General features: G+C 38.6%; 4 protein-coding genes and 2 long non-coding RNA genes across 17 annotated transcripts in view; 3 read left to right on the top strand and 3 right to left on the bottom strand.

Annotated features, from left to right (window-relative positions):
- Positions 1-916, bottom strand: part of CEP85L (centrosomal protein 85 like) — a 129,915-nt gene extending 128,999 nt beyond the window's left edge. The window contains exon 1 of the mRNA XM_015858641.2: positions 837-916. Within this exon, the coding sequence (XP_015714127.1) occupies positions 837-849 (13 nt within the window). The 5' untranslated portion in view covers positions 850-916. The remainder of the gene's footprint in view (positions 1-836) is intronic.
- LOC116653118 overlaps positions 1-15,168 on the top strand; it is a 20,601-nt gene extending 5,433 nt beyond the window's left edge. Inside the window, exons 2-4 of one of the 2 annotated variants that reach the window (XR_004306488.1) lie at positions 8,938-9,039; positions 14,472-14,570; positions 14,744-15,168. This is a non-coding gene — a long non-coding RNA (uncharacterized LOC116653118). The remainder of the gene's footprint in view (positions 1-8,937; positions 9,040-14,471; positions 14,571-14,743) is intronic. The other variant, XR_004306487.1, reaches the window with a different exon arrangement.
- A 17,251-nt stretch (positions 15,169-32,419) lies between these two features.
- On the bottom strand, positions 32,420-75,523 carry MCM9 (minichromosome maintenance 9 homologous recombination repair factor). Of its 3 annotated transcripts, none has more exons than XM_015858684.1 (13): positions 75,428-75,523; positions 74,626-74,942; positions 70,774-71,090; positions 68,907-68,988; positions 67,837-68,037; positions 66,537-66,662; positions 63,191-63,310; positions 45,408-45,582; positions 43,325-43,527; positions 42,151-42,354; positions 40,691-40,773; positions 36,235-36,380; positions 32,420-34,640 (listed from the first exon to the last, which is right to left on the bottom strand). In XM_015858684.1, the coding sequence occupies exons 2-13, from the start codon at positions 74,933-74,935 to the stop codon at positions 33,116-33,118; spliced, it is 3,492 nt and encodes a 1,163-aa protein (XP_015714170.1). In that variant the 5' UTR covers positions 74,936-74,942; positions 75,428-75,523; the 3' UTR covers positions 32,420-33,115. The 3 variants fall into 3 exon arrangements, with proteins under 3 accessions (XP_015714170.1, XP_015714171.1, XP_015714169.1); XM_015858685.2 differs by lacking the exon at positions 75,428-75,523 and adding an exon at positions 75,103-75,192; XM_015858683.2 differs by lacking the exon at positions 75,428-75,523 and adding an exon at positions 75,033-75,174.
- On the top strand, positions 47,155-56,469 carry ASF1A (anti-silencing function 1A histone chaperone). Its single transcript, XM_015858696.2, has 4 exons — positions 47,155-47,649; positions 50,108-50,223; positions 54,284-54,460; positions 55,670-56,469. The coding sequence occupies exons 1-4, from the start codon at positions 47,541-47,543 to the stop codon at positions 55,880-55,882; spliced, it is 615 nt and encodes a 204-aa protein (XP_015714182.1). The 5' UTR covers positions 47,155-47,540; the 3' UTR covers positions 55,883-56,469.
- Positions 75,524-75,563: 40 nt separating the features above from the next.
- On the top strand, positions 75,564-78,248 carry LOC107311775. Its single transcript, XR_004306505.1, has 3 exons — positions 75,564-75,669; positions 76,245-76,390; positions 78,022-78,248. It is a non-coding gene; the product is annotated as an uncharacterized LOC107311775 (long non-coding RNA).
- Positions 78,249-78,433: 185 nt separating this feature from the next.
- Positions 78,434-137,642, bottom strand: FAM184A (family with sequence similarity 184 member A). 9 transcript variants are annotated; one of them, XM_015858686.2, is made up of 19 exons: positions 137,139-137,640; positions 119,903-120,757; positions 118,259-118,394; positions 116,539-116,720; positions 115,766-115,963; positions 113,857-113,979; positions 110,744-110,905; positions 108,148-108,269; positions 107,821-107,971; positions 99,086-99,127; positions 95,555-95,767; positions 94,549-94,702; positions 91,201-91,328; positions 89,718-89,902; positions 89,074-89,220; positions 86,613-86,730; positions 85,811-85,915; positions 81,787-81,986; positions 78,435-80,100 (listed from the first exon to the last, which is right to left on the bottom strand). In XM_015858686.2, exons 1-19 carry the CDS (start codon positions 137,301-137,303, stop codon positions 80,019-80,021), a joined length of 3,468 nt encoding a protein of 1,155 aa, XP_015714172.1. In that variant the 5' UTR covers positions 137,304-137,640; the 3' UTR covers positions 78,435-80,018. The 9 variants fall into 9 exon arrangements, with proteins under 9 accessions (XP_015714179.1, XP_015714174.1, XP_015714181.1 ...); XM_015858692.2 differs by lacking the exon at positions 81,787-81,986 and adding an exon at positions 81,689-81,743 and having other exon boundaries at positions 80,000-80,100; positions 137,139-137,642; XM_015858693.2 differs by lacking the exon at positions 81,787-81,986 and having other exon boundaries at positions 78,434-80,100; positions 137,139-137,642.
- Positions 137,643-144,179: the final 6,537 nt, after the last annotated feature.

The raw sequence follows: 144,179 nt of genomic DNA, 5'->3' as shown, positions 1-144,179 counted from the left end.
ACCAGCAAAACAACTGCCTAGCAACCCAGACTTTCCCATAACATTTCCTCACACACATTGTATGCCCAGAAAAAAGTACAGCACCTAGTATTCTCTTTGGATAATCCCCTTATTTGAGAGCTATATTTAGTTCTTTGTACTCATTTGAGCTCTAGCTAACAAGGCAATTGCTGTCGTGACAGAAACTGCAGGCAAAGTCAAACCAGTCCTATCTGTGCCGCAAGCTGTACACCCAGAGCAGGTTATCTGTGCATCAGACAGACAACAAGCTTGCTGCTTCCCTCCACCACGTTTCCCCTAACAAAGGCAGGAAGCCATGACTGCTAGCAAAAAATGTACAAATATCCTTTCTATTGAAAATTCTGTTCTGTGAACAGAGAGGGAGGTCTCCAGCTTGTGCTTCATAAGGCTGGGGAAGTCCACCTGAAGACATAAGCAGTTCAGTAATTATAAATACATGCTGGTTGGAACATGTGAAATACTTTTTTTTTTCTTTTTTCATTTACTGCCTTTAAGGAACACATGCAGTCATACAGTAGACTTACTAGTGGTTATATTTTCTTATGTGACATCTCAGCTGCAGCAGCATCTTGCAACTGAATATTCAAACTGCTTTCCTCACAGTTTCAGCACTTTATCCTTCTACAGCTGATCCTGAGCAACATACTGATAGGACTGCTGAAAACCCCAATCTGCCCATATCTTGCATGGATACACAAGTCTTCTCATCCCTCAAAAAGACATCACAGTCTGAGAAACACAGTAGATAAGCTGCAACTATCATAAATAAGACAGCACTCTTAACTATACATACAGAAATTAAGGCAGCAACTTACTTGCAGTCTTCATAACTTCCTCAGAAACACTCTTTTCAAATACGTTCAACAGGAAATTGTGGTAATTAGGGGTAAGCTGCGTGCCTGTAGCATAAACCACCAGCTGCAAAGTGCAAAGGCAGCCAGCACTGGATTGGTGAGCTACAAGCAACTGCCACCTCCCCTCTTTGCACTTTATGTGTATATCTTAAACAAATAGCATGTGGAGAGAAATTCTTTTAACAAAGATCTGTATGAAATATGTCTGTGGAAAAGCTTGATTACTCCTAATAGTAGCCCCATGTTTGGAACAGTAATACCTCTATGACGTGCTCTGAAACCTAAAAATGAAAAGCATCCTGAAGGTCTTATCATTTATTACTGATTTTATCAGGAGATGTATTTTATGTCTTTAATAAAGGCTGTACTGACCTTTTACAGCTTCTTGGTCATATAGTTATGAATGTGAACAAATCAGGAGAAGTGGGCTGAGGCAGAATTTGGCCAGCAGTTATTCAGGGCTATGATTCTACCACCTTCTTGCAACAGTTTCGTAGAATCATCAAGGTAGGACAAGACCTCTGAGATCATCTAGTCCAACAACTGCTTACCTACCAGCAATAGCTCCCCACAAAAACACGTCCCTAAGTACCACAGTTACTTTCCTTAAGCATCTTCAGTGATGGTGACTCCACCATCTTCCTGGGAAACCTTTTCCTCTCATCCTTCTGGGAAGAATTTTTTCCTAGTTTCTATCCTGAATCTCCCCTGGAACAACTTGAGGCCATTCCCTTTAGTCCTATCACTAGTTACATGGGAGAAGAGGCCAACCCCCACCTTGCCACAGCCTCCTTTCAGGTAGTTCTAGAAAGCGATAAGGTCTCCACTGAGTCTACTCCAGACTAAAATGTCCCAGTTCCCTCAGCTGTTCCCCACAGGATTTGTGCTTCAGACCCCTCACCAGCCTTGTTCCCCTTCTCAGGACATGCTCCAGGGCCCAGATGTCTTTTTCATAGTAAGGCTTGTCCTGTGCTTGTCCAAGCCATGGGCTGCCAGCTCCTCTGTGAGAATACTGTAGGAGACAGTGTCAAAGTAAGGAGACTGCTAGCTGAAACCATGCCAGCTTCCTTCAGCCTTTAAAACAGGATTGACAGTCTCTTTTTTGTTTCCAAATTAGCATCTAGCAGATGTAGAAGGCTGCCACTAATATCCAGCTCGCAGAAATATGCATCTAACACTGTGAACCCATGGAAAAGCTCTGATAACATCTGATACTGCAGGCAGTTTGGCATGTCTTTAATAATTGGATTGCCTCACCAAGATTTATACTTTCAAATCTGCATTTTTTGTCAGTCCATTAGCAATCCCATTGGGTAATTAGATAAGGTAGAGACCAGTGGCATTCATGAAAATGGATGAAATGCTGCTAACAAAGTCATAACTCTAAGACTAAATTCTGATTGTTGTGACACCTGAAGAATTTAGCAGAGATGGTGTGGCTTTAGAAGTCAGAAGAATTACAGAAAGGAGCAGTTGCACAGGATTGCTGAAGGGCAGACCTAGCCTAGAGAATCTGTGTTTCTGGGCATAAGTCAACAAACCTGCAGAATGCCCTCAGGATTACAGTCTCACTTTGCAGGGTGAGTGATTAAGGAAAAGTATTTGTCTGTAAACTGAGTCAGCTTCATGGCATAGACTCCAGGAGGTCTGGCTTATGCAGCTACATATCAGACTGAAAAATCACTAGGCATACACATGTAAAAGGAAACATCTGTTGTAGCAACTAAAGCAAGTCAGCATTGCTCTGTTACATAACACAAGTGAAAAGATGTAGAGGCTCTCTGAAGGAAAAGTTCACCTAGTTCAGTGAAACTGCATCTGGTTTCTGTGCATTTTTCTCCATTAAACATACCCAATCCTTCCTCACTGCATTTTCAGATCATTTAAGCAGCATGGAGTATCTGGAAAAACAAAATTTAAACCTCTTGCTTCCACCGAATGCACCTGCTATGCAGGATAGTTGCTATCGTTTAACTTTGGAACTTCTTGAGGTACCTGAGAAGGTAAATCATAGAATCATAGAACTGCTCAGGTTGGAAAAGACCTTAAAGATCATTGAGTCCAACCACAACCTAACCAAACTAACAACCCTCCACTAAATCATGTCCCTGAGCAGTGACATCTCCAGTCCCTACCATCCCTACTATCTATCCCTACTCCCTACTATCTTCTTATCAGCAGATACATGAGATTCAGACACTGTTTACTCAGGGGAGGGAAGAACAATCCTTGATAGTTGTGTGTGTGGATGCATGACTGAGATGAGGGGGCTATTAATGAAGAATGCAAAAATGGCATGACTGAAGTGAAAAGGCTGTCTCCTGACACACCAGTCTTATTGCAATTAATTTAGAGCAAAAGGTCTTTTTGCTGTTGAATTTCATCTCTATTTCCTCTTTGTGTTTCTCTTACTGCTTTAACCCTTTCACTACTTTCTTTTCATCCAGCTCTTCAATGCCTAGCTTTCCAAGTTACTCTTCTTGCCAGAAAGATTTCTAGCAAGTAATGATATAAAAGAAAACAAAATTAAAAGTATTTTTGTGTCATAATAGTTTCTCTTTCTCCCACCTTCTTCTCTTCAAAGCGAAATGTTTTATGTAACAATTTGGGAGCTTGGGAGCTCCAAAACTTCCACTTTCTCTATAATCACAGATATGAACTCTTTCCTGAACCTCTGCACCTGTGCCAATCCTTCCTCATGCACACTGTTGTACTTGTGTGATATGATAAGATCTCTAATTCTTAATAATCCACTTGTTGGTACAGTATACAAAAGGACCAAATTCAATTTTTATGTCCTTAAAAAGTATTCTGAACTCATGTTTTCCTATCAAAATGCTATTATTGTCAGATTCTGTGACAGAAGTGGCCAACACTGATGACCTTAAATACATACTAAATTTACTAAATTTTTTTGTTTGACTGAGAGCTACAAGTCATACATAAAGAAGTAGAAGCAGTTCACGGGAAGTGATACCAACATAGCTCTGGAAGTTCTACCAACTTTGGCCTAAGTATTACCTGACTCTTCACTTTCTCCTGCAGCATTTTACCCAGCATCCCAAGTGTCATTTTTCTACTAGAGGTACATGCCATAACTATGTTAAGTGCCCTGGAGTCTCCATTTATACTTAGGAAGCTCATATTGCTTAGGATTCACAAACTAGTTACTTTTTTAACCACATCTGATGGGATGAAGTTCTCTTGATTCCTTGAGTTGAAAATATTGCTCTTTGTTTTAAATATTTACACATTTGCTGAGTCTCTCCATAACTTTGAATTCAACTATGTTTAAGGACATCCATTTATTGCTAGGATACTTAATGTAAAGTATTCACAAGAGTGGAAAGAAAAACTGGAGACTTCTTTCCATTCCCCTAACTGCACAAGTTGTCTAGTCATTAAGTTACTATTCAGCCACATCTTTTTCTTATTGTTTTGTAAAGCTGTTCATTTTGAGTTAAAGAAGACTGAAATTGTCTCATCCTATAACATCCTACACCAAACTGAAGCATCTCTATGAAACACGAGTTCAAGAATTCACAAATGAAGGATGAACAAGTGTTTAAACTCTGTTTAACAGCAAAAGTACTTTAAGGATATGCGGAATCAAATTAATTGAATAATAAATGGACCTAATCTTGCCAATGAACTCAGCAAATATTTGCTTAAAACAAAATTCTCAGTGTGGATTAGCTTATCTGCGTATGAGGTAGCAACAGACTATATGCAAAACATGAATTCAAATCCTAAGAGAATTTATTTAGTGAAGACTTGGCACACAGAAACTCCCATTGGGTTGTGCAGAAGTACCGCATCGCTTTGTGAGTATGAATTTTAAATTAGATGCCCAAATCTTTGCTTTTTCTGATGCAACACTCCTGAAGCTTAAATGAAACTCTGAAGCATTTTTCCTTACTAAGAGATACATCTTCTCATGAGATTAATGGGATTTACCTACTGCCATTTTCTCTTGGAATCCAGGCAAATGTTCAGATAAACACTGGTGAGGAAGATTCCTGCTACCACTGATTGTATTTGGACAGTTTTATGCCATTGCCTGCCATAGCATGAATCCCTCCATTGCATTTATCCAACTACATTATCTTGGTGAGACACCTTCCTGTTCCCACTGAAACAAAGGTAATTGCAAATACAGCCATTTTCTATCTGCAACAAATGCAAACAGTTCTCAGAATGATCAGATCTGCTTCATTAGACCTGTAATTTAGATCTGTAATTTAGGTCTGAAAACGAAGGCTGTAGAAGTTCACTGGGCTGAGAGACAAATACTTGTGGGCTAAATAATTGCTGTCCACAATCATTTTTGACATTCACTGAATGGAAAAAAAAAAAGCCACAGAAATTCCTACTATAACTGTGGATCTCTAGAGCCGATAGTACTTTCTATAGAAGATAGATGCTTATGCAACATTATTTTATTGGTTAATGAGGAGCTGTTTTGGAATTCAGACCTTTTGTTATGCAGAGCTCTTCCTTCACATTAGCTATTCTCATTAAGGAGCAACAGTCCTGAGTAACATCTATTTTTAAAAACGGTTCTTCCTTTTTAGTTTGCTTCTTCAATTAAATCACATTGCTTTATAGTGTGGGAACAGACAAGGGGAATTTTAAAATGAAGCATAACATCAAACCCTCCTTTTTTAAAAAGGGAAGCATTTTCAATTCAAAGCTCCTCTTAAGGAAGAACCTGTGGGAAATATGTGAATCACTGAAATGTTTTGGGGTGCTTCTGCTCCACTCCTTGTAAAGGTTTGTTCCCAGCAGTATATTTGTTAGTTCTTTGCAAACTACACATCTGAAATCAATACTGGACTCTTCCTTTTCAAATTCCAAAATGGAGATTGATTTCAGCCAGTTGAAATACAATATCCAAACAATTCCTAATCAAGCCCTAAGAAAATTTATTATCACAGCCAGAAATAATCACTCATTACAGGAATTCCCACTGTGCATGTCAAAGAAAGGAATGAAATAAAGAATCTTCCTGCCACACTGGATTGATTCAGGGCATTGTTAAGGAAAGATCATAGGCTTAGATGAGTTTTAGAAATGTATCGATGCTGATATTGTACTGCAAAAAGTGTTTACAACATGAGCAAAATCAATTGCTTTTGATTGCTTTATTTACCTCAGCAAGAACATAAATCATGGAATCTCTGTCAGACTAATGTATTTCCAGCATTTTCAGCTGTGATCCCACATGGTTAAAATTACTCTAGGCACTCAAAGCAAGTACTTAACTGTGGACTACCTTTCTTTCATTTTACTTGGCCATCTCCATAACTGCTTATCTTGACCTTATGCAGCCTATGTACAAGTTCAAAAATCCATTTATTTCAAACTTGTCTAACTCTGAAAGTGAAGAGGAAGGGTTACACTTCTGTGGTTTGCTCTTCACAGATATTCTGTTCAGCTTATTGTTTTCACTGTCAATGTTCTTTTGGTTCTATTAATACCTTGAGGCCTGTAGAGGTGACGCTCTGTAGAGAAAGAGCTCTAGATCCTGCTGTACCTTATTCATGATGAAAAAATCCTGAACTTGACTCTATTTGCTTGCAATTTACAGAATCTGGTGCAAACTACAGCATTCCACAGGTTTCTTTTGAGAATAAATTCATTTGAAAGAGTTTTTCAGTTAGTTGTAGATAATCTGTAAAAACCTAGTTAAGATACAGGCACCAAGTTTAATCTTACAACTCTGGGAGGTCAACCTTGTTCTTCTTTTATGTAAACACAGTGTACCTGGTTCACTCGAAGGAACAAACTCTTTTGTAATGGGAGAAAAAAGGTAGAACTCAAATTTTAAAGTAATTATTCAAAGAAGAAACATGTTTTGAACAATATTCTTTTAATCATACAAGTGATCTTTAAAAAAGATGAGCTGAAAGACTTTTTAAATGGTATTGCACTGATTTAGTAAATATAACATCAGGCATTGACACCAAATCTGTTTCGTTATGCGTACATGTCCACTTTGGTTAATGACAAAATATAATCTGTAATAATATATAAAGATGCTGAAAGTCCTTCACAGGGCAGGACACCCCATGAGAATCTATTATCATATTTATACAAATAATTATTTCTGGGAAATGCAAAACGTAACATGTAATGTGAGTTAAATGTGAAAAGTTTAGCCTCTCATTAAATCAATCAAATCCTCAACCCACTTCTTTTGTCACAATTTAAATGAGTGAAGAGACATACCAAGAACATTTATAGGTGTAGGTAGTCTAAGCACCAAGGATTATTTCAAAATGAAGTTCATGCTTTTAAGTACAAGCATATTCTGTAGTTCAGATTGCATGACCTTTGTAGTAGCAGGGTTTGAGATACCAGTATCAGTCACTGATATTTCCCTTCAAGTAAATTCCAGTTGCAGGCCAAACCTTCTCCCACTGAAGTAACAAAGAGTTTTTACTTAGTGGGATAAGAAGTTACTTTTTCAAGAAAATAACTTCTACATTCGAAAACTGCTTATGCATGAAGAGTTCACTCTTGACCTTTAAAAGGATTTTCTTAGACAATGACTGTTCTCAGGGTACATGAATCATCCCCACATTCTCATTCTGACTTGTGACTTATTTGCCAGTTAACAGCATCAGATAAGATATTCTCACCTAAGCGATACAATTAAAAACTATTGTGATGTTTCTCTTTTTAACTTTTAATCCCAGCTTTTCAGTCACAATCTTTCAGTCACTGGTTCCTGAGCTTCTGCTTAGCATTGGAACAGGGTACGGTGTTTTGAGTACTAGCAAGTGATTGCACCATGTATTTAAAGCACATATCACTGGAATGTTGGCATTAACAGCCTGCCTCCCCCATCCTCTAACACTTAGTGATGGTAATTTGTGATTTTTAAAGGTACACTTCACATTTCAGATTCATTAACATACGCTTTCAATGTAATGAAAGTTATTCATCAGAATGACAAAAACGTTTATTAATAACCAACACAAAGTGACTGCATAAATTGCTATGCATATGCACGATCCTGCAATGACTAAAATGAAGCAATTAACTTAAAATGCAATCCTGCAGCAGGCTGAGGCACCTTCTCACTGCCAGCGCCTCAGTATACGGTATGCCAGTACTGCTCACTGCGTTACCTTTGCATAAATAAGAGTCTGACTTTTGAAATAATGATTTCCCTAGTATAAATATGAATGGATATAGAAACACCCATCCAGGACAACTCATTTTCGCCTGATGGTTGATGCTCCTAGGTGGAAGTTATTCATTAAGAAATATGGTGTTTTGACATCTACCAGCGTCTCCTATTAATAATACTTTGCCGTAGGGTCTTTATGCAACTGGTGTGAAAGGATTCAGGCTAGGGCTGCATAAATTACCCACTGTCTCAGAGCCAATGTGTATTGCTTTTATCATCTGTAGACCATTGATTAAGCGAATAAACAGAGAATTACAATAACTGACTGTTTAAGTTAAGATGTTATTCACAAGATTTTATTTATGGAGAATTCCCTGTGGGAAGTAAAATCAATTCCTAGGCAATGGGCCATGAAAAGAAAACAGAAAGTGCAGAATATGAAAACACTGAGAAACGTGTACGTGCAACAGCTAGACACCAAATATTCTGCAATTGGACAAAAGAAAGACAGGAAAATTAACTACTAAATAACTACTAAGTAAAATCAGGTGGGCACTTATTCTTCACTTCATATTGCTTCAAGTACAATTCACCCTAGCATTTCCAAACAGGCCAATTTCTGTACTACATATTAGGCTAATGAAGAATACAAAACCAAAATGCAAACTCCTAAAGAGATCCACCTTAGCTGACCCTTTTCACATTTGTCATTGGGGTTCACAACCAGAGAATAAAAAGCCCATCCCTATTAGCTCTAAAAGCATACTTACTGCTTAATGAATTGAAGGTGTTTGAAGGTGTAAAAATTTACTGGCAGTATAACAAGCAAAGCAATGGCATTTGGGAATTCTTGTTCTACACTGACAAAAATTTGGTGTGGAAAGATCTGTAAAACAACTTACCTGAGGTCATTCATCTTGGCAGTGATAAAAACAACAGTGACAGCAATCAAGTCTGACAGTCCTTTTCCTTGTCTGTTCCCTACAGAGCGTAAACAGAAGGACTTATTACCGAAGATATTCACAGGTACAGCCATTATTATTACTTCAGGAACTGATGAGTGAATGTTTACAAACTCCCCTTTAATGATCTCTTAATGTTACTCATTCCCTATTAAAATGTTGCAGAACAACTGGTAGCTTAAACTTTAAAGAACTGACAGAACTCAGAAATTACATATGTTATAATGTAGATATATTAATTATGTGATAGATACGTTGAGAAGTTTTAGTGTTTCCTAATAGTCTGAAAAAGTAAGATGCCATAACATACTGATACAACACTCAAAATGTATGAACATTGTTACAGAACCTGTCATCAGTTTAAAAATGTGCTAACTCTGTGCTATAGAAAATAGTTAAATCTGCATGACACAAAACAAAGCCAACAAACATCTCCAGAGACTGTGGTATCAGTTGCCCTGCTCTGCACTCGTGATGTGTCTGTGTATGTTCTACAGCATGGTAGGGCTCTGTAGCAAGTGCTTGCTATCCTGGGATTTCAGAGTAGGACACTGCTGCTCTCATTTACAGATGAGAAGCACGCTGACCCTGCTGCAATTAAAGGCAGATTGTAAGTCAGAATTTAGCTTCTGCAGTAAACTGGAGTTACATAGCAGAATGACTTAAGCACTACAAGCAGATGCCTGACTAAAATCAAATACGGCCTGAAGAGAAAAACAGAGAGGTAGAGAGAAAGGAAGGTGAATGAAGGAAGGAGGAATACACGCATCAACAGAAAACATCCAAAAGAGGAACCAGAAGCTAAATGCTCTGTGTAAAAAGCCCAAAATACCAATGCAGAGCTTGTGTGTCAGGGCCTGGCTGCCACCAAACCCACACATTAGGGGCCCACTACCCCACGGCAGAGCATGTGGCAGCAGCTGCTGTGCCGGACCCAGCAGAAGCTCTGACACTGCCTCATTTTTTACTGCAACTCAAGGGCTGCATTTCATTTCCACTTAAATACCGAACGAGGGATTTCACTGGAATTGTTACAACTAATTACAGGCATGAGGATAGCAGGATTTACTGTGAACAGCCTGGAAAGACCAAAACAACAGTTGTTTTGTTTCGTTTAAAAAGCTGTTAGTTTTTTCAGCTCCAAGGAAATTAAAGAGATGGCAAGAAATGAGATTGTACAGATTGCCCAAACTGGTGTTAATTACTTCTTAATCACTGAAAATTAAATTAGGCTTGAAATATACATTATTTATTTCCTGTCTGTTGTCCAAAAATGGTGTATATTGAATTATAATTACAAGAATATGCAATTACATCCTTATTAGAAGCTATAAGAAGGATATTCTGGCTGATGAACACAGAACTCAACAAATTTAGAGCACAATGTATTTAATTAAAACAGTAAAATAAAGAACGGCATAAAATATTCTTTCATCCTAACTTATTTTTCTTACAGCTTTTCATTTTTAAATACCCTGAGGGGCTGTTTAAATGTTTCCAATGTTGCAAGGATTTGTTTTCCTGCTATTTTACAATCTGAAGAACTTGTCCTTGGTCACGACCATCCGGAGTCATTCTTAGATCTCTTGGTACTGATGACTGGGGCCTAAGGAAGCTTCAGGTAGCACAAACTGTAGGTATTCTGTTCTGCTCCCTAGCACTTTGATGGTCGCAGATCTTTCAGGAATACAGGGATTCCTGGTATTTAGAAAATGGATCCCATTTTAATTAACAAAATAGCTTTCCTTTTAATAACATTACATTTATTGCATTTTGAGGGAGCTGAGCAGCAGCCTGGACCTGCTCTCACAGAAATCAATGTCAGTATTAATATTAGGTAGAACAAGAGGACAGCTCAGACCTAAATATCTCTTAAACCTTTTATTGCAGTAGAGTCCAAAGCTCAGAGCAAAGATCACGTTCAGAAGATTCAGTTTTCAGTGTGACAGGTTATTTCTCAGAGACTGCTTGCAAGGGCAGCACTCTCTGACACTGTTTTTCATCCAGGCTAAACAAGAAGTCAATCCAACCATGTTCCACAGTGCACAAACATGCCATACCACTTGCTTTTCTTGAAGTTCCCCTGTCATTTCACAACTTGACTTATGATAAAAGCATCAGTTGTCCTAAAGATTCAAACCTCAAAAGTTCAGGAAGAGATTTGGCTCAACTATGGATATTATACTAAAGTTTTATTCACAGTTCTAGGGCTGCACGAGGTGCTGGAATGAGTCTCATCTTTTGACTTGAGAGCTTGGCCTTCCTGCCAGTTCCTTTGCATTTTATTTTCAATAACACTGGTTTCTAGTTGAATAGAAATAGTTAGATCCATCTTGGATCAAAAATAGTGGATTTTCCCTTAAAAGCACTGAACTGACTGGCCAGTTACACCTCTTGGCAGGTTGGCTACCCAGGCAGATATCCTAAAGCTGCCCCAGAGCCCTTGAGAGATCATCCTGAGATGTGAGTGAGGGGGAAAGGAACACATGTGGGCAAATTCTGAAGGATGGGAAGAGCTAGGAGCAAGATGCGTGTTATTACAGGAGAAGATGGTTTCTTTGGCACTCTGCTTCCTCCTGAGAATTAGGCAGCCCCGGGCTACATGAAGGAAGAACAGCTATTAAGATAGGTAGAAGAGAGGCTGGCTGGAGGGCAGCACAGGCTCCTGTAACATGACTGACATGATGCTGTGAGCAGTGTTCAGAAAATAGGGATGAGATGTGATAAAGGACTCGGGAAAACCTGCAAGGACTCAAGCTAAGAGTCAACTGAAACACTGCTTGGGATTTCCTTTTTTCCTTAATAGCAATATTTCTTAACTATGCTGATACTTCCAGGGGTGCAAGCAACACCAATTACACCAATTAGAGGTTCACAGTAACGTTTTGGGTAGTACCAGAAAAAACTGACTGTGATGGAGTTGGGGGCATTTGTTACTTCCAATTTAATATATCCAGGTCAAACATCCTGCTGCTGAAAATATATAACAAAACCAAAGCACACATATAACATGCTTTCAGGAAGCAACCATTTGCATCAAGCTGCACAAAGAGTCAGAAGAAATGCTGTCTTCTCTGTCTCTCTCAAAAGCAATCTCCTTTGTGAATTAAACCAAATTGCTAACCTACAGACATAATAATAAAAATTTAGTTATACCCTCCCTTTCCCTTTCAGTCTGCACAACTGCCTTTGCCCTAAAATGAGGACTGATTTATACCTCAGCCTAAATTCTTCAGGAAAATTGCATTTAAAAAAGATCAGTCAGAGAACCTGAAAGCGGATTACCTTGGTGAGCCTTGCATCAGCTGACAGTCATTAAGAAGGGCGGTGCTGAAGACCCTGTTTCACACCTGAATCTCAGGTTGAAGCAACAATATATCATTACAGTTCTCCATAGCAAGTATCATTGTAGGAACTCCACACAGAAGCAGTCTCCAGAACGAGATGTTACCTTAGTGGTGGTCAGCCCTTAAATGGGATCTAGGAAAGGTTGAGTCAAGCTCCACCCCTTCCAGGAGCACAGCTGAATTACCTTCACCTGTGCTCCTGCAGCTGATCTGTCACTTGCCTCAGATGGTTAATCAGAGGTTCAGGCTGTGATTAACAGTTTCCCATACACTCATATAGTTAAATTCCTCTGCAATGAACTTGGACACCCACAGCTAGATCAGGCTGCTCAAAGCCACATCCAGTCTAGACTGAATGTCTACAGAGATGGGTCTTCTACCACCTCTCTGGGCAACCTGTTGCAGTCTAAATCTCCCCAATCTCCCCTCTTCTAGTTTGAAACCATTTCCCCTTGTCCTGTCCCAGAAGATCCTACTAAAGGGCCTGTCACCTTCTTTCCTACAGCCCAAAATCTAGGTGGATATTCTGCATACTTCTGTAGTGGTCCAGACAATATGTAAAAGAAGCGAAATTTCACATTGTTGATCACCTTTAAAGCTTGGGGGAAAAAAGCCTACAATAAACAGGATTTTGTGGAGTAGGTCTTGATCCACAATGGGAAAAAAATGTCCATCCTCCTCAGGACCACAAAATGCTGGCAGCATCATATATGAAGTACTAAAGCACTAAACTGACAAACTCTGCAATCGCTGCAAAGCCAAGAAGAGGTTGGGTGGAATGGTCTGGAATTAATGTCTTGGATTTCCACATATTTACTGGGCCAAAAATAGGAATTTAACAACTTGTCTAATGACTTTTAAGGTGCAAAGTCTTTCAAATGTCTCACGGAAAGGTACACATGAATTCTTGGTAAAGATGAATGGGTAACACTGGTATGAAAGGGATCTAATAATGGAATAAATCCAGCATTATGCCACATATGTAAGAAGTAATACTTTCCCACAAACAGACATTAACTAGGAAAGAAACATGGTTTGTTTTTTATTTTTTTTAAAGCCTCAAACTGTTGCCCTTGACCTTCACTGAAGATGAATAAAAGACAAGAGAAGAAACTTCAATTAAACAAATAGAAAAGTGATTTGCAGCCCATTTGCTGACAGCCACCTAACACTGTCTGGCAAACAGCTACCAGTCTGTGTAAGAAATCTGTTCAGCTAGGGAGCAAAGATGGCTACAGATGGAAGTGGTTGTGTGTGGGGAGCCCAGCCAGGGGGTGACAGAGTGGCTTCCTCAGGAGTTCCAAGATCTGAAAGAAAATGATGCGCCAAAATCTTATTTTCCATAAAAGCATGACAGGATTTTCAGCCATCTGCACCCCACTGTTCTCCTGAGAGACAGCAACCTTTAACATACCAGCTTTCACTAAAAGAGGAGTAATGGCTAATTTGATTTCTAAGCCATTAATACTATTCTTTTCACAGAGCTGACGGTAAGTGTGACCTGTTGTCTTTGCTTCCCCTGCTGCTCTGTATGTCTGTGGAAAACTGGAGCACAGAATTGGATGCTGCTGCTCACACTTCACTAAAATTATCTCCAAAAGGCTCTATGCATCCAGAACTAATAAGAAGAGAGATTTCTAAATCTCAGGCCAAATGCAGTCCTACAGGGATAGTGTTTATCCTATAGGATAGCAGGTAAATCCAGCACACGGTACTTTGGAAGGAGTCACACATATTTACACAGGAACTGAATTCGATGCACAGTTTAAAAGTTCTCTCATGAGAATTGTGTATTGAAATATACAGAAATCAAAAGTGGGGTTTTTTATTTTTTTTTTAATTTTCTTTTTCCTGTCTGGGGATGGGCAGATTTTTGCAAATAAGGCCATACAAATAGGCACTGTTGCTCACATAAAAAGGAGCAAGTAATGTCTACTCCATTGCAACTTTAAATCTTTAATGATTCAGCCATGTATTGGTAATTGTATTTCAGAATTTCATTTTTTTTTCTTTCATTCAGTCCAGTGGAACAGAGCAAGAAAAGTTACAATGAAAGCATCTCTGAGCCCAGGTTACTCAAGGGAAGGTCTGTAAGTAATCTGAACCCTCAACAATGACTTACTTTCTGCTCTTTCATGTTCTTCTCCAGCTCACCCGTCAAGGATAGATCAGAGTCAGCTATCATCCTAAACATATTTTTGAAGCACTGGAGAGGAAAAAGGATGTGATAACAATACAAGATCTACCGGTAAAGTGCAGGAAACTGAGTTCAGTGTTTTAATAATCCATATGTAATTATTAGAGAACTCCCTGATGGTTTTGCTGGAACAAGCATATTGCAACGAAACTTTCCAGCACTTGCATTGGATGTCTTAGAGTGTACAAACTTACATGTTCATTTTTTGTTTTTTTTTTTTCCAGATGACCTATCATTGCTAATATCTGCCCTATCTGAAAACCACTCTGTGTAGATAGCTACTGTACTGGCAGATAGAAAATCATGAACAAAAGAGGAAGAAAGAAGAAGGGAATCAAGCCACCAAAGGAACTAGATGTCAGTTATGCAAGTTAGTGCCATTCTTCAGGTCCATTACTGGGAGCTGTGGTGAAAGAACTGACTAATTACCTTGGAGCATAAATGAGCATGCATTTAAAATGTCCACAGTGTTGGCACTCTGTCTTTGCTGAGGTTTCCACTGTGGCTGTGCCTTGAGTTGTAACAGTTGACAGTAACCATGAGACAATATCAGAGGACAGGAGTATAGATTTTTCAAATAAGCCTCCAATAACAATTTGAGAAGTCATGAGGTTCAACAAAAACAAGGTCTTGCATTTGTGTTGTAGCAACCATCAGTACAAGCTGCAGCACAAAAGGTTAGAGCAGAGCCCTGCTGAAAAGGATGTGGGGGTACTGGTGGATGGGAAGCTGGACATGAGTCAGCAATGTGCCCTCACAGCCCAGAAAGCCAACTGTATCCTGGGCTGCACCAAAAGAAGCGTGGTCAGCAGATCAAGAGAGGTGATCCTGCCCCTCTGCTCTGTGCTGGTGAGGCTTCATCTGGAGCACTGAGTCCAGATGTGGAATCCTCAGTACAGGACAGAAACATGGACCAATTAGAGTGCATCCAAAGGAGGACCACAGAATACTTCTGGGCAACCTGTTCTAGTGCCATACTGTTCTCAATGTAAAAAATTTCTTATATCCAACTTAAATCTACCCTCCTTAAGTTTAAAACCATTTCATCTTGTGCTATCACAATGGACTATTAGTGTGTCCCCTTCTTTCTTGAAGCTCTCCTTTAGATACAGAAAGACCACTATCAGGTCACCCTATTTCCTTCTCTTTTCCAAGCTGAACAGACCCAGCTCACTCAGCCTGCCCTTGCGGGGGAGGTGTTCCATCCCTTGCATCATTTTTGTGGCTCTCTTCTGGACATGCTCCAACAGGTCCACATCTCTCCTGTTCTGAGGGCTCCACATCTGGAGTCCTCTGCTGTTTTACTCAGAACATATAAGTCCTGTTACCCTTTACAGAGGGTATCAGGAATCTGAGTAACACTAGACATCCTCATCAGCCAGCTTTGATGGCATAGCCCAGCATGTACACATTTAAACTTAGCTACATGCCCAGGGCATTCAGTTACTAATTGCTTCATGTGTTTGTCTCTTATGCCCACCAGCCTCAGCTATTTCCCCAGCTGAACAGTGCTAATGACTTTGAAAAGCAGTTTAAGTGGAAGATAAATTCCAATTAGTAGGTAAAAAAAACCCACAAAAACACAAAACCTTGATCTAAAATGTGGTAGGACATATCTTTTTAAAGTCTGAACTACTTATACAACTGACAGCTGTATCTGCTCAGTGTACAGGGAAGGTGCCTCCCTCACACAGCCAACACTCGCATTGCACGGCGTGTGGTGTTTACGGATGCCCTGAGTGATAATTATGAGGCCAGATGAGAAGCACTTTCTGAGAAGTTTGTGCAGGTCAGCAAGAGCATTAATTAAATCTGGTAGGAGGTTTCAGTAGTAGAAATTCCACTTGACAGGCACAAATCATTGCCACTTTCCCAGCAAACTGTTGAAACGTTCTGTGCCGCTACAGGTGGACCCCAAGTCATTTCACATGCTAAAAATTTTAGGATACAAACTTGGACTCTACATTCTTAAAAAAAAAAACAAAAGCCAGCCCATTCTCTACATTTTGGAGACTGAGAGAACTCATGGGCACAATTTCTTTATAAATCAGCTCTAGTTTAGCTTTTGTTTTTGGTCATTGTATTTTTCCGTCTTGTTTTTCTTATTCTGGCCACAGAATTGATTGTTGATCAGATTTAAACTACTGGCTCCCATTTTCTGGTTTAGAGTCATATTCCAACCAAAGACAGAAATTAGTGTTTAGGTCAGGGGAGGGTGAGGCATTCATAACATTTACAAAGAGAGGACCAAGAGGAATCAAGGGACACACCAAAAGTTCCACCTGTGCTAGATAGCAGTGTGCTGCACTGCAGGAGGTAACGCCACAAAGGACTCCTTGGAGGAAGCCTTCAGTTTACTGAAGAGGGGAAATTCACAGTGTATGAGCTGTTCCTCCTTCTTTTTTCTCCACTCAAATAAATGAGTTGCCAGGAATGCAGGAGCCGGGCAGTATCTGTACGAACAGTTCTGTAGCCCTGGCTCAAGGAATGAGCAGAAAAGTAACAGGAGCTCTAAAAAAAGCATATTCTTAGAAACCACGTCATCCGAACAGATGCAGTGCTGTTAAAGTTCACTGGATAAACTAGGTTTTATTTTCTACAGCATCTCTTTAAATACGGTAACAAGAAGTCAGCAGGTTCATGGGTACGTACCCACTGGAATGTTTTTCTGAGCATTAATAACCGCACAGCTCGAGGTTCCAGCTATGCAGGCCAAAATAAACATCAAACAGTTTTTTGTTTCAATCTCGCACAGAACCTCTGGGAATTACATTGAAACTTCCTGTTTTCCTTCCTATCTACCATGCTTTTCACAGCCTACAAATGCAAGCTGGAGGAAAGCTTTGAGGGAATTACAACTGGAAGGCGATCAAGAAACAAGCAATTTGAGAGTAATGCAAATGGCTTGAAAAACATGCCTGTGATATACATGTCTTGTGAAAAGGAAAGCATTCATCCCCGATCCCATTCTGAGGTGAGGTCCTCGTGCTGAACCTCAGCACAAAGCTGCGCTCCAGCAGATCCTGGATCTTCACAACCTCCTCCACCACTTTCTGGGGCTGTGTGCATGGACAGGAACAGAAATGTTGTCTCTGCTCAGGGATTTTAAATGGAGCTGGAAACAGACTCTCATTTTGCTGAAGAGCGGCACTCCTCCATGTACAAACACTTTGATTGGGCTTTAGCTGCTGCTAGTTTGCTTCCTCTTTGTCCCTGCATGTTCTCTGTTATTTTCTTCGCCCCCACATCAGCACAGGGGGAGAAGAGCCCCCCAGCACTGGGAATGCCTGTTAATGATTTTGTAAAGATTAGATTTCCACATAGTCAAATAACTATGATCGTGGGGGACAGAACCCTTGGTCCACTATTTCACAGCAATCCAGAGTTGATAATGGGGGACAGCAAAGTCCTGAATGACTTAATGTTTCTTGATGTACAAAGATCCAACCTGACTGCTCTTCAGAGGCTGCCGCTTTGCTGTGTGACAGGTCCCAATGTCTGCAAAGGACCTTAAATCCCACTGACAAGCTGCTGAATATTACCATTCAACCAGCATAAAAGTTGAAACACTCTTTGCTCTATTTCCTCATTAAACAGAAGGAAGCACATTTTTTTCACCAGCAGTTAATATGTATCTCATGCTCACAGGAAATTTAAGAGGGATTTGTTCTGAAAATAATAATTGCCATTTCTCCCTACAGTACACAAACCTCACGAGTATCTATAAATCTGCTCCACTTTTTTGGGCCCCAATTCAGCAGTAAACTAGGGCGCTCATTTACGACCCATTTTCTATTATTAGGAATAAACCATTTTTTTGCATTAGTAACAGATACCAGAGACCGATACTGCGATAACAGGAAAGACAACATATTGACATTCAGTGCAATAAAAACAGGTGCATAGCAAGCTTATTTTTTCCCCAGGTTCTGGGAAGCAGATGGTCATTATGCCATTATAAATAAATGCCAAAAAATGTTAGGTAGAGTTTTTTTCTACACATCGTGTTTTTTCATCCACGTCTCAAGGCTTCTTATAATCGCGAGAGCAATTATATATCCCGCATAAACTCCTAGTGCAAAGGATTTCTAAACAGCATTGATTCACAAGGCCACACTGAGCCTGTGTTAATAAACCCTTTCAAAACAGATTATTGTAGAAAACATGCCTGTGGTTTTGTAATGAATAGTTCCTAATCATTAATCCCTACCAACGCTATAAGTGCAGGGGGCTAGAAGTTCTGAATCCTACCCTCCCTTCCCCCCTCTAAATCATTCTCACATTACTCTGCTTGAGCAAATAAATGCAAAGCAGCAAAGTGCCATTTCACTTCCACTGCAGTCTGACTTTTCAGCAGAACATTGCCAGTTTGAGTCAGGCCCACGCCTCCAGAACAATGAGGTAAGCACCAAATGATGGCATTTAAGACTGAATAAACTGATGTGCTTGGCAGGCTGTCTAGTGCTAGACCTTCTCCACCCACCCACACATCATGACTGCACATGAGTGCAAGAAAATTAGAGCATCTCCTTTGAAATGTACATGCATCTCTCTCAAGGGCCCTCCCTGGATGATCTGCCAGCAAACGATGTGTTTCATGTGTTGCTGCTAGTGACAAGGGATCCCAGCTATTCAGACCTCACAGTGTTAGTCACTTTCACACCCCGTGCTCCTGTGGCCACCCCCAGCTTCTCATTTCACCAATTCCACATTACAGCTGTGCATCCTTCCCTCTTTCTATATCCACGTGTGGTCAAAGATGAATTAATGGGCAGGATTTCTTCTTCACACGTTGCCACATTTTCTCCTCCTGTTTTCTACCACTTTCCCTCAGCATCTACTGATTCTCTAATAGCCTTTGTTCAGCTTGGTGTTACCAAAACCTGGGCTGGATAGACTCGTCCTGATCATTTCATGTCTCTTCATTCTCCCCAAAGCCTGTCTACTCACAAGCAGTTAAAAGATGAAAAGAATGCAAGTGGAAATTATGGTCTTCGTTTTCAACAGTGTTTCCCAGTACTTCTGTTAATGGTTGTTCTTCTCTTTGATGCTCCATCTCCTGCTGGAAGCAGTGCTTTTGTGGGGCATCCAGTTGGCTGCTCTTCCCCAGGAAGCAGGGTGTGTGCCAAGGAGCACGGCTGGGCAAGGCTGAAAAGCTGTCTTAGACCTCTTTTCTCACTGTGGAGGTGTCCAACAAGGACCATGTGACAGGCGACCCTGAATGTATTGGCTCTGCAGGAGGTGGAGGCCAGAACAGAGCAGGAAAGCTTCTCTGCCAACAGAACCCCTTGGACATCTCTCACCCAGACAGTAAACCACCAGCCAACAGTACCTTGGAGACTTATGCCCTGCTAATGTATTTTTAAAACCAGCCGTCCTTTTCTCTTTTGAGATGATTTTCTTCACAGTAACACTGATATAGTAGTTTCTAAACCCTTTCCTATGGGCCCAGAAGGGGAAAAAAGATTGCTCACTAGCCTAGCTATGGTGTGACCAGAGATCTCAACAAGGAGATCTCAGTAGTAAGAACAAGGGAGACTGATGTGAGTGTGCTCATCTCTGAGGATACTCAGTTGGGAAAGACGGGTGAGTAGATAACAGTGTTGTATAAACTATTTAACAGATTACTCGATTGTTGGTAAAGCTGCAGCAATGAGGACAAACCAACCAAATTTGGACAGATCTTTCTGGAACAAAAGGTGGGTCTGCATTGTTGTCTGCAGACTTGCTCTTTCTGCCTGGAGAATATCTTTGCCAGCTTGACTGAATTAAAATACAGCACTACCAAAGAACTCAGAGTTCCAAGGAAGCTTATGTCCTTGGCAGAGATAGAGTTACTTTTCTTTGCAGAGGCTCATATGCTGCTGTGTTTTGGATTTGTGCTGCAAACAGTGGTGATAACACGCTGATGTTTTAGTTACTGCTGAGCAGTGCTTACACTATGCCAAGGACTGTTCAGTTTCTCATGCTGCCCTGCCAGTGAGGAGCTGGGGGTGCATGCACAAGGAGCTGGCAAGGGGCACAGCCAGGATGCTGCTTGTAATCAGGAGGACAAATGTCAGTGGCTTGTTGTGCTATAAGGCATAATGATTTGCACAAATGAAATTTAAAAACAACAACAACAAAAAAAGACCAAACAAAAAAATCCAACAAGCCCCAAACCAGAATTTTCAGCCTTCTGTGTTTCTCCATATCAGAAATAAATATATACAAGTAAGTCTCACTTTTCTCATTCCTCTGTTACTTCTGCTGACATACACATTGCAGACTGGATCCAACACGCTCATCAAATGTTAAGGGAGCTTCATTACAAAGAAAACGACCACAGAGTCCTATTGATGTGCACACTCTGGGAACCTCATCTATGAAGCTTTGAGCTTCTTTGACTTACTGCTTAAAACTAGAGAGAACAATAAATGGACAGTGACGTGTCAGATCACATTTATTCAGGATCAGCTTGGTTTTAAACCTATCTTTTTTAAAAACTTGTGTTAGAAAAAGCTGCACAATTCAATTAGGATCTTACCGTTCCAGTACTGATGCCACAGGCATAACCTGCATTCCCTCAGGAAGTACAACCACTCCTCCACTGAAAAACCTGCTGCACATCAGCACACTGGTTTGTGGGTTGCTGAAAGCTTTTAAATCCCACAAGTTAAAAGCAAAAGTGTATGTGTGGGGGAAAAAATAAAGAAATGTTACTCCCCCCAGATCATAAAAGACTCCAACTGAAGTATGCAGCATAATTCATCCCTCACCTCTGCATCCGCTCAGGCCGTACCCAGCCATCCCCTGCACCTGGCCTCCTCCTCTTCTTCTTCGTCATGTATCAGGTTTAACGCGGTCCTCACACCCCACATCCCTCTTCCTTCCTCCAGCTGACTGCCAGTTCTCCCCATACATCATCTGATTGCTCTGCAGGGATACAGCAGTCATCTTTGCGGGTAGGAGACACGGGGACGGCCATCTTATGGGTGCTGGCACAGCGTGGTGACCATCTTGTCTTATGGGAAATGGGCAAAGAGGACACTCTTCTGTCATCCTCACGGTTCAAAACACCCAGAGGACATCATCTATGGGGAAAGGATGCTTTTTTTTCTCTCACAGATCTCATGTTTGGAGGGCAAGCTCATTCAATATGGCTTGAATAAAGTATTTCAGAGTGTGCTGGAGAATAACAACACTGGTAAGTCGCACAGATACAAAACAAGAGAAAGCATCAGGTGTGATGATGAACAAGAGAAGAAAAATGCCCAATGCAGTGGACAAATTTACTTCCTTAACACTCATCTGTGACTGACACTACACTGTAGGTGGTAGAAACAGGAGAGAGGGATATGATTCAGAAAAGACAGTGCTTTAACAGAGCTTTAGTTCTCAAGGATATTACTCAGGATCCCAGAAATTAGAATTGCTGGAGAATACATAAAGGGGTCTCAAACTATGGTTTGAGAGTGTGAGGACTTCCAGAGTAATTGGATTGATCTCCCAGCTCTACTTGGCACCACTTCAGAAGGGGAGGAGCTGGGAGCTGAGCAGGTTGCAGGCTGATGGCATCAAATGGAAGTTTTGCTTTTCCACCCTTAGTGAGATGTCACAATAGTTTGTGACAGCACTTTAGCACATTTAAAACGCACAAATAAATATGATCCAGTTTAGTAATATTATTTTATTCAGTATGACAGTGTTTCAGCATTTTAATATTTGTATATAGTAAATTTCTCAAAAAAAAAAAAAAAAAAAAAAAAAGCCTAAAGCACTGTTTTTACAACTAAACTAGTGTCTGGCTTTTCAGATATCCAAAGTGCCCAGCCAACATCACTGAGTGCAAAGGATGCTCTTGGAAGCAGATCAAAAAGAGGAAAGGAAGAGAGGAGCAAAACAGATTGTGGAACCAGATTCTGATTTCTGATTATTTGAGCACAACAGAGTCACAACACACCCAGAAGCTGGTGACAGGAAGCTCTGAATGGCACAAAATAGCTCCCAGCTCTCTTCTGTCCGCAGAGCAACACGCACAAAGCAAGCAGCCGTAAGCAAGAAAACGTTTGCCACTTTCTTGTTTGCAAAATGAGCAGTGTTCTCTCCTACATCTGGGTTGGGAAAGAGTACATCGTGACATTAATTCTTTGGCAGAACAAGGAGTTGCATCAAGGGCAATGCCACACAGTGTTTCAGATGGGCCTCCATCCCACACACAACAGCAGCTGCTACAGGACTGTGCAGCTACTCCTCTGAAGCTTGCTCCCATTGCATCTCTTCATCCATTAAGCCAGAGAAAGACAAATAGCCCCCAGCTGACCAGAAATTTTAGTGGTGTGACATGACCAGAAGTTAAATGCTGTGTGTTTTCTGTCTTTATTATAAGAATGAGGGCAGCGAGCATGGTTTGTTACAGGTTCCTCAGGTTTTTGATCTTCAGGACATTTTGAACATGGAAAATGAGGCCAAAAGGGATAGATAGCATTTAGATAGATAGGTTTTGCTTTCTATATTTCCCTTGCTCAGTACCTCTGCCACTGGGCCTGTGAAAACTGCAATCTGCTTCTGTGCAGAGACAAAAGTTTAAGTGAACAAGAGACAGGCAAATATTTCAAATATTTCTTTCCAAGTTAGCTAAAATATAGCATACTGACCAGATGTTATTTATTTGCCTACATTTATTGACTAAATGCTGTATTAATTAATGGCATATAGAGGTTATCCTTTGTACTTCAAATCAGACAGTAGTATGAAGTAGAATGAAGTAGATGAAGTAGGATGTGGCCATTCCTTGATGGATCTGAGAAGTGAGGATAGAGCTGCTGGCAGAGAAAGGTGAGGGCTTAAGTCCAGTTCACAGTATTTGCCACTTATCTGCTGCATCTCAGATTGCCTTATTTGACCACGAGAATGCATATTGAATTAACATACGTATGCTTAGCATAAAGGAAATATCTTTGCTCATTTGCTGAGCAAAGATTGTTTTCAGCAATTCCTATGCTATGACTTTTTATAGCAAAGATGAATAGAAGCATTTACAATAAATGCTATGAAAAAATGCTATGCTATCTATCTGCTGCTTTAAAATGTAACTTGAAATTAATTTAAATATTATATAAAATTATATATACATATATAAAATTTTTAAATATATATATATATAAATTGTTCTAGAATGTGATGACAGACTTAAAAATACCTCCGCACATAGAAAAATTCTGCTATCATTTCAGTGTTGAGGATTATGAGACATGGAAGACAGGAATTCCTAACAGAAGGGAGTGAAAATCACCCAAGGGTTTATCTGTTCTCGACCAGCATTCTACCACAGATCAGCTATTTCTGAGCCGCGCAACGCGTCACTGCCACGAGCAAATGAGATTTTGGAGCTCCCTCTGCTGGACGCATTTTCTTTCCTTACCTCCATCTACCGAAGAAACTAAACCCACAATCTTCTCAGTAATGAAGCGCACGTTTCACATACTATAGCAAGAGATTATTAAGTATTTTTCCTCTTTCTCTTTCAAACAAGCAGGGCTGCCGCCCTTGGCTTCTCCGGTGTATCTGCTGTTCTGCTCATAGCACAGCATACTACTGTGACTGCCCAGCCAGGCGAGCAAGGAACATATTTGGCACAGCTTACTGGCAAGCCTTCATACACACGCCTTCTCTGAGATGTTTAAAAGAGATGTGTTCCAGATCCAGCATTCATAAGTTGCACGTAGACTCATTTATATACATATATTTGTAAGCATTCTATTAATTTATAATGGCTCTAAGCTCATAGTAGAAGAAGCAAAAAAGTGAAAGAGCATTCTTTGGCATGTGTGTGGGGGTGCTTTCATGCTTTCAGGAAGCTGAGCTGCTCCAGTGAAAAGAGCTCTATAAAAATAAGAGATTGAGGTGGTAAGGTCAGCACTGAAGGTGAAAAATGAGGAGGAATGGGGCCACTGAGGAGGAATAAGGGGCAGAAGAGAAAAGGATGTGAGACAGCCCAACATCACAGGCTGTGGAGAAGAAGGGCACCTCTGCAGGGACAAAGGATGAGTGAAACCACACAGCACCAGCCTACACAGAAAGGAGCATTAGAAGTCACCTTTTAAACAATTTTCTAGACAGGCAAAAGAGGCGTCTGATGCTTTTCAGCTTCTTGTTACTCTTCATCTTTCAGTCCCATAGGTGCAAGGTCTCTTTTTGTTAGGTTTAAACTCTTTGCTGAAAAATCTTAAGCTCCACATAATAAATCTTGGTCATTAAAATTATTCACTGCTGTCTTCTCAGTATTGCCCATATCAGCAGGGCTAACCCTATGCCAGCAGCAGCTGCAAATAAAAAGTGTAGCTTAAGTCAGTACAGTACTAAACAGACCACATTCCACTTTAATTATTACATTAGACTGTTGGATTTAGAATGTTATTTTAGTGACATCGGTTCTTTCAATATGAGATCATGTCTGATAAATTCATCTAACTTTATTTAGTTTACTCTGTTCTTTCAAAAAGAACAGTAATAGGGATGTAGCCTCCAGGACGGCTGTTAAGAAACTAGTATTTATTTCCTGGGTGCTGTTATTTGACAGAAGATAAACAGGATGGTAATATCAAATAGTGAGGTTAGGGGTCAGCATCCATCAATCCTAGGAATTCCATCCTCTCACTGTCTCTCCCTCTTTACATATAAAAGGCAAGTGAAATACACAAGTATTAAGTACAGCATGTTACAGAAGAGAGTGATCTGATAGGGAGAGAAGAACAGATAAAGTGGGTCAGAAGAGAGAAGAGTGCTCTTCCTTTTATTCAGTACCTATTCTCCCTGGAGTTCGATGGCTTACTGACCAAAAACCACTTCATGTCTTCAGGGTATTGTTTCCAGGCTGCTGAGGTGGTTTGTGGGTCTGTATTATCCTACTTTTAGCTTTCTATTATCCTGCTTTTGGGGTTTTTTTTCCTTCTATTTTTTTCTTTTTTAATAACATTGAGGGAAAAGGGAGATTCTTGATAGCTGCTTTCTCATCAGTACTGCCTCGTTATGGGAAGGATGCCTCATTGCCAGGTTCTACTGATGCTGTTAAGTGCAAATTCCTAATAGATAAATTGAGGCAAGTAGGGTTTGCACGTTCAGTGGTAGATGCTGTTGTTGCCATGTCTCAGAGGTACGTTCCTGTCAGCCATATTAGATAGAAACAATTACAGTTGATTTCCTTCTTATCACCAGATCCCTTTCTGCTTTGCAAACACCCAGAAGAAAGGAGTGCCTGCTTGGATAGCAGCTATTGACTATCAGAAATAAGCATTAAACAGAGGGAGTGTGACGGAGTGTTTGACAACAGTTCATTTAGGAAGCTGATGGTGGTTGTTGATATTTCAGCAGCTTCTGGTTGATTGCAAGTCTTGAGCAACTACACAGCCTGGAACATGTGTTGGAAGAACATAAAGCAGAGCTTACCTTGGGCAGCTTATTAACTTATGTAAAACAGGGACAGTCCTTGTCCTCTTCATTCTGACAGTATTTACTCTCACACTGGTGCTTTAAGAAACATACAGCTCCAAGAAGCTGTGAGCATATAGAGCAAAACATCTATTTTTACTCCAGCTGTATTTTTACATCAAGTCCCCGGTGTTTATTGTTTCAGGGTGTGTAAGCTACACAATGCCATCTAAAAATAAGCACGTGCGCTGTTTTTAATACTAGAAAATAAATTGACTCACTTCATGCAGGAAAAGCATATCGTTCTGCTCAGGCTTTAAAACTAAACTTAGCTGCTTTGAGGTACTTTTCCTTTCTAGTGCATTTATCACAACCTTATCTGTTCTCCTCAGACCTCTCCCCAAAACACCAGTTTTGTCACCAGAATGTTCTACAAACTGACGCAGCAGTGAAGGCACTTGTTCATATCCCAGGATGTTCATGAACCAATTAATGACAGTTTTATGAACAGAAAGGTTCCAACTGGAATCACTTTCATCTCAATGGGCTTACCACACTTCAGTCTTACCAGGTTGGGAAAGCATGACATGGTTGAGGGTCAAACTTCCATCTCCCAGAAGCAATAAATTGCAGGGTTGTGTGAGCGATTGTACAGGAGTAAGTTTGGGACAAATATCATTAACCAAGGTTTCTCTTCTTGAGGGAGTGCTTTAATCCCTATATTGCAAAAGGAGCATGTTGCTCTTCTTCTATCTTTGGGAAGAAAGATGAGCTTGTGCCCTGTACGCATAATGATAACCTAAAAGCCTACAATTCCCACTGTATCTAGGCTCTGGACCTGATATGCTCTGCAGCAAACCTGCTCTCCTGATCTCACAGATGAGTTCCTGCCAGAATCTTGCAGCGCTGCCTTCTGGGGTGGGCATCCAGATTCCTGCCATGGAAGTAAGCCCACGGCCTAATGAGAAGGGTAGTGCATGTAAAGGCCTAATCAGGACAAAGATGAAATACTCTGGGGCAAGCACTCAGGCCCAGGACCCAGGAAGTGCTACCACATCCCACAGCTCAGCAGGTACCTCACTCAGATCTGCAAATTTGTTCTGTGTGCTTTTCAAAACGTTCCTTCCCACACCTTCTTTTTGCTGGATGATTTATCCAGGCAGTCGCACCAAACCGCAGCCAGAGTAAGCGATCTCAGTGCTTGCAAAATACCCTTTTTGAAAGCTATCTCTGTCTGCAGCTTTGGCTTGGCCTTATAATTCAGATAATGCAATAATTACTGTAAGTCTGACTGCCACTTCATTTCCTGCACGTTTTTCACTATACTGGTTTTGATTAATTCAAAGCCCAATGTCTCTGCTCCTGCTCCATCCTAGAAAACAGACGCTCCAGTTCCAAAAACAGACAGCTAAATTTAGTAAACATTTAATGCTCCTCTCCTGCACAATTTAAGCTGACACACTGACCTGATTAGCATTTTGGCATCACAAACACTCAGCCTAGGGAGGGGGGTTGTTCTGTGGTAGTAATAGGAACCAGATATAGTTTTTGTCCTGTTTGCCTGCCTTAGTTAGCTCAGATACAACAGCCATAGTTTGGATGAAGAGGTAAAAAGGAATGTAGTAAGAGTCCTGCCATAACTTGGGAACCTTTGGGTTCACTGAGGAAATGTTTTTGCTTAATTTAAGGTTAACTGATACAAATGTAGCTTACTAGAAGAAAGAATAAATATTGTATTGGGATTCTTTTTTATAAGCAGCTCTACTGTGTTTACATGAAAGCCCCAAACTTTCTTGGTAAACTAAATAGGATGTTGTCTTTAAGTCTTTTAAAATTAGAGTCTGAGGAGAACAAAGCTGAGGAACTGTGGACAGTTCACCATAAAACAGGAGCAAAGAAATGCAAATGTGGCCACTTCTGGAAGCACGTTACCTTTGTCCTACATAAATGCATTTGATGCTGGGGAGTTGGCTCCCCATTCCCTCAGTTGCTCCTCATAACACTTATTTCTGAGTCCCTTTACCAGCTTCATTGCTTTTCTCTGCGCATACCTGAGCAACTCAATATCACCCCAGTAGTGAAGGGTTCCAAAGCCGAATACAGTAATCGAGGTGCAGTGATTCTTCTAATGTAGTAGTCACATTAGAAGTAATTCTAAAATTAATAGAGCATGTGTTGACACAAGCCAAGGCACCTTATTGAGATATCATGTGTCTTAGTTTGAAAAAGGCCATTTGATGTCACGTTTTGGCTCTTCATTGTCTCTTCTTTGTTAAGTGCAATGGATGTAGGCGATAAGGGTCACAGTGCAGATGTACAATGTAATATGAAAACCTTAGCATACTGTTTCCTAAGTAGATCTTACTATCATACCAGGATTAGTTCTTTGGTAACCAGTAGTATTGCAAAAACCTTTTATATTATATGATGAGCATGTGAGAAAATGACTTCTACACAAAGAAATGTGGCATCGTTTTGCTGTTGTGATTCCTGGGGCCAGGGGAGAGAAGCAGGGCAGGCGGCCATCGGTGTTCAGCGACCGAGTACCAAACTACAGCTGCCTCCCAAAGACACCGCGCTCCTCAAAGCTAAGAATTCAGACTTGTGAGCTCCCTCTGCTGGTTCTGCACCAACTTTCAGTCTAAAGTGCTTTCCCTGCTCCCCACCTGCTGATCTTCGATTAAACAATTATTTCCCGCGGTGTATTAAAAAGGAGAAATAGCAATGCACTGCTTATGAGAGCATCTAGCTGAGGTAGTTGATACTACACTGGGGGAAAAAAACTTGACATTCTCTTAAACAGAGGAGAAAAGGCTTCTGCTAAGTCTAGTTTACCGGACTCGCATAGTGCATGCAGAGGAATGCTCATCAGAAACACATCCCCTTATCGCCCCATGCTGCCACTGATCACTGATCTCCACTAATATCACTGCTCTAACATGTGCTGGTCTGCTGTGCCTGGTATAAACAAAATACACATAAAGAAGACACTGTGAAAACACTGTGCAAAGTAGCTCAAGCATGTAACACTAAGAAACTAGGAATAGGTCTTCATACATTCTGCATGTTATGTGGCCTAGAACTTCCCTCATTTTTATTTGAAGTATTTCCCTTCTATTTCCCTGTATGTAAATGGCATTACAGAAGAGAGTTTGCTGTCCTAAGCTGCAGTCAGGCTCAACACAGCACACCATGCAGGCAAATAGGATTTCAGGTGTGAAAGCTAAAATGCAACCAAACGAATGAGAGAGAACACAGTCACACATAGGAAATGGTGCATGTCCAAGGTATGTGTTTCATCTACAGAACCTTCAAAGAGAGATCATTCTCCCCTGCAAAAGTTTTCGGCTCCAACTGTTTTATAATTAATTTACAAATAGTTTTGGCTTTACGCTGCAAAACTTCATGTTGCTCTTCTGAATAGATTAGGGGCATCCCAAAATAGATGCTGGAACTTTTCTACCTCATTCCGTGTAGCTATTACACCTGTCTAAAGTTAAGCTGCAAAAAATCCAATCAACAATAACAGTGGAACAATCAGCCATAAAGTCAGAAATTGTAAACCAGACATCATACAACTTACTTTTTTCTCTTTAAAAGGTTAACTTGCCAAAGCTTAAGTGTGGTTTCTCCCACCCCTGGCTAAAAAAGTAAGACTAGATGCCTCTCAGCATTTCCTCTGGTGCAAAGCTCTTAAAGAACATTGTATTTACCTTCTAGCTTTTAGCCTTTTAGTTTCACATTTCTGAGTTGGCACCATTACCTGTAGGTATTGCTCAGAATGAAAACAGAGACTGCTTACATCACTACAGCACCTGGGATCTGAGATAGGACTGGCAACAGCACTGTACCACTGCGACCCACTGTGCAGAGGACTCACACGTATCTGTTCCGAGCAGTGCAATGCTGAGCCAGATCCACCAGCTCTGCTAAAGCACATCACCCAGTGCTTACACCAATGCATAAGTGCCTACTACCCTAATTATTCCCATCACTGAACACTCACCCCACTGAATTTTGGAGCTCTTAGTGGGGCCTGGCCCTCCTCACAGCTGAGGTGGATCTGTGCTCTGAAAGCGTCTCTTAAACTATCACTCTAGTGTATTGTATCTACTCTGAATAATTGCAGTTGTAAGTATACACACATTGACAGAAGAATCAAACCTGCTAGATATATTTTCACAGGTAAAGGTCAACGTTAGACCTTGGAACTGTTAACATTCTTCTGCCTAGCAGGAAGGAAAGCATCGATAAGCCAGGGAATATCAGATGTCAGAGGGAGATGACATAATTAGCATTCATTATTAATGAAACTATTGCCTCATTCGTGTGAAATACCGAGCACTTAATACCCTGTTTACCTCATCTTCCCATCAATGAATGCATTCCCTCTGTGATGTTAGATGTCTTCACTTGGGAGATCTGTTCAAGTCGAATCCATTAATTAGAACTTCCAGTTCTGCTTAGGCTGACTTTGCTCTGCCTTTGCCTTTAGTTCACTGTATAATTCTGGTGCACATCACACCACGATATGTAACACAGTAACTTACACATTTAATGTCAACCGTGACACTCAAATAGTCCTGAGATTAACACAAGCAACAAGCAAAGTCAGCCACACAGAGCATTCCTTTTTCTGCTTACTAGTTATTTGGAGCTAAAAGCAGCACATAAACAGGAATAAACCAGCTGACAGAACACGTTAGCAGAGCAGCTGATACCCATGGTACATACCACCCTTTTGTTTGTCTTCTGCCACATTTTGTTGTGTGTCATATCTAATATTTTCACGATGCTAGGAAGGAATTCAAGGCTGCTTTTAAAGATGTTTACATGGCAAGTGATTCCTATTACAGATTTATTTTTGGTGAGCTTAAGAACTGAGCACCAGCCCTAGACTTGCTTTAAGTAACAAGGGTAATGATTTCCATGGGAGTACCAAGGAGGACTACACTGGTGTTGCTGGACCAGGCAGTGACAGCAGTCCTGAGCTGCAGAAAAAGGCAGCAGTGAGGGCCTGGAAGGAAGGGGGTGAGATGAAAACTGGATTGAAAAACAGGTACTTTCTCTTGTACTGCCTTCACATAAACATCCATGGACTGCACTGTTTGCCTTAGGCAACGGTCCTCACATATCCCCAGCAAGAACGGAAGTGAACTAGTATTACCTTCTTGCTTTCTCTCCCTCTAGAATACAAGGTGCTTCGTTAGTAAGGAAGGTGGCTGTCTGCATTACAAAGCAACTCAGTTTTTCAAGAAATACAGCTTCCCTCATTCACTATGTAGTTATCCTGGCCCTCAGGTAGATTTTACAGTGCGACAAATTTGGTATTAGCAGGCTATAAAGATAGGAACCTTCTCAAGCACAATGTTAGCATAGAGAACATGAAGAAAAATCTAACCTTGACCGTAAGAGCAATTTTGTGCCATTCTGACTGTACTGATTTCAACAGGGATCTCTCATTTCCAGTGCATAGAAAGAAGAAAGTCAACCAGCCTCCCACAGAAGTATGCACGCAGTTCTTCGGCGCAACTCTTAACATAACTTTACGCATCAAATTATTCTAGATGAGAAAGGTGCCATTAACATTAACAGCATTAGAATGAGAATTCTGTTTTCTGATTCAAGATTCCTGATCCTGGATTCCTGATCAAGTTTCAGTGTAGACAAAGTGCAGAGCACCCACACCCTGTCTCTGTGGGTGGCTCTGTGCTCTGGGAGAGAGGTGGATAAAGTTCACTTCTTCTGGTTCCAGCAGAGCACTCCTATACAATCAGCACGGACAATAACGTCTCTGTCATTTTCTCAAACTCCTAGCAGTAAGTCACCCACTGTAATTACTGTTTTCATGATTTCACTGCATCACACAGAAATACTTGGGCTTATCACTCCCCCTCATTTCCTGACATTTTACACTATTTTAATTCACCTAGTTTCAAGAGAGCTACTGCTAATTTTAAACAAATCAAGAAAAATAAGGCCTTCTTTGTGCTAGCAAGCCTCTCAAAGGATTTACTGCGCCATAAGCAACCATTTCATTCTCTGTTTACCTTGTAGATAATAACAAGAATATTCTGTGGAGAATTCAGACACAGAAGAAACATACCTGACAAGTCACTGAAGGAAATTCAAGGCTCGCCTCTGTCTGTAAATATGTAATACACTAATAGATTAATTTCCCATCAGACAAATGAATGACATAGGATGCAGCACACCACAGAAGATAAACTGCATATCAGACGTAGTAAAACACTAATAATAATTCAAATAGTCAATTAAATGTTTTCTGAGGCACAATCAAGTTGTGCTAGGGTAACTATTCACCATGAAGTGAGGTTTGAAGCGTAGTTTAAATGCCAGGGCTTAACACCTGCATTGAAGTAACTCTGATTACTGAGGAGTTCCAGTTACCTGAAATTTGTTCTCTCTGCCATGAAGCGCCGTCCATTTATTACAGAATTGGGTTTTGATAAAATGACCCAGAATACAAATACAACTGAACCACAGTGTATTTAAAACTGAAATAAAATAATAATTAAAAAAATAAATCCAGAATCACAAATAAAACCCCTAGACACGTCTTCAACATCAGCAGTGTGATAAGGAGCACAGTAGCCAGACACGTAGCAAAGTTGTCATGATACTGATAATAAGGGAATATTCAGCGCAGCATGATGATAAATCACAATACAGCCAGCTATGCTGAAAACAAACATATATAGGGAAACAAAACATAATTTAGCATCATCATTTTTCCAAAGTAGCATAGTCACTCAAATGGACAATCTGTATCACACATAGTTCCAATTGGTTCATGAAAAAAAGGACAACGGTCAATTAAACCGGCTCTTCCGCTAATGTACTTTGGATATATGAAACACATGAGTCTTTGGGTTAAATCAGATCATTCAGAACAGTCAATCGACATTAGCATTCTTGGGAAGAGCTTAGAAAATGAAAATCCACATAAAGCCTGTAGTATACACAATCTTTGGCTGATGTGAAGTATACAGCCCTCAAAGCATGTTCATTGGTATCAACAGGCATCCAAGATGACTATTTTTAAATGCTTCAGTAATCTATGGATACTGCTGATACAATTAACAGAAGGATGTACATTCAGAACAGTTATGTGTTAAGTAATTTGGAGGATATACATGTTACAAACTTGGATTTTTCTCTACTTCTTAATCCCAGTCAAAATCTAATGCAGCATCATCCAGCTCTGCTATTGAGAAGAGAGATTTTCGGGTGACCACACTGTCTTTACTTGCATTTCCCAATGCAAAACTCTTCCTTTTGCTAGGATTGCTTACATGTACCTTCAGCAAAGGGCTGAGGCTTTCCTTGTTGTTAGTGTCCATCTTGATAGTTGGTGGAGCTTCTGATTTTGAGTCAGGACGTGACACAAAACTGAACCTGGAGAGGTTTTCTAATGTGCTGGAGCACACCCTCACTGTGCTGGGACCACCAAGCTTCTCCTCTTCCTCCCGTCTTTTGTCTGTAGGTGGATGTGACACAACATCAGGTATGACATCAGAACGTATCACTGCATTTCCCCCAGTCTCCTTCCCTAAGGCCTGACTCAGCTGCTCTTCATTCCCTTTATTACCAATGGGTTGCTTTTCCAAACTCTTTTTTCCTAAGTGAGTCAATGTCATTTTGTGTTTCTCAGGTGGGCAGCAATCTTTTTGCACCTGCTCTCTCTGCTTAACAGTATTTTCACATGGAAAAAGGGAGAATTCTGCATTTTTCTTCTCAGAAGAATGATCAAGTTTTGTCCTTGGTCTGAAAGAAAATTTAGCTAGTTTAGCTGCTGGAGGACTTTCACTGTCAGTAATTTCTGGCTCATGAGAACTTACTGCCTTTGCTTCATTCTCTGCTTGACCTTTACTTCGTTTTCTCATGGAAATTACTGAATGTTTTGCTGCAGATGTACTATTATTTTCATCTCCTACTACTGAGTCTGTATCACTTGAAAGATCCAGCAGGCCAGATACAGGCAATGCTGAGGGAAGGGCCTTTGCTTCAGAGTTCTGTGTACTTGTAAAGAATCCATGTGATTTCTGTGTGCGCAGCCTCCGCAGGCTTCTAGAGACCCGCTGTGTAATAACTGAATCCTGTACATTGGCACTTGTTGGTGCTGGGTCTTGAATATTTGCTTCTGAAGAAAAACATTTGTGTTCCTCAGTCCTCTTGCTGCTTATCTCCGAAGCTTTGTCTTGCTCCAAAGAAGCACAAAGAGTAACAGCTGTCAGTGACCCTTTAATTCCATTTTCCTTCCTTGGGATTGAAGAATTTCTTTCCTCTGAGCAGGAGGCCTTAGACGTGGTTCTTAAGGCCACATTATCTGGAGGTGTCTTGGGCAATGGAGATGTCTTCCAAAAAGTTTCTTCAGCATCAATGCTTCTGTCTCCAAGGCTGTCAAACCATCCCAGGCTGCTATCATCACCTCTTTTGTTAAGTTTAGTCAAGCGTTTTGTACCTACATTATTATCAGGTGTTGGTTTGCATAAGGTTTCTGGGTGTTTATCCCCTACAGAATTGCTTTTAGGCAAAGAAGGCTGTGGACAGGAGCTTATCTTTTGTTGATCTGCAGGTTCTGATTGAGACTTTTGCTTCGACTCAAATGTATTTTTATTCAAGCACTCTGTTGTAGTATGGAAAGTTGTCTCTTCAGGCTGTAACTGGCAAGAGTTTTCTTTTTGTAATCTGTAGAATGAAAAAAAAAAAAGAAGCAGTAATTAGCTATTTTTCAGGTTTTCCTCCTTTATTGTCCTAGTGATGGTTAGTATGTATGAATGGTGAAAAGCTACAAATAACGGTCAAGTATCCGAATAATTCAGTTTCATGTATAGCTTTCCAGAAGCTGGTGTTGCAGTCTGTGCTCATTTTGATCTCTCAGAACTTTCTGCATTAAGTGGCAGAATTTCTTCTATTACATGAGAGAAAACGCTATACTGACATATATTTTAAAAATCATTTAGAAATAATTCTTTCAATTATGTACTAATAGACCTATTTAGATATAACGCACTTAAAGATTTTGATGAAAAGTTCCAGAAATGACTGGATTGACCAAGATGTGCTGAGAGATATACGCTTATTTTGTCAAAATATGGTTTAGGGGAAATACATTGGACAGGTCGTCTAATACAGAATGGACTGTTTTAAAGAGGACAGTCATTTCTAATCTGCTTAAGAGGACGGAAGAAGAAATCATCTTAATTTGCAGTACAAGGGATTCAGAGATATGGAGAAAACCTTTATGAGTATTAGGATGAAGCAATAATGAAACAGACAATCCAAAAGCAATGGGAAATCTCCTTCGTTAGGGAGTCTAAAGATAACAGAAGTCCCTGCCAGAAAGGTCAACAGCAGACCCAATCCTACCTTGCTGTCTGTTCTTCCATCCCACAGTGTATTTCAATAATCCTTTATGAACACTTCCTTCTTAAAACAAGCTTTTTTTCTGCCTATTAGAGATACCCCATTTTTATCTCCTTTTATTGCCACTGTTCTTAAGATATCCTAACTAAAAATTACAAAACAAAGTCTGAAAAACATCTGAAGAAAAAAAATGTGTTTTCCCACCTGTTCTTACTCCCTTAGCTTTAATAATATCAATCATCTGTATTCCTTTAACAGCAAGAAAGTACAAGTTTCTTTAAAGCCTGATCTCATTTCAGGAAACAACTATTATTTTTCGTATTTATTTCCCACCAATCACAGTGTTCTCCTCTCAGTCCCAGTGAGTTAAAGGCTCTCTGCTAGTAACAGAAAATAGACTTTCCAGAGGTTACAGCAGTGAATTGAAAACTAGTGAAATAAAGGAAAATTTGCATGTAAAAATAGAACCCCCTCCCCCCCCAAAAAAGAACAGAACTTTGATTCAGAATTCTATTTTTCATTAAAATAATGACATGACTCATGAGCTCAACACAAAAGGCAAAAAAATTATAAAACAGACCTGCTGTTTTTCACCACGGAAGTAACAAAATGTTTTATAAAATCACAGAAACAGAATCTCGTACCCTAGGAAATTCAATTGGAATTTACCTGAGTGTAGAATTGAGGTATATGTTGGGAAGCAATTGAGATGATAAAATTATTGTTGCATTCCATAACCCAGAGAGAGAAATGATCTTGCAATGCTCTCAGAGTGCTACTTTAATACAATGCTTATTCATGTCCTCTAAAGAACAAGACCTTTCCCAAGGTCACACTCTATTTTTAGACTCTCCTTAGAAATTACTGTCAAACAATTATTTTACTCTGTCGAATTATTTTGTCACTCTGCAAATACCTGTCAAGTCGTTGTAGCTCCTTCTGCAGAAGACCTTGCAGCTCCAGTCGCTCCAATATGAGCTCACACTGCATTCGGTACTGCGCCATTGGATCTTCTGGGAATGAGGTGTGTAAGGCATTGATGGCCCCAAGAAGTGCACCTCCCTATAGCACAAGATTTTTAAAAGGTAAGTTACCCTTATTGTTTAATATCAGATTTAAGCAGAAGAGACCATTTAATACAAAATTCTCCCTCAGATATTTTAAAGCTTAACATGGCAAATATTTACTGAGCAACTCCAACAACACAAATAAACCTTTTAGGTCTGCTCACACAGGCTCACATTGAACAATTTTATGTTCAAGATTGCTATTTACTATTCCCGAGTGCTGATTTTATTTGCTTCATAGAAAAATAGCGTCCACCTAAGGCTTGAGAATATCATTACTAAAAACAGACATTAGTAATTAAAAGCAGGCTTCCAAATACCTTGTAAAAATTCTGATCTTGTGAGCAACATTCGTAATGGAAGATGTTCTGACTGCTAATTTTTTTCACTAACTTTTCCTATTTATTTAAATGGAAAGACATGGCTTGTTAATACGAGAGAAATTAAACTACAAAAATATTTTTGAATAGATGTAACTATTTAGGAGTAATTCCACACTTCTAATCTTGTGAGAAATGAAGTAGTTTTGATTTGGAACAGAGCATCTGCACAAAGTGACTTGTTCCACACAAAATAAGCTCTTCGGAGAAACAAAACAAAACCACAAAAAACTCAGATTAGCCAGAATTTACCATTCCTGCCTAATCTATAAAGCTCAATCCAACTGATCAACAATGTGCTTATCAAGCACCACAAAAGTAGCAGCAAAAGTGGGCAGTCTCTAAAAGCAGAAATTGCCACTCACAGCACCGCATGGCCCTCAAGTTTTCAATACAGTCAGCCTCTGGACATAGAGACTCTGAGTCTATAGGCTGCCCCTATTGAAAATGTGGTTCATGTGGTGCTGTTTGTAGCAATTTGTTTTTTCTTTTTTTTTCCATTTTGCAATTTTAAAAGTTCATTAAAAAAAAAAAAAAAACAAAAAAACTCACACCAAAGTAACAACACTCACGTGGCTAATTCAAGCCATACATTCAAACAATATTAAGCGATATTAAAACTAAGGCTGGCTGTGCAAACATTAATGCATCCCACTTCAGTTATTACTTGTTTTTTTCACAGATTGTACAGGTAGATGATAAATTTGTTCCACATAAAAGCAGTTGTGAAAAAGATTTCTGTACAACACTAATTTGTTTCATGAATCTATTTGATTGTGAGTTTTTGTTTTGTTTCAAGAGTTGGAAACTGTACAATAAGGCCGGAGCTGTAGAAAGGAAAGCTTCATCTGTTGGCTAGGACAGCTAAAAGCTACTGATGAAAATGAGACTTTATCTCTCTGCTAAGTTCCAGTTCTTATGAGTCTGAGTGAGACAACTACTCCTGTTCTGTAATCCGGAGCTGATGCCTGATCATGTAGATCCAGAAGGATCTTGCATACATCAACTCCGGATTACAGAACAGGAGTAGCAGCATCCTATCACTTTACAATGACTGCGTGAATATAAATTACTATTTCTGAAATACACTGGAAAAGTATTCCACAGAAAAGCACATGGAAAAAAAATAGAATTCTATTTGTAGAACAGCCTTTGAACAGTAAATGATAAAATTCTGAGCAAAATATTGACAAGGAGCAGTTGCTTTTTGCTTGAGTACTGTCAACCTGTGATATAAGAATCCAGCGGGGGAAAAAAAAGGAACATATGGTTATGTATTTCAAAGCATATGCCCAATAGGTACAACTACATTCTGCTCTCCCTGAGAAAAACAAAGGTGAACAGAGGATAAAACTAACAAACAAAAAAACAGCCTCAATGAACTGGGCTAGTGATGAAAATAGGTTACTACTCCTCCTCACCTTAGGTTGGATGTTAGTGGGAAGTTCTTTACTAGGAGAGTGGTTAGGCCCTGGAACAGGCTGCCCAGGGAGGTTGTGGATGCCCCGTCCTTGGAGGTGTTCAAGACCAGGTTGGACGGGGCCCTGGGCAACCTGATCTAGTAAATGTGTATGTTTGGTGGCCCTGCCAGGCAGGGGGGTTGGAACTACATGATCCTTGAGGTCCCTTCCAACCTGGGTCATTCTGTGATTCTCTGTGTGTGTGTGATTCTCACGCAGGCTCACATAAAATATCCAAATACTTCCCTGAGAACTGTGAACTTTGAGATTATACTGGTAAGAATACGTTGTTTTGTAGAAGTTGGAAAGACGATGCTTAAGATAAAATTTGCTGAACTAAAAGGTGGCAGCCAGTCCTTCAAGAATGACACAGGTGCTTCTTTATTTCCAACCTTATTCTACAATTAGGCCAGAAACATAGAATGCACCTACACATAAAAGCAATTTTATTTTCTAGATAAGGAACCGCTTTCTGAAAAGAAACCAATGCATGCTGCTTTTACTCAGATTTTAAGAAATCAAAGAAATTGCTTCCTACAAAAAGAATTTCAGGATTTATTTATAATTACCAAGTGGAAAGTAAAATTTGGCCTCAAATAGCAGATCTCAAGCTTGGCGATTCTTAGAAAAACAAACACATGTGCCTAATTCCTCCTAAAAATCAATGAATGGAGCAAAGATGATGAGCACACAAACTGCTCCCAGGTAGTCTTATACAGTCATAATTCAGGCAAATTTCTTGCTAGCACTGATTAGACATATGCTTGTTAGGCAAACTGCAGCCCCAAAGGACAAAGAAAGATGACAGAGTGACCCATAGTTAAAATAGTACCCTTTCTTTCCCACATTTATTAATGTTCATGACATACACATGACAATACACATTCATTAGTCTCCACTTTTTGATCAGTCATGAAAAACAAATGTGAATATTCCAGGTTTCTTGTATCTCAAAATCATATGGATGTGAAATCAGTGTCCCAGCAAATCCCAACATAAGTAAGTTTTAATTACAGTGAATGAACACTTACACGGTATCTTCTGCTCTTTCAATTGGATATAGCGTTACATATTATTTTGACTCAGAGGCAGTACTGTCATTGAAAAGCTGAGCTCTTCAAAAGAGTGCAAGATGAACTGCAGCAGACAGAGAAATAACCTTTTGCTACTCAGTAAGGTCAGACCTTGCAGTGCTTTTCAAAGACAAATTCCATGTGCAACAATGCACGGTAGATTATCTGTGGCACAAACTGCAATTAATCTCTCAAACTTCATTGAAAGAGAAAAGGAGATCACAAGTGCCTACCAGCTGTACGTGACTTTGTATGTCTGCCTGGATGCACTTTATTTCAAAAAAGGTCCACATCCACTTCTTCAAAAGTCTTTAACATATTTGAGCTAATGGATGCTATAGAAAATTGTTTTAATTTTGACCTGTTCATATCCATCTATATAGAAATATAGGATGCCGGGTTGTACAAGATTGGTGATCTGTGCAGTAGAGTATTATATCTCTGACAGAACCCAAACCAAATAATTCAGAAGTGCAAAACAACCCCATGCAAAAAATACAGGATAATCCACTTACGGTAACTTGTTTTTCTATTCCAAAGTGTTAAGCTTTATTTCTCTTTAAAATTTTCTATCTGAAGGAATACTATCTATTTTGAATATATTTTAGAAGTAAAAATATTTTCCAGATTTCAATTTAAAAAAGCTTCTAACAGATTCATATCTCTTTTCTGTGCTCCAAATCTGCCTCTTTTATTTACATTCAGTATCCCAATGGTGCTCCAGTAAATTCTAATGTAGCCTTCTGCATTCTTTCCGTGTGTGTTTTTACCTTTTCTTTTTTCTTGCTTAGAAATATTACACAAATCCACGTGATAACTAGAAAACTATTTTCAGTGTATGGCAGCCAACATACTGAACTTTTAAGGTTTCTCAGAGTAAAATTATTCTCCTAAAAGTACTGTGACTTTCAGTAAGATCAACAGCATGTTTTAAAATGCTCTAGTGGCAATGCAAGGTGTTGACCTTGGCAACTACTCAGAACTTCCTCAAAGTAATTGACTGGTTCTCTCATACCTAGCTTATAAGAGACAAGGTAATGACAGACAAGAAAAATTCATCAGATACTGCTAAAGATAGCTTTATAATATCTTCTGCCTCACAAGGTCTTTAAGAAGTAGATTATTATAGCATAACAAACTCCACTTAGACTGCAAAGTCTATTAAGAAATGCTATTCTTTTATGACCAGTCTAGAGTTTCCATTATAACCTGCCTTTAAGGTCTTTCATCATCAAGATGGACTAAAAATTAATTGTCAGTATCTCTTTTGATCTACTTTCCATGATAACACGAAATCTTCTCCAAAGAGATTAAAGGAGTTGGCATATATATATATACATGATAAATCCATTAATGTAGCATTAAAGAAATTATAATGTCTGCAAATCTTACCTGCATAGAAGATTCCATCACGGATACCACAGTTACAGCATCTTCCAAAGTCACAGTATCCCTAAACATCAAGCGGGCATGAGCTAGCAAAAATAAATGGGAACTGAAAGTGAGTGTGACTGAAAGTATGCTAACAGTCAAAAGCAATTTTTTTTTGCACTACAAGGGAGATTATATTTCTTCAAACTTCTTTACCTCTTCTAACACTTGTGCATGGATCAAACTTAAACATTAATATGGTCCTTTTGATTTTGGTGTCATTTCCAATAGAAATTAGAGGACTTAGTCTTACAAATAAAGAACGTAACGTGCTTCTGGATTACTGTGACAGGACAGTTTGAATAACAACGCTCAAAATGCTGTAGTTGACATAAAATGCTAGATACGGCAGCAATAGGTCAGAAAACATGTAATTTCTTCTATCTGTTCTAAAATATGCTTTTCTTTACAGAGCTTTATTTTTTCTTGCTTTCCTTTCATAAGACAGCAAAACAAAACTGATTTTTGCAAGCGGGTATAATGCAAATGCAATGATTTTCTACATGAAGCTATCCTAATTGGCTGTGGAAACATGGTTCTTATTCAGCAGGAGAAAGTTTAATTTATACCATCAGTATAACACTTTGAAAGAACAAAGCGCCACTAGACGTCCCAAATATGAGACACACAAGAATGGAAGAAACCTTAAACACATAAATAACGTGAATCTTAAAGGTTAAGGATTTATTTCAACTAAATAATTTCCCCTGAAAATGGAGACCAAAGTATAAATATCTGATGCAGAAAGTACTACACTCATATATATGCTCACTGGCATACAAAAGCATGACGGCCAGTTAGGATTCTTTGTACAAAAATACATCCTTTTAAATTCACCTTCAAAATACTCGATAGGACATTTTAGAAAATGAAACAGTGTTAAGATAGAGCTCTATGCTTCCTTTGGTTTTGTTCTTGTAAATGAAATATAACTTGAATTTACAGTTGGAAATGTTGTAGCCCCTACTGCAAAATACAGACTTGATTACTGATATTGAAGGAAACAAAAACATGTTGATGTTCTATTAATTTTAGGACAGTATCCGATACTTGACACCTTTCCACAAGCAACCCAGGACTCAAACTAAGTAAAATGAATCCTGAGATATGCTTTTCATGAAGACACGTACCTTTGGAGACTTTTCTCTCAAATATAATTTCTTCCAGTGGCTTTAGTTTTTATTATGGCTGTGAGAACGGTGAAATTAAAACTGATTTTGATCATCCCAATACAACACTTTTTCCTACACTCAAAATCTCCGACACCAGGTCTCTTTAGATTGTGAAGTAACACAAGGTTCATCTATCTGTATCTCTATAGAAAAGCTGCTACTCCGCTTGCTGGCTATAATTAAACTTCCAATCTATTCACTATATAAAGGTTAATTGGTAGCCTAAAAATAAAGTTGTCCCAGCCTTACCTTCTGCAAGGCGTATCAAACTCTCCAACAAGCGAATAGTTGTCCGGGCAGCATTCCTGCAGTCACTCTGACGCTGCATTTGATAATAACGTACAAGGATGAGGTTGCTCTCATCAGACAACTTTGGTTGTATCCTTTTTATAAGGCAGAAGTAGGTTTTCATCTTTTCCATGCTCCAGAGCTTTTCCGATTTGCTAGGGCAACCTGTGTAACAACTGCCTGGTCAGTAAATATACAATAGCCACGAAGTCCTTTTCTAAGAATTACTGTTAATTAGGTGGGTGAATATAAAAGATATCTTACTGTATCTCCAGGGCATACTGGAGTGCCTGCACATTAGTCCTCAAAGACTTTGTTACATTCCAGCATGGAATGTTACATACCACCCAGACCCTCCCCTAACACAATTCACAGCAAAACCTGCAGCAATTTCAGCAGAAGTGCTGTCATGCTCACTGCCCTCCAGATGGTCTGGTTGTTACTAAGCGCTACAGAACCGTGTAAAATGTAAAGTGCCATGTGACTGCTGTACTTCCTCTGGCTGTTTTACCTGCTTCACAGAAGCTAAAGACTACCCGCCATATTATGAACATTTTCTGCAGGGAGACATTTTGGGAGGGGAAGAAAACAAGAGAAACTAGCTGGAGAAGCTCCTCTAACTACCTCATCTCTAATGGGGATCATAGTCATCCTCCTAAAGCAGATGAAGAAAGAGCTGGTTAAAATCCAATCACACTGGTTTTCCTAATTCCACAGCACGCAGCTTTGGCACACTGTTTAAGCACTCCATGAGCCTTGTGGCACGCACAGCTCAGATTTGTTCAGTCTAAATTAAGTTTCCCATTTGTAGCATATAAAATGCTATCATGTAGAATCTGCACATCAAGAAATATAAAGGCCAAGATGGAAACCACCCACTCACTGAGCTGGGCTGATAGTCTGATTGCAGAGTAAAAGGTAACAGTACAGTGTTCACCTCTTACTAATTAGCGTTCTCTGTTTTATTCCACTAGGAATAAAACACCATCACAGGCAACTATCACAGCAAACATGTGAACATTGATTCATGAGAAAGGTTGAAAATAAAATATTGAAATGAAAGGTGGAGGAAGTAAAAATAATAATAATAATAACTAATAATTTAAAAAAATAATTTAAAAAAGATTGCTCTTACCTTTATTTTGCAAGATGAAAGATGAAATGATGCGGTCCCACTCCTCATTCTTTGAATCTAATAACACTAAGACCAGGTCAAATCTGCTCAGCAGGGGACTGCCAAGAGCTATGTTGACAGAGACAGACTCAGCAGGGTCATAATGGCCTTTGGGGTTTGTTGCTGCCAGTATGGTTGTCCTTGTATTAAGCTTACATACCAAGCTAGAGAGAGGTATGATGAACAGCTGAATTAAGCTGGGAAGGGTAAATGATTCCAAAGTGTTAACAACAATTACCATGTTTTTATGTTATAAAGAGCACAACTTACCCTCAAAGAGTGTTAAGAGATAAATAATATATATAATTATTGTATTAATGAATACTGCATACAAACCCTTTCTCAGTCAGAGAAGAGCAACCAAAGACTGTACTCAGCAAACCAAAAGTAACTAGGTGATATTCCCACAAGTCATCCTTATATACAGCTAGATCCTTAGCTGATTAAAGCTAACACAGCTTTTTAAAAATAGATGTTACTTTGTAGATTCCTACAGTATATATTTTTTTCACAATTAAAGGTAAATTTTGTCTAAATTCACATTTTAAGAAAGCAAAATAAAATGTAACATACATTTAACTCCTGTCTGCAATCACATTTTGGATATTAACCCAGTCAAACAGTGACGGCAGCCATATCAGCTGTATTTCCAGGGTAACTGAGATTTTTCCCTCTTAACAATACTATCCTAGTCTATGTTATTAAATGTGGGGCAACGTAACTGTTTCAGTTACGGCAGCCATTATTCTATATTTGATTAGTCACCAAGTTAGAATTTTAAAGGCAAAAGGTAAAGTTGTGGTTTGAGGTCTTCAAAACTCAAAGAACTGCAACAAGGAACCCGACTAAAATACATCACTATCATATCACGCAGAAATAGTTTCCAACTATCTGTCCCCATCTGCACTGCTGGCAAAAAGGCTCCCACTTTCCCAGATGAGAGGAACACAATCTATCTGTTTTCTGCCTAGTATTTTTGCAGGGGCTGCATCAGAATTGATTTGGGTGAAAAAGTATGAGTGAATGAATTGTTAAGAATGCATAAACTGAGCAAATTCATGCATACTTTCAATATACAGCACAGTATAACATAGTATATAACATAAGGAAAAGATGACACGTGAGGTGTCATACAGGCAACAGCAAATGTTCAGCAAAATCCCAAAAGAGAATGGAATTCAGCAGACAAGAGGGGAAGAGGAGGTGAGTTGTAAAGTGGAAAAAATGGCAAGAGCACAAGAGGCTGGAGAAGGATTCAGTGCAGACGCCCAGAAAAAGAAAAGATATGATCAACTAGAGGAGACAAGAAGATGTGATGGGAGCAAGAGCAGAGTGGATGGGAACAAGGATGGATATGGAAAGGATGGTGTCTTCTGAGTAGCAGAGACTTGAGTAATATCAGCCAGGGGATGATCTGGGCCGGGACACGAGCTGCTTATGGTTGAGTTAGCAGCAGCAGATTTGAGTAGATACTGTTTTAAAAAGAAAGTAAGGACATGAAAGTAAGTAGAAATTTATATTCATGCCTTGCACAACATACAAGCTGGAACAGCCTGGCAATCCAGTTTTACTAGATTTTGGAAAAATGAAGTTCTGCTTTCTGAGTTTTAATAGTAAATTAACGAGGTTCCTCATTTCACATACAATTACTATGACAGCTCCCACAAAATGACAAGAACAGTCTTTTTAGGTAAGAGTCCTCATCTAAGGGCAGTAGCCGAGTGAAAACCCAGAAGTTTGGAGCCCTGGGCAGCCTGGTCTAGTATTAGATATGGAGACTGGCAGCCCTGCCTATGGCAAGGACATTGAAGCTTGATGATCCTTGAGGTCCCTTCCAACCCAGGCCATTCTATGATACGATTCTATAAGTGAACAAGGTATGTCTATGAAACGTTGTTTCACCATGTTGACCAATACTGCTGAGAACAAAACTATGTAGTACAACAAAGAAAACAGCTGTAATGTATTAGCATGACACACGTCTCTTCAACTGGCAAGTATAAGAGAAACGATATTTTGTCACATACGTTAACATGCCACTCACCCTGCTTTTGCTACACTGATGGTTTGTTGCTCCATTGCTTCGTGGATACTGGTTCTGTCATGTTCTTTGATGCTATTGAACTCATCAATGCAACAGAGGCCTCCATCTGCAAGCACCAGTGCTCCAGCTTCCAAGTTCCACTCCCCAAAGTCCTTCACAGCAGTCACTGTCAAACCTAAAGGATCAATTATTGCAGTCAGTCTTTATTTCAGATTGTAGGAGCGCACTTGAGTGAAAGAATGGGACTTGGCATGCTGGCTTGTGCCACAGACAGAAGGAGAAACAGCAGGTTAACTCCACCACATACCTCTACCATGCATCTCATTTACACTTGCCGGTAGAAAATCCCACTAGCGTTACACAGGTTAGCCATGATCTGCAGAGCAGATTCTGCTAAGCATTCCAAATTTAGTAATTACTTATTAACAAGGGTGAGAAAATCAAATCTACTATATTAAAATGAAAACTGGTGTGACTACAAAGCCCACAAATGTATAGAATGGATGCATTCACCAACCACTAAAATAGACAAATATTGCAGAGCTGAAAAATAAAGCTTAGAAGAAAAAAAAATAATAATCCAAAATGAAATGAACCAAATAAGTTCCCAGCAGGCACTTGTGAATCTACATGTGATGCAACACTGGGAGCACGGAAGGTCAGAAATGTTTCTAAGCTGTGATAATGGCTGCTCACTATCAAGTATGTGCAGCTCTTTCCCATTTCCTCGTCCCTACTCCCCAGCCTTTTCTCTATCTTTAGCCCTTCTTTTTCACTCCAAAGCGCTCTGCTCAAAATATCCTGGTAGATGACAAGCTGCTGCCAGCCTGAAACCTCCTGGAATGTTACAACGAAACTTGCCCAAGGATCTTCCCATGGCACATCTCTGTGCAGATCAGTCAGAAATTATTGGCAATTTATGTTTCTTGATAGTAATAGTAGCTTGTTGTGAGGAGTCTCTTCTACTGTGCCCAATCTGGCCTTTCATCTGACACGAGGAATGCTAAAAATGTACACTGAGCAACAGATGAGGCAACTATCAGACACTTCTTTGTCAACACAGAAGCATAATCACCTTTCCAAACCTGGCAGTGGCTTGGAGGACGGCTAAGGGCCTCACTGTAGACATGGCAGCACTCTGCTGCTTGCCTGCATGGCTCAGGCAAGATGTCTGCTCCGTACCTTCCTGCCGCACATTAAGTGTTCCCCGCAGGCACGATTACTGCATGACCACGTATTTATTTCCTCCGGGAATCGCCTCTCACGCTGACGAGAAACACCTCACACCCCCAGCCCGGGGCACGGCTCTCCCCAGCCCAGCGGCGGGCGGTGACATGACATATCCCCGCTGCCATTCCCGCACACGGCAGCCTAAAATGGCCTCCTCCAAGGGCCGCTTGTGTTCGGGGCGTGCGGCGCTGCCGGAGGCTTCACTACAGCACAGCCACGGGTTGACAGCTTTCTGGAGGCCGCTCACACAGCGGACCAGGGCTCGGTCGGGCAGTCCCCAGTCAGCACGTAACACCTGACACCTCCGGGTTCGCGAAAAGAATTAAAAAGAATGAAAACACGCCTTCCTCGGGCACTAACAACCGGCAAAACCCACAGCACATGGCGGAAACCCACGCGCGAGCAGGGGCGCGGCCTACGGCTCCCGGGGCCGCCCCTCGGCTCCGCGCTCGGCCCCGCCCGCTCGGCCCGGCCCCTCCCCGCTCTGCGCGGCCGTTGGCCGGCGGCTGCCGGGCGGTTTGGCGGCGGTGTCGGGCGCCGGCCGGGCGGGGGCGCCGAGCGGCGCGGAGGGGCCGGGCGGGCGGCGGCGGTGCCTGTCTTGCCGCCGCTCGGCGGTCGGCTCGGCTCGGGGAGGAGGGCCCTAGCCCAGCGCGCGGCCAATCCGGACGGGCGCTGGCGGAGAGCAGGGCAGAATGGGCCGTAGTTGAGTGAAATAGGAAAGCTGCGAACAGAGTGGAGTGCTCCCGGTGTAAATAAAAGGGGGGAAGAAAAGTTTCCCCAAGTCGCGGCTCCGCAGCCTCGCTCCGACGGGGGGCAGGGGGCTTCGTGCGAGGCGGAGATCACCGCTCGGGACTTTGCCGTGCGGCGTTCACCCGCTCCTCCTATTGTGATTTTTTTCAAAATATGGCAAAGGTTCAGGTGAACAATGTAGTGGTGTTGGACAACCCTTCTCCTTTCTACAACCCTTTCCAGTTCGAAATCACATTTGAGTGCATAGAGGACCTGTCGGAAGGTGAGTACCGCTCTCCGGACGCGGGTTCGGCGGTGCCCGGGCTGTCGGATGCGGGGCCGGGCGGGCTCCCTTCGGGCCGGGCCTGCTCCCGCCGCCGCACGGTTCTCCTCCCCGCAGAGCCGTGCGGCCACGCGGGGGATGCGGAGCTACGGCGGGGCCGCCCGGCCCCGGCCCGGGCAGGGAAAGTTAGCGGCGGAGCCCTCGCTCCGGGGCCGCCGCTCCGCTTCGCTCCCCGCCGCGCCGTCGCCGAGGCCGCCTTCAAGTTGCGAGGAACTTGTTAGAGTGGTGGTAGCCATGTTGCCAGCTTTGTGTGTGCGTGGGGGGGCAGAGCGGGAGCGGGCGGGCGGGCAGGGCGCCGCGCGGCCCCGCGACGCGGGAGCGGAACTGTTGCGCGGCCGTAGCGCTGCCAACGGGAGGTACCCGCAGCGCGGGCAGCGTTTGGAGCGTGCGGTGCGGGGCCTCACGGTCCATTTTAATACTTAAAAGGAGGGAAGGAAAAAAAAAAAAAAAGAAAAGGAAAAAAACAGAGCTGGAGGCCGGGCGGACGAGCGGGCGGCTCTCGGTGGGCGCAGTGCTCGGAGCCCGGTGGGTGGCGGTCCGGAGGCGCGGAGCCGTGCCGGGAGGAGGGGGAGGCGGTAGCCACTATTTTTGGAAGTCACTCGAAAGTTACCGGCTGCCGCCGGGGGAGGCGGCTCGGCGCCGCCCTGCACGCCGCCCCGCGGGGACCCCGGGACGGGAGACGCGGCTGAGGGACCCTTCTCGGCCGGGCTCGAGTCCTCCCGTCCGCACGGCGGGCCGCGAGCAGCCCCCGGCCCGCTGTGGGCCGGCTCGCTCGGCACGATGTGTCCGTGCCGCCGGCAGGCCGCGCCGCGCCTCTCCGCGGGAGGCGCCCCGAGAGTCCGCGCGGGAACAACCGGGCGGGAGATTCGAACGCGGCGGCGCACGGCGAAGGAAGCGGCGGGATGAGCGGCACCGAGAGACAGGAAAAGGCCGCTCCGATGGAGCAGCCACAGGACAGGTGCCGCTATGGGGCACAGTGCCGCCTGCTCGCCGGGGAACCAGGGCAGACAGCGGGAGGCAGGGAAAGAAACTCGTGGCAGTAGAGAATGGGGACGTTTCTATTGCTGCTGTGGTTCAGTTTGCCTCCCTCAACACTCGGCGCGGGTTTCTGTCCCTGTGTGGCGGGTTGGCGGTGCTGTCAGGAACTTTGTCAAAGTCCTGTCTGCGTTTGAGGTTCCCCCCACGCCTCTGCCCCCTTCCTAAAACTGATCAGCGTCTCAGTTTGAGCAGCCCGCGCCATTAAGCTCCGTGCACATCCCGATGCTGATGGCTGCTCCTCCCTGACTCAGGCAGTCAGGGCTCACTCAGGACAGCAGCACCTGAATCCTCACACAGCAGTGCCTGCAGCAGCACAGGCACTAGGCATCACCTTGCCTTTCCTTTGGTTTGTGACCACTCCTAACTGTGTGTTTAACAGTGCGATTAATCTGGACAGTCAGGATGAGAACTGGAGGTGGCCCAGTTCAAAATTCTCAGTTCCCTTCCCCCATCTGACAAAGGTTAGGCTACAGGATATGTTTAGGGTAAGCATTGCTATCTTTCACGTTTAAAAATGAGGTTAAACAGCTTCTTGAAGAGAATGAATTGCTGTCATTTCCTTAGCGTTTGTGTGCTAATGTCTGCTCTGCTGTTTACAGCCAGTCCTGTGCACCACTGGTCTTAAAAGTAAATTAATTGAGTTCACTTCCCCCGTCTTTAAATTATTCCAAGTCATCATGTATCAGCAGTATCAGATCAACCTTTTAAAGGTATAAGTTATCTTCAAAGGCTTGTTTTTCAGTACCAAGTATTACTGCTTTAGAATGAGTTTGTTTTCCTGGAATAACTGCAAGTGATGGTATGATAACCTTAAGCGATCTAGCCTCTTATGTCCCCACTCCTTGAACACAGCAGATTACATAGGCTCCAACAGAAGGTCACCAGCTGACCCAATGAGTGCTTAGTACCCCAGCAGCCAACACCAGGTGCTTATGGGGTAAACAGAATCTCTGATGCAGAACCTGGCCCGTTGTGCCGTGCTGTATGAGGGGTTACGGTTTCATTAATGAGGAAAAAAATCAGTTGCAAGCCTAAATGCTGGAGACATTCCTACAGACTGAACAAATTCTCATTACAGCTCCCAGCAAGTAAATGGGCCCTACCTGCTGTAGGAGAATCGCAGCTTAACCAGTCTATGAAAATAGAGGGGCTTCTGCAGACTGGAGAAAGGTGGTGGGATGGCCTAGTTTATGAGGACTGGAGAAAGCATCAGCTTCCCTGATAAAGACAAGTTCCCTGATCCTTTATGCCAGTTGCCAAACTAGCAATTTTAAGCTAAGCAAAATCATAAACAGTCAAGAGCGGAAGACCCTTAACTATAATGATAAATAATGTTTGTTATCTAACTTTTGTTCTGCAGATTTGGAATGGAAGATAATTTATGTGGGTTCAGCTGAAAGTGAAGAGTATGACCAAGTGCTCGACTCTGTTTTAGTAGGACCTGTTCCTGCAGGCAGACACATGTTTGTATTTCAGGTAAGTGGGAATTAACTGTTTCTGAGAAAATAATTTTGATCACTGAAGATGACTACCACGCTAAGAAGCACCTGAAAATATTTGAGTCAGCTCTTTAGTTTTGATACACCTTTCTTTAAGGTTTATTTATTAGCTGATATTTTGCCCCTGATATTTCCATAGTAATATTTTCATTGGTAGTATTGATATAAGACACACTGGTAAAGGTGCAGTTCCTGTAGGTGATGATGATTTTATATAATAAAATAACACAATGCCTTGAGCTGCAAGGGATTTAAGCCTACTGTGTTTGAACCACCTGCTATGAGCAGGGCTGCCGCTCACTTGATCAGGGTGCCCAGGGATTTTGACTAGTCCAGTTTATAAATGTATTCTAGATTACTCATTAACTGGGAATGTCAGGCTTAACTGCATGGCAGTTGGTGGCAGTTTCAGACAATTAGGTGCATTAGGTTAAGATACGGTATCTCCAGGGGAAGACCAAAAAGTGCACAGTGAAACTCAGCCAGAACAGTTGAGTTGATTTGTCTGGCAGGGTAGATGATCAACCATGATGTCTGAACATGATGGCTGAGCGTGCAGGTTATGACACAAAATAGCAATTTGTAAAATAAGACAGAATTCCAGTGGTAGGTAGAGACTGTTTCCCAAACACTGAAACATGGGACGATCCTATAAAACAGTGCTGTTGAAGCAAGAAGTAACTAAGAGGAAATAATTGAGGGAAGGAAAAGAGAGGAAGCCCTAAGATGGTTTAATGTCTGGTTACATCAGTGGGAGGAGAAAAAACTGAAGCAAACTAGCCTGAACTTTTATGGATTATAGCATTATATCTGGAGATACCAGCTTAATTTCTGATTTAAATACTGCACTATTTTCAGTCAAGTTACAAGAAGTCATCACTGACAGCAATGGGGGAGGAGCAGGAGGTGGGTGCCTAAAATGTCATATCTTGGTTGCCATGTAGGAGGGCCTTGACAATTGAATTTATTGATCTTATAGTTCCTGTAGAATGAACTCCTTTCCATTTTAAATGGATATGAATGTTTATAAATGACACTGAAGCTAAACTAGGAGTGAGCATCTTGCTTACATTCGAATAGGTATGGTAAGAGACTGAGCTGATGTGTTATTATAAAGCATCCCTTTTATTTCTAATTGAATTACTGTCGGTCTGAGTACATCAGACTTCAAAACCACTGGATTTCAGGCGAGGGTAGGACTTGGCTAATGTTTATATAAGAGACTACCAAGAACCAAACCGCTGTAGTAGGCCTTTGCTGATGACTAACGCTACTTTATTCACCAAACTAATACTGCTTGGGAGATGGAGAGAACAGGGGAAGGGCAGAATGGGGCACAATGCAGAGCTGCAGGAAGCATCGAGTATAAACCAAAGAGGTGGCGCTTGTCAGGGATAACACAGGAAAAGACCTTTGCAGAAAGGCATAAAGTTTTCAGCTGGTAATATGCTGTAGAGTTTGCTAAATACAGAAATTGCTGAAATAGCAAATGAAATGAAGTGTCACACATGTAATACTGAGGGTGATAAAACTACCTTTGTGAAATAGGAGCTGTGTATCACGTCGGTACGTTAGTCTTACATGCAGAAAGATGGAGAACTGTTGTGCTTCTCAGACTTGGACAATCAACTTCTTAAAACATTTCAAAGGATTTCAGTGTTAAAGGCAAACTGCCTGGCCTGTTTAGATTGAAATATCAAGACAGAGGTAGTGAACCCCGATGCCTTCTCTCTATGCATTTAGGGATTTGCAGTAAATTCTTTTGGAGAATATAAATGATTTATAGTCTTATGGGGAGATAGCTGTACACTCATTTATCTACTCTCTGGTGATAGCTAAATGCATATCTGTCTTATGTGGGAAAACCAAGATAATTCAAGACAGCGTATGCATTGAGTGATGTCATAAAATCCTTAAATAATTATTAGCATGAGAATGGCACATAGACTGTGATTTTCTTATGTGGAAGTTATTTTTGCTACCTCTTTATCCCTACCACAACATGTGTTTGCAACCACTCCTGTATCCCTGTGTATGGTTGCCTGTTCCTTAGGGAACTGGGAGGATTTATATCCAATGCAGGGAGACAGACATTTGAGAAAAGCCAACAGGTGTATTTATATTTTTTAAATCATGTTCAATGTCATTGCCACTCAACAAAACAGTACTCAATAGCTAAGTAGGATTAGGACAGTATGTCTGCAGGCTCGCAGCTGTATCATAGTACATTATGGCACATGAAATGCCAGTGGGAGTCAGGAAGAGCTGAAATACCATGCTAGGTGAGAGTTGAGTTTTTCATAGGGAATTAAATGGAAGAGTGTACGTTTGCAGTGTATTATTCTGTAATTGCCCACTGTGGAATTTCAGGTAATCGCATGGCCCTGGGCACTGAGAAGGATGACTGAATGTAGTAAATTCATATATCGGCAGTTCTTGTGTTTTCTTGTAGCCTCTACACTTCTTTTCCTTGGCCATTCCCCTGGACAAACTATCAATTCATTTGGTCACTGCGTGCTCCCTGCAGTGCTGGAGGAGTCTACCCAATGCCCTAGCTGCATTTCACTCCCCTCTGTTGTGTTTATACCCAAGAGGTCCAGTTCATTTAATTTTTCTGTAAAGTGCCTGTAGCTTCTTATAAAAGTCAGGCTGGTTTGAAGGCTCAGAATTGAAGTAGCAAAGAGCAGAAGTCAATGATGCATGATTACTAGCTCCTGAATTTCACAGTATTAGAGCATATGAATACCAGAGAAAAACAGGGATAAGAGGGATAGCAAAAATTAATCCCATTCATCCTCTATCACAAGGCAGGATTCAATACACCTGAACTGTTATAACATAATTAGTACTAATTTATACTCAGAACAAAAGTGTTCATTATTAGCTTTGGACTTGTCATGCAAAATTGTAAACATGAATCTTTTTCATCTTTTTTTCTTAAATTGATGTTACTCTAAACTCTAGAGGTACCATATTTTTATCAACAAGTGTTTAGTTAGAAAGCATTTTAAGAGACCAAGGTAAGCTGTATTTTTATGAAGTAATCTTTATTGATTATTAATAATTACAGTACTATATTAAGTAAGAACGCTAAGGAAAATTGTGTTAGTTGCCACTGGTTAAAAATGTCTGATGTCCAGCAGTGGTCAGTGCCTTTAACTGTGTGCATTTTAAGAACTGCATTTTAAGGACACGGGGAAATGGTTTTAAGTTGAAAGAGGGAAGATTTAGGTTGGATGTTAGGGGGAAGTTCTTCACTAGGAGAGTGGTTAGGCCCTGGAACAGGCTGCCCAGGGAGGTTGTGGATGCCCCGTCCTTGGAGGTGTTCAAGACCAGGTTGGACAGGGCCCTGGGCAACCTGATCTAGTAAATGTGTATGTTTGGTGGCCCTGCCAGGCAGGGGGGTTGGAACTACATGATCCTTGAGGTCCCTTCCAACCCGGGTCATTCTGTGATTCTGTGAACTGTAAGCATGTGGAAGCAGGTGAGAGACGCTGTTTCTTCCTTTCCTAGATGTTTGTGACACAGTCCAGCCCTCACTGTAGCCTGTCCTGCTCTTGCTGAAATATAAACTACAATCTGTATTTTTAAGGGTTTAGTCATATTAAAAAAAACGCGTACAGATCAAGTCAACTTAAGAGGTACGGAAAGAAATACTTGTACTAAATTACTAAGGTGGGCTAGAGAATAATGGCACTGTAGAATTAGAGAGGTATTGGCACACTTGTTCAAACAACAGCTCAGCTTAATTATGTATTGAAAAGCAGTTTTGGATCAAAGCTGTCTAATCACCCTGGAGAAATGTCAGCACACAATATTACTCTGTTGTAAGTAATTCTGTCTCTAGAGGATACTGCCCTAAATTCAGGGTTGGTGTTTTTATAAAAGCAGGTCTGCTTTCTGGTTAACTTGGAAGAAACATTTAAATTTACACACAGTCTCTACTCGGGTGCTGGGATGTACTACTTGAGATTGCCCTGCTAGGTAGACGTATGATGTTGATTTTATTTTAATAAGTCTTTCTCTTTCACATCTAGGCTGATGCACCTAACCCAGGGCTTATTCCAGATGCAGATGCAGTAGGTGTAACAGTTGTGCTAATTACATGCACCTATCGAGGTCAAGAATTTATTAGAGTAGGCTACTACGTAAACAACGAATATACGGAAACAGAACTGAGGGAGAATCCACCAGTAAAACCAGACTTTTCTAAGGTAAGGCACGTTCAGTTCTAGTCTATCTATTGTATGCTTAGAAAATATTCCTAGGAAGTAAACTCCAAATATTCCATAAATTACATTGAATAACACAAAAAGACTGGGGGACAAAGTGGAAGTTCTGTGCAGTTGCCCTAAATTTGGTGAACATTTAGAAATCAGTAACAGTTTCTGCTAATTTGAAGCTTTGTTTGGATGTCAGTGTGAGCTTACACTGATGAAATGAAATAGACTGGTTCCCTCTACCTGAATCCCTGTTGACAAAGTGGCCCATTCTTCCAAAAAAAACCAGAAACATGTTTTTTAAGGGACAGGTAATTAGGATCTGAAATTGAAGTGTTAATTCAACACAGTCCCTACACAACTATTCTGATATTCTGTAAAGCAGAAACTGAAGAACAACTTCTCTATGAAAAGAGAGAAGATGGGTAACATGGTAAGAGCAGGCTGGATGACTATTCAATAAATGGACGACACAGAAAAGAAGTTAAAACATAAACTTTAAAAACAGTTACTTTCATGCTAAAAACTGAACCAGGAGTAGAATAAAAATGAGATGTGAAACAGAATTATCTGGAGGAGAAAAGCCAATTAAACATCAAAAACTTGTCAGACCAAGTCGTGTGGAACAGAGCAGCAGTTCTCCTGTGTGGACAAACACATGGGGTTCTGTGCTGTATCCTGGCTTGCTTTAGTGGAAGATCTTGTAGAACTGGGGCTTCCCATTTATGAAAGCTGATGTATACATGTTCATGTCCACAGTGGTCGTGATAAAAATATGGCTATTTCTCAAGTGTACATGAACTAGATATGTTATTCCACTCAGTTCTTCATATATGTTGTAATGACTAGTGCAGATATAATCCCCATAATCTGAAACAGATCTTAAAATGTAACTAAGCTTAAAGTCATATGTAAACTGGTTTTTAAAAGTTGCTAGTGGTTTTCTATGCTAAACTTTATTTTCAGGGATTGGATCAGAAGCCTTGAGTGTACTCTGAATTCACAGTTACTGTTAATTTTTGATCCTTAAACTTATCTGTTCCTTTTTTATTTATTGTATTGTTGAATTTGCAATTACACTAACAAATTATTTTGCACGTATATGGATATGGGAGTAAAGGGGGGAAAAAAAACCACAAATGCATGTGAGTTCTGATTGGAGACATAAACACTGTATAATCTGTTTCTTTTCTTCCCACCCAGCTTCAAAGGAATATTTTGGCATCTAATCCCAGAGTCACAAGATTTCACATTAACTGGGAGGACAACACTGAAAAACTGGAAGACGCAGAGAGCAGTAACCCAAATCTACAGTCACTGCTTTCGACAGATGCGTTACCTTCAGCATCAAAGGGATGGTCAACATCAGAAAATTCATTAAATGTTATGTTAGAATCTCATATGGACTGCATGTGACTAACCACCATCGTTTTGGTACTGTACATGTATTAAACTGTAAAAACAACCAGAACTATTTCCCTCAGTTTCCCTAAGTATATAGTTGACAAGCAATGTGAAGAACCTGTTTTAAAACATCCTGTAGAAAGTTTATAAAAAACAAAAAAAACCCTAAAAAACAGTATTTGATCAAATTGTGGAATATAAATACAACTATTTTTAAGTAATTGTTTTTTTTCTCTAACTTGTTACTCTGTTGGTTTAAATTGAACCTTATTAAAGTATGCATTTTCCTTCCCCCTTCCCCTTTACTTTGTAAGCACTGATGAAAGCAAAAAAACTGAAAGTTGAAATATTCAGGCAAAATGAAGCAATAATGCTGTGCTGTGTCCTCTCTGATAGCCAGATGCCAAATATAAAGTGCCCTTTAATTAAACACCTGAAGAGCAAAGCTGTTATTAGAGGAAGTGCTAAGACAAGTGTTTGCTGCTTTAAAAAAAACAAGACCCCAACAGTCCTCTTTCTGTGGAAGCACGGTATAATTTTAAGTGCAAGCTTCTTTTCGTTTCAAGGCACATAGTGGTTACTTAAAGCGTGCAATTTGAGATTTACCATCTGCTGTCTTCAATTTCTTTTTCTTAATCTCCTGCTGCTAGTTAAACAGTGGTTTGTTGAGGACAGTGCTTCGTATGGCTTTAGGAATCCATTTCATGAGAAAACTCTTTGGCAGCCACTGAATGGTATATGTAGGTGGTTGGAAGGATTCAAGCAATTGTTAGAAAACTTAAGTGTCAAAAAGAATAATATGAGCACCCCAAGAAATGGCTCTTCTGTGAGACTGTTACACACTGTTGCTGGTTCATACACTGATTTTTCAAGTATGCTGTGCTCTCGTGTTTTTAATTCGTAATAAGGAGTTTAGATGTTTTCTTTCAGTTTTTTGAACCATCTGGAATTTAAAATATTTCTGTGTTTTGTTACCCTTTAAGGCCACTGGTATAAATTAAGATTCAAACCCTTTTGTGGCAGGCACTACCTACTTGAGAATGCACTGCCTATCTCTAAGGTCTTGCAGTGAGACATTCCCTACCTGAGGCATCCTTGAAGATAAAAAAGAATAAGGCAGTGAATTGTAAAGACTTAAGACATTGTTATGACACTTAACAATTTAGTTATTCCTTCTAATCCTTGTCAGCCTTGTAGGTTTACTGTGACTATATATGCATTTAAATTGTAATCTGTCATGTCAGATTACAGAAGTATTGTTCTGCTGGTTACTAGTAACCACAAAGACTATGGACCCTTGTAGGTTCCAGGCCATTAAAACACATACATTTCATGATGACTTGGCAGAATAGCTCTGAATAAAAATAGAATGCTTTCTCTCCTTTTTCTGCATTCTCTAGCAGGAATGAAGATGTCCCAGTCAGTCAGTTAGCATTTCTGTCTTTTTCATATAATTAGTACAATTGCCTTTAAGATGTATATTTTCAAATTGCAAAGGAAAGACTTGGTGTGAATGTTACACATGCATGTTTCTTTCTTGCATTACAACTCAGCAGAGTATATGTGTGTACTGAGAGCTGTTAATATTTGGAACCCAAATTCTGATGCAGTACTGCAAAAGTCAATGTCTCAAATATAAACATTTAACATAAGTCATCTGCTGAAAAGCTGTTAGGCTAAACAATGTCTGACTTGAGCTAAAGCTATTGTAGTAGTATTTCAAACTACAAACTGGTTCCTGCTAGTGATAGAAAGTATGATCAGGTACAACCTATAACCAGGATCCATCCACCAGTAGCACAAAGGATTTTTAGAAGCATATACTACAGTGAGAGAAAGAAACAAACTGCTATTGCCATTGCAGAACAACTACAAAACATGGTGAGCAAAACTACATCAATCAGCCTGCAAGCCAGTTAGCTTATTTAGAGAAATGCAGAAAGTGAAGATGCACTGTTTAGAAACAAAAAGGGTCATCTGTACTTGTGAACTTGGGTGCAGATGGCATAATGCTGCAGCACAACATGGCAGCCCCTCAGTGATACAAACACTACATATAGCTGACCCATCAGGTGCAGAAAAAAGAACTGCCATGCTGTGTTTGGTGATAACTGTAGTAAAAATCACCATACCCACTCTGAGAGCATCTCACAGTCTTTGAGAGGAGTGGTCTTTCTATGCTTTCTAGTAGGTAGGAGGGCTCTCAGGTTTTCTTCAAGCCTGTCTAGATCTTAGCAGTCCATACAAACTGTTTTCTGTATTTGCCACGTTTCCTGGTAAAACCATATTCCAGAAATAAGGAATTTGAGTATTCCAGATGCTTTAGAATTAATGACCAGGTGACATCAAAGCACAAAATCAGTGGCATTAAAAGACAGAGTGAATATACCACACCTCTATAAAGGCTTGTCTCTGAACTTTTCAGGACAGCAGGACTGCTTAGCAAACATAGACAGGTAGCACTGACAGCAGAACACTACAATTTCAATGCTGAAGGCAAGTTCACTTACTTACCAACAAACTTCAATTTGCATAAACCATCAACATTCAAGGGAATGCTGCAGATTCTGTTGGCAGGAATAGTGATACATCTCACTGTACTTGTACCTCAGCTAGATAGATGTACTCAATTCCATTAGAAGATTGTCATAATATTCATCAGAGATTTTTCGTATACAAAGAAACAGATGGATCACACAAGGCCCTATTACTGAAGAAAGATGAGGTTGTTTTTCTGTCTAGCTTGAAAAACACACACCCACAAGCACTGTCCCTTAATCTTACAGTCACTGTGATTAATTCATGCATTATTCCAATCTGAATTACTAAGACATTCAGAGTTGGAAGGGGGCGAATTACTCTAGCTCCACCAGGGAGACTGGTGAAGTGTAACCTCCCTAATGGCTCTGCAAAACACCACTGAGGATACTACTCTTTCTTCCTATCTTCAGGGCTCAGAACATAGCTACAGTAACCACGGTCACTTAGTTTACAGCCTGCCTTGCAGTTTGTACTCCTGAAACAACTCAGACAAAGGTGACAATGTGACAATGTGACAATCCATTATTTTTCTTTGGAGGGCCTCAACTGCTGATTCTCTTGAAGTCAGCTGACTGAAGGCGAGCCCAGTTGCATATATATAAAGATTGCTCACTGCCATCCAAAATTGGTGGTAAGGAAGAAAAAAGAAAAAAAACTTTATGCATGCACACTCCACACTAATCCTCATTTATGAGAGACAGAAAAGAGCAGAGTAACTAAATATTGTGACTTCTTCTGCAGGAGACCTTTCACTTCCTTAATTACCCTGCTACTCACCTGCATCAAATGGTCTTCAAGACAGTGGCCTGAAAGTTTAGTGAGCCACATTCTTATGTTCTATTGAGAGCCGCAAAAGAAGTTTGGGCTGGAGATGGTGTGTTACATTTGTTGCTTGCCGGAGGGTTCTGCTCAGGGTCATCAGACAACTACCTATAATGGCAGACAGTGTATGGGGGACTGCTCATGCTAGGCCTTCTCATTTGTATTTATGGTCCCAGCTAAAGTTCTTCTTAAGAGCTGGATGGTAAGAGAGAGAATGGTTAGCATCTGAAGACCTTGTAGCAGGGAAAGGCTTACTACAAGAAGAACAATGGTTGTTTACCCTTGAGTTTGTTGCCTTCACTGAGGAGCTCTGAAGGAGCGAATAGTACCAAAATGCTGTTGGCATCTATATGGACAGTGATAGACTTTGCAAAATGTCAACAAAAGGCAGTACTCTGAGGTGGCCCTGTAGGGGCTGTAAGAAGAGAGGCCAGAAGGCTGTATTTTATAAAGCTCAGGAGGGCATGTTGTACAAAACTAAAGAGTAGGAGAAACAGCTGATAGTCTCCCACATTTTAGACAAGCTGTTCTGAACACAGTTCACAAAATTCTTGATGCAGTCCATCTGTGGACTGAACAACTCTCCAGAAATTTCAACAGCCGAGTATGCACCAGAAAATGTCAGCATGACTGTGGTCTGAATGCCCACGAGCTCCAGATCCACCAGCAGCAGGCATGCGTGGGCTGCAACCCCTATGGAGTCAAACACTCAAATGATTGCTGCAAATCTCGGGCTCCAGAGGAAAAGGAAATATTTTCCTACTAGTGATTATCTCATCCAAATACGCACAAGCAGAACTATAGCTATGAGAATTGAAAAACAATTAAACTCAGTAGTAAGGTGGAAACATAGAGACTTTGTTATCTTCAGTAAGTCTGGAAATGTATGTACCAATATTGATAAATTAAGGGCATGTGAACGACTACCTGTCACTCTCAAATGGGAAGCAGAAAGAATGAATCAGGCCTTCAGAAAATACTTACAGTCTGTAGACATAATGTGAGATAGGTGGTTCCCATCTTTTGCTTACAAATCAGAAAGTCCTCTACTCTCAAAGGAAATTTTTGCCACTGAGTTGCTGCATGTGGGTTGACCTTGTGGATGACAAATTTAATGGAAGAGATGACAAAGGAATAAAGCTTGGTTCCTCATAAAAGTCATAAGTTTGGAGATAATTATCAGCAGAAAACCTGTATCACATGTTAGCAAGAAAGGCAACCTAGTAAAACAAGTAAACTCAACATGCTATCTAGAGATCGAAAGTAAGGTTCTGTTTTTACCCACAAATAGAATGGATTACTTGTCCTTTGGAAAAGTTATTTGCAGCAAGCTGTCAACTTGAGCCTCTCCGTGAAGGAAGAAAGATGAAGATCTTCAATACTGGTTCAATTGAAAAAATGATAATAACAATAAAACAAAACAGCGTGTTAGCCTGGATCATGCTTTCTAAACCAGCAAAACACATCTTATGAAGCACAGATTTTGTTTAAAAGGCCTTGGGGGAAGCAGAAACCTGTTTGAAAGAGCAGGGGGCTTGACAGTAAATGAAGCTAAAGAGATGGAATGCTTTTTCAGCAATTCTGCAAAGTTAATTCTAGTTAGGTCTAGATAGGGCAACATGTTTGCAGCAGGCAGATGACACTACAGGACCTCAAAGAATCATAATGGATCTAAAATGAAATATTTCTTAAGGTAGAGCAGAAAACAAAAGGAGTTTTAGTCCAACAAGTGCATTAATTATATAGTATTACATCCAGGCACCAAGAAATGCTTGTATGGAAAAATGGAAAACTGATTCAACAGTCAGTTTTGGAAGAAAAATCCCAGTGTTCCCAAACAGTTACCAGATGGGCAGCAGATACAAGATATGTTAATGTAAAAGATCTTAGCAGAGTTTGGTGAGTTACTGGCAGATTGCTCTGAAAAAGGAACCCAAATATAAGACAACTTTTAGCTTATCCAGGGCTTTACCAATTTATGAATGTGTCTTTTGGCATACGCAGGCTGTAATCAGAGTCAGGATTTAAACTGCATTCCAGATTACTCCTACATAATGTAGGGAAATAGGAGGAAGTAGAACTTACAGATTAGTCTTTCTACTGTGGAGGAGAAAACATCCATTAGGAGTCTCCTCCAATGAGAAAGCAGAAATTGGTTATTTGGAGAGTGCAGTTATGACAAGAAATTTAACACAATCTTATAGTACTCAAAACTTGTCATTTGGTGCTTCTGCATGAACAGCAAGTTGACAAAAATCAACGTCAGGTACCCCTCCAAAAACACTAATTAATAAGACACTCCTTGAATAGGAGACCAAAGAAAATAATTCAAACTATACCCAAACTCTTAGGCCAGAAATTAAAGCTTTAGTCCAGCAGTTCAAATGATGAAAATGGTTTCTACAATTGAACTGTGGTTTGGGTTTCTGTTGAGGTACTCAAGTTTCACTCATGATAAGGGTTCTTAAGAATTTCAAGGCAGAAATCTGACACACCTGCAGTAAGATTTCAGGACAGTGAAGGAGATTGAGTGCTTTTTTAAAATATAAAGAAAAGTGAAATGCAGATGATCTAAAGATCTAGAACGATCCTTTTGTGAGACGGAACTATTTATCTTCACACATAATTACAGTTGATTCTATTGCATGTGTATCACTATAAGCTTGTAAAATACCATATTGGTTTTCAGGGAAGTGTCTTTGAACACAGCTGTCATAGCATAAACCAGACCACACAGAAAATGAAGATGAAGTGGGAAATGTGGTGCAGAAGGCAACAGCAACATTAGAAACCGAGAGCAGCTGATATGGGGAGATTATTCCCAATGAAAGAAGGCAAGATCACAATGAAATTCATGACAAAACTTTACTCTAGGTCAGTGCCAGTCCCTGGGCAAAATTTTAATAATCCAGCCTGTTCTTAGCTCTTAACCCAGAAGAAAATGTAGATATAGCATTATGCTGAGCCAAAATGTTCTCTCTAGTTTCTCTTCAAACATATTTGTCAATTTTTTGAGTGGAAAATCAGAGGCACGTGTATTTCAAACAAGAGTGTACATGCTCATTCCACTACCACTGAAATAGCTGTCCTAGCTCCAAAGCTACAGAAGACACAGCACACACATACTCATAGCTTCAGAACTGGCACAGATTTATTAGCTGGTTTTCCTATGTATAATAAATAATGCTGTTTCCAAACATAAAGTGAACAGTGGTATCTGAGAAACATTTAAGATACACACGCCAGCTGAAACCTTTTCGTTTTTGTCCTTAATTATTTCACAGCTGTGAATGTACTAGTAATATAGTCATTTGCAGAGGTGATCTGAGACAACATATTGTCCACTGAAGGGTCTGTAAAGATACCTAAGCATTCAGAGGCATCTAGGACGTATTTACAGGTTGTTGGAGGGTTCTTTTTAAAGAATTGACTGTGTTATTTTTTAAATAAACCTTGCTCTATGAAGGCATTTTTATGTATCAGAAATAGTTCCTCAGCTCAGGGGCATACTTCCAGAAAAGAAGCAGACATCAAACTAGCACCCAGCCAAAAATATATAGAACAAGAGAAGAACACGTATTCCCCTGAATATATATGTTCAGGGAAAACCACATGATCCTAGCACACCACACATTGTGAGCTCTGGAAAGATGTCACTTTTGTCATAGCTGGGAAGAACACTAAAACTATAGATCCACATCATCTTCTCCTAGCAAACCAGTGAGAGATACACCTGGATGGGGCTCATAAGGTTCCCTGTTAGAAACTCATCGTGCTGTTTCACTGATACAGAACAAACAGGACTGCCCTTCTGCAGAGACCTGGCATGCCTCCACAAGCAGTTTTTTGCTTAAACTGTACTCATACAACCTGAAATCCAGAGGTAAAAGGCCTCTTACATTATTTGCTTTGGAGTACATTACAAAGACTTCTACTTGCAACCGAAGAAGCACATACCTGCACTTGTAGAGCCAATTCCTGCAGTAAGCACAGACCGCGGTGTAATCTTTACTGCATACTTGAGAAACTGAGATTTCCCTGTTCCTGGGTCTCCAACTAACAAAAGATGTGATTCGCCTGGGAGGAAAATATTGACATAGAAGTAGGTAGTACATGTACAGAGAAAAATATATGCAAAATGAGTTAAATAATACTCCTAATTCTTCATCTTACGTTTAGCACTACATAAACATAACAACATGCAATTCTGTATAAGACTGCACTGTTTACAGAGTGAGATCAATATATCATTTAATAAAAGCATGCAATTGTACTGCTGTACCCAAACCAAATAGTTATAATGAATTATTTTAAAAATAACAGCAGGTATTTGACAAAACTTCTGTAATGCAAGTTCTTACATTTTAGAATGCTTTTTCCTTAGACTCAGATCACTTTTTAACATAAAACAAAAGAATACCAGGGCTTAGTTATGTTTTCACTATTCAGTTAGTTAAATTACTGCAAAATGATCAAATGAAATCATCAGGTTGTTTTTGTTACCTAATATTGTTATATCACCAACAGTTACGCAATTCAGTGATTCCAAAACAGTGTAATTAATTAAGTAAATTATTCGGATACTACAATCTCAGTAAAGTGATGTTGTCATCCACAAAACATTATTACAACTTCAGTTCAATTTTATTTCGTTGCTGGAGCACTAAGAAGATCCTGTATTTGTATACACACTCATATTACTTCAGAATTATTATGACCTACATAGAGTACGACCTGTGTACTGCCTGGCACATGGCATATCTGCCATCTAATAACAACAGAGGGAGAACCAGCAGGTGGACAACTTGCAGTAACAGACCTAAAAGAGAAGTGCTGACAATCACAGATGGAAAACTCTGACATTAGAAAGAAAAATGAATCCTTTAAATTTTCCTCTCAGTGTACTATAGTGATCCATATTAAGAAAATAATATTCCATCCTTTGAAGCCAAATATCACCGGGAATATTCTACTATTAATAATTTCAAAACATCACTTATATAATAAAAAGCGAAGTCAGTGTTTGAGCTAAAAAAATTGCCATTAATATTCCACCTAATGGAATCCTGAACATATGTTTTTACCTGATTTTATTTGGAAACAATTAAAATAAAAAGAGGAAGTTCAGTCATCCTTTTTATTTCCTGTTTCTGTAACGGCAACTAAGACATAGTTTTCCTGCCACACAATGGCTTCAAGCTCCTCCTGTCTGTTGCCCACACTGTGTACACCGACGTAGATGCACTTCAGCTGTGCCCCTTGCCTCACTTCTGATCTCATTATCATTTCCCTGAGCTCATCTCTAGCAGGCCTGGTTTTATTCTCTTCCCCATTCATATCTAGTTTAAAGCCCTCTCCACAAGCCCTGCCAGCTCCTGGACAAGCTCCATTTCTCCCTTTGAGAGAGGTGATACCCATCAGCAGACATCATGCCAGCTGCTGAGCAGACCACCCCATGATGAAGGAACCAAAATCCTTGTGTTTGCACCAGCCTCTGAACCATGTGTTTATAAGATGGGTTTTCCTGCTCTTCTGTGTCCTCCCCTGCTAATGAAGAAGAAGAGGAAAACTACCTGCATGCCTGCTCCATTAACTAAGTGCCCTAGTCCCTGAAGTCATTTTTGATAACTCTCAGGCTTCTGTTAGCAACCTCATCACTGCTAGCCTGAACTATTAATATAGCGTAATAATCAGAAAGGCAGATCAGACTGGGGAGTTTTCCAGAAATATTCCTGACCCTGGCCCCAGGGAGGCAGCACACTTCCCTCTGGGTAGGGTCAGGCTGACATATAGGGCCCTCCATTCCTCTCAGAAGATAGTTGCTAGCGGCAATCACCCTTCATTCCTTCCTGGTTGAGGCAGTCTTGACACATGAAGTCAACTGCTTCAAACTAGTCATCCTTGTAGATGGACCTCCCACTGCATCTTCACCCACCTCTCCCTCAGGTTTGAGGGCCTCAAGCCTATTATGTAAAGGCACCCGGGGAACTGAGGTAGGTTGGAATAGGGGTTGACTTCAGCAAAGCCTTTGACACTGTCTCCCACATTATCATCCTGAGGAAGCTGGCAGCCCATGGCTTAGACAGATACACTCTTTGCTGGGCAAAGAACTGGCTGGAGGGCTGAGCCCAGAGAGTGGCAATGAATCGAGTTAAATGCAGTTGGCAACCAGACACAAGTGCTGTTCCCCAAGGGTCAGAGCTGGAGCTTGTTCTCTTCAATATCTTTACTGATGACCCAGATAAGGACATTGAGTGCACCCTCAGTAAGCTTGCAAAGGACACCAAGATAGCAGGAAATGTGAATATGATAGCAGCAAGGTCCTACAGAGGGATCTGGACAGGCTAGATTGCTGGGCTGAGGCCAGTGGGATGAACTTCCAGAAGACCAAGTGGCAGGTCTCGCACTTCGACCACAACAACCCCAGGCAGCGATACAGATTTGGGACAGAGTGGCTGGAAGACTGTGTAGAGGAAATGGACTTGGGGGTATTGATTGATGCTCAGCTGAACATGAGCCAGCAGTGTGCCCAGGTGGCCAAATACGCCAATGGCATCCTGACTTTTAGCAGAAATAGAGTTGCTAGCAGGAGCAGGGAAGTAATTGTACCTGTGTACTCAGCACTGGTGAGGTCACACCTCAAGTAATGTGTCCAGTTTTAGGCTCCTCACTGCAAGAAAGACACTGAGTGTCTGGAGTGCATCCAGAGAAGGACAACTAAGCTGGCAAGGGGTCTGGAGCACAGGACTTAGGAGGAGTGGCTGAAGGAGCTGGGATTGTTCAGTCTGGAGAAGAGGAAGCTCAGGGGAGACCTTATTGCTCTCTGTAACTACTTGAAAAGAGGTTGTAGTGAGCTGGGGTTCGGCCTCTTCTCTTGTGTAACTGGTGATAGGACAAGAAGGAATTGCCTCAAGTTGCACCAAAGGAGATTCAGGTTGGATGTTTGGAAATACTACTTCTTTGAAAGAGTGGTCATGCCGTGCCCATGGAGGTGGTGGAGTCACTGACCCTGGAGGTGTTCAAGGAATGTTTAGATGTTGTGTTGAGGGAAATGATTTAATAAGAACTACTGGTGACAGGTGGACAGTTGGACTGGGTGATCTTGGAGGTCTTTTCCAGCCTTGGTGATTCTATGATTTATCTGAGATTCTGGAAGAATTTTTAGTATTAATAAAAAATAACTCAGAAATGGAATTATTAGGCATTTGAAACCTTACTAATTTGGGAAGAAGGAAGAATATGAGTGAAAACAGCAATGGGAATGATTGTTAGTACACAAGACACTATCAGAGGCAATACTAACCTCTGATTCGAGTTCCAGTAGCATCAATCCTCTGCACACCACCAGCAAGCACCATGGCTACAGCCAGCTTCACCAGGTATAATCCAAACACTTGAGGGCATAAGCTGGCCAAAATTTCATTCCTCCCTAGAACATGAGCAGAAATTGGTACTCAGCACTGCACTAAGAGTAAAACTTCATTTCTCATGGATATGTATTATCTCTGCACTGACAATAAAAAAACAAAAACAAACTGGGCCTGCTTTACTTTCTCTCCTTCTTTCTTTTTCATTTTTAAAATGAAACTAAAATGATCATTTTATCCTAATGTTCTTAATTTTGAAGTTAAATCTTCCATTGTCACAGGCAGTAATGCCAATTCTATCACAGTTTATGGAATGGATGAATGATCTGGGAAAAGGCCCTAACAAAATGCCATCACACAACTGCTTTTGTTTCAAACAATAGTGTAGAGGCTGTGGAGAAATAAACTTTATTTTTTCCACACTTCAAAATACACCCTTGAAAACTGCTGTGTTTCACTCTTAGGAAAAATAAGAAAACATGTCTCCATGCAGGCATAACACAGCTCATTTTCTCAACATCATGACTTTACTTCTTCTGTGTGTTCCTCCTCTCCTTCCATATCCTCAAAGAGCAAAAGAACACTTCCATCTGCAATGATAATTTTGTTGGCCTGCCCTTTGAGATTCTCATACCAACAGCACACAAGAGATCGCAGGATCAACGTCATACATTAATTCCACTGCTAGGGCAAATAAAACAAAGCAGCCAATTTTGAGTTCCTACCATAATGTTTTAAATTTGGATATAAATACATGGTACCAGCAAAATAAGTAAGCACCTCATAATGACTTTATACGTGTCTTTTGTGGAGGTCTTCTGAGGGAGTTAACACATTTTTGTCCAAAAATGAAAAACTTCTAACTTTGGTCAGCCACAGCATAACTCAAGATTTAACTCAATGTTACTCAACCGCTAAACATATGTGGTCTACACTACTTCTAATGGATATGCTTTTTCTTTCATGTTTATAAAGCAACTATTTTTTTATTATTTATTATTATTTTTATTTATTTTTTTTGCTAACAAACATTCCAGAAAACACTTGAGCAGAAATCTAAAAAGAAAAACAATTTTTAAATAGTACCAAACATCTTTCATTATAAGTACTTTATATTCCTCTACTGGAAAAAACATTTTTGGAGGAACTGGTGGTGGGAATATACAGGGAAAGATATGCTCAGTCATTGTATTGCCACTCCTGATTTCATCTACTTTAAAGCTTTCAAGCACTAACCTGCTAAGGGATTATCCCTATGCTTTTCCCAGAAGTCTTCAAATTCCTTGCGGACTTCTTCATCAATTACAACACCTGCTAGCTGCTCGTTGTTTACTTTAATGTAGTTGGCTTTCAAAACAAGCTCCAAGTCACAGCGTGCATCCTGATGGAAAGGTTTCCATCTCTGCATTACCACTCCATACACTGTGATGTCATCTCCTATGGGTAACAACAAAGATTGGTTGAAAAAAGAAAGAAGAAAGGTAAAACTGACAAATATGTGTCTGTTGTAATGGATAATAGTATAGTTTAGACTCCATGTTACAAAGTTAAAAAGAAAACCAACAAAAAAAAAAAAAAATACAGAAAAACAAAACAGCAATAAAAAAACCAATCCAGCAGTTTTTAAGTCTGAAACAAACATTAACTAGATTCGTTCTGTCTGTAGTAGGAAGCTACAATGTCCTACTTCTAAATTCTTTAAGTTATATCTAACTGTGTTTCCTAAAAGAACAAACACTTACTTAACCTTTGATAACTTATGTGAAGAATACCAGCATCACACGTGAACCTTCTGGCCACAGTGTTCTCAGACAGTAAAACCAATGAGTTTCTTGTAGGGATATAACTAAGAATTTTTAGTCCATTCTTATTCATCCTCTCACCAATTAGCTTCCTTCTAGGAAGACAAGTAGCTTTATCCATCTGCAGCATTCCTTAGATAGATTAGTTTGCACAGTGTTCCAAACCTACAGACAGACATCACATTAAAGGTATGGCCCAATCCATTTCCCCATGGCTTGGGGTTCTTGTGCTCACAAGCTTACCATACTTTCAATAAGTGTCGTGTTGTGATGCACTGAAACTGATCTGTCAAATAATTAATATAGTAGCACATGGTTATACAGTGCTTTCTAGATCAGTCTTCAACTGCTATGCTAACTTCTAAGCTGAATCAACAACATGACAGAAAAACATATCTCATTAAAAGAAACCCTCAGTGCTGACAGACGGCTCAGCAGAGATCTCAAATGGAAGAGTAGAAATATGTATGGTACCATTATATGTAATGTACACTATATCCTCACCAGATTTACAACTGTCCACTAAGTCATCTTCCAGAACAACCACCATGCAACGAGGGATGCTTCCAACAGACAGTCTTTGAACCTAGGAAACAGGAAGGGATAGCACTTATTAAGAATAGTACCTTTCAAAAGTCATTTATTGCCACTTTGGCTTCAAGATCATAGAATCACAGAATCACAAGGTTGGAAAGGATGGAAAGGACCTATACCTTTACCATACCTACAGGAAACTCGAACTGAGGTCAGTCCTTGCCTTTTCCTCATAGAACTTACACTGTAAATATGCTACTGCTATCAAGAGTTTAAACATGGAAATTTGATGTTGATAGTAATGGAGACAGACCTGGGTATTAAATTAGCTGAAGGTGCTCAGTCCTGGGATGCTGAGAATTAAAATTGCACATGACCAGATGCATGTATATCAACAAATATGCCACTAACCACCAAAAATGTTTCTTTCCTTTTCTCAAAGTATGCAGAGTTGTCATGGACTATTTCCAAAGAGAAATCTTTCAATTTACAATTAAAGCTTGTTAAAATATCCACTGCACAAGAATAAGAATCAGAAGTACCTCTCCATTATGCAGCATAGGATTTTACATGCTAGAACTCTAGATTTATTCACCGCCTCATGCTTAGAAAGGGTAATTCGCCCTTGTGTAGTATCTAAATGGCCACAGGCAGTACACATCACTGTCAGCACTGGCAGAACATGCAGTCACTCACAGCAGTAATTACAAAATGAGAGAAACTCATTCTTGGTTTAACTCTACCATGTGTAATAAGTTCACATTCCTTTCCCATCATAGAGATCTTTGTGTCAGGTAGTAAAACAAACAAAAATATTGCAGAAATTATGTCAAAAATAATCATGCAACATAGGGTTTATTTTCAATAGTTTGATTCCTTCTTTTTTTCTACTCTGATCTTTGAAGTGTACAATTTCTATTTCAGAAATTTGTTTTCATGTATGTAACACACACATTATATAGATTAGGGCCACTATTTATAAACTGAAAAGTCTGAGATAACTGAAGAGAACCTAAAAAGGATTTATGAACATATAAACAAACAGGAACATAGGCTACAATCTACTCTGCTTATTCTCAATTTTCATATGCTGTAGCTTTTCCTGTGCCCGTTTTGTCTTACATATTTCAGTAAAAATAGTCCTGATTGCCTGTCACTTCTCCAGCTTAACTGTCCTTGAGGCCATTCACTCAGGACTAACTTCAGTTCTGTGAGGAGTACATTTTCAGTAACTGTTGATATGATTGTTGACTGAAGGAAGACAACATTTACAGATACCATGTACTGACCATACTGCACCCCTACAACTGACCTTGGCTACCACTGGGCTAGCTTTATTCCTTAGAAATAGCATACAACATCAACACCACGTTCAGTCAGCACTTAGAGGAACAACACATGTAGCGACGGAAGGATTCAGCTCTGATGTTTGATCCATGTACTAACCTTCACTGTTTCCTATGATCTTCAATATAATTAGTACCTAATAATGGAAATCTAGTCAACACGTGCCTATGGTTTTTAACTCTCTGACTGAAAATCTCTGAGAGTTTGGTTCTCTGACTCCTTGTAAGCTGATCAGCTCTCTCTTAAATAACCTGTAAAATGTTTCTACTTATCTTAGCATGTAGAAGTTTTACATGAAAAGAGGATAAACTTAATTCAGAAACAAACAGGATAATTCGGAAAGACAGTTTCACTAAAATTAGTGGAGATGTCTTACTCCAGAGTGAAATTAAGCCCTCAAATACCTTCCTTAGCAAGTTCATTATTTTAATATTTGAGACACCATGCTACCCACCCCATCCCCACATCCCTTTCTCAATCTTTATTTTACCTGCTCCTGAATTTTGATTTCTTGATAGTCTCTGCAGCTGGTAGGGGAGGAGGATGTTCCGGAGAGGCAAGTGAACTTGGTTGAGTTGCAGCCTTCTTCATTCAGGCAGGCTGATGGACGGCAGAAAGCATAGTACTGCTCAAAGTCAGCCTTAGCCACAAATATGTGTTTGCACTTATTGCAGATGTAGCTCCGCTCAAATTCCAGCACTTTCACCAGACTTGTACGGATGACAGTCCCGGTTACAGACAAGAAGTGACCCACATCCCTGGTCTTAGGAATGTGCTCTCGAGTCAGCTCAGGGCAAATGGGCAAACCTGTTAAATCAAAATATGTGCAGCATGAGACCATGTGCATGAGACATATACTTGCAGTGCAATTAAACAAAGAGACTAGAAAACATATCTGACCTATTGATACTAGTTATAGCTATAGCTGTTTGGTATATATAATTCAACAATTCATCTGTTGCAGCATATATGTGATTAGTTGGTCTTCAGCACTGAAAAGCATCAGATGCTGATTACTATCAGAAAATATGACCATTTTACTCTCCTACTTTTGTCAATGGCTTAGTAGTCACATGCAGTTTCCATTCATGAAAAAAGATCCTCATGTTCTCAGAGCTATCAGTTCAAATGATCTGCCAATATTCTTAATTCACAACTGGTTTATCTGAATTACGTACATCTTAAAGTTAAAGCTATGTTTTAACTGCTGTTCAGAATTATTCCTGAGGTTAAAAAAAAGCACAGTTCTGCATCTTGTGTGGACTCTCAAATCTAAACAAATTCTAAAGTCACAGTACATGAGCATTTGACCTTAAATCCACACTTGCACACCAGTAAACCTGAAGAATATGGAAGATGTCAAGAAACAGAATGTCAGAATAGAAAAGGGTTACCAACACAACTAGAACAAAGTCACTTTACTGGTCACACAGGTGGATAAAACTTTCGTGGTGCTCCTCTCCTTTAACTCCACCCCAACAGCCAGCTGTGGTGTGTGGATCCCACCGCTGTGTACATTGGTATGGGCACCATAGCAGCACAGCTGCTGAAAGCCTGAGGAAGATCTGTCTAACACAACTGCCTGCAAGGTCTTTATAAAAGTGAATGGTCTTAAGAATGCACTGCCTCTTCAGAAGTTGTTTTACAAGAAACTGTAGAATTTAGTAATCATCAATTTAAACTAATTATCTTAAAATGATTTCTTATAGTTTTACTTCCGAAACAAAGACAGAAAATGGAGATGTAAATAATAAATCTGCTGGAAAATGATTTTTCTAAGGAGACCAACACTATTTGTGTATTTAGGTCAAATCTGCTCAGTAGCTTTGGCTGTTAAGGAAAAGGCAGAATGTCCTTACTTTGGTATTTCCAAAATCAAATCTTTTGTTTCAGACATGAAACATTCTGCTTTGATGCTTTTAAGCAAAGTGTTTGACTTTTTGCTTCTGTTTAAAGAAAATATTATTGAACATTAAGCTTATTACAGTTGAATTACGGAAGTAATTTGGTAAAGAAATGAACTATTATCAGAACTGGAAACAAAGTAATTTTCTGGTTGACTGTAACAAAGCCATGTATCACCTCTTCCAAACCTGCCACAAATTCTTGTTCTCCCACGGGTTTGTGTTTTTATTCAGTTTAGTCAAAAGGGAATAAAAATAAAAATCCAGTGTTTCTCAGCTTACATCAGAGAGAGCTGCAGCCCTGTTGGCAGGGTATGTACTATGAACATCGCAGTGAATAGCAAAAGACAGGAGGCTGGGCATGGAAAAAAGGAGCTTTCACTCTGATTATATCAGACTGCTTGACAAACTATTGGAGTACATGCCTCTTTGAAAAAGCCTTAGTGCGTTAGTAATAACGTATAAAACTGAACTACCAGCAGCAGCGTGGCTATCAACAGCTGACATGAGTGCTCAGGCTAATGGTAAGGAAAAACCCTTTAATGGATTTGCACCGAGAAGTGGCACAATTAAATTCATACAATGCTAAAATTCAGACAATTACACCTTGTCCCCTCCTCAAGGAAGGAGGGGTAACCACCCATTGTCAACCAATGCATATTCACACTGCCCACATCCCGCTCTGAGCTCCTTAGGTATCCTGTTCACATCAACACACGTACACCAAGACTGCACTTTTATCCCTAACATAAACCAAACAGCTTTCCCTCACTCCAACTCGAGCCTGCAAATGCATCCTAGAACACTTCAAATAAAGTTTTCATTAGGTCCCACTTTCATTCTGTAACTGAGTGTTTCAATATTCTGTACAACGCAGAGGCCATCCTTGAAGCTGTACACCAACTGCATGGCATCTAAGCAGGTAGAAAACTGTTGTGTGGTTTTTTTTCCCCCTAAAATCACAGACAAAATGCATTATGAGAGCTACAAGGTAATTATATTTCTGGTGTTTACATTTTAGTGTCAGCATTTTTAGTGAAACATACTGGATAAAAACACATTTATTCCCGCAAATATGATTCATAGAATCAATCACAGAATGGTTTGGTTGGAAGGAACCTTTAAAGACTGTATAGTACCAAATCCTCTGCCATGGGCAGAAAATAGATGAGGTTGTACGAAGCCTCACCCAACTTGATTTTGACCTCTTCAGATGACGAGGCATCTACCACTCCTCCGGGCAACTTGTTCCAGTGTCTCATCAGCCTCAAAATAAATAATTTATTTCTTACAGAAAACCTAAATCTGCCCTCCTTCCGTTGAAAAACGTTGCCCTTTGTCCTGTCACTGCAGGCTCCGATAAAAAGTCTCTCTCCATCTTTCTTACAAGCTGCCTTTACAGTCCAGAAGACCACCTTACTGAAGTTCCTTATGAATTCCTTATCTCTCTAACAGTCCATCAATGAAAATGATATATTTCCAACGCAGAAGTGAGAGAGGAGGGCTAGGCCTTAAGGAAGACAAGGTAAATGACATCGACTGATCTTCTCTTATCTTCTGGTGCTGGTCACTCCATCACAGAAGATCACCAGACTGTTGAGGAACAATTTACTCCCTCAGTGTCACTAGCAGGGATTTCACTTCTTTAATTAAAAAAGATTACTCCACAAAATCTTGGTTTTACTCAAAACAGAGCTGGGGCTGCCATGTGCATGGTCTCTATGGTCAAGCTGCCAAAAGACAAATGATTACAAAGCACTCAAACATGGGGCAAGGGAGGGAAACAGTGGTTACCACCTCCTGCCTGTGCTAACTGGACAGCTCCAAATAGTCACTGTCAGCAATGACAGGACAGGACCATGTCATCATCAAACCAAGTGCCCTACAATAGGTGTTTTAACTTCAGAACCTGCACTTCACCTCAAAGTCTTCCCAACAGTGATGAATAATGTCATGCAAACTTGTATTGAAAAAACAGTAAAATCCATTAGTAATGACAATTATTTTCAATAGTCCATTCCAACAAATAATTTTATAGCTACTAGTTAACCACAGATTTTAACTAATTCATATATAACTGCAAGACAACTCAAACTTTGGACTCTGCCTATTCTGGAATATGTTTGGAGCTGCAAGCTAGTTCACACTATGAGGAAGTCATGGGGCAAAAACAGCTAGAAACTGTAGACCCTCCTCTAGAATTTCCAGCTGTCAGGACAAACGGCCTGAGACCAGGTCCTGGTCTGAGGAGCTCGTTTCTCACAAGAAGACTGCGAATTGAGTCCCGACCCTGTAACAAACCTTTAACCAGTGCACATGCATCGTAAGGGACCGTGGCCTACGTAACTTCACATAACCTACTGACAAGAGTCACAGCACAGGGAGAGTCAGAAAGACCAGCAAGAAGTTGTCCTGCTGCCTCCCTGCCCAACACTCACCTGAAATCCTGGTGTGGAGGTTGGGCTTCATGCGGAGCTCTGGGGATGGGGTGGCAGCCTGCAGCACCGCCATGGCCGCCCGGCGCAGCGCACTGTCAAAGATGGGCAGCACCTGGCTGGGGAAGGCGTTGAAGTACTCCCCGATCTCCATGTTGGTCTCAAACAGCGTCAGGGCGTCGACAAGCACGGGATAGTGAGCCTCGTCGTCCCCCTGGCGCAAGATGCCGAGGATGTCGTCCCGGTGGTGCTGCAGCAGGTAGGACTCAAACACCTGCCCGATGAGACTCACCTGGTCGGCGCGCAGCGCCATGCCGAACCTGCCCGGACAAGCAAAGTAAAGCAGTTAAAAAGTGAAAGGCTTCAGAATCAAGTCATAAGGCAAGCTAAAAACTTAGGGGAAAGCTCACGGCGGAGGGAGGCCCGAGCAGGCCCAAGCTGGGCTGTGCGGGGCTGCTACGGGCACCGGCTCCTTCCCACCTCCTCACGGCTGCCAGGCGGGATGGCGGCTCCCGCCAGACAACGGCGGCGGGCGGTGCCGCAGCCTCCGGGCTGTGCCGCTCTCCTCGCTCCCGCCCGCCCTCGGGGCAGCCGGCACAGCACGGCACGGCACGGCACGGCACGGCCCGCCCGGGGCTCTCCCCGCCCTCAGTGCAGAAGTGAAACCTCCCGCGCTCGCTCGGCGGCAGCCGCTGGTCCCGCCCTCCCGGCTCCGCAGTGAGCAGCGCGGCAAGATTTGAACGCAGCGCGGCCCGGCAGTGCGCTGTATATATAGGCCCCGAACACGCTCCCAATGCAGTCGTACCTGCCGCCGCCCCTCTGGCCGAGTCCCACCGCTCCGACAAGCGGCGGCGGGAGGAGCGGCCCCGTCCCCGCCCCTCCAGGCCGGACCCGGCAGATCCTCCCGCCGGAGGCACGGGGCGGTGTTATGTGTTCCAGAGCCGGTGTGAAGGGTGCAGGTTGGACTGCTCTGTGAGATACTTAGAAATTGGCGACAGGACAAAGGGAAACGGCAACAAACTGAAGCCTATAAAGTTCTGCACAAATGTGCGTGAGAAATTCACAGTGAGGGTGACGGAGCACTGGAACAGGCTGCACAGAGAGGCTGAGGGTGTGGAACTAAAGGTTATAGTTAGCAGGCATGGTGGGGATGGGTGGTCAGCAGCTGGACTAGATGTCATTCAGGTCTTTTCCAGCTATAATGATTCTTTGATTCGATGTTTCTGCACACTGGTTGGGTCAGCAGTTACCTGGTTTCTTGTATGGCAGAGACAGCCAGCAGCTGGAGCAGTTAATTGCAGCTACAGAGCAAATGACTGACATTGCTGTGTAAAGGCTGGAACTTGGTAGTGGTTCCTAAACAAACAAACAAAACCCTCAACAACAACAACAAAAACCAAACAAAAACAACAACAACTGCAAAAGACAAAAAGAAAAAACAACCAACCAACCAAACCTGCCTGAAATATTTATACCTGTCAAATGATAACTAGTAGTACCTGTGTGCTTCACAGATTAATAAAGAAATGCTTGGTCAATAAAAAATCCTCCTCCCAAAAGTATCCCATTTGGAAATCCATGAGGTGGCTCATGGGTTTAAAACTGCTTTTTTTGTTTTACAGGATACAGTGCGTGCCATAGAACTGGCAATGTCTCAAGAGTACAAGAACCATCAGCCAATGCAGTGGTACACATCCAGCATGCAACTGGGATGCTGCCAGCGGGGCTGCATGGGTGCTGAGACGTGCTCACGGATCCCACAGGTTAGGTGAGGATTCAGACTTAGCAGGATGAATGAGATTTGCTGTTCATCTGATCGTAACACTTGAGCTTAAATGCTACCTTAGTTTCTTTTCTATTGTCAGGTGCAACTGTGTCTGCCTCTCCTATTTACAGTACAGTTACATGTTTCTCTATGCAGCCAGGCACCACAACTGATGGCTTCCATCTGTAGTGAAAACTCAAGGACTGTTTTTCAAGTTGAAGTCTTAGCTGCCCTCTGAACTTTTGGTAGGCTTGATCACTGAACACATCTTGTTATAATAAGGCCAGATTTTGGTAGCCATTATGGAACTATACTTTTATATTGTTAAGCTTAGCTCTTCTTGTTTCCTAGCAACATTAGTACCAACACTTCTGGCATCAGCTGCTTCTCTCGGTGTTCAGACTGCTGTTTAATGCAAGCAGGCTGTGATACCATGGCTAACTGAAAATTACTGAGTTGCAATTTACAATACCCTTTAGAATGTCCAGGCCCTATGGTGCAGTTTGAACAGTAGATAAAGTCTAATTGCACATGAGCTTTAAAAGGATGAGCATTAACACAGTAAAGGAGGGCAGTAAAGGAGCCTAATGGTAAGCCAGGCAACAAGTTGTTAATAGTCAGGCTGAGCAGTCAGGCAGGAGAAGTTCTGGTACAGCCAGGCTGCCAGATTTTGTTACGTGATCCCAGTGCTACCTACAGGCACTTCCAATTACTGCAGAGTATCTAAAGAAATGGATATTTATAAATAATAATTTTAAAATACATTGAAAATGAGTTAAGCTTTAAACTGAAAAGTGATTTTGCTATACAATTATACTTGGAAATTTTGCCAGGGAATTTATAGAAAAAAGTGAAAGTGATACAATCAATGCTCAGTTCCAGGAAGTAGCCAGGCCACATTACTAGAAACTATAGATTCACTTTTGCTAAAGTAAAAAACGGCTCATTGCTTGTCTAGGAAGAGCAGTAACAGTAATGTTACTAGATTACACTGAGAAACTTAACAGCTGAAAGTCATTTTGCATCTTTCAAAGCTGCTGTTTTTGCAAATGATATTTCAATAATAATAATAATTAAAAAATATAACAAAAAGTACAGGCTAGCATTCCTTACACCTACATTTAGGCAACAAAGGCATCTAAATGGATTGTTGCACTACAGTCTTTGTACAATAAGAAGTGGTAAGTGTGCTGATTCACACTCCTGAAGCTGCCTGTTGTCTGCAGAAAAGGCGTCACCTTCCTTATAAGCAAGAAGGAATTAGTGAAATTTATCTGTGACTAGTACTGGAGTCATGCAACAATATTCACACATATCTCAAAATAAGGGTTTGCTCTGACATCCTGAACAAGCCTGATTTCTAATGTTATAAGTGTATTCTGTATGTAATTTATTGCCAGTATAGCAAATGTACTGAAAGTAACAAGACTCAGTCAGATAAAGCAATACTAATTGTAGCTTGATTTTCCAGCTGAGTGGTTGTATTTTTTTTTGTGGGTTTTTACACCTTACCTTCACGTATACCTTGATTTAGCAGGGGGTTGTTAGGGTAGTATGGTCAGGTTGTGGTTGGACTTGATGACTGGACTTGATCTTTAAGGTCTTTTCTAACCTGAGCAATTCTATTATTCCAGGTCCAATTCCTGCTGCAGAACAAAGCCATGCAGGTTTTGTGACATAATTCTTCATTGTGGTATGAGAGTATGTATGTAAAATGGAGCATTTTTTCTGCTAACCTGGAAGATTCACCAGGTTTCACTCTCATCACAGAAGTAAATCAAGCAATCCAGACTGAACGGCCAAACTTCTGCCTGAAGGCAGATTATGATGACATTCTGATTAAATGTAGTATTCTTCTGCATTTTGCCCTGGTGTCATGTATAGTTTGTTACTTCCTTCTTCCATCGGAAAGCACAATAAGGATTAAACTACATTATTTTGCATTTGCTCTTTGACTTCTCATTGTTAATTTCTTTCTGGATAAAACTGTTTCGCGAATATATACTTTGCGAATTGTGCAAGAAAAAATACACAACACTCACTTCAGAACGTTATAACAAAATGAGCTAGTGTATTTTATTTCGGTAACAGCCAAGAAATCTGACATTTTGCTCAATATGGCTTTCTTCTAAAATTAAAAAGTTGCATATTACCTCCATTTGAGTGCACCAGCTACAGAAAATCTCCCGTATACATCTTCAGTTCACAGCAGCATCACCAGAGTACAGCTTTCAGTGGATTTTTCAAGCAGAATTATAAGATAGAAGTTTTAAAATGTTCATTTAGAATATTTTATATTGTTTATATGAAAACATACAAATTTTTCATTTATACATATACTACATATAAAACTCGTTGTAATTAGCAAGTATATCCATCTGGGTATTTACCTTTGTGCATACAGGGGGAAAAAAAAGTATGTAGTTAGGGCTTCAGGTGAAATATTAAAGGTAGAGACTTTAGTATATGCTAACTAAAACCTTATTTAAACAACTCAAACAATTGTTCCTGCTTTTAAAAGATAAAGAGTTTTAGCTTAAAAATACATTCATAAAACAAAGAGACAATTTTCTCCCTGAGACTACCAGTGTGAGTTACTTTGTGGTAATCGTTGAATGAAAAAATACAAAAGAGACAACAGGCTTTTTCTATATGCCGCAGCAAATTCCTGGAGCAACACCAGCATCATAAAAGGTGTAGACTGGAGAATCATGCTCACTAGCTGAAAGAAAACCATGTTCATATATCAGACAATAAAACTCTTAATATAGACAACTGAAGGAAATTAATGTTTAAAGATCTGTATCTCTAGTATGTATAAATGGCAAACAGTTTTTTTGAGTTGGATTGTTTAACATTTCAGACATGAATTTTATTTAAAGCAAGACTTTATGCCCCAAACGTAGACTCCTGATTTATGCAGAGATACGTAATATGGTATTCTACAGGAATCAAGCATGTCTTTGTTAATACTCTTAACATAAACGCACAATTTGTTAGATAATAACTAGAAGGTAAAGTCTCATGGGCATCGGTTACAGTGTCAAAACCCTGCCCCAATGAAACAATTCTTGCTTCTTTTTTATGGCCTTCCCACTCTGAGCTTCTACGCTGATTTCCACAGAATTTAGTCTTCCTTTTAAGTGTTAGGAATGGGACAGTTTTTGAAATGCTACAAAGCAACAGAACTGGGATGGATTAGACGTACCCTGCCCAAATTGGAGAGAATTTTTCCTTTCACAAATTACATTGTATTTATAACAACCATGCGATTTTTTTTGGGGGGGTGGGGGAGGAAGCCTTACCTAAAATAAAAGAAAACACATTTATAGGACAAAGGGGGAAAGCATTATGTTTGTTCTACCAAAATTTATTATGTAGTAATTACAAAGTTTAAAGATCCTTCCATCTTAAGTAAAAATAATAATTACACACATTATATAATACCATGTCAAGTGATTCCAACAAATATCACATGAAATACAGTGCATTTTCAAATCAGAAAGACAAATATTTTCTCATTCACAGTGTTTGACAAATTACAGGAAAGCTCGTTCACATGAGGGTTTACTTAAGGTCATGCTCTTATAAACAGTCCACATCACGCTGTGCCACAAAAACAAATCGTCTCTCAGAATGTGAAGTATCGGGCAAGCCACTCCTGGCGTTGTGGATCTGGTGAAGCCACTGGTGAAGCATCAGTCTGAGGAGGGCTAAATTCACAGAAAGAAAAAGATATTAACCCACAACTAAACAGAGCACACAACTTAGGGGAAAAAGATTCTCACAGAGAATATCAATAGAACAATCTTGTTTTTCCTTGGATTCGTTATCAGCGTGCCTCTGGATATGATTTAATGTCTCCCTATAGAACCTGTGATCATCCACTCCATTGGAGAGCATCAGCAGCACAGACAAGTCAATTCAGAAGCCACATTACAGCGTGGGCAAATAAGATTTTGGGAAATATAATTAAAAATCTCCTGAACAGCTGAGCACCATCAGAAGAATAAAAAGGGCTTTCTAGGAAAAGTGTGTCTGTAGAAGGTCCTCTTTTAGCATCCTTTTCCTGTGCTAAAGTTAAATTTTCAGAAATATGATGCAAGCATCATATTTGTAGACATGTGCTCACAGAGACTGGTTGGTAACACACTATTCTCATACTTTACACTGATCACAGATATCACTTGCATTGTTGTTCATGCATCTATTTTAATTATTCTAATATACGAGGAAAAAATAAATTGCTGCATCGCGAACAGTATTTTATTCCCCTTTGAACCATTTAAAATCTCACTGAATGTGCAAGAAAACATAACTTCATAACACAATCAATTTTCTTTATCAGTAAAAATCCATGTTAAAATAATCCCTGCTGTATTACTGGGTGATACAAAACACAAAACATTTTGGAATGGAAACTCCAGCATCACAGTCCATGAGGTCATGCACATGCATGCTATCGGTATCTGAGCACAGTCATGCACACCACATGCACAGGAAAAATAAGAAGGATGGCATTAAAAAAAAAATAACTGTTTAGTTGACATAGACTGTTCTCTTTACTTATCCATTTTGCATTCTACTATCTGCTTCCTTTAATAGTAAGTGGTTGCTGGGTATGTGGCTTTCCACATTAAAACAAAAGAAAGGGTAAACAGCCAAGTGTGGATCTGGTAATTATACATTGCTTTAAGGCACCAACTTGGAGGTAAGAGATCAGTACCAACTAAATACAGCACACAGTGCTTTTTCAGTGCCTTTAATACGTAGCCAAATAAAGCAAAAAGATCAAATTCCTACCTCTAAGAAATGAGTTAATAATTCAATTAATTGTATCGATTCATTAGAGAATGATTTTAGACTTCCATGCTGATTTTAGTTACCAGAAGCTCAGCATTAAGCATTTAAGCATATATACCCTTCCTGTTTCTGCAGTAAAGTTTGCCTATGATTTGTTATAGGTGAGGCAAGGGGAAAACACAAAACATTCACATAGCACAGAAAATCATTTTCTAACATAAAAATCATTATCACACAATTCTGAATAAAAGAAATTCTGTGCTAGTAACAATTTCTAAATGACAATCAGCAAGTAACACAAACATTAAAAACAATTGTTCATATATGTAAACAATTGGAAGCACATGAATTCTGTAAAGGTATCTAGAGAGGTTTTCAAACGTCAAGACTTGTGAAAAAGTGAAAATATACTTCAATAAGGTCTACAATAAAAAGGAATACTATAAAGAGGTTACAAATATAGTGTAAAAATTGAAAATTCCGTAATATTACTTGTACCTCTGAAAGGTTCATGAAGCAAGTGGGATTCAGCTCAATACAAATGTAAATTTTCCTGAGTTGAGAAAGAAAAAAAACATTGGTGAGGCAACGCTCACCTCAAAAACGTCTTGGGCTCTTTGGGTGGCATTGGCTGTGGCAGTGGTTTGCTGCTGTTGAACTCAATATCGTGGATGGGTGAGTTAGGAATGGGGTCCAGGCGGTTAGGATGTCCATTGCCCACTCCGCTAGATTCCAGAGCACTTAGATTGGGGACACTCACAAACCTGTTTGTTGATTTATCATTCTTCTTCTTTTGCTGCATTAAAAATAACAAATATAAGGAAGGCTTCTTGTACCAGGACAGTTGAGGAAATCTGCAAATTTAGGGTTGTTTTGGTTTTTTTTTCTGGCTTTTTGATGGGAGAGGGAGAAGTTGGACAGGGAGGAGAGCAGCCGGGACAGAGTGGCCTTTTTCTTTTTCTTTTATTTCCCCCCTAGATGCAGTTCCACTGTTTGTTTTGACCAGAACCAAACAACACTTTTTGTTGTTGTTGTTGTTGTTTTTGTTTTTCAAATTTCTAATTAAGACCTACTATAATAATAAACAAGCACATTATTTTTAAAGATCTCCCAATATAACATTCTGCTCCATTTTAAGACTTACTTATCAAAGATAGTAAGCTTTCCTCAAATTTACCTTTCACCTTTATTTAAGTCTTTTCTTGGTAGTAGTGGAATAGCTTTACTGACACATATTATCACAGCAAATTTCAATGATGAAAAACCCAAATTCTCCAACAGGTTTCACCTCATTACTGACACACATTTTGCTCAGAACCCAGAGAAGCAGCTACATTTGTTTTAAAATCATTATGCCCCCATAGTTAGCAAGCGTTATATCAATACTGTTGAAGATGAAAATAATGCTGTGTGAGAGTTCCATCTGTTGCTCAATGAAAAGACTGGGCTTCTAATGCTACTCCAGCTAACGCTTCTGGGCACCAGATGGCACAATTGAACATTTTCACTTCCTTAATAGTCTGTAAACTACAGATAATATTCAAGGGACTTGAAATACCGACAGACTTTATTTTAATATAACTGTTTTACTTTCCATAACACATCATACAAAGGAATCAGTATTTATTTGCTTTTATAGATATTTTAATGTATAAATATGTTTCAAATAGTTCTCTAGGTCTTCAAAAATAACTGACAAAATACCACGCATGTTTCCTGAATTCTATTGAATATTCCATGTCAGTGATAAGGATTATTAAAAAAAAAAAACACCCTATTTTCAAAAAAGATTCATTTCTTCTCATGAATTATCTATTAACTGAGTATGTTATCTATACTGTCAGCAGAAAATCTACTTTATTCATGAGCATCAGGAGTTGAAATGGAAACAGAGTCCCTATTTAGTTCTCTGCTGGCTTTGATTTCAGTACCTGCCCACTCCAAAGCTGAGAGGTGAAAGCACTGCTAGCATAGTACAGTGGTGCATATGCTTGTAACATAAAATTAAATATATATTTATTGAACAGAAAGTTATACTAGAAAAATGGTCTTTTTTTAATCACTGCAGTAGAAGATCACTAGCTGCAAAAGCTTAAACTAATTCTTCAGGCTGAAGAAGAATTAAATAACAGCACCATAGGAAAACTTGGGTAAGACTAAAAGTAGACAAATGTATGGAAAACAACTGCAAGGTATTATACAATGCAATTAAAACTGTGTGTGAACCATGCTGTAGTTAAATCTGTGCGCTTCATAAGTGGCTTATTTCTACAAAATGTATTTATCTCTATTAAGTGCTTTGAGAAACACTACGGATTGTATTTTATTTTCTATAAAGCTCTCTACACTTACAAAGCAGTCAAATCTGGAGAAAGACTGTGAGTATTGTAGTATTGTTTCCATGAAGTTCATGCAAAGTATTACAAAACATCAGATTCAACAGCATCATACTAAACAGATCCATTGCATAAATTTGAGAAACTCCAATACATACTGCAATGGCTGTAATTTTGCAATAACGTGCAAAAAGCCTGTATTAATTAGTAATTTTGGGGGTTATTATTATTATTACAAAGAGAATGAAGTTTTCAGTTTATCTGTATAATTCATTCTCTAATAAACATAATATGTGCTCTGATAAAGTAACACATTCCACAGTTCATGAAATGAAAAACTGAAATGTTCTGTCATACAAGACTTTTTTTAGAGTCTCAATTTTAAGTGATAGAAGTATATGATAAAAGTATATGAATGATCACTACGGAAATCTGATGTTGAAGTACTTTTCCCAAGCACGTCAGATTTCACACAAAACACAAGCTTACACGCTCAGTGATTACATTTCACGTCTTTATAAAGGAGTGGTTCAGACAAACTTCCAAGATGTTGAAACAACTTTTCACACAACAACAAAGAGTTCAAATTAGTTTAAGCCCAGCAGAGACAATATTGGGACTACTAAATTCTTTTATGCAGGTATGCATAAAAGTTAGGTATCAGCAGATAAACTTGCCAGAAGTGCTGGACTCCTGAGAAGTGTTGGAGAACATTGACAATTTACGGCAGAGTCTGTGCAGATGTGAAAATACTCTGATCTGAATTGAAATCATAAAGCTTAGCTAAATAACACAGCCTGATCTCTTAAATGACAGGGTGAGACCATCCTATTTGCTCTGGTTAACCCCCTTAATTGATAACCAAAATCTAGATCTTAGAGAAATTTATTCTAATGTCAAAGAACCCTGAATTGTGAAAGACTATATTGCTTTATTTGGTATATCTTGATTTTTTTCAACTCATCCCATATGCGCCTGTATTTGTGGCAGTCTGAGTGTCTATATATAATCTTCACAACTGATACAACTGGGAACAACACTGTCTAGAGAAATCAAGACAGAAATTCTGCTGAACTGGGCATCTACTCAAAAGACCACAGCACACCAAGCTTCCTCAGTTATTAATCAATATCCCTTAACTGTAACAGGAACTTAGGCACATAGTGCACATGTAGTCACTGATATGCAAATATATTAACGGAGGCATCAACACTGAATTTAATCTTGACCAGACTTTTTATGTTATCCACTTCCCAAATGCATAAAGGATGTTTTGAGCCCAGCCATTCTCTGACACACATGAACTGTTTATCCCCAATGTGGACTGTTAACCTTGATCACTGCACACCTCAGCCACTTGCATTGTACACCTTGGGCTACCCTCTGCTTCAGAGCCATCCTAAGTTCTACCTCTACAACTGGGAAAAATCTTTTCTTTCCATGCAGGTGAAATAACCTATGAATTATTGCAAGAACGAAGGAAACGTCAGAGAACTCATTCTGACTTTCTAAGAGGTGGAAAGAAACAGAATGAAGGTACTGCAGACAGAAACTGCAGACTACTTTTGTTCCTCATTAAGAATGCTTCTGGCTTAAGTGATGGTGATGCTACTATGGCTGTTTGTAGAGTAGCCTCCCTGGGCTGCTATTCACCAGGATGGAGAGAAGTTGAACAGGCTGTTACTGATGTATTCTTACTCATACAGGATGTAACACTAACTGCTATGGTTAAAAGCTGATTTCCATCTGCTGCTGCCCTTACAGTCCCTACCTAGTTTGTCTCTCCAATTCTCTTTTTCCACTCAGTCTCATTCCATGTCCTTCCCATACTCTTTTTCTTCATGTTTTTGCCCCTATTTCTTTTCTTTCATGTCCCCTCTCTGTCTTTCTAGTAACCTTCCATCCTGCACCATCTGAAAGAAAACCTGCATTTTCCAAAGCAGCCAAGAGAAATAATGGAAATTAAACCTAATTTGGGATGTCACTATTGTATGCTACATTTCTGCTCTCTGCAGCCTTTCTATCCCTGTTCTATTTTGATTTTAGAGTTTCGTGAGGAGGAACTGCGTTTTATGTCGTATGTACATACATACACAAAAGAAAGAAATACCTGCACAAAAATCAGGAAAGACAAATGGGGAATGATGTTCCTTGTTTTGAACTTGTCTTTAAATAAAGACTGATATATGTACACATACACATACACACACTTTTCTTCTTTTTAGTATACGCTAACTTTAGATTTCTTATTTTTTACTTTAGCAATGAAGTCCATGGAACATACCTTCACCAATGGATTTATAACACCAACATTAGGGCTTGCATTAAACACTTTGTTGTAGTTAGTCTCCCTGTTAACTAGCTCCAGCTGATAGAACTTTTTGTCCTCCTAAAAAGAAGAACAAATAGAAACTTCTTTTTATGCATTCTCAACCACTTAGTGGCCAAATCTGTCTATAAGGTGATCTCAAATACATTTATGCTTGTATTTTTTAAAGAAACTGATACTTCTAAAAACTACATTTCATATTTAATGTTAAATATATTATTATATGTAAATATTAAATAATTTCTATTTATGCAGTTCTATTGTATATGTTTTAATTGTGCATCGATAAAGATTCAGTATGGTTAACATGAACTTCCCTTATTCCTTCTTGCTCCTCAGTTAGAATCTAATCAGATTCATCTGAGCCAGGCTGACAAGGTGTGAGTTTGGGAAACTCAGTGCATCAAGAAATTGGAACTCTTATTAAATATTTCTTCAAACCCTCTCAGATAACTCATGAGTCTATTTCTTATATGGCTTACATGGCCAACTTCTTAGTCCAGGACTGCAGATAGAAAATATCTGACCAAGGTCATACTGCATTATTTTTTTGCAATAATGTACTGTGATTGATTGTGGAAGATTCTGTAATTAGTAGGTTTACTGTTATAAGACAGTGGAACCACAGGGACAATGTGTTAAAGAATACAAATATGAGCTATCAGGATTGGTTCTTTAGACGCATTTTGAACACTGTGAATTAGATTAACATTTGTACTTATTAAGGTATTAAACCAAGAGAGCATAAAAGTCTTACAATCAATTTCTTTATGAGCTGGTCCCGTTCTGCAATTAGGTCTTTCAGTTCTGAGATAAGCTGCAAGTCTTCTGGTCTTGATTCTCTGTTTTTATATTTTTCTTCCATTTCTTCTAAACTTTATAGGAAAAAAAAATACCCCCTTTAGCCTGATTGAGTGCTAAATGATAGGTGAATCAAATATATGATTTGTGCAAAAGAGACTTCAAGTAATTAGAACAGAAAATGACTTCTTTTTTCCCTGAAGTAAATTAATTTCTGTGTTACCACTTAAGCTCTGGCTAGTTGAAAATAACAAAACCCAAAAGCTTTGCTATGGTAACTAACATTTTGGGCAAAATTCTATAAACTTCACAACATTTTCATGCATGCAGTACAGGTTGCTAGAAAAAAGGCCTCTTGGAAGCCAGACTGAAAAGAAGGCACTCACAAATAAAATATGTGTACAATACAATTACAGAACACATAACTGAGACTGGTTATTACACACGATACAGGAACTACATTGCACTGTATTTAACAGTAATGTAAATTTTAAAAGCTGGCAAGTGATTTGGTGAGGAAAAACCAAATAGTATGATTTTCCTTTAATAGATGACTACTCTCAAAAAAGTTGCATGCTTGTGATACTGGAAAAATAGATAGATAAATCTGGCACCATCTTCCTCATTTCATGTGGAACATATTGGGACAAAGATATCCAAGAACAGTGAAGACTAACAGGTAACTAATTCCTCTCTGCAAAAGCAACTTAGTACCATTAGAGCTGAAATAAAGGAATGAGCTGCAAGAGAAAAGCAATAAAACCTGGATATTAGGATATCTGAATTAAAAGAAATGCCATGATTCTTGAAAAAAAAGAAAAAAATAGGAAACCTGAAATGCTTAGTGGGATAGCATTAAAGGAGAGAAGTGAAATAAGCCAACTGAGAGACAAAATGCACAAGTAACTGCATAAATCTCCTTGTTTCTTCTTAAATAACTAGTTTTGAAGACACCTGATGGCTTCAAATACCTGCATTCATTTCTGAAACAACGTTCATAATGCTAAACATTGCTCTAAAGGAAACTGTTAAAATACTAATCTCACATATTCTGCTTTCACACAATTCAGTGTACCAAGTTTGAAAGAGAAACTCAGATGATAACAAGTATTACTGAGAAAAACCTATGAATTTAAGGTATCCAGTCAGCTCAAACTTAATTCCACAAGACAAACTGAAGTGACCATTTTTCAATTTAGGTGACTACTTCCTCAGAAACAGCTACATAATTCTGACTTTCAGTTGCTTCTGAAAGCACAGTGCACATTAGATTATATTTATAACCTTGGAATAACCTGTACATAATTTGATGGGATTATGTAATCTATTTATATAATACATTATGAATGTGGAAAAAAAACCAACAAACCAAAACCCTTTTTATTTGCAGAAAATGCATTTGACTCAGCATAACAAAAATATGCTCAGATGGCTTAATTTTTGGGCATACATTTTATGCCATGGTAAGCTGCTGTATACAGATGCCCAGAGTGTAACTGTATTACACTCTGTGTGCATATTTGTGCATATGTGTGCAGAAGAATAAGAAGCAGAGCTTCCTACAGTTTCTGAGTGCTCACAGTGTTAAGAGAGAATTAGATTAATTTAGGGCTTTACTGGCCATTATTAGTTGATATTTATGTAGAAAAGTTTTCCATCATATACTCAGAACCAATTACTTTCTCTGCCTTACATGTTGTGCTGCAAATCCAAAATCTCTCACTGACCACTTTTTTTCAGAAAGTTCTCAATGTCTTTTGGAGCCCTAGCCAGACATCTGAGGTTACAGACCAAATGGGTTACATCACAGACAGAGAAAAAGAATGAAGTATGTGGCTAAGACAAGAAGACTGATTAGATGACATATAACTACACCACTTCTCCCCAGACGTGGTCCAACCGCAAGTGGCATTTTGTCTCAGAGTCACTCTTTAGTAGCTGTTAAGCCCATATAATCAATTTCAGTAATTAATTTTCCCTATGTTAGCAAACCTGGAAATGTCTGTATCACTTACTTTGTATAATCACGCTTAAATCGTTACTACTGTTCTAATTTGCAAGCTTGCTGAAGAAACTTTTGTATTCTCAGAAAAGATATATAAAGATATATTAATGTTTGTGAAAGAAACTCAAAACTCTTGAAATCACACTTTACCCAACATTCTAAGAACTGCACAGACTTAATATTTTTCCTACTTCAATTTTTTTGGGCTCAAATCTTTAAAAATTATCTTGCTAAACTATCCTAAAGCTTACAAGAATTGTGCCAGCAAATGCAACCTTAGGCCCTATATTTGAGCGAGTTTTTTGCACCTTTTTACCTCTGCAGTATCTTCAGTAACCTATTGACATCATAATGAACTAATGTTGACTCAAACGCAGCTACATACAAACTTTTTTAATGCAACAAAACTTACGAAACTTGTAAAGCTGAATTAATTTCCTTGAGCAGCTCTTGGGTCTTATTAAAATCTGCCAGCATGCTTTGTTTCTCTCTGATGTGCTCTGCTGTCAAGACATCCAGCTCTTTCTCATGTTTCTTGCTTAAATCTTGCTCATGCATCCTGTTTAATTTATTTTTTGTTAAAAAAAGAGTTATTCTAAAATCAGACTGGTTTGTTCATCATGATTTTCTGCCACTCTTTTAATGGCTTTTACACAATACCAGACAACACAGAAAGGAATTACTGACTCATCAAAACCCACTACTTACTGTCCTCCAACCTCCTAGCTTATTTCATTGTAAATGCATCTCCTTTAATGCTTTTTAAAATAAACAAACATAATGAATTAAAAAAACAAAAACTGGACAACGACAACAAAAACACCTGAGTGGACTGTTACTAAAATACACCAAAATGTGTTACCGAAATGCAGCTTAACTATACGTCAATATTTGCTAACTGTAACAGTATTGGGCATAGCCTTTCTGAATGAAAAATGGCAATAAATATCATAACTTGATTAAAATGATAAATTAAAAGCTGCAAATGGTGAGGTATCTATGGAAAACAATACATTAGACAATACACGTTTCAGTTTGGAGCAGAAAAAATCATACCTGATCTGTTGGTTAGATTCACTGCGTATTCTAAGGACTTCTTTCCCTTTAAACTCTAGTTCTTTTGTCAATGCACTTATATTGTCATGAAGATGCAGAATCTCTTTGTCCAGTTCAGCTATATGATGGTCTCGATGTCTCAGTTCATCTTGTAGATCTGATATTCGGCATAAGAATTCCTTCTCCTATAAGTAGCAGCAGCAAAAATTAATAGAGTTGCCTCTCAGAAGCACAAGACTTGTTTGTGGAAGATAATAGCTGACCAGAATTTTCTATACAATGCTTAATTCTTTTCTATTGCATACAAGTACAAATAATGAAGAAATCAAAGCTAGACAGCAAGAAAACTGCATCTGTTAAAGAATTTAAACTGTAATTGCCATTAAAGTTTGTGTAGTTCAATACATTTTCCTTTTGCTCACACACACAACAACAAAAAGAAATACAACTACGAATGATAGGGCTCTCATTTAGCAATTCCTACTTCTACAACATATGATATGGGTAAGCTGAAGTCAGAACTGACTTTCTCTTTACAACACCATACAGCGGTACAAAATAGCACGAGATGTGTGTCTTGTGCCCATGAAGTCAATGATTCAGAAATTTAATATCTAATGTACATATAGATACAGGAGTCATAAATATCTCACAGCTCAATACACTCCAAGTTACCCATCTAGGTAAGATACTTGCCTAGACATAACGTGTGTTGGTACGTTTGTTTTCTTACTTTCTTAGTGCAAAATACAACTTCTATATTACGTAATATTTACACTGTGTCCAATAAATCAATTCACAGAATCACAGGATTGTAGGGGCTGGAAGGGACCTCTAGAGATCATCGAGACAAAACCCCCTGCCAAAGCAGGTTCCCTACACCACGTTGCACAGGTAGGCAGGTCCAGGCAGGTCTTGAATATCTCCCAAGAAGGAGATTCTGCTGCATTGGCAGCCCATAATGGATTTGGGGTTTTAGTTTTTATATAAGAAACAAGTTCAAAGTAGTTAGGTTTTGTAAGAAGCTAATTTGTCTTTTCCAAGTTGACTCCTGAAAATAAAAGATATTTTAAGTCTGAATCAATCATTTGGTTTTAAGAAACCACTTCTTAAGCATATCACTAGTTGTAAGAGAGAAATAACTTTCCCTTTTTAAGTCCTGCTGGCCACTGAGGAAGAGTAGAATTTTGTGAGAATCAGCAGTTTCCTCCCAAGGAAATTCAGTGTGCTCTCAGATGGCTGCACAACTCTAAAAGGGAACTGCCCTGATATGGCAGCCTTTACGAGGCTCCTAACGAAGTTTGCTGAAGTAAGAAAAAGCTAAGCAAGAGAGTTCAGTAGGGATGCATCACCTGCTGGTTGGTGCTGGCTGACTTTGAAAGATTAAATTCCACCCTACATTTCAGAAGTTTCTGCTTCCAGCTAATAGATAACAAATACCAATGATATAGTTTTATAGTAAATTGCCTGAAGTGCCTCCTACCTGTCGTCTGCCAAGTTCTATGCTTCTTTCAAGTTCCATTTTGGCAGCTACCAGTTCCTGCTGATGGTTGTGCCTTAGTTGGTCAATTGCTGCCGCATGTTGATGATTTAGCTCTGAGCGCAAGGAAGCTAGTTACCATGAACAAAAAGAAATGTTTATTTTGCAAGTGATATTTGTTAATTAACAATAACAGTAAAGCTCCTTCAAGTACTGCTACTAACCTAACACACACTGCTTATATTAGCCACATGAAATTTCTGTTGAACAGATTGAACTCCCTTGAGCTCTGCAACCACAAAGTTTTAAGACAGATTTATTTGGTATTAAAATACAAGTTATTAGAAAATATCTTAGAATGATGAGATCTCTGTTTCTTAAAAGATGATGAGCTGTCTATCTATCTCCAAAATCATGACCTGTGATGTAAAATATTTATGGCCAGAACTGAAAACGGGACCTACTTTTCTATGTGCAAATACTTGTGTTGTTTGCTGTTACTTACGCACAGGTAACACAACAATCATTCATTTTTGTATATAGGTTTTATGTGAACATACTCAACCATCTACACCTATAGATACTGAAAGCTTCTGTAAAAGGAAGCTTGTAAGATCTTTTTAAAGAGCAAGTCTTCAAATAAGATCTATAATAAAGTCTTATTTGTACACATCACTATTTGCATTGTTCTGATATTTAAATACATCTTTGTCAGGATTAAGAGGAAAAAATCTAACTGGAGAAAAGTTCTACTTGCCATGACTGACATTCTGTACATCAGAGCATTAACAATTTCTGCATTAACAACTTCCAGATGTCATTTACTCTCGAGTTACATATTCCTTGTCATTAATTTATCTCTTTCAGATAGTTTGTGATGACAGAATGCTTTTTTATACCTTAGTAATTACTCTCCACTTCTTTTTGTCTCTCCAGTGTTCTTGTTTACCAGACTTTATTATCTGGATATTTCACTGTCACAGATTAAACCAGAGAGAGATTTAGGATTTCTTTTTTGGGATTTTAAGAGAATTATTTTCTCTACCTTAGTGACATTCTTGCTAAGCTTTTATTGTCAATCAGAAGCAAGAATGAAATGCTATTTTTCAGCAGTAACACCTTTCTAATTATTGTTTGGTTTTAGAAAAAATCTCTTTGCATCAGCTTCCTCTGCACTATGCAGAATTTGGATATAATCCTCAACTCAAATCTCATTCAATTCACATATTTTGAAATTCCTATATTTATGAAATCCCCATATTTACTAAATTTGTACTGTGCTGGTAAGATACGCATCAATTGCCTTTTAAAACATTTTGAGACGCTTTGATTACTTAACAGATGACCCAACAAACTCAAGCACTTCTTTTCCAGATCATCTACTATGACAATATTAACACATCTGTTACATATGAACCAAATTCAGTTAGGACCTACAAGATTTAATTACTGTTTGTAAATCATTATCAACTCACTGAAATAAATAAATTCCACTGGTTTCAGTGGGGTCCAAAATAAGCCCCCATATAATAAACAGTTACTAACATAGCACTGAAGTCCGATTCAGGCAGAATTTAGACTGAAGTTTCCTTTATTTAGTTTACACTTCTAATCTCAACAATAAAATTCCGCCTATACAAACCTAGCCAAATGGGAAGCACAATTCACAGACATGCAGATGCCCTGTCCCTGGAGGGGTTCAAGGCCAGGATGGATGTAGCCCCGGGCAACCTGATCTAGTACTTCATTAGCGTTTGGTAAATGAAGTGGAAAATATGCTGAACTAGTATAAGAAGATGGATTTCTGGCAATGGAGACAAGCTCTCCTGGCAGGAAAAAAATTTTATTCTGATGTGCATTGTACAAGGCAAGACATTCATTTCTCAGAGGAGAATTGTTCATATCTAACCACAAAAAATACAACAACCACCAAACCAAAACAAAAAACTCACAGTATCCCCAGCGATAACTTATTGACACATAACACTGACAGAGAAAATTGGGGTAAGACAGAAAACAGGGTTTTGAAGATATACAAAAGTCACAGTCCTTCAAGAAATATGTCTTTCTATATCTATGTAATTATTTTACTGTTTATATATCCTATTTTTGGCAGCTGTTAAAAAAAAAAAAAAAGTATCTGTGCAAGCATTTTATGCTGTTACTTTTTCTCTGCTGTGTTTATAAAATTTTACGTTTTTTTCCTGTGTGAAAAGGAAAATAATTTCTACACATTTATCTCCTATTTGCAGTGATGCAATTTTTTTATTTTTATTTTTTTCATACTTTCCTTGTTATTTCTATGCTCCAGACTGCTAAAATGCCATAGCAGATATTCTCTTTGTCTTCTCTTCTGTGTTTCCTACCTTGCACGGGAGTATTTTTGTCTTTCATATCAATGCTCAGTATCATGCCATCTTTTCTACTTTCTTTCTTTGCATGTGAAATTCCTAAAACCTGTCCAATCAGCACATTTTCCTTGCCTCATTCCAATTCCTTTACAAAACTGATTTTGCTGCTTTGTTAGCAGAAAAAGTGTGCCAGAGGAGACTCCTTAAATTATAGATCTAGCAAAAAAATGCAAAACTATGCAGAAGTATTCAATTGCTGAACAGTAAAAAGTATGGTACTGTTATCGCTTCATTACCTTATTACATTATCATCTATGTATATCTATCTTGCATATGTTAAGACTGAGAATATGTGTTCAAACATAACTTGCTTGTGGAAAACCTGCTTCATTTCTGGAACAAAAAATAGCATTTCATCTACATTACTGAGAAAAATAAAGAACAAGCACTGTTTTCCTATGGCTTTATCTTACTTATTGTTTCATATTCCTTAAACCAGCTAAAACATTGCATCCTTCCAAGCACAGTTCAGTTTCTTCCTGTCATACAAAATGCAATCTAGTTTCCAAATTCAGTGTATCAAAGAAATCACTAATCAATGCATTGCCCAAGTATTTCATTGCTTCAGAGATGGAGTCTTGGGGTTTATACTCCTAAAAATCAGCAGACACAGAAATCCAAGCAACTACCCTGTCATTTTATTCCTTTTATTTTCCAAAACATACATCAGGAAATTCAGTTGCTTAATTCTTCCAAAAACAAATTGACAGCAAGATATTCAAAAGTGAACATGTTTGACTTACCTGTTAAAGCTTATACTCATTTTAAGAGGAACAATTACATCAAAACTGAAAGGCACTAGAGTGACATTATGTACACGTATACATATTTACAGGTAGGTGTGTGTATGTGTGTGTGTGAGTAAATATTTGTAAGAGTAGAAATAATATTTTCAGATCCAATTGTAAGTTTGAAAAAAAAAAAAAAAGAAAAAGTGTACCTAACATAGCTTTTCCTTCATCCTCCAGTTCAAATCGCAGAGTCTGAAGTTCCTGCTCCATCTCCAATTTGAAACCTTCCATGGCTTGTTTGTGTGTTTCTTTCAGTGCCTGAAGTTCTTCTGAATGCTTTTGTTGTAAACGTTCTTCTAATTCCTACAAAATCCAAGTGGTCAAGATTAATTCTAGAGGAGCCTTGGGAATTATAAAATAGGAAACAATAAATTAACAAGTACTGTCATACTCTAGGAACTATTAAAAAAAAGGCACTGATGTCGCTCATAGTTTCTTCTTTCAGTTATCCAGCATTGGGTGCAGACAACTAGGAAATTCATTGCACAGGTACATTCCAGATCTCAACTAAAAAAATAAATAAGATATACACACTATTAAGCAGTATGCTCTGTATTTCACTTCCAGAATTATGTCACATCTCAGATACTTTGTTTAAGTAAAGGTTTTAACAAAATACAGAGATGAAGATTATCTTGTAAGCTGCAAAACAGTTTACACAATTTCTAACACAATGAAAACATAGAACATGTTATGAAATGAGTCAATCATCAGGAAATACCAGAAAAGCACAAACAGAATTTGATAAATATAATAGAAAATAAAAATAAGCCTATTTCAAATCAAACCTAGAATATAATAGATGACAGTCTCAAAGTACTGCTAAGAAATGTGTGTGTTGGTAATAATTATATATTCACACACACATATACTATATATACACACATAAGGTGAGTGCATAAATAAATATGCACCATTATATAACTATCAACAAGCTGCTAGAATATAAAGCAAGATGTGAAATAATGCCAGTATTAGAACTGACTTTCCATATGTCCTAATCAGATTTAACTGGACAATAATGTTACTGTAAGACTCATCTTCTGAAAAGGAAATTTAGTAGTTATGAAAATACTTTACTAATTTTCCACGTGTATCTAAGTTGCTAAATTGGCAACATTTTCTACACAACAAAGAATATTCATATTAACGTGCCTTTTGTTCTTGTTCCTTTGTTTCTTCCATATTTTGAAAGGCAAGGATATGGGCTTCCTGAAGCGACTTATGCCTTTGCTGATGCTCCTCTTCTAATTCCTGGATCTCCTGAGTCAGCCGCTGACGCTCTTGACTGAACTGGGCTTGCAGCTGTTGTAAAGAGCTCTGTGACTGGGAAAGCTGCATCTCCAGATTCTGCTTGAGCAAGGAGATCTAATCCACAGAACAGCAAATATTAATTAGTCATTAAAACTAAACTGAACTAAACTAAATAAAAAAATAAAATAAGAGAACATCTGAAAGTTAACCAGAATATTAACTACAAAGGACAAGAAGTCATCCCCTGCATTTCTTGCTTATGTTGTATCTCAGGGGTATAACCATTACACAGAAGTAGCTCTGTAAGGGTCATCACACTAATATATTGATACTACTGTTCAACCTATAAGGTGATTGTTCATGGCCAAATTATTGAAATTTAATTCTAAGTTTTGTATAAAGATCAATAAAAATGACACTATCAAGGTCTAAAATAAAATGTCTGATTATTAGAATAAGCTACTCTTCATATCAAGGCCACATCAATTCTGTATGGAATATCCTGCAGTTCAAAGAGGAGTATAGTTTGTGACATATAGATTGATAGATTTATTTATTTTTTAAAATCTTTTCATTTGGTATGGTCTTATTTTATGGGTGTCTTTTTGATTTTAAGAGACATGGTGGCTTAGGACTCTACATGACAAGTAAAATACTGCAACTTGATGGATCTCTTTTCTATTTTTATTAGCTTGGTAGTACAATAAGAGTGTTTTTTTATGCTGGCTTTTAGCCAACACCAAAGCAGTTTGGGTTACAAATACTCATCTTCTGACATGAGTATTAAAAGTCATTACTGCAAATGATGCTTTTTACTGAACAAGAATCTTAATGCATCATAGCACACAGCACTCTTTGAAAAAGTCCCATTTTCTTTTTTGTAGTATTTTTGCACTCTGCTCTTCACATCAGAGAGCATCCTCTCAGACTGAAAATAGTAAAACTCCACCATCGTCACAGGCAGCAAGAAAGATACAACCTCAAATCCTGAAAGCAAGATTTTACTAAAGATGATTTTTTTAGTTGCAATGACTTGAAGGGAAAATAAAACTGTCACATGACAAAGAATTTAAACTAGTAAGGATTTTTTTTCAAGTCTCGGAATAACGTCTAATTTATTACAAATGAAAAGTCTGATAGTGTCATTTGAATCAGCGCATCTTACAAATAATTTTGACCAATTAATAAAGACACTGCAAATTGATTTATTGATTTACAGAACATTAAAATTCACCAATTAACATAAATTTAACAGCATATCAGGGACAACTTGCAGCATGAGCATTATTGGACATGTTCTTTTTTAGAAGGCAACAGCTTAAGCATATTTAGAAGCAAGAAGCTACATTTAAAGAAAAATTTGCACTAAAGCAAAACACGCAAATTAACTTGAATGAAACAACCACAGCTACTTGCACTTCAAATTCGTCAGGTCTTTGTATCTGTATCTATACACTAGTTTCCATGCGTACTGTATCCACAGCATTTTACTTCAGAAAACTTTGAGGGAAATTAACCATAAGTGAAAGAATATAGCAAAGGTCGATACTGCATTCTGTAATCTGAACTACACGTCTTTTACTGAGTATATTAAATATAAATGTCACACACAAATTCTAAGTCAGAGGTTTTTCTAATCTACTGCTCTCCTTGCAGAAACATCCCACCCTGATGATCACGAAAAAACAAAACGTCAAGGAAAAAAATGTAGGGAACTTGATTCCCAAGCTCATCTGCTTCTCATTTCCAATCCATTCAATATGCCAGTATCTCTGCTTCTTTTCTTCCTTTTCTCTTCTTTCTAACTCCATTTTCAGAATCATAGGAATGAGCAGTAAGGATAGGACAGCCTTAAGAGATAAGAATTATTTCTTAAGAAATAATTTTATCACTAGTTGGAAACTTAAGATACTAATTACCGCTCAAAAACCTTATACAAAGAAAATCCCACCATATTCACTCAGATAATCTTCCTCTGAGTGCCTGTGACGGAAACACTGAGATAGCAGACAGATGTTCACAATCACAGAAACACAGAGTTGCAGGGGTTGGAAGGGACCTCTAAAGATTACTGAATCCAACTCCCCTGCCACAGCAAGCTTCCCACAGCAAGCTGCACAGGTAGATGTCCAGACAGGTCTTGAATATCTCCAGAGAAGGAGACTCCACAGCCTCTCTGGGCAGCCTGTTCCAGTGTTCTGTCACCCTCACCCTGAAGAAGTTCTTTTGCATATTGTTGTGGAATTTCCTGTGCTCCTGTTTATGGTCACATGTTACATAATTCAAAGGGAAGTCCTGCTCAGTCCTGCAGAACCTCAAGTAATATAAAAAAAATGGCACTCTAAAAAGCCTTTCATGACAACATTCAAATGGAATGGACTACAATTTGATATCTTAGTCAAATTCATACAGATTTTTATGAAGATGACAAAAATAAACATGTTTTTGGTTTGAAGTTAAATCTTTCTCTTTACGTAGGACTCTGATCCATAATTCTTACTCCAACATTTACAAACCTTTTAAGCAAGGAAAGTCATTTCTTTCTTGGAAACATATGAAACAGTTTAAATGAAATGTCTAGTAGAAGTCTGACATCTGGCTCCGAAGCCATTTTAGAAGAACAGCCTTTGTAAGAACAGTTTGGACTTCCATCAGATTAAAGTGACTGCAAAACCACAGCCTGAAATAAGTTAATCTCTGGGGAAGCCTATCTGCACCAGTAGACTATATAATAAATTTAGGACAAGGTTTAAATGAATAACAACCAAGTCAGATTAGCCTACCATTCTAATACAACAAGTACTTTTTAAAAGAAGAGTTGTTTTAAGAGGAGTACATAATTTTAATATATTATACATGGATATATTATACATATACTGATACACTCAATATTTTTAAATATCAGTATGTCTCACTGCATGTCCATATACTCCTGTATAGAAGATTCACAAGAAAAACTGAACACTATTCCCTAAACTTCCCATACTTTTATCTAATGTTTTCAACATATTAAAAACATTGTTAAGAATTTAAGAAATAAAAATAGAAAGAACATTCTGGCTATATTAATAACTTGCACTGTAAGACTGCAAATTATAATACATCGATCTCATGCTTCGCAGAAAGCTCTGCTAGCCACATTTGCACTGCCCACAAGCTTGCTTGCGTTAATGATGACACGAAAATGTTGCTTATGTTATGGGCGCTTACATAATGTTTGATGTCCAGTGTTACATACATTTACACAGATGGCATAGATGAATGGAGGCAGAACACAAGCTTTTGATGTCTAGCAGCAAACATGTTCTCCTTTCCAAAATTAATAAATATTCAATTTCACAAGCTAAAAAGCTTTAAAGCAATAATACAGGATATGCAAATATATTAGTGCAAACATGCCCTATTTACAAGTTGTAAGTGCAAATCACTTACATTGCTGATAGATTTATGCAAAGCTTCACCGAGACAGTGCCGCTATGAAGAAAAGATCACAGGAATAAAGGGAAACATTCAGAAATCAACTAAGTAAAAGAAAAAGGGATAAGGAAGGGAGAGTAAAACATAGAATATTAATTATAGTATGACCAGGGAAAAATAAATTGAAAACTACTTGGAAAAAATTTAAATGAATAAATTGCCTTGACTTCACATATGAAGTACTGAATACCTGACAGAATGAAGTATTTTCCTCTGTTATTGTATGGACATACAAGAAAGCATTAACTTTTCAATGTAATCATACATTATATTCCTGTATTATTCAACTGAACATTTTTGAAACTGTCCAACTGTTTTCTCCTTTATGGAAAATAATTCTGGGAAGAAACCATTAAGTACATCAATTTGCATTACTATTAGAAAAGATATTACATAAGGATTCAACCAACAGTCAGCTGTGTCTCTGAAATCATAAGCATATTAAGTGTAATATTAAAGATCAGATTTCACTGCTAAAAGGCAGAAAACTATTTTAGTCTGTAGTGAAGGCACACTAATATTTTAAAAATTCAGGTTAAGATGGGTAAATAAAATAGACATATTTTTAAACCTATAGGAAAATGACTTACTGTCCACCACCTATGACCAGCTTATACTGATGCTGGCTACTAATGAAAAACAAAAATAAAAATAGATCACCAATTAGATGTTCTATATGTAATATTACTGATATGAATCATATACATCCTCCATATGTAAACATGTATAATTACACGTGTGTTTACACATAAACATGAATTATGCATATAGGCACACACGCAGAACAGAATCATCAGAAATGAAGTGAGAGCAACTTTAAATCCAGCATGACCAATTTCCCTTTTGGCACAGGTCAGTCAAGAAGACTTCTATCTCAAGGAGACAATATTTTTACAACAGCTTGGAAGACTTGGCTTGGGAACTCTTATGTAATAATTTGTCCAGATAGAAGAAAATATTTTCCCTTTCTTGAATCTACAAATGGGAATAATGTAGAAATACCCAATAGTGGAAAATCCACAATTACTTTACTAAAATTGTAAGAGAGTTACAGATAATTTTCTAATCGAGACTAGTCTGTTGTCCACTAGGAGGCACCATAGTCCAGTAGACAAGAGAATGTAATAGCTCAGATTTCAACAAATAATGATATCAGTGCTGATCTGAATTTATCTAATAATTTTTCCGTTCTGTTTTGTTTAGGTTGGAAGTTCTTAATTATTCTTTATTAATTAAATATTCAGTTTCCAAAACATTTAGGACTTAATTTTGACTGAATCATCTAGGCATTACTGTAGAAGGCTAGTAGTGTACTACATTAAAAATAAACTGCAAGAAAATATACCTTTTTGAATGTCTACTCTGAGTTCTATGAATAAGAGCATGTGAATAGATCACTGAAGAAAGTGAGAATTGCCCCTGCTGCTCACAAAATATCAGATTTCTTTCACCAAGAAAGAAACTAGTCTTACTTTGCTGACAAAACGGCCTTACAACTGACTGAAAATCTCAGTTTAACCATTCTAATACAAGTGCTTTCACCAAGTTTCTAAGTCTTAGGTCTGGAAGCAGATGGAAGAAAAATGAAAACTCTCCAGTTAAGTTCAGTACTTAAATTTGTCACATACATGCTTACTGAAACGAACAGTTGCTGGTCTTCTATGATGACCTTTCCAGGGTGATCACACCGTAGTACTTTCTTCAGGAAGGGAACTCTATCACACCACTGACATTTCCACTTTTTGTTTAGTTGTACTATTTCTTGCAAGACATTAGTTTACTGCATGTGTGGCAGTTCTCTCATTTCACTGCTTCAATTCACTAAAAATTACCTTTAGCCACATTACAGAAGCTTAATGCTAATGTTCAACATCGGTCTTCATATCATCCAAATATGAGTTATGTAACTCTCTTTCTCACTGTACTTACTACAGGTATTTTGGTGTCAAATCATGCCAAGATCTGACTTTGGCATATGGTTTACTGAGTTTTTTAAAATATTGCCAGCAACAGCTGTTGCTGTACTAATGCCTGAAAGTGAGTGGAAAAGATCTAACTTGATCTGTTTTATCAAAGTAGATCAAGATTACCATATCTATACACTGTTTTAAGAATGACCGCTGATGAATGCTGCTAACCTTTCTTAAGAGGAAAACCCACGTGCATCCACCTGGTGTTAGTAAAAGAAACTTGTTTAAGATGTCTACTGAAGAAGATGAATGGATTTTGGCATATATCTATTTTATCCAACTATAAATGGAAATAAATGTTACTCCTAGTGTTTGCTGTTTTCACTGTTTTCAAGCCTATGCAAATCTATTTCAGCAGTCACTGGGCTTGAAGAGATTGTGGAGATGTTTACCAATATTCTGCAAATATGTGAACAATTATCTTCTAGTGCAAACAGTTAAGCTAAGAGTAATGCTTTAAAACTAGACTGTTGCCAGAGTCTTGGTCTTACACTGAGGGAAAGACCTATACAGTTATGAAGTAAAAATTGTATCTGGGAAATGGTTTCACTGTTGGATTTGGTTTAGGCTTCTGTTTATCAGTTTTTGAAGTGTAAGTGTCAAGCAAACTAAATTCTTTTCTTACTCATGCATTGTTAATTACATACTGTACTAAGAATTTAATGTTCTTCTCATCCACTGATGGCAGAATTAAAGTCTTTTAGTCCTTCCCAGATTTACTAACTCAACTGCCAAACAAAAACTGATAATGTTACATTCCAATTAAAAGTTTATGATAAGACAGACAAATTTATTTGGATATGATGGCATCACTGCTTCAAGCATCAAACTAGATGTATTTAATTTAACTAAACACAACATCATGGGAGACAAAATTAAATGGAGACCAAAAGAGAGATGAAAATGAATTCCACTTACACATTTGTTCTAAAACATAAAGAAAAAGAAAAATTAACATCTATTAGTATTCCTACTGCATCCCAGTGAAAATACTTTGAAAGCTCTTGTTTTGTTCTGGGATTTTCTTCGTCTGTACCATATCTCTTAATCTTAAATTGTCTTTAACGAATTTCCTACATTAAATTCAGAATCTTTTAAACAAAGAAAAAAATAAACACCATAGTCTAAAGCTCAGAGAAATAGATGGTACAGCTGGCTGCATCTTGTGCACTTGTTTTATTGTTCAATCTTCAGGAAAAAAAAAAACCAAAAACGACTATCTCAGGATCACATCTCTGCACAGAATATGGAGCCTAGAACAAAGGAGCTGCCTTATTAAGAAGTGCAGACAGTCTCAAAACAGGGAAATACCCTCAACAGATGGTTCTCTGAAGACTTCAGTGACTCTGAATTACAAGAGTATTCATACTCTCAATAAAACCCTAAGGAACTGAAGCACAGTCCTTTTTAGACCACTGCATTCAAAGCTGTCATCACTTGTGACAAGTTTCCAAGAGCTGCAGAAAGCTTTGCCCCTCTGGACACAAATATCCATAGAGAAGAGACATAGAACCTTACTCTGACCTGCATTTCGTCCCCTCCTTAGTGCAACTCTGCTTTTTATTCTTAAGGATTTTCACATTTCACATTTGTATGTCCATTTTAAATCTTGCCCAGAAACCTTATGGGAAGACACTTGGCATCCACTAGATGTCATATTAGCCTTACCAGTATCACCAAAACCAAGAATGACAATTGTTAGGATGGAAGAGTAGGTTGAAATTTACATCCTATTCGATTCTGACAGACAAGCCTTTACCCAGTGTGCTCATGACAAGATCAAGTGAAAGGAAACAGGGTAAAATGATCCTGTGCTAAAAGTTAATCTCCCTTCCTTCAGGAAATGGATATATAAGTATATGCAGGTTTTCTCTAGTAGAAATTTCCAGCATCCATTTGACAGCAAATCTTCTAAACCAAGGATTACACAGACTGTAGAACAAGCCATTAATCCTTGTGCTGAGGAAAGAAATTAGCATTTCCTGATTTTGCTGATGTGGGCACGTGGTCTCTGAACACAGGCAAATAAAAGACCTAATGCACTCAGGTAGAAGACTGGTCATGTATAGATGTCCATAGGAGCTTTATGATTTTTCTACAGCATTCTATTTCCTGAACAATAATTCTAGTTTGAGCAAGATCTCCATCAAAAAGCAATATTTGTACTTTGTTATCAACAATTTTATGCTTACGATGAGATTGCTTAAAGAGGAAATCTCACCATAACAGAAACAAACTCTGAATGGAAAATTTCCACTATCTTTTCAGCACAGATTTCAAAACCGTTTTCAATTTTGCAGCAGGAAAAAAGGAAAAATAAAGGGCTACCAAACCAAAGTGCATGTAGCATATTTTTGTCCATTCTCAGACTTATCCCCATTACTGTACATTAGATTCATTTAAAAATGATGGTATCTTTGTGTGCAAAGAATTGACAAAATTAGAAATAAGAATTTCACATTAATACTTGACAGGTAACAGTATGAAAATATCTAAGAACTGGGAGGGGGGAAAAAAAAAGCTGACAAAAAGTTTCTTTTCTCTTACTGAATAAGAGTTTTACTGAAGAGACAACAGAAAAGCCGATATTTGCTCAAATACAGGAAAGATAACCCACAATCAGCACTCAAATCAGTTTACAGAAAGAAACACTTATAACAACAGGAAATATATAGGAATATGTATATCTTATTCTGTGCGTTTAAGTTCTCCTCAGAATTGATGGTTGAAGAACATGAAGCAGAAGAACAGAGAACTCACTCACTTTAAAAAAGAAAATTCCTTCCATTTTGTTCACTGTGAAGCCCTCTCAGCAGTGAAATTTCTTAAGAAATAAAACATTAAAAGTGCATTCCACAGCTAAGAAAAATGGAAAAGAACTAGCACATCTGAATTTCTTACATAATTCATGAAGGAACTCCTATGTGGATTGATATAGAAGTGCTTAGTAAAATTTACAGGGGAAAAAATAAAAAGCACTTTCTTTTTATGCTTTTTATAACCATTTTTCATATCGGAGATGAGAGCTACACACAAGACAGGTTAACTGGATCAGTGTCAACTGGATCAACCACAAATCTAACTGTAGATGTTAAGTGAGGTTATACAGCTGGCAAAAATGCATTTAAGCATTTGATCAGCTGAAAAGCATTTGCTCTCAAGGGAATTATTTTACTTGCAACGAAACTCCACTGTTACAAAACCAATAAACCTACATGCATTCTAGGAAAGACTACTTAGGCAGTAATGACATAAAAGCAAAAATATCATCTTGATGTAAAAGCTAGATTTCATCTACTAAATAGGCAACAACAATTAGAAGGGAGAAATCTGGCAATTAGTAGACAAAATATAAAATAAAACCTAGTATATTTTATGGTCATAAATTGTTGGATTTTATTATTATTTTTATTTTTAATATTGTTGCCAATGATAACTGTGTCTTTTCATTTATTATTCTGGCACCAATCAGGAGTATCCTGAAAAAGGCATATTCCATACAGTTTTTCTATGTATCCATATGAAGCAACACAATATTTTCTAGAGTAAAAAGCACACTATTATCACTGTTTCATGCTGAACATCACATTTTATCTACCTGTGAAAAATAATATTTAAGTCCTTTCAACTTGGGTTACATCTGCCAAATATACATTATCTCATTTTTGTCTAGAAGTAATTTGTTACAATTCCCTCCTTTCCCCAAATAATTTGTGATAATTAGATTCTTCTGAAATGCCTTCTACTGCAATATACTGTTGAATTAAACCTCTATGGACAGCATCCATACACCAAAAGGTCAAGATCTAGTCACTTTCTCAATATAAAGAGCACAGACCATATTTTCTGCCAAGTTAAGAGTTCACAAATGATTTTGTAGAGAGCATGAGCCTTTGCTCTTGTATTATTTTGACAAATGATCGTACAGTAGTGCTGGTATGGACCAGAGCAATGCTTCAGGTCTAGAAGTCCACACTAGAGAATGATGAGTCACAACTTTGCTCTCTTCCCAGAAATGATATGGATCTCATGATTTTCAGATGAGTTGTAAATGAATCTTCCAACTGATGTACACCGGGACCATGTCTAACAATTTTACAGTATCTTAGGGTGTTCTACTTTGCACGTTTGAAAGGAAACTGAAATGAAAAAACATCCTTTTGACAAAATTAAACTGAAATTTGGAATTCTTCCTAATACCACTGACTTTATATACATGTACATGTAAAAGAAGAATCTCATTTCAGTACTGCCTCCAGTCTGTTTAAACTAAACTATAAGCTCTCTGGGGCTCCCTAAGGTGAGCTTATTGCACAAGTTTTTGAAGTGTTGAAGTGGGTCTAATGCAGAACAATATCATTCTAGACTAATGCAGCCAAAGTCTATAGTCAACTCTGTGTTCTGAAATTCATACTAAAAATCCCCCATTCTTTTCCACACTGAAAACACCATCACTGTTTTTTATTTTTTTTCCTATGTTGAAGTGATTACATTTGTGGATAAAGAGAAAGCAGAGGATACCTGCAACCTTGGCCTTACCAAGATTTTTAACATTCTTGAATCCAGCTGTAGCACAGTTCAGATGGGTGGATTGCCAGATGGATGAGAACTGACTGGCATACAAAGCTTAAAGGGAAAAGTCAATGGTATTCTACTTGAAACATTTATACAAGTAGAATTTGTAAGATTTTTTCTTTTCTAAGTGCCTCAGTGCTCTGAAGGAGGAGACAGGAAGTATCATAACTGAATTTGTGAATGACAGTAAACTGAGGGATGATAGGAGGAGGGATGGGACAAAATACACTGATAGGAAAGGCTACTATCCAGAGTGGTCTTGCATCAGTTATGAGCCAATAGGAACCTCATGATATTCAAGAAGGATGAATGCAAAGTCCTTCCCCTGGGATGGAATAAACCTCTGCATTGGTACAAAGAGTTTTACAGCTCTGCTGCACATAATCCAGTTAACGATAGGCTAAACATGAATCAGCAGTTGACTCTGGCAGCAACAAATGCCAGCAGCATACTGGGCTGTAGCAATAAGCAGTAGTTTCAGGGAAGTAATCAGTTCTCTTAACATGGCATTTGATGCATTTCACTTGGAGGAAGTACTCTCTTCTCTTCCTCCAGTTCATTCAGCTTTGTTTGCCGTGGTAACGCTGATAAACTTGAAGAAATTCAGAAGGGAGCCACCATGAAGATGGCTGGTACTGGAGCATGCATACTGCAAGAACAGACCGAGGGAACTAGGTTTGTTCAGTCTAAAGAAGAAAAGTCTTAGGGTCTTCCAGTTAGCAAGAAGATGGAACCAACCCCCTTACAGCAATGTACAACAGGAAAATAAGAGAAAGCAGTCATGAACTGAAACAGAGGAGGTTCTGATTAAATCTAAGGAAAAAAAAAATCACTGTGAGGATAATTAAGCACTAGATGAGAATATTCAGAAGGGCTATAGAGTCTTCATGTGTGGTGTCAATCAAGACCTGCCTAGAAAAAGCCCTAACCAACTTGACAAATCCAACATTGACTCTGATTTGAGGAGATAGGACTACATGGCTTCCTGAGGTCTATTCCAAACTCATCATGTCTATGATTCTTTAATTCAACTCAGTGCAACTACCCTTTGTGTAGAGCAATCAAGAGGAATTTACTACAGATCTGTTTCTCTAAGAGTTAAGTTATCCACCTTAGACACTGTAGTCTGAAGTTCTCTCCCTTCCTGATGTAATGGATAAAATGTAGAAGCTGATTACGTGATAACTCTTACAGATGTAAAGCTTAATTCCATACCACCATCAATAATTATCTTTCGGTCTTTGTGAAATAACTATCCAGTTCAAACACTGACATGGAAAAGTAACAGTTGGATTAAAAATACAAGTGAAGTCTCTCTTGCTTTTGTTTCTTGTTAGTCTTCCAAAGACATGCTATTCATAAATAGTAATAATGGTCATAATAATTATATTCAGTAATAGATTTTGATACAGTTTAAAAAAATATTTATATATATTTTACATAAGCATTCATTTCTTCACCCACAAACTCTCCAATGAAATTCCTGTTACAGTTAGCTTCCTGAGATTTTTGATTCAAAAATTTCCTCCATATGCAGAAAAACTTGTTCATTTGTAACATTTTCCATTCTAAAGATGTAGGTGAAATCTATTACGGTATTTTTTCAAAGGAAAATATAAGCATTTTAGAAGCATGTTAAAAGTACTACAAGTTTAACATACTGCTTTCAATTTGTACCCTCATGGAGAAAATTACTCAAGATACTACTGTAATAAAAATATCATAAAAGCTGAAGGATGTTTTGACTTTTCAGTGATCTGTAGATTTTCTTTATTGTAAAGATATGGGATAACAACAGGAAAATGAGGAAAAAAGTCTGAAGTATTAGACTTGGTAATAAAGGTGACCAGAGAGACAATTAAAAAAATAATAATAATAAAAAAAATCTTACAGTGAAGACATGAGACTCCCACTACCCCAAAAAAAATCTGCAGAAGTTTTATTCAAATAGCATGAAGAAGAACATTAGCGTCATTTTAAGATACCTTCATATATTACTTGTAGTGTTCATTAATTATTAGGGTTAAAAAACCATTATGGTAAGAAACTACTTGTCAAAGTAGTCACAACTAATTTGACGTAGCTACTTGGTAATAAAGTAACTATATTGTAATGACCTACAAAATCTCAGAAAGACCATATTACCTGGTCTAAAAGATCTTCAACTTTTTTTTGCCATCCATCCCTGGCTGCATTTTTTTCACGTTCTTTAAGCTGCAATAATTGAGTCATAGCTGCCTTCTTGTCCTCTTCATGCTGAAGCCTCAGCTCTTCACGAAGCTTGTTACATTCCTGTCTAAAAGTAAATGTCAAATAACTAAAATGCGAGAAGTGAAAAAGGAATAAGAGTTCAGCAACAATTGGAAAAGCTTAGATAATAACAAAAGGCTTAGTTTTGCTTTTCATTTGCTATTACATTCACATATAATACATACTTTTATTCCTTAAATAAGTATAAAAATCAATACTTGCCGAAGATTTTCTGTCCATTTAATTTCCAAGTCACGAGCCATTCTGTCAACTTTGAACTTTTCTTCTTCTCTCATGGCAGCAATCATTACCTCATGTTGTTGTCTCTCCTGGTCTAGTTCTCCCTGCAAACAGAAACTTCACAATAGAGACTGATCAGCAGCAAAAAAAGTATTTCAAACCTTACATCTACATACATTCTAACACAAGCTTCAGTTACAACTGCCTTACAAACCTTGGACTACTACTTTTGTAGTAAGTACCTTCTGATTAGTGCCTATACTTCCATTGTATACTTTTGGAACATATTTCCAAGAAGAATTTTTTTCCAAGAAGTCATTTTTGAAGTAACATTTTTCCGATACAGCTTTAATAACTCACAGCACAATTTGTTAGAAAGAATTTCAAGAGATCTTCCAGTTCTAATCAGTGCAGAAGCAACATCAAAATTTGAGCAGGTCTATCAGGTTTCCTGTCAGTTTTTTTGGTTGTTTTGTTTTTTAAATCAGCAATTAGTACCTGAATTACAAACTTTGAACAATCTGGATTAGATACACAGTTTACATGTCTTTTTATTTCTTGACTAGCAGGAACAGAGTCTGAATAATGCAAACAAACCAACGCAACAACAACTCTAGAAATTTTATCAATTTCTGTTCAAATCTTGCCATTTTAAATAGTATTGTTTACTATTAGTAGTATGGGAAGTATTGCAAACTACCAAATTCATACTTACAAGGATATCTCTCAACAATGCTTGCTTCATTCACAAGAAGCAAACATGGCCACCTACATGTTAATCACTTGGTTTCAAAAGAGAATTTTTCTGCAGTATTTTTTCATTTGCAGTTTTAAAGATCTGTTCAAATATATGAATATTCATGTGTTAGTGGAGAAAAATTTAGTGAAATTTTAAAAAATTCCAAGGAAGTAATAAACTTGTAAGTAGCTGCACATCCAATGACCACAGCTGAAAAGAAACACACCCAAGAAACACACACACAATTAAAAACAACAACAACAGAAAAACCCACAACAGAGCAATATCCTGCTTCAAGCTCCTTCTTTGAAGAAAATAACACCAGTTATGAAATCAGATTTCAACCTTTTTCTTAAATATTTGCTGCTCTACTTAATGAATCATAGAATGACCTTGGTTGAAAAAGACCTCAAAGATCATCTAGTTTCAACCCCTCTGCCATGGGCAGGGTTACCAGCCATTAGACCAGGATGCCCAGAACCACATTCAGCCTGACCCTCCACAGATGGGGCATCCATAACCTCTATGGCTAAATACTTCAAATGCTTGCTGTGATCTTGTAAAAGTTCTTCACTTATTGAGAAAAAAAAAAATTATACTTAGTATTAAAGTTGCTGAGCTACTAACAAATTAACATAGTTTCAGAACTTTACAATCGCATATCGCAGATTTTCTTCCTTAGAACGTAATCATAATAATCCTCACAGCGTAACCTTACATCTTATTTTATTGTGATTTTAATGAGGAATAGTGTAGGTGAAGATAGCCATAACACCTGGAGTTCAGTTCTTTAAAGTCTCATGCATTTTAACAGATCTGTTCAAATGTGCTAAGTCATGTTTGTTTTACTATTTTCTGTAATCATCTTGTATGTGTAGAAGCCGTATAACTTATTCAGACAGTGCCTAGGCATGGAAAAATACCTAGAGTTAAAATTCTGCTTAAAAAACAAACAAACAAACAAAAAACACAACTAAAAAAGTCCTCCTCCCTCCCCTTTTTCTCACTGGAAACAGAAGGGGTACTAATTTCTAATTATTACATAGCAGAAGAAATATTGATAAGAATTGAAATGTCCCAGGTGTATAAGGTACTACAGTGAGCTGACAGTGAGACTAATAGAGACTTTTCTTCTCTGGAAAAAAGGTCAGAGGCCAGACAAGCTACTAAGCTGACAAAATTGATATTTATGCTCAAACAAATTAGTTGTTTTGTGTAAAGAGGTCACATTTTCTGGATGTAAGCCTGTCAACTTCTAAGATATCATAGCATGTATCTGTAAACTATTCTTAAGGACCTTCTGAAATCCATGCTGAAAATTAAGACTGACCATTATTTGGGGTAAACATGGTATGATGCAAGGCCTCCAGGGAAAGACAAAACCAACAGACCAACCAACCAAAAAACAACAAACTTAATTATCTCTATAACGGGTGTCTTGTTCTGTGTTTTGTTTGGAATAGCAGTGGTTTAACACAATCTTTTTTAACATTCTCATGAAGTTCTTATGTTCACTCAAACCTCTGAAATATTTGACTCTGGATGTATTTTGTACAGGCATACTTTGGCAGGTAGAGTTTATATTAACTATAAAAAAAAAATGTGTTTGCAACAATACACATCAAACATTAAAATTATTCCTTAAAAAAACACACACACAAAAAACATTTTCAGATTATTTATCTCATCTCAGAATTAAAAGAGAAAACAGCCCTTTAAAGAAACCATATAAATCTCCTTCAATAATGTATAAATTATAATGTGTCTTGCCATTTTAATAGAAGACTGAGATCACTGTAATGGTATTTTGAACAATTTATTCTCCAACATTATGGTTACCTCAACATTATACAGTGAATCTGTGGTCTCTCGCAGTCGTGCTCTAGTTAACTCTAGTTCTTTCTGGAGTATTTCCTGAGCTTCTTGAAGACTGGAGATATGTCCTTCTGCAGTACCAAGGCCTTGTTCACTTTTTCTTACGAGATCTTGCAGACGACACACCTACAATATATAATGTTTTTAAAAAGCTAATTACATAATTATTATTAATAACAGTCAAGCCAACTTGGTTTTCTATCAATTCCTAATTCAAATAATTTTTACTTTGCACAGCCTGTTCTTTTCCCTTTTAATATTGCTTAATCTTTGTGTATTAAAGCTAAATTACTGCAATACACTGTAAGTTAAACAAATTAAACAAGGATAAAAGGATTTGACACATTAAACAAGGTTACACAAAAGTTCTGAAATTAGCAGTATTTTTACTGGGAGAAAGCATATTTTATGCAAATTAAAATCACAAGAAGCACTATTTTGAAATACATAAACTTTAACTTGTGGCAACATTTATGTTCCTCTGTCTTCAGACTGTCCATAAGTAAGCCCATTTAAAGCTCAACCTAATTTCTGCAACGTGATCATATCACAGAGACACAGAACAGGGTATGAACCGGCAATATTAACTACTGTTTCTGTATGTCAGCAAAATTACATGCAAGTACTATTAGCAACTCTAAACACACACATGCATCCCTACAACTCTCTCCCACTGTAGGCAATCCCATTAACATGGGAATTAACAGCAGTCCAGCAGATCTAAAGGATAAGAAAATCTTACATAATTATGCCATTCATGACGTTTAGACCTAGTCCATTAAGGACAATGCAGTGCTGATGACTGTTTAAAATGAACCATAGTAACATGACCAGAAATCCTTTGCATAAAGATGACCAGTACTTAAAACCAGACTTGCCAAAAGGTCTTGACTGGTGAAAGGAACAGAAAATAAAAATAGAAGTAATAAATAAATGAAATACAACTAAAAGGATAAAAAAAAAAATAAAAAGGTAAACTCATTCTAGGACACAAAAATCTTGGTCTTGACTTATCAGAACTCTCAAAGAAAAGTCAGGCAAGCATTGGAGATAATAATTTTCTTCTGTAGCTTGATTTTAGAAATTGGCCTAATGAGGGTTGACCTTTCCTCACACTTTGAGTAATAAAGCAGCTGCCAAAAAAAGAACATGGGATGGCAAAGGTTCAAAACCAGCCTTTTCAGTAGATATGCCAGAACCAAGTTAACATCCCCAGAAAGTGATATATGCTTACTCTGTATGTAATCTGTAACTCTAAAATCAACAGCAACAACAAAAGTGAAAGAAGCAGCAGAAACATAAAAGCTGAGATAAAGGCATGCTAGACATTTCAGAGAAGGTTCTTTCAGGTCTGTGAAGCCACTTTCAGCTGTCAACATAGAACTAAAAGTGTGAAGTACTTGACTCACGTGCTTCAGACAAAGATAGAAAATAAAACACATTGCTTCTGTAATACAGAGTGGATTTACAGACTACACTGAATTTAATTTCTTCACAGTTTCTCTCATTCTCCTAACACTCAAAATATACTGTATTACAATTATGCTAGCATAAGAATATGTATGCTCAACTATTACATAGCAGATGGAACAAATATCCTATTTTGGTTTATGTTAGAGTTGCCTATTCCTCAAGTATGCTTATGCGTTCTATTTTATTTTTTTTTAACTCAGTGTGCTTACTAATTTTCCAAGATGAAACTTTGAAATGCATGTATGACTGTTTAGCTCACAATAACAAATGCATTGTATTTTCATCCGTTTAAATGTAGGCAAGCATACTGTCAAAGAGAGCCAGTGCAGTTCCAGCATCAATTAGTACATTTTCCAACATCTGAAGTATTGGCAAAGGGAACCATAGCTACCAAGGAGACTGCTGTTTAACAAGGTCCCACAACTGACTCAGCACCACTGCTGCTGAACTCTAAAGATTATGACTTTCAAAATATATTGTACATTCACTTTTAAAAGTTTTCTTCTAAAGAGAGTTTAATGTCTGTGCAAGTTGCAAGCCAGAAGAATTAGAAAAACACCTGCTACATCCAGATCTAGTATGGTACAGAACATGTACTACTGCAAAAAAGTACTTAAATTCATGCCTAAATTCAAGTCTGTTTTAAGGCACACATGAAAATCATGTATGGCCTATTGAGCAATGAAGTGAAAACTAGACAAGAGTTCCAAAGAACAGACTGATGTTTTGATATTAATAGGATACATTTCAAGGATGTTCATTTATTAATCATAAAAAAACCAAACCAAAACAAACAAAACACACACACACACAAAAAAAAAAACAACCAAAAACAATTACATAAGAGCTTAAAGATAGATTTGAATTAGGTTTTAATGTGTTGTAAACTCAAAACTAAAAGTGTTTTGAGAATATGTTTAACCTAAACTGTATGTATCAATATATTAGTACACTGTAAATAATCTGTCTCCTTATAAACGATAATGGCATATAATCTTTTGTTGGAAATATAGGAGGTGCTTCTTCGAAAGTAACTTGCAAAACTAGGGGTGGTGATTATGTTGAAAAATACATTTTGTAGTTGAGAATTCATTCTATCAAACTGTTACTGTGCTCTCTGCAGCAGCTGAAGTTTCCACTGGAATAAATACGAGGCAGTACTTTTAGAGAAACCTACATATGAAGCTAGAATTTACTGTGTGCTAACTATGAACCAATATGGCTTCAAACAAAAATATATTACCCCCCCCGCTCCTCTTTCTTTTGACATGCTTTGTGTAGAGATCTAAATATCTAATGAGAAGATAAGCAGAGTTAAGACAAGCAAGACTGTTCTTGTCAATTTTTTTTTTGTTTGTTTGTTTTTGTTTTTTGTTTTGATGTTTTTGGAGAAGACAGTTAAGCCATTGCTCAGAAGCAGTCAAGTAACTTACCATGCTTGAAGAATATACTACTTTTAATAGAACTAATGCAATACACAGACTGAACAGTGTAGTCTTGGCTTTGCACAGGACTCTAAGCATGAACGGAGTACAAGATCATTATTGATTAAATGCAATCTCAAGCACAGAAATGTTAGCTGATACAATAAAGTTGACTCTTGCCTCCTGATTGGCAGAAGTCAGTTTCGTTGTCAGTTCTTCCCTCAGGTTTTCCAGCTGCTGTCGAAGCTGATTCTTGTCATCCTCCAAATGCAGTTTCTCCTTCTCGAACTGCTGCTCTAACTCCTTCAGAAATAAGTGTGAAAGAAATATTAAATATCTTGGCTCAGACTCCTAAGAAATCAGTAATATCTCAGAACTGTTACAAGAAAATACATAGATCAGAGCCTTGCATGATACAAAAAGCACAACTGAAGCATCAGTAAGATTCTGGGGAAAGGGAGATTCATAGCAGAAAAATTAAAGAGGAAAAATATTGTCATAAAAAGGCATAATACTCTAAGGGAGCTGGAAGACAGCATGTATTGTCATCCAGCTCATTCCAAGAAGAAATGGATGCTGACCCTTCCTCATCTGATTATTAGAGCTGGTGGTGAGCATAATAAGCCTAGTAGTTTATTGGCTCAAGCAGTCTATTATTGCAATATGCAATAAAAACTTATTTCAAGCTGTTTATAGACAGCTTGAAAGAAATCTCTTTGTGGTAGAAGCTGGATAAAGTGACAAAATAGAGGGATGTACTTTGAATAATGCACTGCTATACAACATAACAAATGTATGCTCTCTTTACCAGGTAAATATAACTCACCACATGACAATTAATGCTTGTTAAGTTAGACTTGTTCTGTTTGTATCATGAAATCTGCTGTCTGCAAAATTTCACTGGTGCTATTCAGACTCCATTCTGATAACTGAGTAATCAGATTCTTTATGGCACTTCTCAGTTCAGCTGTGCAGTACTAAAAATTATTAGCATTTCTATTTTCATCTTTTTATCTTCTGATAAGCTACAAAAATGGCAGCAGTCCATTCCATAGATGGAAAAAAATGATAAAAAGAAATTTAAATCATTTCTTTCCAAAAACTACCAGATGACTTTCCTAGTCTTTCAGTGCAAAAGAAATCTCCATATCCTCTATCCAAAGGTTTCTTGTATCATGTTTCTTCCACAGATTAAGCTCAACACCTCTCACCACCTGAGACCATCTGTTTCTCTCTTGCATTACTCAAAACTCCCCAAATGTGATTCAAGACATATATTTCTTACATAGACGAGACAGTACAGCGATTAAAATTTATTAAGATCTAGACTCTGACACCCCTATATAAGTTAACTTTCCCTGACTAGAATCAAGTTTCACAGTTCTCACATTTAGAGTTAGAATAGGGAACACCTCTAATTTAATGACTTAAGAACAACTATTTTATGATGTTTTACTCTCTAATTTTAGTAACTAATTCTTCAAGACAGTGTTTTCTTCATGGGACATGAAGTAAATTAATAAAAACATCATCGATGCAAACATGTTCTACAAAAGATTCAAATATTTTAACCACTACTACGGAAAGACTATTACATTCTGAAAGCTAATTTAATTACTTACAAAAGGCAAGAATGTCACAGTGTGCCTCAGTTTAAAACCTTCCCTAAGCATCAGTGACTACAGCAAAAACATTTTGCTCTTATCCCAAAAGGCCAGTTCTATGACAGCAGCAAGCCTTCCAGTTTCAAGATGCTGAGTAACTGATCTCACATGATATATCAACCATTCATGGGCCACAAGAACTGGAAAAACACACCTATTAAATTAGAAAGTAGTAGTCCAGTCTTCATTACGAAGCAAATTGTTTTGAGTTGAGAATTCTTCTCTATAAAGAGAAGAGCATGAGTTTTCTGTTATTGTTTTGTAAGATATATGTTACTTTAAAAAAGGTTGAGCAGTTTCTTCAGAGAGGTTCAGTAAGTCTGCAGATAAAATTTGCCATTTGACAAAATGACGCACTACAGGGTTCAAATTACACCATCTGCATTTTTTGAATTTGTTTGATTATTCAAAGAAAACAAACCTACCATCTGCAGTTTTTTCTTATCCTTATTAGCGCTGCTGTGTGCAGCCTCAATTGCAGTATGGTGTTTCCATGCCAATTCTTCTAAAGTTTTTGAATGCGCCTCTTTCAACTGTGCGGCCTCTCCTTCTAATCTTGCTTGCAGTTTTACCAACTCCTTCTCATAATATTCACGCTGCGTCTCCCTTGCTTCATTTACTTTCTAGAAAAGATGTAGAAAAAAAACATTTGTATCCAAGGGTAACAAAATCCTATTGCAATTCAAAGAGAATAGTAGGGGGAAACTAAGAGGAAATACATAAAACTTTACTGATACTGATACAGTGTAAGTATATCCAGGCAAAACAGTATATCTGTATCAAAATCTGGGTTTTGTACTATTTAATCTGAAGAAAGAGCGATCAAGTATCAAGTCTGAAGAAAATTTCACTTCACGGTTTTCCAGCATATACAGATCTTCAGATAATCTTTTAAAAAAGTTGTTACTTACTTCACCTTTCTCCCTAACAAGACACTTTTGATATTAGGTATCTGCTCTTACCGTAATAAGTGAAATGGTGTTGTTTTTAAGATGCCTGAAGGAATATGAACAGTATCTAACCTAACTTCCCTTTGTTCTCACTTTACAGTCTACATTATTTATTCTATGTTGCAACATGAGGTACACTTGGAACAAACTAATACTGGTCCAAACCAGGTAGAACTTAAAACATATTCACTTTTTCAATATAAATTCAAGTCTGCTTTCATTCAGCTGAAGCAATTAAGTTGTCTAACCTTCTCCAAAGCCAGAATCTGCTGCCTTTGTCGCTCATCCAGACTCTGTGTTTTGCTTTGTAGTAAGTTTCTTTCCTCTTCCAGTTGGGATAGTTTCTCTTTTAATCTAGACTTTTCTGATTCCAAATCTCTGATTGTAACTTCTTGTGTCATTTGGGTAGCTTGAAGCATTCCAATGTGACCTAAAAACAAAACTCTTTAAAACCTCATGTCATTGGTCTTGTAAGTGAAGTACACATTCATACCCTAATGATTTCTAGAAAAACTTCAGTGGAAATCTTCACATGGATCTCCGTGATGCAATGCTTACATTCCCTTTCATTTTACTCTTTTTCATTTTTATTGTTAAAACACCCAACAATTGCAGAGGCTTTGGTGCTAGGGCTCCTTTAGTTTCAATTTCTCTGCTTCAAAATTGCATGCTGATTCCAAGAGAATACAGAAGTAGGCAGGTCTAAGAACATACACAATCAATTCCAAAGAACTAACCTCTCCTAAAACCATGCATTTTTGCCCCACAAAAAGCTACATAAAAGAAAACAAAACACTGAAGTCCAGTGGCAAAGATGTGTTATTAAACTCATAATTTAATCAGCATGCAATCTATGTAGAAATTACAGAATTCTACTTTGTTCATTTTGCTGTGAGGCTATGACTAAAAGATTCATTACAAATCATTCTTGTTATAGAAATGCATGACCTAAATCTTTGCAGGTCAGAGGCTTGCTTTTGATGCCTTTTTGTTTTCTGGAGGATCAGAGACCCATTTGAAAGCTATGATTGAAATTGCCTTAGCAAGAAACATATTCCTTTTAGCTATTTCCATCCAGAAGGACCTTGCAGTTTTGAGTAGTGGAGTAGAGTATATTTTCAAAATATAGAACCTAGCCTATTCCAATCCCTTACAAGCATGGTGTGTATGCCCTAGGTATCTCTCCAGATGGCAAATACAACTAGACTCATCTGCAGAACTGCCTCATCATTTGAGGGACAGAAATAAAGCCTTGGTACAGGCTACATTTACACACACTACTCAGGGGCTAGGCCATAAGAAAACAGCTATAAGGAAAATCCTAACAAATTTATTAACCAATAAATTGCATATCTTCTGAAAGTGGGGGTAAAGCAAAGTACCACTGCCTCAGTGAAATCACAAAGCAAATGAAAATGATGGAGAAACAGGAAGAATGGTTTGGTGACTATATAGAGAACACACAGATGCAAGACAGAAGCGTATTAAACAAGTATAGTGTCATGAAATCATTACTAAACACTATAGCTAATACATGAAATCATTACTAAACACTATAGCTAATACAAGATGATTCAAGATCTAGAAGATATATACAGAGCACACAAAGTAAAACATTGTACTTGTGTACAATTAATTACACATAAAAAGATTCTAAGTGCAAACTATGCAGTATCAAAACAGTTAATAAAAGAACGCTTGTCAGAAACATGGAGGGTTTTTAGTAGTAGGTAGTAAGACGTTGTTAGTAGTTGGTAGAGGAGGGTTGTTAGAGTTAGGGTATGGTTAGGTTGCAGTTGGACTTCATGAATTTTAAGGTCTTTTCCAACCTGGACAATTCTATCACTCTATGAAGAGCATTAAGTAGCCCTTTAGGCATGGTAAACCACCACAAGCTTTAAAGAAAAAAGAAATGCTAGAATTAATGGATGAAGAGCATTTTTCAGATTACATTACTAACATACATACTGGCTTTGAGAACAAGATCGGTGGCCTGCTGTTGTAAGCGTTCTCTGGCAGCTGCTAGCTCACTTTCCACTTCTTTATGTTTGCTTAGCAATGACATCTCCTCCTCCTTCACGTCATCTAGCTGTTTTTGAAGAACCTACAGGAAACATGGTATAACATTATATATATAGAATAACGTTCATATGAGTACTTGGTGAAAAGGTACAGAAAAGACCTGTCAGCAAACAAATTTTATTTTAACACAAGCTGAAGTCTTGTAATATTATCATCACATCCATGATGTGTATTTTCAAAATTATCATAGAAGATACATGGCATGACAAGGAAACAGTTTTTTAGTCTCATTAATTAAACAGAGTTGGAAATGGACTTTTGGAAGACCCTCTGAAGACTGGAAAAAAGACTCTACTGTATTCATCTTCTGATACAGGAAGAAGGGACTGTTCTTTTACCTATAGCAATTACACAAGACAACAGCAAAACAGTCCAAAGGATTGGCTGAAATTAGATTATAAATGGGAAGAGATGGTGGAATATCTCAGCTCAAGACAATGAAGTTCTGGATGCTTCCAGAATTACTATAACAATCATATTTAAGATATTTGGAAGCACGAGACTTACTAAGACTGCCAAAAGTGAAATATTTAAGCTCCTCCACAGAGATCTTTATACCTAGGCACAGTTAGAAAAAGCAAGTAGTACTTTACAAAAACTTTTCCTTTAAGGACAACATACGGAGTCCTATCTCTCTGCTGACCAAAAGACCTGCCTTTGTAAGTCTGAGATATCTTGTCCTTCCTTATGGACAAGAAATATCAGCACTGAAGAGCAACTTCAAAATCGAAATAACTGAAAACATATGCAGCATTTCAGTTACTGTCTGTAAAGACATCACAGAAGGTTTTTTTTATTATAAAGCTAACAAAGCAAACATCCAGAAAGTTGTTGTTTTTGTGTTTTTTTTTTTTGTTCTCAAAAACCTGTTGTTCTTAACACTCTGGATGCTTAGGTCATATAGTCACCAATGATCTCTACAACCACAACTGTACTGAATATTCAGAATATTCATCTTCTCTGTAGTCCATTCCATTAAATTTCTTAAAATATATTCAGTTATTTCTCACCTTTTCTAGAAAGCATTTCACTTAATCAGCATAACAACTCAGATATTATCAGTCACCAGCATCCTCCTTCCCACTCTGAACCTTTTGTTTTAGGAAGTACGGATGAATTTACATGAAGAACTAAGGAAAACATACTTGTGCAAGACTTTTTATTTCTCTTCCCTAAGTGGAAATGGTTTTGAATATTCTGTCCAGTATATGGGTGATACACTTTGGGTGATATGATTGGAACTTCATGTGTAGTGGAAAGCAAGTCACTTTGCTTGTATAGGGAGAACAAAACTTTCCCATGATTACGATTTCTAGAGTCTACTGGAATATAAACAAATACATGTTAATTCAATCTGGGAAAATTAAATACTATAAATAAAATATCTAGAGTGGATGAAAAACAATTTTGAGTAGTAGGAAATTCCGTTTACATGTTTCAGTCATCTCAGTGTAACAGTCTGGCAGCCTAAACTGGAAAAGGAAAGAAATAAATGAACTCACTTGTGGAACATCATGGTATTGACCTCACCTGAACATTGTTTTCTGCTGTACTAAGTGCCACCTGAAGCTTTTGGCATTTTTCCCGTAGACTGGCTGCTTCATCCTGCACCATTTGCAATTCAGTTTTAAGTTTTCCCAGATTCTTCCGTAAAATACTTTCTTGGTTCTGAAACTCTTTCCTTAGCTCCACCTCTTTTTCTTTGCAAGCATGCAGACTTTCAGCTGTAAAAAGCTGGGATCTTTTCAATGAATCAAGTTCATGTTCATAGAAGGATTGCGCTTTGCTAAGTTTACCTTCATAGTCCTCAATGAGCTTTTTCCTTTCCAGTCTCAGTTCCTCAACTTTATTATTCAAGTCTTCAAGCTCCAGTCTGTGCAGTTCCTCTAGCTTTTCTTGTCCCTTACTCAAGGTTGCATTCTGACTCTGTTGAGTCTTCAGAAGTTCTTGAATCTCAAGTCTATGTGCAGCTCGCAAGTCTTCCAGAGCTGAACGCTTGTCCTTTTCATACTGCACTTGCAACTGTATGAAACTTCGTAGCCTTTCCTCAAATTTCTTTCTAATCTCTTCTACTTCTCTTGACATGGTCACTACACGTTGGACATGCTGGGCTTCTGCACAAAGCTGCATGTCTTCAACTCTATCCTTATATGCTTCAAATTCTGTCAAGGCCTGATGTTTCATTTTTTTATGATCCTCCAGTGACTCTTCCAAAACCTGGATCTTTCTCTTAAGATCCATTTCTTCTGCAACTTTACTTTTATACTGCAAGATCTTCTCCCTTGTCTCTGCAAGAATTTGTTGAATTTCTTCTTCATGGGCATCCTTAAGGGCTTGGATAGCAGCTTCATGTTCATCATTTTTAGTGTTCAAAGCATATATTACCTACAAAAACGAAACAATAATATACTGAGAAAAGGCATCCTGGCTAACTGCTATATAAAAAAATAAAAATTAAAAGCACCCTAGGCATTTTGCTACTTTGACAATCTGGCATGTTTTCCTGATACAAGTGAGACACCAAATGTTCTTACGAATTTGACTGCATAAATTCTGTATTTGTCATTACAGTCTTACACATGTTGTGGAACTGGCCTTCTACAGTCTGCAACCTACAATTTTGCTGATTAAAAGTTTGCCTTTATATACACATGCTGTTGCTGTAAATTCCAGTGGTGAAAAAAGCACATTATACATACAAAAAACAAAACATCAAAATTGAACAGAAGTTTTCTGCCGAAACAATATATGCTCCAATTTCTTTTCCTGCACTAATAAACTCCAAATCTTAAATCCCCCCCTTTTCAACTGCTATTCTTAACTATTCTGTTTTAGACATGCCTAAAATGCACTGGTTGCCCTGGTTTACAGACCTGTAGACTGCCCAGATACAAGTTGTTTTTAGACAGTTTATCTATTATACAACCCGCAAATCCAAACCTCCTAAAATCTGAGGTTTCTAGCTACATAAACTTGCTAACCTTCCAGCTAGTAAGTCAGTTGAACAGAAAAGGGAGACAGCAGCTTGGGGAGCTGAGGGAGCAAGGCAGCTGAAGTTGACTGTAAAGTCAGCAAAACTAAAACTTTCACCCAGTATTGAGTAGAGTAACCAGATATATCTCATGGGATGTATCTCACAAACATACAGATGTGTGCGTATGTTTACAAATACATCAGTGAAGAAACTATTTATACTGTAAAAAATAATATGAAATTGTCTGCTAAAGGTCTTAATACCTTTTATGCAAAACAGTAGCATAACTAATAAGAGTCTAACAAAATACTATGTGATTCAGTCCAATGAACTGTAATAGCATTAGTAACAAAATCAGTAATGACCTTTTTATGCCAAAAATCAAGCACTGAACTATTTAGCTCTACCACATGGAGTACAACTAAGGAAATCTTTTTCTTCATTAGCATTAGTGTATACAGACAAAACTGTATCTGAAAGACATTTGACTATTTGGCTAAGAAACATTTATAGCTTCAAACCAGATATTATATTCTTACATAGCCAGTTTCACTTGAGTCATCTGCTTCAGCCAGGAACTCAGTCATGATAGAATGAATGTTTTTCCAATTAAAAACCACATAATACACCTTAATACTAGTACTAGGTGCCAAATAAATTTTGCAAAAAAACAAATGAGTGGTTTATTCTTCTGAAGTTAACATGGAAATCAGAAGTGATACCTTTTAGAAAAACAGCAAACTAACGTGTCTTACACACACACACACACAAATTATATCTCTAGTAAACCTTCATTTCAGACTCAACAAATGGACCCCTGAGACAGAGCACTACATTCAGCCTCATCCAACTGACATGCCTTGTTTTCAATATACACTTTGGTGCTGCTGCCACTGCCTGTCGATGCCTCAGCCACCAGTTTGAAACACCCCAAGAACGCACCTCTCTTTAATATGCTGCAACAAAACTACAGTGCCAACAATGAATCATTCATGCGTAACTTATTAACAATTTGGAACACACAAACACACAAACCAACAAGCCTGACTGACTCTATCAGTAGGTAAATGAGAAGTGAGCTGTTCAACACAGAAAGTACTATGATACACTGGGAAACAATAACAAGACTTTTCTAAGGACAAGTCATTACCCACAGATACAAGTGGGATACAAATTTAAAAGCTGAAGTTTACAAAATAGAGATGTTAAAATCACATATTCCAGGAATTATTGTACAGCTACAAAAAACTAATTCATATCATCTACTGCAGTCCAGAATGACCACTTTCTCCATTACAATGAGCAAAACATCCATTTTCCTCCTTTTCTTCCTCTCTGCTAACTAAAGAAAGTTATACTTAAGTATGTCTTTACTAGATATCTGCTGCTTAGTAGATTAGAAATATAGTAGCTTTGAAGTATTTTCCTGTAGGACTAAAAAAGATAATAATTGTTCAGAAAAGTTCTCCACAATTACAAGTGCATTCATATAAATACATTACTAACAGATACATGAAGTAGACAGCTGATAATAATATTTTATTCCTTCTCATGCATTATTACTAGCCATAAATTGAACTCCACCAGATAAACTCTGAAGCTTTTTCCAGAATAACATACTTTTTTAATTTTTCTTTTGAGGTGGGGGAGGGTAATCAGGGGTGGAAGAGACAGGAGAACAACTGGGGAAACAAATAGAAAGATCAAAATGATCAAATATTTAAATTGTAACGGTTTGCTATCTGTGCTATTACCGTATTTCATTCTACATTAATTGTGAGATGTTAACTCTTACTGTTCCAGAGATTAACCAGACAAAAGTATGTAAGTAAATTTGTTCAGAGTTTCACACCAAGGTCAGTCAAAGGAGGATCTTCGTCAAGGACTCAAGTTCTGGGCATCAAGAACTATCCTAAGCAGCAAAACAAAATCTCTAAGAGCTGATATGATATAGAATGATTAAGGGAAAAATCAAGAAGTCTAATTTCTTCAGCATATGTTGGTGCTTATTTGTTTTTTCTGGTTTTTTTTTTTTTTTTTTTTTTTTTTTTTTTTTTTTTTTTTTTTTTTTTTTTAATGTAGCAGTTCAGAAAATACCGGAGATCTTAAATCAGGGAACACATCTAAGTATGCTCACAAGAATTTGTTACTCTTTTTTTTATTATTATTATTTTTAAATGGAGACATTTGCGTGCAACTTCATGTTAAATAATTAGCTCAAGGCCTCTTTCCTTGAGGCACACACAGGTCTGTATGATGCACATGTCAGTTTACATACATATTCAGTCTCCCAAATAAAATTGCCTGGATCTGACTCCTACTATAAAAATCTGTGGTTTTTTGTTTGTTTTGTTTCTGTTGGGTTTTTTTGGTTGTTTTTTGTGGGGTTTTTTGTTTTTTGTTGTTTTTTAATAAAAAGGAAACAAACAAACAAAAAAAAACCACCCCTAAAATAGTGGCATATTGCAAAACTATCCATCACCTCACAGAAACATTGAGAATGATCCAAGTAAGCTGTATACAAAAAATATATTCATAGAATATCAAGAAATTACTCTGAAGCACTTTTAAAGACTATTCTATGGACAATGCAGATTCCAAAACATTTTTTCTTCTGTAGAATTATGAATGTTATCTTAACTTTAAGAGACAGTGTAGAAAAAAAACTGCTTTGTAGAATAAAGCATTTCACTGAGAAAACATACCTGCTCAGGTCTAATTACTTTTTCAAAGTTTCAAGCTTATCCAGCAAATAAGTAAATGATATATGTATATTTCATTGCACTCTTTATACGCATATATAAATTCTGCTTAATGTGTGTGTGTGTGTGTATGTATATTTATATATGTGTATAAAGAGTGCAATGAAATATACATATATCGTTTACTTATTTGCTGGCTAAGCTTGAAACTTATCTCTAGCATTTAACACACTCCTCTTCCTCTGCCACAGTCCGGAAAGGTTCTAACAAGCAGGAAAGATTTTGATACCTAGCTTTCCCTTCTCATTTAGTTTTAGCAAGTCCTTTCCCTAAATATAACCTATATTTAAAGAGGATTTTTCCTACCTATAGCTTAAGGGGTTAGAAAGACTGTGTATAATACATCTTCAAAAATAATATCTCTTCCATTAAAGTGTAAATGTTATTTATGATAAGGAACATTAAACACACGCAAGCTCAATGAATACAGTTGTGGATTAATACCAATGGTCAGCAAATCACCACACAACTGTTCTCTCACTCCCCCTTTCCTCAATAGGAAAACAAACAAACAAAAACAACAACAACAACAAATATGATGAAATACTTTGTGGGCTGAGATAAGAACAGGATGTCACTCAACAATTACTTCCAGGCCATTAGAAAAGGACTAGGTGCAGGAAAGTCTAATGCTGTTTATTGCCTATTGTTAGCAGAGTAGAACAGCGAGGAATAAAAAGAATCTTCTTCTCACCTATCTTCTTCTATTTCCTCCTCTTGAGCAGGGCATGGCAACAGGGGCTGTGAATAGTCCATAACACATCATTTGTGCCACTCCTCCATGGTCATTCCCTACCCCTGCTCTAGCATGGGGTCACTCCTGTGGAATGCTGTCCCTCCCAAACAGATCCCATGTGGTGTTTCCATGGGCTGCAGCTCCTCTAGCACTGTTCCAATACAGCTCCATATCACAAGGTCCATCCTCAAGGATGTCGCTGCTCCAGCATGGGGCCCCACGGGTGGCATTTGCCTGAGCCCTCCTGCCCCACCACAAGCTCCTCTCTATGGGCTGCAACTTTGGCCCAGGGCCTGCACCCATGGGGACTCTCCCTAGGCTGTGGCCTCCTTCAAGCCACATCCACTGCTGCACTGTGGGCTGCATGTGGAGATCTGCTCCACACAGTGTCCATGGGCTGCAGGGAACTGCTCCACTATGGGCCTCTCCACGGGCTGCAGGCAACTTCTGCTCCACACTTGGAGCACTTTCTTCCCTCCTTCTGCACTGACCTTGCTGTCTTCAGGGCTGATTTGCTCTTATTTTCTCATTCCTCTCTCCCATCTGCTATTGTGCAACAGTTTTTCCCTTTCTTTAATCTGCTCATTGCTCATTCTGGGTCAGCAGCCTGACACTTCTGGAGCTGGCTTTGATTTGACATGGGGTAGCTGCTGGACTCTACTAAGAGGCTGCTCCTGCAGCCACGCCCCCCACTACCAAAACCATGTCATATAAACCCAATATACATACCAACAGACGTAAGTACATTTCATGAATGTTTCCCTTTTTCTGACAGAAATTTAAATATTTGCACTTGTTAATTTGCTACAGAATTTTCAGCAAGTTCCTAATATACCTCTTATATTTTAGGCAGTCTTCTACAGCAGTATAAGGATACAAAACACACTAGGACACTATGAAAAGATTCCAACAAATTAAATGCAGTGTCATTAAAATGAAATTTTAGTGACAGTAGTGTATAAAAGCAAAAGAAAACATCCCTGAAGATAAACACTGCAAAAAGAAGCAGAAAGGAATAATGGTCTGGTTACTGAAGTATTAAGTAATGACAAATTCCCTTGCTCTTACAAAGAACTGAACTTATTTTCTACTCCAATAACAAACAAAACAAATCAGAAAACACAAAGATCAACACAAGCTAAAGAAGCCTGGCCATGCAAAAAGTCACATATTCTCTCAATCCTTTGTCAACATCTGCAAAAAAAGCAATGCAAGCTACTTTATAAAATTCTTAAGCTTCACTGGAAAGAAAATTCACGTCTGTTAATACTGTATTGTACTCCAGATAGACATAAAATGAGCTGAAGCCCTCTAATCAATACCTCACCCCCCATTCTATACAAGACATATTGCCAAGTGAAATATGTATAGTAAATACAACTCCTTCTCTTTTCCAGTTGTTTAAGAATAGAGACAATTAAACTAAACATAGGCTATGCAGTCTACTACATAGTTTCTGCTTGAATGTAATGTAGGCTTTTAAAGAAAAGAAGTGTTAAGGAAGATATACATTATGTGAAGGTGTATCTGCCAAGAAATGCACGTTTCAACATCAGCTACAGCCTCCTGGGACACTCAGCAGATAACACACCAATTAGGTAGGCAAACACAGGAGTACAAGACCAGCTATGCATGCCTTCCTAATTTGTTATGCAAAAAATTAGATACGTGAATTAGAGAGTCAAACTAATCAGATGACTTCAAGCACGCTTATTATCACAACTAAGAACACATAGGAGTTGATCAAAAAGGGCAGATAATTCCACTGTGACAAAAGGACAGACTCGCAAATGTAATCATTCACAGCCCTCTAATGAACATTTAGATGTTTTTTTCTACATACAGGTAAGAATCAACTGTTTCTTCAGACTAGTTAAGCATATATTAGTCACTACAACCCAATGTCCTTGGGCTGGGCAAGGCACAGAATAATTGCCAGCATCATCCAATTAAAGCCCCTTTTTGGTTCTGGAATATTAACCTCTAACAATCAAGACACAACCATCACAAATCACAATTAGCTCCAGGCAACTTGCTAAGATAGTTAAATCTTGAGAAGCATACTGCAGCACCAACAACAGTAAAAAAGATTTAGTGACAGATGTACAAATTCTGCAATCTGCCTCCTGGTGAGAAAGAAACACATTTAACTTCTAATCATCTTACTAGAATATGGTTGACACATCTGCTATATGATTAGACCTCACTGCAAGAAAAACAAGACAGGCCAAAGAACTACTCCAAGTTATTCTCTAGTAACTGGGCTGCTTCTCATTGATTTTATTTTTTTTTTCTTTAGCTAACATGTTTGCACTGACTTTCTTTGTGGGTATATGGACTTCGAAGCAAGGCATGAACAACTTCTCAGAGCTGAGCAACTGACTTAACATTCAGTAGGTAACATTAGTTTGCCATTGGCAAAACAAACAAAAGCACATAGCAAAATATTAAGTTCAAAGTGTCCAAAACCCAAAAAAGGTAAAAAATTTTTCTGATTAATTATAAAAATGACTGTTTTTAAAGCATTATATAATATCTCAGGATGTAATTTCCTATTATTTTTTTTTTTTGAGAGTTAAGAAAAATTTTGAATATAACAGACTTTATATAACTTTCAGAAATAGCACATTGTCTTTTAGTAAATTTGACAAGACATCTTTGTTTCTGACTTTCTAAATTCTCATATTATTGGAAGGCAGTTCTTTCAGAAGACTTAGGTGAAGTTTATATCCTGAAATAAATCATCAAATTTTGTGTAGAATACTTTCTACCTTAGTTTTAGGAACTCAGACTCGAACCTGTCTTTTAGAATTTTGATAGTATGAATAAAACACTGCTGTTAACTTAAATATTCTCGAACATACCTCAATTTGCTTACCAACAGAATTCATGGAAAAACAATAGTGCTTGCTCTCAGTTTCACTTTTTCAGCTTTTCATCATTCTTTTGGAGAGGCCAGCGTCAAACTACAAGTTACCTACACTAAGATAAATAATTCATCATACTTATTTTCACGGCACTCAGTGTAATATATATATAATAGCCCATGACGTAGAGCACAAAAAAGCCTTGGACAGCTGTAGTTTTATAAGTCGAATCTCTACAGAGATTATAGGTTTTCATAACAGTAGACAAAATTTATTCACCCCTGACGTCACTGGAAGTAAAACTAAAATAAGGAGACGGTCCTGAGCTCAGCACCGCGGACAACAACAGGCTGGCTGACTGAGCCGAGCCTTGCGTTCAGCACCGCGGACAGTAACAGGCTGGTCAGCCACGCCTCCGCGAAACCTCGACCAAGGGATGGTTCCAGTCAGGAGACAGGCTGAATCACACGAGCTATCAAGTTTCCAAGAGAAGCACGTAAAGGCTCAGACTTCACTAAAATATCTATATCTATATTATAAGTCTCTAATATTCTTCAATAAAATCAGTTACTGTAGATCAGCTTGAGACTACTCTGAATTATTTGACAAGCTACTGGTTTTTATGCTTTCCGGACAAGAAAACATTCTTTCAACACACTTAAACAACTGTTACCCTTTTCTGTAAGAGCCTGAAAGAATTCCTTTTCCATGCTTGAGAACAGAAGAGGCTGAAGAATTACTAGCAAATCTAGATCCCAACACAACATGTCAGTCAGGACTCTGATAAGATTTTAAGAGGCCACGTACACCAAAACCTGATGCGGGTACATCTATGATCAGCATTTCACTTTTTTTTTTTAATATTGTCTAGTAAGAGGACATGTTATTAGTGCTTCCAACTTTGCCATGCTAAGTTTTCTGAAAGCAGAAAATTAACTTTCTCAGATGACTGAACATAGGCCCATTAGAAATACACACACATACACAAACACATGTGGGTACTTACATATAAAATAATTCGCATTAAATAAAAAGGTTTATTTTATTAAACAGGTATCTGTAAAGAATAATATGAAGTTCGGAATGTAGCAGCTGTAAGCTGATATTCTAGAAGAAATGGTAAATACAAACCAGTAGAAATTAAGCTAGCTTTAGGCTTTGCACTTACAAAGAATATGCAATACAGAAAATGGCAAGGCCTGCCTGAACATGAATGCAGTACAATGTTATGCTTTAGATATCCAGAGGTGAGGCACAACATACCCAATACACCAAATTATGAATGCTCTACGCTGTTTTGTAGAGATACACACAAAAAAGTATGAAGCAGAGCATGAAACTAAATGCAAGACTGGAATCCAAGAAGTAGAGAGAATGGACACAATGGACACAGTGTTGTTTCCAGATCAGCTCAAAGAGCACACAAGCTGATCTTAGTGAAGGATTCTAGTCTCTATTAGGGCCCAATTTTTGCAGTTAAATCTATGTAACATCTACCTCAGCATAAAACAAAAATTAGGAAGGGAAAAAAAAAAAAAAAAAAAAAAAAGACGAAAAGACTTGCATGCCACAGGAACTTAATTGACTATAAATAAATGCTACAAAGTCTGATCCAGTCTGGCCAAAGTAGTGAACAACTCAAACAAAATAATATCTCAAAATTTTCAAATTACGTTTGGCCACTCAGTGGCACAACATAAACGTGTATCCATTCATATATACACGATTTACATAATTTTAAAATAAGTGATGTAAGTAGTATGTATTGCAACACTGGCAATACAGGTTCACATTGGGAAGAAACACATGAGTAGCTTAGAAGCACAACTCAGATTATTACCATAAGATATAAACAAAAGGGCTTTTTTGAAAGGAAGCCTACGTTTATTAATACAGAGCACAGAAAAATAAAAGCAACAAACCTATTTCAAGTTCTTTTATCTATTCTTCATTACTAGAATAATTTATCACCATTTTCATTTCTCAAATTTTAAAACAACAAAGAGTCATAAGAAATTACTGCAGTACATTTCAGTACAAGCTATCCAAACACATTAGCTTTCATACTGGAAAATATTAGATCTGAGAAGGCAGTCCCAGACATACCCTTTGCTAAAAGTTACAGCTTTCACTCACATCAAGAGCAAAACCATCATTCAATTAATAATCTCTGGATTACAGCACACCTGTTTTCTAAAAACATAGTTCAGATTTCTAGAAATTCAATTAAAGGAAACTGGCTGGAATCATTTCTTTCATCTTAATAAAGGAAAATAAAAATACATGTATTTATTTTTTGTCATCACATCATACTTCTTATATTAGCTAAAAGGTTGTGTTTCATTTAGCAAGAGCATCTTGAACAGAAAGGACTTTGCCAACTTTTTAACAATGGCTATTTGTAAGTTGCCATTTTGAACCTAACCAAGCCACAAGCAAAGTAAAAGGTTGTTCTGTACAAGCTTCTATAGGTAGTTAAAAAAACAGTTAAAGAAACAAAGAAACAAAAACAGATAAAGCATTAAATAGGGTAAGATGGTTAACTACTTCAGTCTACCTTTGTTTCTTCTAGTTATTTCTGGAACGTAGTGCCTTTGGTTATTGCTATGACACTGATGATATCACAGAAGAGTACACAAATCTTGCTTACCACTGCCAGCCTTGTACGAGCCAAGAGACACACACATCTAATTTCATAGCACTACACAGAGATTTTACTGATAAATTAGTCTACAAAATAAAATAAAAATCTAGCAATTAAGACAATGAACCTTCCCTCGCCTCCTTGTTGTCAGCTCCAAAGAGTGAAGTTTTTTGTGTAGGTTCTTCACAAGAGACTTGGAGACCACCAAGTTTCCCCCCATATTAATAAATAAATAAATATATAAGGTATCGCTGCACCAATGGAATTGCTTTGAAGCAACCTTAAGTCCTTCAACAAGAAGTCTGATGTTAAAGCTAATACCTTCTGCTTTTATAAGTCCGAAGAAGAATTCTTACAGTTCCATCTTTGTTCTTAAACCATCACAGCTACAGAGAAACTTCTCCTTTGTGAATAACTTTTGCTAAGACCAAAACTACTGCAGACTACGAGGCCAACGTCAGAAAACAATGTGAAGAGTTAGAAAGGGGAGGTGGAGAAACTATTAGCAGGACTTAAAAAGAAAAATCTTAAGACATCTGCTTCAGAAATATAATCTCTGTTGCAGTTAAAACAACAAAACATCTCTTCCCACATTACCAGCTGGAAATGTACAGAAAAAATTTTGAAAATCAAATCTGTAGTCAATCACGGCCTTTTTGAAATTTCAGTCTTTTTCATGCAATGCTGGAGCTATATGCAAACACTGGCCTACTGCCAACGTTAACAAACATTGGAGAGATGACATAAGGTTGCTTAAAAAAAAAAAAGAAAAATGAGTCTTTTGAAAACTGTTACTGGCATCAGCTACCACATGATGACAGCTAAAGTCAAAACAGTTCTAGAGGCTCTTTTAGATTCTCATTACTTCTCTATTTTTAAGGGCTCTTCTTTTAAATTCCCATATAACCCTATATATAATGAAGCCTATGTGAGAGCTGTAGCTATTTTGTTTATTGAGGTTGAATATTTTCAAATAAAAACTGACAAAGTTTCACTAGAAATACAACATTTTAAGTATTCTCATTAATAAGCTAAACTCTATAGCTACTGCCATAGTGCTGCATTCTGTGATAGCTGAGGGAGGGAGATGTCTATCTTTTCAGGCCAAAAAGTTCACAAAATAAGAAGCACAAACATGAATTAAAGATTATCAGATTTGTTGTTTATTCTTTGAAGTAAATATATGAGGACTGTTTTGAAAGTAATGCCTCCCATTTTGTTATGTTGGCCCACAACATCAGAGGTGGATGCTGATGGTACAGCAGTAGAGGTTGAACCTTCCAACCAAGATTCCATTACATTTTGTTGCTGTATAACAGGTGGGCAGTCTGACAAATCAGCATCTTACACAGAAGAGAATATAAAGGAAGGGTGTGTCCTACCTACTGAAACAAATGCACCCACTGACATTTGTCAAAACTCATTGTATGTTTATGGAGACACAACAGTGGAGGTAAGTACAGTGAGGTGGAGGGTGGTGGATTTCAGCAGTGACAACAGTGATGTGAAAGATGAGCTATGTTCCAAATGACCATGAACAGCTGTCATATTACAATTTGAAGAGTGACTCAATCAGCTCACCTGCACAAATCAGTGGGTTACAGTCAGAGAACTGCATATGGAGCCAAATAACTGCTTCAATGCATTGGAAACTATGGTAGCAAAATTGGAATATCACAAAGTTTGTGACAAATTCTCACACAGAAGCAGCAAGAATGCTATATGCAAGTTTTCCAGGACCTACTGACACAATAGGTGACCGAAGTTGACAGTTTCCTGGATCATATCATTAACAGTGATGAGATTGGTGACACCACTATGAGTCCAGTTCAAAATGGCAGCTCATGGAATGATGTATGAATTGAAGAAGAAACTGAAGATGCAGCCCTCAGTGAGAGAAGTGATACACAATGTGTTTTGAGATAGGAAAGATCCTTTCAGACTTCCTGGAACCCAGACAAATGATCAACCCTGAACGCTACATCATGACGCAGACTAAGCTGAAGGCTTGAACTTCCATAGTAAGGCCAGAGAAGACAACCTTTCTCTTAGTACATGATAGTGCCAACCAGTTTGAAGACTGTGAAACACTCTGCCAGTCTTGACTGCACTGTCCTCCTACACTCTGTGCACAGTTTGTATTTGGTGCCTCCTGACTTCCATCTGTTTGGGCCAATGAAAGATGGAGCGCACAGGCAATATTTTCCCAGCATTTACGATATCATAGCAGCTGTGAAAGAGTGGGTCATCACTGCTGGTGAAGATTTCTACAAGCACAGCATGCAGACTCTTTTTCCATTGCTGGTGAAAATGCACAGCTAATGGTGGTGACTATGTTGAAAAACAGTGTTTTGTAGCTGAGAATTTGCTCTGTCAAATAGTGTTATTTTGCTCTTTGCATCTGTTACAGCTTCCAGGGAAACAAATAGCAGACGTTTGGAGTAACCTACATACTACTACATGGCCAAGAAAAATGTTTTGCTAAGAATATCTTCTCTTTAAACCAGGAAAATGAAGGAGAAAACAAAGAAGAAAACTACTTTCCAGATTTATACAAGAAGCTGATGGCAGAATTAGAACTCTAGTTTCAAGAGTCCCAGAATCTAGTTTGTTTACTATTTTATCTTTTTTTGGAAGCATCCCAGTATTTATCTATCCTGCTCTAGGCATGTAGCAAGGAAAAACATCTCTTTTTCTGATTTATTTTTCTTGTCATGAAATTGACCAGCCTAATAGAAACAGTAATCACTGTAGTGCACCTGCATGGCACTTATAGACTCCTCCATAGACTCTTCCTTCAATTCATCTAAAACTTCTGCAACTAGGATCTAGGAAATTTCCACAACCAACTCAACATTCAAGATTCTTGCCACATAATACCAGAGTGGATCATCTAAATTATTTCATTAATGTCCATAATTTATGTTGACATCACAAAGCTTGCAGAACAGATTTTGTACACAAATTTAAGATGCGAATTTCTCAACTACAAGTGCTTAAGCTAAAAGCTACAGCATAAGAACTGTGTGCATGTGGGGGGGAAGCACCAAAATAAGCCAGCAAGACCCTTGAACTTGTACTCTTCAAGTAATCGTGAAAACAAAACCCGCCCTCCCATACTGACAGTACCAAAGCAGCAACTTAATTTTCTGTTTCCTATTCCAGTTGTCTTATGCAAAGTAATAAAAAATACATATGCATATTTTCATCTGCAGCAAGCATAATACAACACTGCATTAGCACTTCAGCACATAGTAGTACAAACACATATATGCAATCTCATAATCATGGCTTACTTCTTTTTGGCTTTAATCTTTGGTGTCAGATGCTACTTTATCCCCGTACTGGTACACAAATCTTTCAAAACGTCTAAAATAAGGAGCTTATCCTGAAGAAGAGGTCCTAAAATTGCTCCAGTTACAATTTCCGCAGTTTTTAAGCATGACATGAGCATCATGTTATTTTTTTTAAACCGCATTTCTAACTACTGACATGTTTTACCTTCTCCTGTGAGTTAAACATATTAAAGTTACATCGAGTTATATTTTTTTCAAGAGTTAAAACACAGTAAAGCATTTCAGAAGCATGCTCAGTGAAACAGGATTGCATTTTATTTTGCCTCACTCTAAGTTACTGAGTAAAACTAAGCATTAAAACCAAAATTCACTTCTTTATTTATATTCCCATTTAGTTTCAACCAAAACATTAGATTCTCTTTGAGTAATGTGAAAATATAACATAGAATTACTAACTTTGAAATTTTACATTCCCTTCATGAATGACCTCAATTTCCCACAGGGAAAGCATTCTCTTCTGCTACTGCTGACAGCTCATAGTAACAGCTATACATGGATTGGAAAAAGTACTAAGTCGTATTTCTTTTCTCAGAAGATACAAGCTGCCCAGTTAACTATGCCCCCCTATGTATTTATATTTCCTTTTCAGTACACTGTGTCAGTGGTTTTGTTTTGATCAGATAAAATACCTGATTCCAGTTCTGAATCCACTGAGACTTGATAGATCTTCAAGACAGTTTCAGAGAAAAGTATGAAGATGAAAATAAATCAACCAACAAGACGAGAGGATGAGAGGGGAGGAACAGCTGGAAGGCACAAGATTTTATATAAAGATATTACACAAGCTGATGTACATGTGATGGCATACTTATTAAGAAGTCCCTAGAGTACTTGAAAGTAACTCTATACATACAAAAAGTAAGCACCTGACAGAGCCAGAACAGCAGTATTTGGCCAAAAGACCTTCACAGAAGTACTCTTACATCTTGTTTTTTAATTCATCATTCAATTTGGATGACTTATTTCCACAAATCTGTTACAAAGTAAAGTTAACTCTTCTGACAGTTAACTTCTGTTTATAGAAATTAAGTATCATATTTATTTTTTTTCCCCTGCAGCTGGATTCCCTTCATAGGCTTCACATCCCAGAGAAGGTAGGAAACTTCATCATGGTAAAATATAATCCTAAAGCTTTTTTCTTTTTCTTCCTCTCTCTCTTCTAAGCTTCCCTCTCTGAAAGGTCAAGTAACAAGCAGAAACACCAGGCTAGAACTCTCCAACTGGAAAACAGTCAAAATCTGCACCCCTGTCTCAGTGAAGTTAATGCTTAGGAATACTTTTAAATGTCATCTTTAAATTCTTTATTTTGCTGTTGCATTAGGTACAAAAGGAATGTTTTCGTTATGCAGCCTATTTTAACTCCAAAAATATGGTTCTTTAGCCCAGACCTTCGGTTCATGAAGATCAGCAAAAGTCACAAGTTTTCCCCCTAAACTTTAAAAACAGAGCACAAACACAGAAAGTAAAGACTAACTGGACTCTGCAAGTCAAGTAAACAAATGAGATTCCAATCCTGCAAAAGCCTAATCCACCTGTAAGATCCCCATACAATCACAGCTAATTCACAGTTATTTAAACACATAACCAGAAAGCCACTTGTAGCTTCTATTTGCAGCATTCTGAAACATTCAGGAGGGCACGCATGCACAAAATCTTTAGAATACTAAAAGAACTCTATTACAGATCATAATAGATCTTATGAATGAGGCACAGTACTTACTTCCACTCCCTTCAAGCCTTCCAGTACAAAAATTCAAAGTATTCCAGCACTATGCCTTTCTATCCCCATTTAACTCACACTTTTCTCAAGCCATCTGACACACGCTAACAAAAGACAGCACACATGTCTAGTGAAGTGGAATTCATGGGTATACACACACATGGTTTCACCACAGAAATGGAACTCTGTTTCTAAAATCAGCTAAAAACTACTGGGTAATTCCTAGAGAAAGAAAGGGAAAGATATCAGAGGGCATGTAGAAGTAAAAACTGTTATCTGAAAGTACTTGCATGTGTAACTGACCATAAGGTAAATCTAAAATACATTTATGCTCTCCAGGTACCTGCTGCACCTTTCAAGAAGCACAAGTCTGTAGTAATATCTTCAATATTTTGATTCACAATTGAAACCACAGCAATTCTTAAACTGATTTTAATTCTTGTTTTCTTCTTAAAACACTGAAATTTTCATTTGACTGAAGTTAATATATTAAGACACTGGGTTCTGAATTTAAAGCCAAGCCAAAATATGCCTCAGTCATCAGTTTTCCAATAACATAAGGTGCACAGTGCTCCACAGTAAACACTATTTCACTGATCTCTTCAGCTGTGCAGAAATATGTCTCCACTGGGTGACTGCCAGCATTCTTCATTCTCTCTGTTTGTAGTTCCATGTCACCTTCATCCATCTCAGCATACATTTGAAGAATGCTAGCAATCCCCCACAGTGCTTTTAAATATATCTTTATATGCTTTAACTATGTAATTATTGACAGTGGTTTCTTGTGTATTCTCAGTAAGAAATGCAATCTGCCCTTCACTTCTTAAACCATGGTATTCACTTATGTCTTGAGCATCATACAAGGGAGATAACACCACCACAGTGTTTCTTTCTTTCATTTTTAAGTTATTCTAAATAAAATCTTAGTTACAATCAGGTCTGAATTGTGGGGCCCACCAGTCTTAATAATATGCTTTTAAAACATTGTTTGACTACAGACTTTAACAAAGATACAATGTATTTCCTATACTGGAAATGGCCTTAGGGAAACCGGTAAGTCGGTAATACAGGGTTCAAGGTATGGTCACACTTCATGCCATCTAAGGATGACTTCACTAATCACCTTAAATGGGAGCACCGCTCTTCAGCAAAAGGACAGGAAGCATCACCCGAAATTACGTATTTAACAAGACTCGGAGAATAGGTTATCAAAGAGCTAGAAAACACAGTCATTATTTTCATAAATAAATAGCAAACATCAGCCTACCAATAAAGGTCTGACCGCGCCAATCTGAGCCCACACACAGCTGATGGAAGGCGATGCCGCTTGGCTGCCGTCAGCCTCCCCTCCCCAGCTCCCAGCGCCCGGCCAGGGGCAGCTGGCAGGGCAGGGCAGGGCAGGGCAGGGCAGGGCAGGGCAGGGCAGCCGCGCTTCGCCAGGCCCGACCTCTCGGGTGCGAGCCCAGCCGCATTAAGCCGCCGAGGAGCGGGCATCGCTCCGCTGGAAGAACCAAGCTCAGGAGATGACCTCTCTCCAGCGAGGCTGAGCCGAGGTGGCAAGACGAAGAGAGGGGCAGTGTCTCAACCCTTCACATGTGAAATGAACAAACGAGGAGGAGGGGGAAAGAAAAATAAGAAGGGGAAAACACCCGAGGCGGCAGAGGAGCCCGGCAGCCCGTCGCTGCCCGGAGGCGAGGACTCTCTCACCTTGGTGAGCTGGGCGATCTTCTTGCTCATTTTGAAGTGTAGGTCCGGGCTGTGCTCGGCTCCCAGTCCCGGCGGGGCAGAACCGGAGCCGAATTTCCCCGCTCCGGGCGCGGAGCCGCCGCCGTAGCCGTGCTGCTGCTGCCAGCTCATCCCCGGGGTCGCCATCTTCACCGCCGGCCCCCGCCGCCGCTCGGCATCCGCCGGCTCAGCCGCCGCCGGTTCAGCCGCGCCGAGGCCGCCAACCCCCGTCCGAGAGCTCCCCGGCCGCTGCCCGCAGCCCCTCAGCGGGCGGGGGGCTGCGGCATCAACCCCGCGGGGGGCCGCCGCGCTAAGGAGCACCGGCCTCTCCCCAGCGGCTCCTCCGTCCCTCCCGCCCGGCACCAGGCGGGGAGGCCGGCCGGCCCCGGGGCAGCCCGCCCGGCCGGGGAACGAGCGAGGGGGCCGGTGGCCGTTCCCGGCCGCCGGGCCGTTCCCAAGCTGTCGCCGCCGCGCTGTTTACGCCGCGTAGGCCGCGTCACTCGGCAGCCCCGCCCGCAGCCTGCCCGCCCCCCGTACCCGTCGCTCTGCTGCCCGCGGCACGATGCCGTTGGGCGATGCTCCGCTCTCGGGCCCTGCTGTAAACGGGCTCCGTCAGGTGTGGAAGGCGTGCACGGGTCTGGGTGTATATACCCCGTCGTGGCAGGTGTCGGGGTGCAGACACCGACCTCTAGAAGCTTCTCACAGCCCTGAAAATGCACTGGGGGTCATGCGGGGCTAGGGACGGCTGGGATGGCTCCTGGCTCACTACCATGCTGTGATAGGAAGAGACTTCGGGTTCACTCTTGTTGCCCCCTGGGTGTGTGAGGGAAGAAGAGTCATTTTCTCACAACAGGATGATCACAGAATCACAGAATTATCAAGGTTGGAAAAGACCTAGAAGACCATCTAGTCCAACCATTACCGATACTTCTCGGCTAAATCATATTCATCAACACAACATCCAAACGTTTCTTGAACACTCCCATGGTCGGTGACTCCACCACCTCCCTGGGCAGTGCATTCCAATGCCTGACTACCCTTTCCGAGAAGTAATACTTCCTAATGATAGACCTGCTTGAGTTGGAAGGGGCCTTTAAAGTCCACCTAGTCCATCCCTCCTGCAATTAACAGGGACACCTAAAGCTAGATCTGATTGCTTGGAGCCCAGTCCAGCCTGACCTTGAGTGCCTCTGTCCAGTAGTTGGAGTAGTTGGTTGGGAGGAGTAACATCTTAAAATCAAAATGAATTGAGTAAATCCAATGGCTGCACAATTAGGTTCCCACAGACGGCAGAGCAACCCAGCAGAGTGAGAGGGGAAAGCACTCTCTGGAGTTGACCAACCACTTTTCCTATGGGCACAGCCTCTGCAAACTGCAAATACAGACCGCTAATCTGATGGGATGAGTGCAGAACAAACATACCTGCCAGAAGGAATTCACAGCCAAATTTACTATAAGATTTCATGTGGAGATGACTGCTCTCTTCTTCCATTTCCATCCTGTGCACCTCAGGAGAACAGCCACCGTGTTTAACAATTTAATGTCTCTTTGCTAGACTCTGGCCTTAGGAGAACATAAATACATTAATGTGGTTGGACATGTTGGATTTCTAGATTAGCAGCCTCTACACTGATCTTTTCTGATCTTTTAAAAGTCCTTGATATTCTCTGTAGAGAACTTTTTTCCTTTTTTTTTTTTTCCTTTTTCCTCCTTTATTTTCTTCTTTTCATTCCCTCTGCTCTAAAAATCTCTTCTTTGCATGCATTCTTTGTAGGCAGGCAAAAATCAAAATGGTAAATGACTAAATCTCTCCATCTCAACAAGGATGAGGGGAAAAAGTATTACCTACAATGTGAAAATGTCAGAAATCAGTGGAAAGTGAGGCCAGCTTGAATGAGACCCTGAGCAGTCTAATCTTGTTCCTGGTATAGTGAGTGGTAACTCATGAGTCCGTGGCTGAGGAGCTGGAACTGGATGGTCATTGAGATCCCTTCCAACACAAGTGATTCTATGATTCTGTGATTCTATGGATAGTGAGGAATATGAGGAAGTCCAGATTACAGAGCAGTGTATCTCAGTTACAGAGATTCATGCTTATGTAGTGTGATAAATAACCAATTCAACGTGGATGGGCAGTGCAAGCCAGAGGCTGTGGTGCAAATGAGACAGGGCACTAAAAAGAATATACAATTAGGTGCTCCTACTTTCTCATTCAGGGTATTTGTGAGTGCAACTGAAATACTTAAGCTGAGGTCTGGTGTCTGCAATTTCCACACATCAGCATACCAGAAAAAAATTCAGAAAAAGGGTCAGAAGAGCTACGTAGTTTGGGAAAGGATTTGTATATTGAAAGACTCAGTAAACCCAACTGTTTGGGAGAGGGAGGAGTCTCAAAAGTGATTTAATCTCATTCTTTGGGTAGCTGCACTGTGTTGAGCCTGGAATTTGCATTGTTCAGAATATTCTGATGCTGTTTATTTTTTATTTTGTTTTTTCCATTCCGAAGTGGCCCATTCTGGCAACAGAGAACAAAGGACAGATGGTGCTTACCCAGGCAGTGATTCATACAGATGAAATGTAAGGGGTAGAAAGAATATTAGGAGCATCTGTATCAAATATGCATCCATAGACAACATCCATGAATAGAACAGACTGTTAGTTCAGTTTGATCAAATTAAAAAATAATTCAGCGACTAAGAATGATTTTCCATATGTAGGAAGGTCAAATTACTAATTAAAGCAGCAGACTGATTCCAAAGACTTGTTTTCAGTTAATGGTTTTGTCTGGCTGACTGCTTGACCTTAAGCAAGCTTCTTAACTCCTGTGCAAAAGATTACTCTCTTTGCTGTCCTTAGTAATGACTCTGCTATTAAGGTGTTTTGAATTTATCACAGTTTCTTCCAAGACAGTAAGCTTTACTGTTTTACTTTTAATTTTCTCCTGAGAAGTGTATTCATTTTCTGTGATTCATATTGCCTCCAAATTATTGTTTTGAACCATTGTCAAGTGTCTCATATCTGCTGCAATGAAACAGTTAAGAATGTTTAATTTCTGTCTGTCTCTCGTATCGGGTTGCCAAATATTACATTTTGTCTAGCTTTTAAATTCAGGAGGTGATTAAATATGTTATGCCTTTATTTTGCTTGTCTTCTAGTAGTAGTTTTTGTATTTAAAATGGTTGCAAGAGTTACTTTCCACCTTTTATGCCTTTAGCGCTCAGATGCTGACTGCTCAATCTTGTTTCCATTAATTAATTTCTACTTGTAGCATACAACCTGTTTTCTTCATGGTTACTGTTGAAAAGAGGGTTTATGCAGCAAAATAGCAGGGACTGTAGTGCTTTTATTCCCTTGGCGAGGTTTCACGTGTGTCAGTATATTAGGACATGTAAAGATCTCACAGGGTTTGGGCTGAGACCATGCAGAGACAAACAAGGAGACAGTGCTCTGGGTCTGCTGACAGGGGAGGAAAGCGATGGATGAAGCTGGGCTCTCTTAACATATATCACTGCCATGAAAGCTGTGGCAAGAAATCTTTAGCATCTCTGTCACCCACAGAAGAGAGTGACAAGACAATTTATTTCTATCCATTTTCTCTAAAAGTGTAGGTACTGTGTAGGAATGGTCTTCCATAGATGGAAGATTCTTAAGAATGAAAAATATTGTTAGTAAAACTATGCTTTTTAGATTGTACTTCTATATATCTGCCGTGTGTGTGTATATATGCATATGTATATATGTGTGTGTGTGCGTATATGTGTATATATATACACACACATATATACACATATATATGTATACATATAAATAGGTATAAATTATATGTGTATATATATACACATATATATGTACATGGAAGCATACATGGAAAACTTACCGTGACTTTATAGTTTTGCTTTCTCCATTGTAAAATCAACAACTCTGCCTATGTGAAAATCTACCTATGCTTTCTTTGTATTTTCCTGCATAACTATTTGTCTCCATCTTTGTGTTTGATACTCATACGTTTCAGTATGTGTGTCTCTTTCCTAAAATGACAAAATATTTACCATATTACCAGGACTTGCAGACTAGGGAAGAATTTCATTTAAGTTTTAACTGCTTACATTAATGAGGATTACAATTTGCTTTGTTTATCTCATCACAGCTATGACTAAGATAAATATGTGCAATCACTGTATGCTCAAGTTTCAAGCCAAAGGCATAGAACCCCCCCTCTCCTTTATAGACAGAAAGTGTTACAAAGACCAAGCTGGCTTTCTAATAATGTCTTTTGGCAATTCTAAAGATGTCAGAGCAGCTTTTACAGAAAGGACAATTAATAAGAGATTTGACCTAGTGGTATTTGCAAGTTTATTCTGTTTAATTTGTAAACTTCCAGCAATAACTCTAAACAGCGAATCTTCAACTCTTTTCCAAATATGTATAAATGCTTTTATCACAGTTCTCATTTTCATTTAATGGTTGAATTATGCAAGTATTTCACAACAAAATACTTAAAACATGGAGACTCTTCCAATAACAAAATAGACTTTTTAGACAATATTTTCTAGAAAGGTCAAAATAAACAAATAGACAATATAATTTGTTTCTACCTGAATGCTAAACCATCCATTTGTTATAGACACAATATGAATCCACATGTTTATTTATTTTTATTAAATGACAATTCACCATTAAAAAATAACATGAAATCTTAGCTGTCATTCCTACCTTTTCTAGTCCAAATAAACCTGTTGGAATATAACAGCTGACTAAATCCACAATGTCCTACTTTATCACATAAACCTCATTGCTAAGGTTGAGGTTAATCTATTGTGCTGAGTTATCTGTGTAAGAAATCGTATAAAGCAATTTCTTTTTTAAAGTCTGAAAGTAGCAAGGGAATCTTCTTTTAGCTGCATTAAATTCTGTAAAGAGGGGTAGATTTACTTTTCAATTTTCAAAGGTCAATAAATAGCCCAAATTGTTTTCTATGTTTGTGAACATAATAATAATGAATGTACAGGAGGATGGAGACAAAAAGCTCTAGTTTTGTAAACCTGGGCCCTCTAGGGGAGATTTGGTCTTTGTAGTGAAGAATAGGAGGCCAAAGAACTCTCATTTTGGATGAAGTCTGCTAGGCAGGGCCCACACGGGGTATTTCAAAGACTTTAAAGGAACAAGCATTTCCTCCTGCAACACCTGTATGAATCAAATTTGTTTTCCACTCCTTGAAATGCAGTAGACCAAACACCTATCTTAATGTTTTAAATTACTCCCTAGATTTGTACTACAGATAAGTTGAAGGATACAAAGAAAACTTTTTAAAATGTCTCTGTTCAATTTATTTCAATATAATTTCTCTGTTGTATGCATATTTCTGCACATGAAAGCACAATTTTATCAATATTTGTTAAATTTAGTATAGCTCTTATTATGTTGACTTTTCTACTGTAAATGAGGGATCCCATCTTGCTTTCTTCACTGGACTGTAAACTTAGCTGCCCATCATGCTGTTTTCCAAGGATGTTAGAAAGTTTTGTTGTTGTTTGTAATTGTTTTTATTTTGGATAAAATGGCAGATGCGATAAAAAACTATGTATTAACAGTTTGATTCAAAGGCCTTAATTATGGATGTTCAGTCTTTTACATTCTTATGTTCCCTACAAATAACTCAGATGGAGACTGCTCAGAGTCAAAAAACAATATACGTCAGTTAATTAAATTAATACATTTTTGTTTATATTCACTATGATGAAAGCACTTATACTGGAAGTAACAGTAACTTGTGGTATATTATCATAGCTTCTACCATGGTTGCATATGTTTCCAGCCATCCACTGGTTACTTCCACCATTTTAAGCACATGGCATTTGCCTTGGTGAGCTTGTAGGAGTGTGGTATGATCCACCTGCCATGTCTTCCTGTATAATCTTGCTAACCTCTATAATGTTTCTCTTGGGACTTAAATGCAAGGGAGTTCTGTGATTGAGGCCAAGTGGTGTTTAATACAAGTGCTACAAGACACTCAAAAAGAAGACAAGGAAATTTGCCATGTGCGTTTAGTAGTAGCTGGTAAAGACAATTTTATGATTAGTGTGACTTATTCAGTCCAGCCCTGATGTTATTTAGATATGCTGGACTTGCTTGTGCAGACACATAATGCCCTTGTTTTCTTCTTGGAGGAAAAGCAGCTTTGTAGGTTAAAATACAAAAATAATTCTGACTGATAAAAACATTATTTAGAATGTTAGTCTACAATAAACAACAGTAAACAATTGTGATTGAGAATAAGACTTACAACACTGACCTTCCTGGGAAAATCTGGCTGGCTGATGATGTTTGTTGGTTTTAGCATAGTTATTGCCAGCTGGTGTTTATCACATCTGTTATGCATCTTCAGGGAAAAAATCATCAGTAGGGAAAAATGGCTACAGCATCAGCCCCCGGTTTAAGAGTTGCTTCTCTCAGCAGTTTAATTTAATGATAAATGCCTGTTCATTATAGGAACACCAGTATAGAGTTAAGCTAAGCTAAGCTATGATTTAACTCACTGCTTTCTATGCTGGCTTCCATGTGTATTCGTTCTTACTCCAGGAAGCCTAAAAAAGGCATCCACTCTCACAGCAGGCATGAATGAAAGGCAGATATTTTTGTCTTCTTGATGTCAACTGTGGAGGGCTGGATGCAATAACTTAAAGCTGCATTGAGTGGCAAATCTAATCTACAGTGCAAGAATGGCATCATATGCTGCAGGACTACCCAGGTTTTCCTTCTCCATCATTGCCAATGGGGTCATTTGGAAGCAGATAGAGAAATGTTCCACAATAGGAAAGTTCAAACAGATGGCTGGTGTAGCTCTGATCCTGCCCTCAGGGTTATTCTGCAAAGCAACATTGACATTTGCAAGCTGTATTTCTCACTATAATGGTATTGGAAATTGAATGATTGGTTGCTTGGAGGGTTTTACTTTGAAAGTGAATAATTAATCTCTAACATTGGTTCAGGATTTTCTGGTCCACACAATTATCGTGGGTCTAT

Source organism: Coturnix japonica, chromosome 3, assembly GCF_001577835.2.
Source record: "Coturnix japonica isolate 7356 chromosome 3, Coturnix japonica 2.1, whole genome shotgun sequence".
Lineage (NCBI taxonomy): Eukaryota > Metazoa > Chordata > Aves > Galliformes > Phasianidae > Coturnix > Coturnix japonica.
The sequence above is the reverse complement of the archived record's forward strand: the minus strand, read 5'-3'. Positions and strand labels throughout refer to the sequence as shown.

What these genes read in the sequence shown, in the direction of transcription:
- ASF1A (XM_015858696.2), top strand. Translation starts at nt 47,541, where the DNA reads ATGGCAAAGGTTCAGGTGAACAATGTAGTGGTGTTGGACAACCCTTCT. An exon ending in CATAGAGGACCTGTCGGAAG is followed by an intron (nt 47,650 to 50,107) that starts GTGAGTACCGCT and finishes TTTGTTCTGCAG; the next exon opens with ATTTGGAATGGAAGATAATT. An exon ending in TAAAACCAGACTTTTCTAAG is followed by an intron (nt 54,461 to 55,669) that starts GTAAGGCACGTT and finishes CTTCCCACCCAG; the next exon opens with CTTCAAAGGAATATTTTGGC.
- MCM9 (XM_015858684.1), bottom strand. Translation starts at nt 74,935, where the DNA reads ATGGCGCTGCGCGCCGACCAGGTGAGTCTCATCGGGCAGGTGTTTGAG. An exon ending in TACTGGAACTCGAATCAGAG is followed by an intron (nt 63,311 to 66,536) that starts GTTAGTATTGCC and finishes TTTTCCTCCCAG; the next exon opens with GCGAATCACATCTTTTGTTA. An exon ending in TGATGGAATCTTCTATGCAG is followed by an intron (nt 36,381 to 40,690) that starts GTAAGATTTGCA and finishes CTTGTGCTATAG; the next exon opens with GGAGGTGCACTTCTTGGGGC.
- FAM184A (XM_015858686.2), bottom strand. Translation starts at nt 137,303, where the DNA reads ATGGCGACCCCGGGGATGAGCTGGCAGCAGCAGCACGGCTACGGCGGC. An exon ending in ATAAGAAAAAACTGCAGATG is followed by an intron (nt 113,980 to 115,765) that starts GTAGGTTTGTTT and finishes TTATTTCTGAAG; the next exon opens with GAGTTAGAGCAGCAGTTCGA. An exon ending in AAATGGACAGAAAATCTTCG is followed by an intron (nt 107,972 to 108,147) that starts GCAAGTATTGAT and finishes ATTTACTTTTAG; the next exon opens with ACAGGAATGTAACAAGCTTC.